General features: G+C 37.9%; 1 protein-coding gene and 2 long non-coding RNA genes across 9 annotated transcripts; 1 reads left to right on the forward strand and 2 right to left on the reverse strand.

The window, feature by feature from the left end:
- Positions 1-11,458: 11,458 nt before the first annotated feature.
- On the reverse strand, positions 11,459-65,831 carry SPRED1 (sprouty related EVH1 domain containing 1). Its single transcript, XM_048950256.1, has 6 exons — positions 65,486-65,831; positions 31,301-31,475; positions 26,033-26,201; positions 24,756-24,805; positions 16,871-17,029; positions 11,459-12,927 (listed from the first exon to the last, which is right to left on the reverse strand). The coding sequence occupies exons 1-6, from the start codon at positions 65,515-65,517 to the stop codon at positions 12,268-12,270; spliced, it is 1,245 nt and encodes a 414-aa protein (XP_048806213.1). The 5' UTR covers positions 65,518-65,831; the 3' UTR covers positions 11,459-12,267.
- Positions 65,832-66,017: 186 nt separating this feature from the next.
- Positions 66,018-121,545, forward strand: LOC125695585 (uncharacterized). 6 transcript variants are annotated; one of them, XR_007378005.1, is made up of 6 exons: positions 66,018-66,533; positions 78,245-78,352; positions 114,702-114,796; positions 116,161-116,345; positions 119,252-119,419; positions 119,962-121,545. It is a non-coding gene; the product is annotated as an uncharacterized LOC125695585 (long non-coding RNA). The 6 variants fall into 6 exon arrangements; XR_007378003.1 differs by lacking the exons at positions 114,702-114,796; positions 116,161-116,345 and adding an exon at positions 96,468-96,728; XR_007378001.1 differs by having other exon boundaries at positions 114,702-116,345.
- Positions 76,140-91,222, reverse strand: LOC125695586 (uncharacterized). Of its 2 annotated transcripts, none has more exons than XR_007378007.1 (2): positions 85,311-91,222; positions 76,140-79,405 (listed from the first exon to the last, which is right to left on the reverse strand). It is a non-coding gene; the product is annotated as an uncharacterized LOC125695586 (long non-coding RNA). The 2 variants fall into 2 exon arrangements; XR_007378008.1 differs by having other exon boundaries at positions 76,140-80,273.
- Positions 121,546-144,179: the final 22,634 nt, after the last annotated feature.

The raw sequence follows: 144,179 nt of genomic DNA on the forward strand, positions 1-144,179 counted from the left end.
TTTTTGTTTGTTTGTTTGTTTGTTTTTGTTTTTTTTTGTTTTTAAAGAAAATGTAAAGCAAATATCATTAATACGTTGTCAAATTTGATGTCTTATTATGCAGTTGGCTCCTTCTGCTAGTAAAATCTGGAAGATTCTGCATCGCATATAGATAGTCTTTAAGTGAATATAGCACTGTGTATAAATACTATGGGATATATTTTGGATGCAACAAGGATCGTTTCTATGTAAGTTAGTACACAGAGAATAGGACAATCTTTGCCAAAACATCTGAGGATGGAGATTGTGAAACCTTTCAAAAACTGGCCTCTTTTCTAAATTTACACTGAAATGTATTGACAGGGACTTAGGAAGGTTTTTGAATATTTTTTGATTATTTTCTTCTAGGTGAGCCATCTGAGGTGAAGTGAGTTTCACCTCTCAGACAAGGAGGATTACGATATAAAAAAAAAGCAACCACCATGACGAACCATAACGTTTTTCCTAGGGACAAGGGTAATAGACCATTTTAATTTTTTTCTGTTCGAACAGTCTACATATGTTGTACAAAAATAAAGTTTATTGTTTCAAGTTATTAAAGGATAAAAAAAAAAATAAAATAGGGTGCTGGCCCTGTCCTTCTCCAGTCCTGCCCTGCCAGTGGCCTCTCCCAGGGAGAGTCAGCTGGGTTTTTGCCACGTGCACAAGGAGAGAGTGGCAAGGTGCACAGGGCAGCAATCACTCACCCTCCAGAAAACTCTGGTGCTTTGTTCTGCAAATATATCATACAAACCAATTCTTATGTAGGCTACAAAAAGAGCAGGGAAATAGAAGACTGGAATAAAGAACAGTTTTTCTACTTCAAACTCAGGATTTGTGCTAAATGCTGGGTATTTTGATCATGATTTATGTAGTTTAATGAAAATTAGCTATCAACTTTAGCATCTTGTTTTGTTTTGCCTCGTGTAGATGTGACTATGATGTACTGTATTAAGCTTTCTGTGCCTTTTGCCATACTTTGTAGAACACAGTACACATTCCTGCTAATCCTTGTTTTCTTTTTCCTCCTAATGATAAAGTATTGATGAGCTGGATTTATAAAAAATGTATCCCACTACAAGTCTTTATTGGAAAGTAATGGACCAGAGGATTCCCTGTTATGAAACAGAACAAGTCAGGAGTGATACGTGCACACAGTCAAGGGGTGCATGGAATGACAGGAACAGGGCAGCAGCTTCAAATCGAGAAAGGAAAATGATGTAATAATGATTAAACCACAAAACAGAACTCCAACACAGTGAATGAGCAATGAAAATAAAGTAATAAAAAGGAGTACTGAACTAGCTCATGAGACATGTTATTACAGCAAACATTATGCTAACACTATTTATTTTGCTTAGCATTATGGCCAACTTCAAGGTTGCTATGACAAATGCGTGTGAATGTTTAAAGGAAAGTGAACACTTTTTTTTAGCTAAGAAGGCATCCACCAGCTCTCTGCCTACTCAATTTCCTAAATTACATGCCACATAAATTTAACTTTATTGGCACTAGACAAATGTTAACATTAACCACTTATGGGTTAAAGCAGCTTTGGAAATACTCAGTATGTTCCTCTGCTTACATTCCTCAGTGCATAGAGTGAAATCCACACATTATCCTGTTATGCAGTTCTGCTTGAAATAATCACTTGAAACATATATCACAATAACAGTGCCTACATATGAAGTTCTACAAGCTAAAGAGCTGATACAGAGATAAAATGAAATACAAAAATGAATATATACAGTTTCTGCCTGATTTAAGGGACATTAAAGTTGTTTTCATTACTGGCCTTTCAATGACACTTTTTTTTTCATGACGTTGAAAGAGTCTTATTCATCTGTGGCTACGTGACACTAAAATTTATGCAGGCTTCTTACAGCAGCAAGAGTAAAGGAGGAAAAGCACAACAGGGCTTCTCCACACGACTTATGAAAATGTGATCAATGTGGTTCATTCACTGAGCAGTGACAGACTCGGAGGCCTGCTACCAGCTGGAATGGGTGTATCGGGCAAAACGAGGGAAAGTGAAGTTGGAACAACTGCAGTATGAACATGAGCTAAAACCAGAGCACAAGGCCACTGCAGCACTGCTCACAGGAGAGCACAATATCACTTGCCATGTGTCTGTGCCAATTGATAGAGACTGGGAGCACTGGTGGTGTAGGAATCAGGTGAAGGGTTCCTTGACTGTCAACAGGAATCTAAAGAAGCATGCAGATAGAGGAGACACTTGTATGAACATTTCCAAGGAGAGTGTCCCACTAATGCTACAAGTGACAAGTATCATAAGAAAGACCCTAACCGTGAACATTTGTTTCTCAAGGAACAAGTGATGGAGAACAGATAAACAACCAACTTTTCTAGGCTGTATTTGGTGATAGGAGAACAGCTTCACTGTAGAGATTTTGCTTGAGATACCCAATTCTGCTTCAGCTTCAACATGTGAGCTGTTACGTTAGCTGTCCTTGGGATCCATTCTCGTTCACAGAGCTCTGCCCCACTGGAAAGAAACTTCTTGTGCCATCTTTGTGCAGAGCTCAGGAGAGAGGTTCTTTCATCCACATAAATATGCTTGCTGGAATTCCCTTCAGGCTGCATCACAGATGTCCAAGTTCCGCCAAGTCCTGGCAGAGTGCTCACTAATGCTCTGACAGCCAAGGCTTTCATCTCAAGTAATGTTGTGATAGCATGTCAGTCGCTCTGTTTTTGCAGACATGAATCACTCATGATGTCAACCTTTCCTAAATGACCTTGGCAAAACATGGGAACAGTTTCACTTAGATGTTCTTGTGTCCAGTTTCCACACACAGTATTTTGAACTGGGCATGCTTTAAGATCTTTTCTACAATATTATCATTAATTATACAGAGTGTGATTTTTTTACTTATACAATTTTCTTATTTTTTTTTCATAAGGGATGTAATCCTGCGGGAGATCCCCTCACACAGCAGGCTGTAGATTCACTGTTTGCAAGCCTACAATCATCTTGGTATCTTCCATAACCAGAAGCCTGATAAGAAAGCTGGCGTTTGTTAAAGGGTCATTTGTGGATACGTGAGGGTAACTGGTTACTGATTTAGTACTTATTGCCTATGAACTGAAAAGGAAATCCATATGTTATTCTGTCCATGTCTACAAAACCATCACTGTATGACCTAAGAACTGCCTGCCCCCTGAATGGCTCCTCTGTTATCCGCAGGAGATTCAAAGGAGATTATCAAGTGCAGGTGCTTAGGGACAATGAAAAAAAATGCAAATCAAGGGATCAAGGACTTGCACAAAGCAGTTGCCAAGTGCAGTTAGCTTTGCATTTGGGATATAACTGAAGCCTAATCCCTGGGAGTATGTTACAGGCAGCTTCTAGACTATGACTGTGCAGATACACGGCAACTACATGTACGTGCACTGAAAAAAGGTACACTTATAAAGATTAGTCTGCAAGATCAGAAACTGCTCCAGATGATCTAGAAATATAAAGCTCAACCAGATCAGTTTTCTAACTTTATAAAACAGTAAAAGCCCTGTTACAACACAAATCTGCAAGATTTCTCACTCCATCATCTAAAAGTAAATAAATTTTTTTAACAAAACTGAAAGCTAGAAAAATGGAAGCTAAGTGGAGATAACTGGTGTGGTGAAGGAGTTTCAGGAGATATGTACAGAACACGTGTCCAGGCAGGGTTTTTTCAGGCACAGGTAACACAGGCAGTGCAGGAAGGCAAAGCCACACTGACACACAGGGTACAACTAACATACCTTCTCCCACCTGCCCTCTGCCTGCTTCCCACCTTCCCAGAAAGAGAGGCTGTTTCTGCAAGGATTTGTCCTCATTTTGGGGAAATAAACCTTCTGCTTTACTGAAACTACTGCTAGGCCTGAAGCCTAGTGCCTAGGCAGTGCTTTCTAAGCAGTGAGGTCTGCAGTCAGTAGGCACGGCTAGCAGATGGTAGTGTATGGTCAGGGCTATTGCTGCATGTACGGATATTTCAGTCAGTTCAGAGAGCTGATGAGGGCTGAGAGAAAAGCAAAGAGGTGAGAGGTTCAAAAGGAAGAAAGACTTCAGCAAATTCTTGAGCCCTTTCTGGAAAGACTGGTAGATGGATGCAAAGGAATAATCAAGAAGGGCAAGAAGGACTTGAGTCATGATCACAAGTGAGCTGGTGAGCTGCAGCTGCTTCCTCAGAACCAGCTGGAAGTAAGCTAGATGACATCCGTAGGCAGCTGGATTCCTAACCAGGAAGTGATGCTGTTCAGGTACTTCAGAATTTGGAGTTAGATATTAAGAGAAAAGTTTTCACTCAGAGGGTGGTGAGACCCAGCTGTGGGTGCCCCATCCTAGAGGCATTCAAGGCCAGGCTGGATGGGGCCCTGGGCAGACTGAGCTGGCGGGTGGCAGCTCTGCCCACAGCAGGCGGGTGGAACTGGGTGGGCTTTGATGTCCCTTCCATCCCAACCACTCTGTGATTCTATGAATTTTCTAAGAACAAAGAAGGGGCCAGGGTTTTTAGAATATTTAATAATTCTGAAGTTTGTAAGAGAGAAATCTTACCAAGTGTGAAGACTTTTACATAGTTAAAATCATTCTAGACAAATCATAAATCGTTTAAGACTAATGCCCCTCTAAAGACAGGCTGAATGTTTGTGTGCAGCATTTTACTTTGATATTTTAGGAGAAACAAGAACGGGAATGACTCAGTCTTCTTAAGTCCCCACCCATCCTTTGGCTCTGACTACTGGACACAGCATAAATTTGGGTAGGTGCGCAGCCCCAGTGCCACAGCCATTAGGAGCTGATAGCTGTGCATGAGTAGGACACCCATCCTCATGCTCTTACTTCACTCCAAGCGAGTGTACACCTTCCACACTCTGCCCAGGCAGTTTTGCCTGTCTTCACTATGGCAGCTTACCTCAGATTCCAGTCAGTTTTTAGAAAAGCTTCTAAACTAGATAATCTGGAAAAAATCAGAGGAATTGATTTTTATTTAATTTAATTTTTTTATTTTTTTTGAAACTGAACTATCTTAAAGTTAGCTAGCAGTTCTGGGAAAACATTTTTTGTGCCAGCAGAGCATTTCAAGCAGCTGTTCAGTACTTACGCAAACACCTGTGCATATTTTTTAAACTCCCTAACAGTTGGAATAGTTTTTCCCCTCACTTCATTGCTGATACTTATCAACGATGCTGAAGCCTTTGTTCATGAAATAGGCTCATGTTTTAATAATTATGTCAGCAAAAATACTGAGATATAATGATGACGTAACTAAACCAACACTCTCTCCATGGTACTTGAAATATGCAAGCAATAACAGTAGGATTTGCCTCTAAACCAGGGACCAAATCTAGCAGGCGCAAAATCACCAAACTTTTCTGAGACTGCTGTCTTGCTTCTCCAAAATCTTCATTTTCTTGAGAAACAAGCCAGAAGTGTTGGAAGGGACTTCTGGAGATCACTGTCTCAAAGCAGGGTCAGTTACAGCAGGCAGCTCAGGACACACTGAGATGAGTTTTTAACCTCTCCAAGGATGGAGATTCCACCAACCCACCTGGCAACCAGCTCCAAATGCAATAAAGCCTTCTGGATACTACTGTCATAACCCTGACTTTAGAAACGTTTGCATTACTAACATTGCTAACATAGAGATGTTTATGCAAGCCCACCACAAGCTAAAATTATTCAAAGACTGAACGCCACCACTTTAGAACAGGGTGTTAATTGAAATGTCTGGAGAGCAGTCAACCTTCAACATCAATCAATTAGATATTCATCTGTGCAAATCTCAGACAAGCTTTTACAAAAAAGCATGTTTTGTACTATGACTTGGCAGATTTTAAAGACAGCACCTATTATGGCAGAGTCCAAGCTGGACTGTAACAGTCCTTAGATACTTACTCAGGTATACAATAAAGCTAGGAGCCCCTAGGAAAGTCATAAGCTGCATAACTATAAAAAGAAGCTTGAGGTCACTTGCAAATCCTGCATCATTTTGATGATTCATTGCAAATAAGTTCATTCTTTGAATGTGATCTAGATAACATTCTTCTTCGTCTGTTTTTCCTCCTGGATCCCATTCTTATACACACATGCACACACACACACACACAACCCACAGCCAAGCTGAAGTGAGCTTCTGGCTGACACATTCTGGCATCTCAAGCCTCCACCAATTTCTAGGCTTCAAAGAACTGAGAGAGACAACTAAGCCCAAAGAGGAAGGAAAACCACTCCATCAGACCCACTGAAAAACAAGACCAACATGAAAAACAAGCACAGAGGATCCTACACAGCAGATGATCCTGCACTCAGCAGCATTTCTGAAGGCCAGTGGTGACAACCGTCCCAAACCAATTAGTTCCACCATATTGGTTTCAATGGACTTTCGAGAACTGTAACATTATTTAACTGTATTACCTATGGGTTGTTAGGGCAAGAGAGCACACTGAGAATTGTTTAGAACTTTGTGTTTTGTTTTTCTTGTCTTCCTCAGAAAGACTCGTCTAACCATCTACTCTAGATATCATCGTATTACTTATTCTATGGACAATTATATGCAAATAGGCAAGAGTCAAATGAAAATATACATAAAACCATAACAGACTCAGAAACATACTCTTTGGAAGCTACATGAAAAGGAAAACTAATGTGGTAATACTTAAAAATAGATGCAGTACTTCACACTTTTAGTCCTGGTAATACAATTTTCAAATATAATAACCACAGCTGTAGTGATCAGGTATGTACCATGCTACCTGGACCAATTCTACGTGCCAGTAGAGAAAACTGAGGAAAGCTTCAGTCAACGTAAAGAAAGAAGGAACAAGTGACAGCAAAACCATGAGAAAGACCAAGTTGTTGTACTACTTCCCTCACAGATAATATAAAGCTACAACAAAAAAAGCACCTAAGTACATTGGAGCTCCACTGGCACATCGTATGCTCTGTCTGAGAGACAGTGATAGCTGCTGACAGCAGTAATTTGTTCTTGTGTAAGTGTAGCTTTTCTTAAAGAAAAAAAAAGAAAAAAAATGCACATTTAATGCTGAGTTGCCTTCTTATGTGTGTTTCTGACAGAGACCTATGATACTCTCTAAGAAACTCTCCCTTGCTTGTGCCTTAATTTGTTCACCCCTTTCCTCAATCTAGCAGTGAAATCTCACAGTAAAAGCTCAGGTACCAGCAGTAAATTGTCCACCATAATTATATCCAGCAACCAAAGGTCTTCTCACTAGGAAACTGCTCAGAAGAACAGTGGTAACTAGTGTGCTGGTTGTAACCAGAAAGAATATACAACAACTGAAGGCGAGTAAAGTTCAGCTTAGAATAGTCCATCCTAGATAATGACCACTGAGCTTAAAATTGCTATCTCTCAGATTTCTACATCTTCATCTCCAGCTCCATTTTCCTTCATGAACAGATTGCTTTTCTATTCTTCTTCTTGCATATGTTTTTATTATTTTAACTTAAAATTACATTTAAACATGCACATTTTTGTGGTGAGAATCACACACATTTTTGTGCTGGCATCCCGAATAGAGAGAATTTGTATTACATAAAGGAATCTTGACCTGCATAGTATGATGGCAAGAGCAAGTGCTGCTGTTGATTAGAAGCAAGGACATTTTTTCATTTACAATGGTAGAGCAACTCTTCAGAACAGATCTCACAGCAAACCGTGGGACCTTTACAGCAATGCAGTGCTTTGTTTTGACCAATTTTAAATATAAAAAAAAATGATTTGATCAACATTTTGCTTAATCAATGCACAGAACACTGTGACCAAGTGTTACCTGGATTTAAATCTTTTTATTCTGTTCTTGTGCTGTAACACTGGACTTCACAGGCACTGTTCTGAATAATCCCCACACAGAATGGAACAACGTGTCAGCTGTTTCATTTCAAGACACTTTTAATCAGGTAATTACAGGAAAAAAATCACATTTAAACAATTTTTAATGTGTCATCTGCCATGTCAACTTACAAGGATATGATGTAATAAACCTGTTACAAATTTAAGGGCATATTTACATTATATACTCAAAGTAACAAGCTGTATTCATTGACAGAAAAGGAAAAACCTATGGGATGAGTTAATGCAACGATATACCAATTAGCAGAAAGAAATAGCAGTTGAGGTTTAATGGAGACAATATACATGTGAGGCACTTCGAGGTCATAAGGGTGGAAAGCAAACAGCACCAAGCAAAAGGAGAAAATTCTGTACAGATTATATTGGAGCCTCAAAGATGAAGGCTGCTCCTTCAACAAACGCTTCAATTTCTTCACCTAACCATGAATTTTGTAATCAAGAAAGAGAAGATTTCAGGAAAACAAACAAACAAAAATCAAACACTGCCTTGCTCCTCAAGCCCACCCTTCCTCGTATTTGTCAATGCACCAAGGGGAAGTTTTATCCACCCCACTGCTGCACTAAGAGTACCATAAAGCATCATTTAAAAACTAGTATTTTGCTGCCAGCCGTGACCTTGATCTTCACTCTATTGAGATAAATGTGTCACTGTGCTGGTTGTATACTGTCATACGCTGTAAAAAGATTTGAAGTCTAATATGAACCTATGTGCATTATTTAATCAAGAGTTGAGCATTATCCTCCAGGTACACATGAACAGAACGTTCTGAAGAGAACATAACAGAAAAGGGAATGTGATATCCCAACACACAAAATTAAGACATTCTTCTGAAGACTTTGTTTTCCTAGAGGAGCTGGGTTAAGCCTGCTCGCAGCATCCCTTACATAAGCTCTGGGAAGGCAGCTGAAGTTTGTGCCATCCTTTGCTGCTGTTTACTCTAAGCAGTTACCATAGTAATTGTAGATGTTCAGAATATTGCTTCAATCTTGCACGCAGCTGTGGGAGTAGCCCTCCAAACCACTGCAGTGCACGAGGAGGTGCGCAGGCACACCTGTGTCTATTCGGGCTCCATTGGCATCACAAGCCAAAAAGCCAGATTTCTTCTGCAGGAATACCCATGTGCCTTTACTTTACACAGGAATCTCTCACACCTAACGACACCACCCGAAGAAGTTGTTCCATTCCTCATTTTCATACTTTCATGCAATAAAGTAACTATGACAGCCTAACAGAACGTACGACTAAAGCATTTTAATAATTTTCAGTTAACACTAACAGTAAAATTTAAGAGGCACGATGAGACAAAGAATCCCTGCACGATGCCATGCTTCCATTGCGTACATTCGCACTCACAAACTCTTTCCGCAGCCGTAACGCCGCTCCAAAGCGCGTTACGTGACGGCGAGGCCGGAGCCGCGGGAGTGAAGCCCGAGCACTCTCTCTCCCAGCAGATGGCGCCCGAGCGCCGCTGTCAATCGGCTGCCCCAGCTTCCTTTCAATAGGAAACGTTCAATTTTCACGGTAACTGAGGCTCTCAGTGAGCGAGGGACTTAGTATGCACCGACGGTTTCCCAAGGCTCGGGTCTCCCCTCCGAGCAACACAAAGCTCCGCTGCCGCATGCCTGGCAAGCTCCAGCTCTGATGCCCAGGGAGAGGGGGGTCAAGGCTGGGGAAGGAATTTCTCTTTTCCCAAACAGCTTAAGAAAACAGCTCAGAAGAGAACAGATTTTACTTGCTGTCAAAAACAAAAGACGCGCAGATTTAAGAACCCATTTTGGAAAGGGTTTGATCCGAGTCTACCTTTTGTTACTCGTAACTGCAAGCGTGAAAAGGATCCCTAGCACCACGAGAGAAAAAAGTATGCGTGCATCCTAATAAAAAGCAACCCTTATGTAACTGTACTTCTGCACTTCTCTTCACTAATCTCAGGACGGGCATGCAGGCTGCATGTTCCATCACAAGAAGGAAAGTGAACACTGAAATGTCACCAACATTTTTCAGATGGAACAAGTCTTTAAAGGGGAAGGCAAAATGACGAAAACATTTTAGCAAAGCAGTTAAATGCAAAATGAGAATATTAATGCACACATTCAGTAAAAATATTAAAGCATATATGCTTCATATAAAATACAGTACTAGTGCTCAGAGGAAACTGTTAAATTCATTTCCTTCTGCAGTATATACAGAGTAGGATTCTACAGTATTTACCTATACAGCCAGCGAATTCTGTTCTTAGGTCATTCACACCTCTCTTCACCTTGAGTTAGGAACCTAGCACTGAAACATACAAAATGCATCCCATTCACAAGACAGACATTACTATTTTACATTTTATCTTTTTTCTTTTTCTTTTATCTTTTTTTTTTTTTTTTTAAGGTTAACAGTCTATTCCAGGAAACCAAGTTCAGCTGAAAACGTGTGAAGCATGACAATCAACCAGAACAGCAGCAAATGCATTAACAGTAAAAAGCAAGACTGCTGCTACAGCATCATATTCGTGGACTTAATTCATCCGATCAACTCATTACAAAACTGGAAGCTCTTTCGTAGCTTCTACAGTTATCAATAACGTTTCTTCTTTTCAATGTGAAATAATACTTTGGGATGAGCTATGTACATAATGTGGTCAATTCAAGCCATAATATAAATATAAATGTTTCCTTTTAAAAAGTATTTTACAGACAAATGATGTGATACATGTTTCCTTCCTTTAATGCTGGGCTACAAAAGAAAACTAAGGGCACTGACCGACACAAACGATACTGAAAAATACGTAGGGTGAGAAAAGTTAACGTGCATCTTTTCAACTTAATTACTTTTGTTTAACATGGGATACTCTGAGGACGGTCTGTCTGCCCCACTCCAGCTGCAGCAGCAATTTGGCACCTACCCCACCGAATGATTATTTTATTGTTTTACATATTTTTAATGAGAAGCAAACGCTTCTTACTTCACGGCAGAGCAAAATATGTTTTAAAAATTCTCTAATGGTTAATTGCTTAATTCTTTTCTGAAAGTTAAACACTTAGTGAATATAAAGCCGTAACAAATACGCACAGCACCATGTGTGCATACGTGCACTCCTCCATCCCACTCCCCAGCCTCCCTCCAAATTCACTTCATTAAGTTCACTTCCAATTTTGCCTGGGCTTATTTCTCAAGTCTTCTTTGCCTTTCCTTTGTTCAAAACCAGTGGTTTTGTTCTTGCATGTTGAAGTGGGAAGAAGTTGCAATTCAAAATAATGAAAACAATTTCACTTTTGTTATTAATCTTTTGTTTTAATCATAGTACTCGATAAACAGTTGAACAGGATCCTAGTTTAACAGAAAGATAAACAAGAACACTGATGACAACTCGTTACAACTGCCTTAATGTACCTTTTGCTTAATGAACATCTGTATATGTAATAAAGTATTTTTTGGAGGATGCCCCAAAAGAAAACAACTTGCTGGTTGAGCAACAGAAACAGCTTCCTTTTTGCTATTATGTTGAAAACAAAGTCATTTATATATAAAAATAAATGTTATGTTCTAACAAGAACATTTTAGACAATTACATCTGTGCTTAAAAAAAAATATTGGTCACTCAAGACTAGAATAATTAATATTTTAGAAGTTTTTAGATTATCAGAATGTATGGATACAACTCAACACAAACTGTAGCTGAAGGGAAACAGGACTGAAAATATCAATTTGTCCATCTGGAATAAAAATGCAACTAAATTAACTAATTAAATATTTAAAGTACTACAATGGAATGTGACAGTAGATATGGTCCATACCTACTAGACCAGAGGGAAGGGAAGTTTAACATGTAATAATTCGTACCTTACACATTTAGTTAAATATAAACATTTGTTATTTATACATAAAGTTGCTTCCAAAAAACTATTAATAAGTGATTTAGTTGCACTTAAAATCAGTTTCATTTCTCATTTGCCGAGTATTAACTTTTCTTAATCTTAAATCAACTGTCACTAGTGCACTTTTAGTTAAAATTTCCCCTCAGGTAAGTTTTAATCCTTTTAAAAGAGCCCCCTCACCTAAACCATGAATGTACAAAGTGGCAAAAGTTAATCCCTTTTAGTATAATCATAGTTTATATGCTCATTTTATAGCCAATAATAAGAACAGGCTTTCCTTTGCAAAATCTCCTTCACAACTCGCAACAAACGCCACGTGCTCAAAGGAAACAGTTAGGCGTGGCTAGCACTTGTAAAATGCCAAGGTCTGACAAGTCCTGTTGCTTCTTCCACATCGTCGAGCATCTCTTACGTGAAAGAAGATTCCCTTCGGCTCGCCAAAAAGCTTCCACAAATCCAAGTTAGATGCTTCCTGGAAACAAAGATTTTCAGCTCTGTTTGGCACAAGACTGATTCATCCTGCAGCTTTATGCTTCCCTCCACAGCACCCACACGCCTCACCGCAGTGATGGCATGCTCTCAAGGGGAGGTAGCAGCACATACATGGAGCAATGAACGACAGCGCTACCAGTGCTAACCAGCGTAAGCAGAACTTGTCATCACTAGTGTCACACGAGCAAGGATCAGAAAAGTCTCCTTCCGAGTCTGACATGCAGTGATACAGCATGCTCTCTGCGCAAAGCATGCAACTAACTTGGTAGATACATCTTTTAATAGGATCTGGAGCATCCTGACATTTTCCTCTGCCGTTATCTTCATGATTAAACCTTTCCTGGCAGTATATACAGCGGGAACGCTCACCATCCTCTTTTCTTCTTTTGGAGTTTTTAAATTTTGATGAGGAGGGTTGAGTTTTAAATACCACAGAACTCTTTGAGTCTTTCAGGGAATTCAACTTAGTTCCATCCCCACACGGGTATAAATAGTCAGATTTTTTACTGTCTGATTTAGAAAATGGTATATTTGAGTCTGCGTCATCCCTCTCCAGGTCGTTCTTCCACATGTCAGGATGCCTGTAGTCTGCATAACGACGTATCAAAATATCACGAGGGTTTATTCTAACGATTTCATCTTCATCTTGAAAACTAACGTGTCTGATCGGCTTCAGTGGGACCTGAAATGACAAAGTGAGGTTAGTTTACTGTTGTTAAGTCTCAAATTTATGTTCACATATAATGCAAACAATTAAGAGCGTGGGATTTTTTTTCTTGCTGCATGTAAACAGGTTTTTCACCTCCTTCTCTTACCAATACCATTTACAGACTTCCTCATAATACAAGCACAATAAGGTTTCATTTTCCCTCCCAACGCTTTATGTCTCACAAGGGCTCTGGACATGTTGGTATCCACATAAAAACTTCACACCATACTTCAGAATAGGCTCAAAATTTAGATTTAACATCTCACAGTGGCAATTAATTCCACAGATCAATGACGCGTTATGTCACTTTGCCAGTCTCATGTATCAGTGGCAACCTCCAGGATTAACTTCCAGATGAACTCGTGCTGTGTCACTCATGTTATCTAGGAGGAGCTTTCCATAGCCCTCACTCTTGCTCTGAGTTTTCAAATTTCCTCCAGTTCTGCTATGATAGTATTAAATATTGATTACACAAAGCTGTGTTCCAGATTTTGCCATGTGTAAGAATAATATTTTATTCAATATTATTCAATTTTGAATTCAATAGTTCAATAGTGCTATCAGACAAATTTCTTGTATTCAGTACCAGCAGCTTCTAAACGCGTCTCACCCTTAGCTATCATACCGTACGTTACTGACAGTGGTCAGTTTAGGACGCCAGTAGACAAACTCATGAGAACTTTTAAAGTTAATGGAACTGGCCGTAATTCAGAATGTTTACCTTAGTGGGCAAATAACAAAGAACATGCTAAATATAAAGCAAAACAGCACAGAAACAGATCAGACTTCTTGTTTACTCTGTCTTGCAATGAAAAAGTTGTTTAAGATGGCAGATTGGAAATACTGCAGAACTGAGAAACGAGTGTAATACAGCAGACCACCATTCGATGTTACTGGAATCAGAAGTGATTTTTAAGAAAACGTGCAAATAGTGACAGAATGCAAATACAGCACATGTACAGAAGGAACTTTGAAAACAGCAGAGTCCAGCAGTAAAAGAAAAGTGTCAGTATGTCCCAGACAGGCAATTATTTTCCTATGCTGTAGGGCTATTATAATCAGAGAGACAGAATATAACAGGTGAAATTAGATTTGGAGCTTTTTGTCCTTCCTGTCAACTGCAAAATACCTCATCAAAAAGACAGCAAAATCACTTCCTAATGCACCAGTCTTAAAAATTCTCCCAGAATCAGAAATTACTGAGGGTATCTCTGTTACCCATGTCATCGCTTTGAGAGTACATACCATCTTACCAGTACTGAGCAAATTGATGATTCCTAATGTTGTTGCCATGTGAAACAATGCATGTCTGAAGAAGATGCTTTAAGTTAACATTTCTATTTCACTTTGCAAGCATCTTTGCTCCTACTACATTGAAACGTGTTCCAGTTCTGGGGCAGAAGGCAGAAGTGGAGAGAATAGCTTCTTAAAATATTCTCACACAATTAGAAGTCAGCATATCCATAGCCTGCTCAGGAATCCTTGTGTGACATGTATTACAGAACCGTAATACAAGCTGCTCTGCCCTATGAGCTTCAACTGCAGTATGCTAGTGAGAACAATTATTTGACTTGGCTCCAAGTCATTTAGTTGGACATCCACAAGGTCTAGAGGACATGCTGTGCAAAAAGACTCCACCCATTCAGCTAATGCCCCTGCTCTTCCACACATTCCCAGTCCCCAGTGCAAGCAGTTAATTCAACCTTTTGCTTATAAATACAGATTGCTAAGTTCTACAGTGTTCAAAAGAGGAGAAACAGCGTACTGCTTTAGCATCAGTAATAGCTATGGATAACTGCCTTTTTCAAGCTGTTACGAGAATAAATTCAAGGGGAAAAGTACTAAAAGCATCATTACAATTCCATATGTTACAAGTACAAGGATCCTTACCTCACTGTTCAAATAGAGTACTAAGCATGCTTTTAAGACATTAAAACTCACTGTTCAAAAGCTAAAACCCCAAATCATAACCTTCACTCCTATCTCCCTTCTCCCAGAATTGCTGTTACAGTAAATACCAACAACCATAAAATCTGACTTCTCAATCTTTGTTTTCTATTTTTTTCAACGTAAAACAACACATACATAGAACTATTCACTTTTTTCAAGTCCTCAGCCACACACTTAAAAAAACACTTAAAAGCCCAACACGTAGCTGATACTAAGAAATCTTTACGAAAGCAAGTGATAAACACTGAAAAAAAACAAGTGAACAGGAAAACAAACATTGGAAAAGCTTTATTTATAGAATTCTTTCATATTGGGTGTTTAATGGGACCTATATACGAAAGCAAGACATACATGGAAACTGAATAACATTATACAGCCCAGATTTCATTAGGCACAAATACCACCTAAATGCAACGAAAATTATGCATCTAGTCTTTTGATATTCACAGTAATATCTTAGTAGAGGTGAAACCTCTGTGTAACATCTGAAGCAGGAAGCGAGGAATAATAATACAACAAATGAACCCCACAGAGAATCTCATTGCAAACATAATTAGCCAACTGGAAATGAGGCAGAAAATCTTTATTGACATGGCTCAATTTTCCAGTACTGCACCTTACTTGAAGGGTTACAACTGCAAGCAAGGCATGGCACTTGCTCAGTACTGCAGCCTTCCCTGACTCCCTTCGAACAGATGCACCTGATTGCTCCAGTAGAAACTCTACAATAGGAAGACAATCGTAGCTAAAAGTAACATTGCAAAGAGTTACATTTAAGCTAAGTTAAATACACACCAGAAGATAAGGAGGTGAAGGAGTTGGTTTTCCTCTTTTTTTTTTTTTTTTTTTTTTTTTTAAATAACATTGTGACAGTATCATGTGAAAGGAATTCAATTGCAATTAATAACCTCTTTAGTTTCAGCACATTCTTGTTATTTGACTTAGGAGCACAGTAAGTGTTCAAACATATTTATACATAATTGAAACAAAACTGTTATTTACCTCAAAATCTGCTGTGCTACATGGCCACCATGCGTGGAGCTCAGCAGCAAGAGCAGTGCTTGCATGTACAGAATGTGAAGTTTTGTTGACTCACCTATGTTCTAAAAAGTGCACAACAAGACTACACAAAAAGCACAGTATGTTGGATGCAGGTAGTGCTACAATGAGAAAAATATTTTAAAGAATATTTATCTACTTAAATTTCCATGGAATCACCAACAATTCAGTGCACAAGAAGTGACTTCTAGCATTTTCATGTCAATTTTATATCAGATAGGACCTACTCAATCTTTAATTAGTACTAGTTTAATACGCTTTTAGAACATAAGGCAATTTAAGCTGCTGCATTTTTCTTTACAACTCAGGACTTCAAGCCTTCCTCACATTATTGTTTTTTTCTCTTAAGAATGTCTGCAAGGTGCTTATTACCTTTCACGTGTAACCAACAGACTACCTCCCTTTCTGTACTGAAATAGAATATTTAGTTTCACTAAAAGTTTTATAACTAAAAGTTATAAAGTTTCACTAAAAATATTCACAACTGTCCCACTGTGCAATGCATCCTAAGCACCCATTTTCACAATACCTTTAAATATTTCTAATCAAAACAGTATTGGTACACATGTAAACAAGATTGAGACAATGGCCAGTTTACGTTTTCTAAACAATTTAGATAGCAGCTCAAAGTGGCAAAGTCTACGATACAGAAATATGAGTTCAAAGACAGTGAAAGACCTATTCACATAGTCTGCTGCACTGTATCTTCACAAAGCTTTACTTCTATGATTCTGTGATAATAATGCTGTATGTTTCAACTGCAAAATTTATGATGATAATTTCAAGAAGTCCACAATATAACGCTACAAACAAGGACTCAGAATGAAAATGCTCTCTTGTCGTAAGCCGCATCGCATGCCAGCAATACAGCAAGCAAAGTAAGAACTGCTTTCGTTGATGAACTTACCTGGCTAGGTTGGCTAGGAAAACAGGCTCTCCTGGTGTTGAAATCCTCAAGTGCTGAAGGCCTTACGTTTGAAGTATTGTAAAGTTCACTGGTTACTACGGTTTCGTGTTGGAAAAGGTGATCTTTCATTAATGAACCTGATGTATTTTCTTGAGTACTCTGGAGCAAACAAGAACATTCTTGAAATGATTTTGCAATTACACAAAAACTGCTCCTCAATACACAAGGTTATACATAAAAGCAGTAAAATTCTACACAATTTGCTAGAGACATCTATAAACACAAGCATTTCAAAATACACATTTGTAAGTACGTATAAATACATTTCTTAACGATGAGTCAGCTTTGGAAATGAAGAGTTCATTTTCTGCAGAGCATACACAACTGGGGAGTCAGAGATACAGGCCTTTAACTCGTTTGCCAAATCCGATACAAGGAACTTCTTTAGCGTAGGAGGGGTTAACCCAAGCCCCAAGATAATGCTTTCCCTAACTACCCACAAGGCTGCCAGTATTTACAAATACAGAATTGTAGGAAAGAAAAATTAAGACTAATAAGGCAAAAGCTAGACAGAATTTTTAGTAAGTAAAGAAGCAAGACTGCTTAACAGATCTGCTGGAAAGGAAGAGAAAATCAGTGTTACCATATACAGGCTCAATTAAAATATCTAATTACAGCAAGTGTGTATTAAACAGCTAATGGCTGTCTTTTTAAAATTAAGGTTACATTAGGCAATTTGATACAAAACTGACACCATGTGGTAGTGTATAATGATATATCTACAGAATGTATGCTACTCAGAATGAGGAAGAAGAAGTATGTTTGGGTGGAACATTGGCTTGTAAGATGATCCAATTTTCTGAGAAGAAGAGAGAAGCAAATGCTTCCCATTCTTTAAGCTGAGTGGGATATGCTTGAGATACAGTGGAGCATCTTGATAGAAATCTCATTAAGTTGCTAAAAAAAAAAAAAAAGTGCTGTATGTTTTGTTTGCATTGAAAGATGCTGCAAAGTTAGCTGCCATCACTTGATAGATCTGAGAAAATTCTGGCATCATCCTGCTTCCAGCAATATTTCCATTTAGCTATAAAGATTTTTTATAAGGATTTGTATGCATCAAGAAAACATGAATGAAGCAAACAATAAAAAAAATACTGCAGAAAATTACCAAGGAAGTAGTTTCCAGTACCTGAAATTTTGGCAGGCTAAATGCTAACACTGAATTGTTAGCTTTCATTTATCAAAATAATTAAGAAACTTGCTCTGGAATTTCGTGAGCACCTGAGATACATAAAAGCTTCATGCATCAAATTAAAATACATTCAGATTAAGTCAAAGCAGCTACTCTGTTGCTAATGTTATGAGAAAGAAAACCGCCACTAAGAACTTACATAACACTCTGAAGGTCTCTGAGTGGAAAAAACACTTAAGTAGTCAATTCATTATCAACTTTAATTAATACCAGTGAAATATACTCCATGAAAGGAAAGACAGGAGTTCAATAAGGTTGAAGTTCAGCTAAAAAATACTGAAGACAGTCAAATCTACAAAAAGAAGCACTTGTATGGTCCTTGAGCACCACAACACTACTAAGCCATCAGCCTTCTATTTTCTCGTCATATACTGCTGGGAATGGAGTAGAAAACAATGTTAAAATGACTAGTAAGTGTTAGATTTCAAAGATGTATATTTATTTTAAGAGTAAATGAGCATCAAGCATTAGTGCAGTATCAAATACCTTGCCAGCAGGACATACTCTTGAAGGTACATTGCCCAGTGACATAAACAACATCACAAACCACTACCTAACCTTAAAACGAATTGAGAACCCCCACAGCTACCATCAGTTTGTGTGGTCTAGGGTGGGAGATTCAGGAACTGCTACTCCATTCTTTCCAGGAAAAGAGATACCTGTACATATGCCAGCCCTGGGTCTGCTTTGGAACACCCTGCATTGCTTTCTGCCCCTACAGATGACACACAGTCTCCCTATAAAAGATGTAGTCACCAATCATCTATTACAGTGTTAATAGTGCCATTTAGTGATGTATGAAATAAGGACCTTAAAGCAAGCTTCTGTGCCCTATATGCAGCAAGTACATTGAAATGCTTTTGCTTAATTCCAGCATCCCAGCCTACTTCAAGGACAAATGCAGGGGTGGCAGGAGAAAAAGGTATTTGAACTTTCTTTGGTAGGAACTCTAAGAACTTGCAAGACAACTGTTGAGAAAGACCAGCACTCAGCCTACCAACCCAGACACTGGTATAGCCTAGCTTCTGAGTCTCAACAAAGATGAAAAGTGAGTAAGTAGGCTATTGATCACCATTAGCCTATAATCACTCATCATGCAAAACTAATGAAATGACAGATAAATACCCACTGCATTTATAATCAAGGTGGTAGTTTAAATACAGCTGAAGCACATTTACTAGTATCAAAAAAGGCTGCTTTGGACAGATGCATTCTGCTCCAGTGTAACATTTTATGACAAGGTTATAAACACCTGAAACCCCTATCTGCCATGGAAACTCTGATGACCTGAAGGGAGAAGTCCTAGAAACAAAAACACTATTGTATTGAAAATGCATTCAAGTGAAACACAAATGTTAACTTTTCCAGAAGAACTAAGTTTGCTATATTAAATATTACACACAAACACAGATGCACGCGTTCCCTTTTTCTACTGCCCAAAGCAATTACATCGCCCACATTCAATATCCTTTAACCACCGCCTGCAAAGTACGGTACTGGCATAGGTTATTCAGTATCATCTGTAGAGTAACCTACGCCAGTTTTTAATGCATAACGGAAATCTGGTTTGCTCCCAGCTGCTGGTATAATAATTACTGTCCTATGGTTGCTAAGAGATACTCTGAATTTTTTTTTCCAAGACTACTAAAACATTTCTGTGCGCGCAGGCACAGAATGCTGGGTAAAGCAATAAAATGACTCCAGCTGTAGCTCTCCAGCAGAATTCAAAGCCAGATGACAGCTGTAGGGAAAATGAAAACCAGACTGAGCTTTTCTTCTCCAAGTTTTCTCTCCTTACTTCTCCCAGTTTGCCAGAGTTAAGTCCGGGAGAGAATTCAACATTGTTCTGCAAACATTGTTAAAAATGTTCTGCTCTAAGTTTAATGATTACACAGAAGGATGTCTGAGAGACCACACTTCCGCTGCATCCCAGCTCTTGTATTTACTTCCCATGAGGCCTGAAAATCTGCTGTTTGATGGTAACCACCGCAAAGGAGTTTACATTTTTGTCTGTAATTCTTAATTGTGAATAAATGATACGGGTTTCAAAACCACTCAAATAACTTCCTTCTGCTTTAGCTACTCCTATGACTGATGGAGCAAATACTTCCATAGTTGGCAAGAAATTCTACTACAACCAGGTATGTACTTCTGACATGAACTGAAATATTACGTAGATTAGTCTCAGTCTGAAGTAAAAAGTCAGGCATTTGACGTATTTCTTGCAAGGATGTTCTACTAGAATATATAAAACACAGCAGAGACTATTAGGAATTCCAACAAAGAAATGAATAAATTAAGATACCAAGTGTAACTCTGAGGGAGTAAGAGAGGGATGGAGATGTAAATGAGTGGTCATGGATATTGTCAAGAAAAAAAAAATTGTCTGTTTTGAATACTACACCACAAAGGCCTAATAAACATAAATAAAATCAGCTCGTTTATTATTACGTTTTACTTTAATAATGAATTGATACTACATTACTTCCACGCAGTTAAATAATATACACTGAATATTGCTTATCTTCAGTGCTTAGTCATGTCACATGTTTTTCTCCATACAGACAACAGTGTCAAGCATAAATCATTCCACATTTCTTTACAACTTACAATGCCAAATTACTTTTGTAAAATGAAGCTTGTTCAAACCTTTGTCTCCAGACAAAATACACTGAATGCTCACTACTTAGTGTATTTATGATGAGATATGTCAACCATTTATGTTGCCATTGCCTGCAACAAAATCTCTTAAACTGTGTTTATAAGTTTCAGGCCTTCTCCCCTTCATATCTATTTCTGAAAGCCAACTTAAACAAACAAATAATTAAAAAAAAAAAAAGACAAAAAAACCAACAAACAAACCCAATAAGATCCCACCTTAATTTATTTGACTTCAGCTTTCTTCTGCATCAAGTAGTAAGAAACTCGGAAGCAGAAGTGCTTCACTTCTCATTACTTCAAAACTGTTAAAATGTGTTGATAGCCTCTAAATAACATCAATGTCTGGCTCAACAAAAGCTGACAAATAGACTCAATCTGCTGTATTTTTCAGTTCTCAAAAGACTTATGCATTTTAAATTCCAAAACCTCTACAAAAGTATTTTTAAAGGCATGAACTATAGATCACATTTAGATTTACTCCTAAGAAAAAAAAAAAAAAAGAAAAAAAAAAAGATCCCAATGATTGCTTTCTTCTTGTTGCTGTTAAGCCCAATCAGTTTTAGAGCAAAAAGTTTGTGCTTCGAGAGAACAAGAATCTGAGCCAATCTCTGAACAAACAAGCAAACTGACTTAAACAAGCTGCTTGTCTACTGGATTCAAAATAGCTGGATTTGTACCAAAAAAATCCAAATCTCCTACTAGGACAAATTCTTAGTATATATTTCCATCCAAATACATATACATTCAGAGGATTTATTTACATACACTACAGGAAATAAGAAAACTCTACATTAACTCATTTGTGTGTTTCTATTTCAAATTTATCTGCTAACACTGAGGGTTTTTTAATGATGTGAACAGTTTGCATATAGTATATATAAATTTTAATCATTTAAGCAACCTTTAAGAGCGAGTATCAATACCTTTAAATGATAGTATTTTGATGCTAAGCTTTCAATGTTCTTAGTCAACTGAGCATCTTAGAAGCTACTATGAAACTATGTCTTCTTCAACGACAAATTTGATTGTCATTGAAAAGGTCAGCTTCTCTGCAAGATTTTATTTAAAGTATATTAAAAAGTATTTAGTGACTCAAAAGCAAAATGCTAGCCTAGATAGGAATTCCTAGCAAGACAGGAGTTCAGTTTTCCAATAAAAAATTAAGAACTGCATGTACAAGTTTAGGGCAGCCTATGTTTCCACCTGCTACATCTGTAAAATGTGTCAATATTCATTACAGGTAGGCACTGCTGACTAGATCAGAAGGCTACGTGTTTTTGATCTTATTTGAATCATTTTATTTGCTTCCTTTAGTGTGGATTATAACCAGGCAGTAAAACAATTAATGGAACCTGTTTTGCTTTGTTCATCACTAATCATCTTGGCTTAAAAAAATAATAAAAAATAGCTAGAATCACTGTTAAAGAAATTCAATATGTAGTTTATACTATGTTCCTATTTCAAGTGTACCCACGAAGTATAGGATTCCTAGATGATTAGAAGATGACTAGAACAGCCAAGGCAAAACACTTTGATAGCAGACGGTGTAATTGAGAAGGACCTATTAAAACTCAAGTTTTGAAATCATATTGATGACTTTATTTTCCATACTAACTAATGAAGAAAGGAATGATGCTGAAGAATATCAACATATCTGGTAGTTACTACAGAGTGTAGACAGAAATAAGTTTGCTAACAATAACCTTTTTGATACTCTGCTATTGTGGAGTACTTAATATGCATTATGACTACTAAATATTTTTAATCAAATAGAGGAGATGAATCCAGTGTTTGGAAGTTTGTTCTGATGAAACTTAGTGGATATAAGGGCAGCTGGGATGTTTATATGCAAGTGTCAATCTCTTCTTTAAAATTCTGCCCATGCTCTAAAATGGCCTCGCATAAATGTAACTCAAAAATTTTAATAGGACATCACCAAAAATGCTATTATATACTTGGGAGAACAGATCATTTAATAAAACGGAACAAAATAAATCATTACCCCTTCAAACCGTATGTGTGTGAGCACATATGGGGAGGTGGGACAAGCCAGCATGACTCCCCACATCCATCCATACATTAAATCAAATGGTCTTACCAGTCTTTTAAATTAAAAAAACAAAATCAAACAAACAAAAAACCAAAACAAACAAACAAAAAGCCAAATAAAAACAGGAAAAGGAAAGGAATTAATCACTGTGAAGAGAACGATCACTATTTGGCTATTTCTAGGATTTTGTTCTTGATGACTATCTGTTATTGCTAAAAAAACAAAAACAAAAAAAAAAACCACCACTGACATTCATAAAGCTGTAGTTATGAACTAGTTATTGATATATAAAATTTTATTTACATGAAGCATAGCTACATCAGGGTGGGTTCAACATTCCCTACATTTCCTCCCCCTCCTTCCAGTATTCTAGTTGGAAAGTAATTCTATTAACATTTATTTCACCATGGTATGCAGAGATATGCTAAGAGAAATTTGACAGCTTTCTGGCCTCTAGAAAACAGGTAAATCTTATTTATCCAGAGCATGAATGTATAATTAGGCAATGTGTGCTATAGGGAATTCATAAAGTACATTTTCCTGAGCAGAATGTAAAAAGAGAATTTTGCCAGCAGTTTGTATCGAAGAAGGACTGTATCTGTAATACGCATAACAGATTATGCTTATTTACTTCTTTTCCTCACTTACTCGAAAACAAACTTTGCAAATACATAGAATCAGAGATATTTGCTTCAATTTTGACATCCTTATATAGAAACGTAACAGCTAGGCACCATAATCAAGAAGTAATTAGTTTCCTCTAATCTCATTAGGCCTGCAGAAATTGCTCAATTATTAATCTTTGCAATAAAGCCTGTTTAAACAAGCCTTTTAAAGCTTATTAAGGATTGCATTAGCTTTGGCCCACATCTCCTCTACTATATAAAGACTTCATTTTTACTTTAAATCCAAAACATCCAACTTTAAAGCAATTTTAAATACTGTAAGATAAAGCACTGCAAATAAAGAGCAACAACAGGTGGTTGAGAGACCAACTCTTACACAAATTTCTTTCTTCCACTATTAAATGGAAGGAAAGCAGGAGACACTTCTGCATTACCACTGCATTGCAGCATCCTTTCAAAACACTCAACTCTTCCTCATACCATAATTTGATTCTGTAAAATAGGCTACTAACTTTCTTGACTTTTTGTTACAGAGTACACTGCACCTGTACATGCTAACAAAGACTTTAATGTTGCATAAACGGCAAAACTCCATCCTCAAGAAAACTTTCATACTATCGGTTTTCTGAATAATTGCTAAGATCCCTGAGTCAACTTGTTTGTCTAACAGCTGTACGTTAAATATCTGCACTCTGAAAAGTGAATGTGTGTGTGAATTAAGACACCGCTTTCCCTCCGACTGTAAACAAAAAAGATGACAAGCACTAATAGACACTGGTGTTTTTTTACCCAGTTGTGTTAAACTTATTTATTGCATATATGTACTCTGTTCTTATTACTAGCTTTTATTTTCTAATTATCTGAATTTTTGCCTTTGTTTGGACAAGATTTTTTTTTACTATTATCTCTGAATCTTTCCAGCCTTTCACTGTTGGAAGTGTGTATCACTGCAAAGTAAAATATAGAAAAAAGTAGAGTGTGTGTGTAAAAGAAGAAGAACATCTTGACCCCTAAAAATATTCTTCTAAATAAAAGTAATTTTTCCACTATTTAAAAGAGGTCATATAACCTAGAAGTGATATTTTTAACTTAGGGTGATTAACCATTCTATCGATTAAATACTCTTTACTGAGTTTAGGACTTAAGTCTTCCAGATAACTGTTCTGGAACTTATTTTATAACATTCAATTTAGTTTTCTTGTTGCACTTATTTTGTTTATTCTCACTAGTGAAAGTTGTTCAAACATTTTCTTCTAAAAGTAACTGCATAGTTTATACAAAAATTAAAATACTCACTTGAAAGCAGTCTTCTGCCACTTCAACATCATTTTGAGAGGGTGGATAGCCTACAAAAAAGTTTTAAAAAATTGTTAAAAAAGAATTTTTTTAATTCACTGTTTATTGCTTCCTGTAGTTCACATCATCCTTCAATAACCCAGCTGTGGGAAGCAGACTTGTATATTTTTTTAAGCAGTTGATCACTGCATTTCAAGTTGATTTTATTATGTATCATTCATTACTGATGTGATTTTATTACTAAGTGTACCTCATCACACTCTTATCTTGTTGACACCATTCACTGTAAATAAGAATGAAGGGAATGCATTCTTGCTTTGAAAATTAAGGGCAGATTATATCTGGTTAGCATGAATGCATGTTGTGCTATGTTCTTCTGTTATAAAGCAGCAGAAACTGGAACTGTAAGACAATAAGAGAAAAAATGACTAACATCCCTATTATTTCTCTTGCAAAAATCAACTCAGTTCAGAAGCCACTCTAGTATGACAAAAAGAATTTTCCTTCAGAAACGTTTCTTCTCTTTGCTAATATGATAACCTACATTAAAAAAACTAAATTTGCAGCTAAGCACAGAATATTTTGTTTTATTTTCTCCCTTTGATTTACTTTATTTCTTAAAAAACAAGAACAATAAAACAAACAAAAAAACCCCCACAAACCTTAAAGAGACATTCTTCCCACTCAATAGAAATTTATTTTCTCCCCTTCTCCCCTCCTTCCATCTAGCAATACATTCATTACATTTTCAATTTCAACACTGAGGCTTTATGAGCTTCAGTTTGTTCACTAGTTTCCATGAGATCAGTGAATCTCTGGAACCAATTAGGTATATTACTGTTACAGAAAATTCTTCTGAAGTCCCATCTAAATCTGTCTGCCATACTACTCTGTTTACTAACAGCTGAGAAGTTAGAGCATGGATTGAAGTAATTTCTTAAAATAATTTCTTAAAACATTCAAGTTCAGAGTTTAAGACGACAGAAGCCATAATGAGCTTCTGAGAAGACAGATGTGGCTTATTCCAGTATCTCCTTAAAGAGAAAAAAAAGGCAATGCTTTTGGTTTAGGGAATTACCTTATTAGTGTTGGTGAAACAATTAAAGACACTTGAATGAACAGCACTTTCAAAATGCTTTTTTTAAAACTCTGAGAATCTCAACTTGGTATTGACCTATCCACATCTTTTTTAGCGTTGATACCGTATTGAAGTACTTTGCATATCACCTCTTATTAAACACATAAGAAAACTTAATTCCCTTCATCTGAATAGATACCTTGAGAAATATCCTCCACTGCTCTCCGAATACCTCTGTCAAATGCTCTTGCATCAGCAGGACTCTGAAATGTGAGGCCAAACTTTTTGTCATCAATCTTCCAGTGGTAAAAAGTTGGAGTAACTTTGTTGTAAACTAGGTCCTTCTTTAATGTGCATTCCAAGACCACCTTCCAGAAATAAGACAGGAGGAAAAAGATATCAGTGACTAACAGAGAACTTATGGACAAAATGAAGTCTTCTGAACCACCTGAAAATATGCATCAAAAGAGCAGATAAAAGCCTTTGTTTAAACTTCTTCCGATTGTAAGTAGGCAATTTTACATTAGTTTCCATTATGGCCAAATTATTCACTAACAGTTACTGGTACAGTAACTGATACAGTGGTACAGGTTCAGGATACTGTGTACTGACCGCATTTTCCCTGTGAGATTCTCATCCCCCAACAAGCACATGTCAGTACACACATACTAGTAGTTCTGCAAATGAAAAAACATTAGCAGAAAAATGGTTTTTAATATACAATATTACAGTATCACTGGGAATTTCAGTTGTATTATTACTCTAAAAGTTTTTTGAGCGCTGAACTAATTTTACACTGCTCTCAGGAAGTTTCCTCTCAGTAAGACAGATAAGAATACATAACTATTTGCCTTTGAAACTATTTTAGAGACACATACACATTGTTTATTAATTAAAATCACTCCCTGTACATCATTTTTCCACTTTAAGTTAACTAACTTTAAAAATATGTTTGCATATTTAATTTACTCATTTCCATCAATTCAACCATTTTTGAATGTAATCATCAATGCATTGAATATTTTCTGACAAATAATTCAAGATGAACAAGCAAGTCTGAAGGGGTGTGCATTCACCTGTCCCTGTATCACTAGATATAAACAAATAAACTGCAAGATAACCGGTATCTCTACTTTACTATTAAATTCTGAAAACCTACACAGGGAAATGTGAGCAAGGAAATGTTAACACTTTATTATTTTTACATTACTTTCAGAATATTAATTTTTAATTTTGTTATGCATGCAGTTTTTGAAGAGAAAAAAATGGAAGATTTCTTTAGGCACGTGGAAAAAGGAGGTTAATCATAGACATAACAGAAAAATAGCTAAGTTTAAAAAAAGAATTCTTACATACCCTCCTCTACTTAACAAATTATTACATAGGCAAGTAGATTTTTTTTTTTCTCCTGCTCTTCATGACTTATTCCACCCAGACCGGAGCCCACTACTGATCATCACCTCTTGCATTTTACTGCCTCTAATCCCTGTTTCTAGAAGGCTGGTATTTTTTTCCACACACACAAACCCTTTCTACACTAAAACCTTTTTACTCTGCTCTGAATTCCATCCAAAATGGTTTTTTACTTTTTTTTTTTTTCTGCCTAAAAACTCCCTAATATGCAATGAGGCAACAGAAATCACTCTGCGGGTCTACAGTGTATTCAATGATCATCTCTTCTTCCTTTTGATTATTTTTATCTTTCTTCCTCTGAAGAAGAAAAACAGTTCAAATGAAGACTTCTCATGTCATCTCATTTACTAGGCCTGGGATGACTGCTAGGGTTTCTCTGCCATATTAAACACCAGCTACTCCCACACTCTATTGCATGCAGTTTCATCCAAAATCTCAACAGAAAAAACCACAAGGCTGATTTCTCTCCAGTATCTGAATGAACAACTGCTCCAGAAGGAGTTAACACAGATTATTAGTTATCTCCGTTTACACAGTTATCTGCTGTTCAGAAGAAAAATGTTAAACTTTTTCATCCTGACTGATGATCCAAAACGTATGAGGCACATTCTTCAGAAAAAACTCACCTAGTAAAGGACTGGAGAAGAACATAAGATAGATCATGGAGGTCTATTAGAACTTTCATTCCAGAACGTAAGATTCCCCAAAGTCTAAAAACCTGTAAGCTTGAGCATAATGTATGTTTAACACTGCTGTTACTAAGATAGAAGGGAGCTACTGTAAACACCGTAAAACAGAGTAGTGGAGTGACCAGGTTAGAAGGGAGAGCAATCACTCCCAGCAGACTGGCTGGAGCCAGATCTAGGAAGGTGGGTATAATAAAGGAGGAAACGTGTAACTATATCAAGGGTATTTTGTGAAGACTTTACATTCCAACACAGATCTAAACACACTGGGTAAACCAGCAGGGAGCATTCCCTCTCCTAAATTACTTCAATGGTGCCACCACTTTGATTTCTATCTCAGTTGACAAGAATGCTTTTTGTCAACCCCATGAAATGTTTTAAACAGCTACGTACCACACAAATTTTGTTATCTTCTACATGCTGACTGAAGTTGGTTCCTAACAGTACTGACAGTAACCTAACTCTCAAGGATATAAAGAAATGATGAGGAAAAACCTCAGGGCCACAGCAGCAAGGGACCCCAATACTCTGATGTTCAGTCCCAAAACACTTGATTTATAGAGCTGAAAGATTAAGACCTACAGCCTTGATTGTGAGCCCATGTATGCTATAACAGACATGGAGAGATTTGGCATTTTAGAATGGAATCGCAGTTGTCAGTAGTGTCAGATGCAACACACGAAGACGATGCGACTAAGGTCAATTAACAAGAAGAAAGAAGAAAGCTTTTTCATTCATTTTGAGTACAGTCACTGAAGAGGCAGCTGGAGTATCGTAGTATGAATTTCCAGTTGTTTTACAATCAGATCCACGTAAATAGCAGATAGCACGTAGGCCTGAACTGTTATACTTGTGTTATGATTACCACGTATCTAAGGCAAAACCCACAGATATGAACCATATTTGCTCTCTAACTTGATTTATTTCAGAGCTCGCATTTCCCCATCTCCCAGGAAAGTGCTCAAATTTCCATCATATAGCTTTTTTTTTTTTTTTTTTTTTAATATATAAAAAATACAGGATAAGGGAATGTTCATATCTTTTCTGGAAGGTGGAGAAATTCACAAAAGAAAAAGTTGCCACTCAGAGAAAATAAAAAAAAATATATACTTCTACAAATCTAGATTTTAAGTGTGTAACATGACAGAAGAGAAAAAAAAGAAAGATCATCTGTAAGGATAAGCTTTTTCTTTCCGTGAAAAGAGGAATTTTAAGGAATGGTTGTACTTTTAGAAAAATATTTATCAAACAGAATTACATCTCATCATGTCTCTTTTTTTCCTCCTTATATTCTAAGATATAATAATGCACGGCCAAAGATACACAGACTAGAAAATTAATTGTTTGGCTTCATTAAAAAAAAGTTTAAAGTTGTGCTAGAAAAGCGAATCCTAAGGAATATCCCTAAGAACAAACAAAACAGTCACCTACATAGAAAGATAAGCCCAGAATGACATTAGAAACAGTGATTTGATACTTATCCAACAAAATTTCTATTTCTACTACAGCCCCCTTGAGAAAGTGTCATGACCTCATGATATCTTTATGTATTTTGGTGTAGGACCTTGCTTCTTTTATGCTAACATGGGTCTTGCTGCATACCATGCAAGTTCGTTGTTAATTCATTACACATTAGCTTTTGTACTATTTGGAGCCTGAGGAAATACATGCATCTCTTTACTCTGTTACCAAATCATCATCACTGGTTCTACAGTACTTCTCCCCACAGTCTAAGTCTGTATGTGTTAGGTCCTTGAACTTCATTCAGTGCAAAGTGGATAGGTGTTCTTACTGCATTTCTTATTTATCCTGTATTTTTGAGTGGCTGACTTCCAACAGCAATCTCCTAAAACTACAGTAAGATCAAACTGTGCCTTGACAGACCAGCAGCCAACAACCCTGGGGGACTGTGGGGGAGGAGGTGCATTTTCACAACCAAAGAAGTCTGGAAACACATTCATAGTAACACAGACTGGCTTTTGGACAGGAAGAGGTGCAGAGACATTTAAGCCTTCTACCAGAAGTAGAAATGAAACAAGGCTTGCCCAGGGGAACTGGGAGAGAGAACACAAACAGGGACACTGATGGCTGAAACATTTTCGTATGCATGTGGGAGAAACATCAAATCAGCCTTCAGTTCTGAGCATTTTATTTCCCTTCGATTCTGAAGGCAAGCAGTGAACACTGAAAGCATTAAGAATTAAGAGAAAATTGTCAAGTACTTCTAAATGCAATTAATCTGCTCAAAACTAGCTTCAATACATCTAAAAAAAGTTCTAAAGGGAACTACTGCAAAGTGAGGAAGGAACTGCAGGTGCACATAGCTCTGCGGGAACACAGGGTACTCTGCTAATAGCACTACGCCTCGCTGAAACAACTGAGTCAGCAGAATTTCTATTTATATGCTCTCTTCCTACAGCAGTCACAGTCAAGGCAGAAAACTCAGCAGACCTGCCTCAAGGGAGAAACTGGTATGCTTAAGAAGAATCAGCAGTACAGCGTAAGAAGCAATCCTACCTTTTAAGCCTACACAGCTTAAGTTTAAGGAATTGTAAATTGGCAGAAAAGAGTAAGTCTTGGATAGAAGGCAATAAGATAGACAGTTTGTGTTTTCCCCCTTTGGAAAACTGTTTGTCACACAAGTATACAAACAAGCCTTATCCAGTAAATTTCGTCTTCCCTAGATCTGCATGCAGCAACAGCTGATACTCTATGCTGGTTTTCTTTCTCTGAGACTGACTTTCATGATGCTATTTAATACAGTTATTTAATTTACTGCAGCTCATAAATAATTACTGCCTATGTGTTCCATCAAACCAGATGAATTATAGGATCCTCTAACTTTGTGATTTCTTCCCAGACAGAAAAGTTTTTTGTTGTTGTTGTTGTTTTTTTGTTTGTTTGTTTTTACATCAAAAGGGGATCTTTCACTTGCCATAGTCAAATTCCTCAAAAAAAAAAAAAAAAACCAAATCACTATTGAGCAATTCCTCCTGACTTTATGTTCTCAACAAATTGTGTTGACAACACTGCTAATACACATAGCATGTATGAACAGGTTAACAAACAGATTTTACTTTGACCCTCCACCAGAAAAAAAAAAAAAAGAATACCCAAGTGTTTTCCCAAGCAGATGAAAATCTGCAATGAAAAATTATGTTCTAAGATTTCTAAAAGATACATGTTTAATTCTAGAAATGTATCTTGTTACTTAAAGTAAGAGTTGGATCTGCAGGTCTACAGTCATATGAACTGCATTCAGTAACAATATTAGATTGAGATTATAAATTTACTTTCCAGTCTACAAGCAACAATATGCAAGCATCTATTCTTAGGCTCTATGTCACTGAACAGATGTAAATCGTTACCGTTTTATCCCTGAGTCGTTCTCCATGGATAAGAAAATCAGCACAGCTATTCTCTTCCTGGGGAATGACTTTGAAGACTGTGACACAGCTTAGTCCACCCCCTCCAAGTGGTAACCATCCACCACTTGAGTCATCTCGGGTCATCACCACAGCTCTCACTCGTGCATAACTATTACTGGAAGAGATGCAAAAGAAGAAATTAGTTTTCCATAAATGCAAAACAGCTAGTTAAGAAAATGTGACAAAATAAATAAGCACAAAAAAAACCCAAATTAAACAAACAAGAAAACCAACAGAAAATAAAAATAATAATTAAAAAAACAACACCTCAAAAAACCCACAACCAAGAAATTCACATTCTGGAGGCTGGGCACTTCCATAACTGCTACCCAGAAGAAACCATCCTAAAAAATCTCTCAAACATTCCCATCTAGTTTCATGTTCTCACCAGGGCTACTTAAGGAGTTTGCACTTCTGCTTGGAGCTTACGTGTGACTCCTTGTAAAGAAACAATCAGACAACATAATTCCTTACTCAACATTTATATTCTTCTAGAAACTTCGCAGTCAGTGATCTAGCTAGAGGGCCGGGGGCAGGATAAGAGTATGAATCAACTCCTGATTTATTTTAGACTAATCATGAAGCGAGTCATTCACCATGAAATCACACAGAAAAGAGAACAAGAAAGCAGAAAGAGGTCAGGCCTTCTGCCACTGAAATCTAAACAAGATCAGGCTTCCGGCCAGAAATGCTGCTCCCTCCCTCCCATGTACAGAAGCCCTCCTTTGGAGGGGGTAAGTCAGAACACATGGGGTTTGACAGTAAAATTGGTTATGGCTACTTAAAATCTAATATTTCTAGTATCCATTAGCTGGTTCTCACCTATACTTGCAGCGTATGGAAACTTACTTGGATTTTACAACCTAATGACCATTTTCATCATTCAGTATTTTCATAAAATAAACAGCTACTGCTTCTTTCCATCCAGATTTCTTTTCCAGAGTCTCAGAAAAAAACAGTCTGTAACCTTCCCTCTTACATTTTACTTATTTTTAATTAAATCACACATTTTAGTTTTGAGCATGAATTTGATGCTACGTGTGTTATAAAACTGCATTTTTTGTCAAGGAAGAAATATGATTCTACCCTACATTTAAATATGGTTTACTGCATGAATGAGTATCCCAGCACTTCAAGAAAAATAAGCCCCAAGGTATCTTTTGCAATGTATTTCTGATCTACAGTTTAAGTACTTATGCCAATAAGGACTGAACAGGAAATATTAAAAGGGGACAAAGCTATTTTTTCTGTACAGACATACTTGTGGTACAACCATTACCAATGTCAGTGTTTTACAGGCTGGTTCGGCCCGGTTCTGCGACTACAGGGCAGAGGGATCCACAGATCCATGCCTCCAGAAAGGGGAAACAGGCAACCCCAAAATAATTAAAAACAGTGCCAACGATCTGAGGAGAAACAAACTGATTTACTAAATACGGTATCAGAATGCACGATAACACACTATAATACAATATAGTACAGTATAATTAGAATTGGAGCTAATCATCAAACAAAATGAGAGAGAGCGTCCAAAAAAGCTGAAGGCCTTATATTAATGGCGTGCAGTTGGGACGAGCAGCAGCGAGAGCCTGATGATCGAAAAGAGGGACATCAGGTGACCTACCGAGGCCTTTTGTGTGTCCCCCTGAGCACAAATGAGAACAGAACAGCAAGCAGCCTTCTAGGGAATGCAGCCGTTCTTCTACTCTTCCAGACAGGTGCCCGGAACTGGAGCATTAACTCTTTAACTCCCAGTGCACTCCATGCAGTATGTGGAATACCAACAGCCAAAAATCATATAACCATGACAACCAAACTTGTATTTTAAAGAGTCTGATTTCCTGAAATGTCCCAAAGTAATGAAAAATAGGTTCTTTTTTGTGCGTGTAATTAATACATTACGTTCAAAGACTTACATGATTCATACATATGATTCATATACACGTGTATGTGTATTTATATAAAGAATTTTGCTGCGAGCATCTAAAGCCTAAATATATAAAGGTCTGCAGAATGGGGGAAAAAACAAGACCATCCAATTTTAGCTTACAAGCAAGTTAAGTTGTTTATAGAGACTTTCTTCACCCCCCAAAAAACAAAAAACTAAAACCTCCTCCTCTTAAGCTCGTACTTAAAGCAACACTTCACCCAACATTTCTCACCATTTCTGTACCAGTATCTTTAAGTTACTTCTCTCACACAGCAGATAAAAAAATCCTAATCCTTCATTGCATGCATCTATCTATTCTAATGTCTGAAAATAAAAATGGTTATCCCTTGATGCTTAATAGTATTACTGATATCTAAATCATTCACTGATCTCTGTACCTATACTTAACTCAGTGATAATTTCAGATTGCAACCATGCTCTTAAGGTACAAATAATCATTTGTCTCTTATTTGTCTCACATGAGCCTCTTCTGAAGAGCAGAGGGTGCCTGGACATTCCTGTGGAATCACAGCAAACAGGACGCACTAGTTAAACCTACATTGTGTTTTCACTATTCTCTCTTCAAGCCAACTACAAATCCAGCTTAGAAGTTATTCATTCTGTAAACTTCATTGACAATCTGGATATTAGAACTCTCTTTTATCTACCAGTAGAACTACTAAACTATTCAGTAATAGTTCATATAAACATCATTCAGAGGTAGCCAAAGAACTTCACTTAGAGTAAATGAGAAAAAAATGAAACTTTTTACACTCCACACCCATTTGAAAATTGAAAGAGAAGGAAAAGGTAGAAGTAGCACATGATATTTCAAAAGCTTAGCTCCTTCCATTTCCTAGAAGCCTTCTGGGAGTGTTGGATTTCTTTTTTTTTCCTTCCCCTTCCCATAATGAGAAGCCTAATGCAGTCTAGATAACAATCTTGTGTTTTCCTTCTGTATTTCCTATCCTTCTGACTATTTTAATAGGCAATATTTATCCTTTCATACATTTTAGAAACTACTGTCAAATCCACTCCATTAGTGCAAGAGCCAAAGTAAAGGTGCCCAGCAGGTAAATCCGTAATATTGACTGAATAACTTTTTAACTTGAGAAGAAACATTTTTTCCAGACAACTACCATATAAGTTAACTAGATAAATTCATTACTGCACTTGCATAACAATGCCAAAACCAAGAAATTGCTTTATTTATTATTAAGAAAAAGAACTTGACTTGTTATCCATTATCATCTTTAGTAACAATACAAGCTGGCAAAACAGCAGCAGAACTCACAGGGATTTCAATTTCCAGAAATCTCTGCAAAACAGAGCTGCCTATCACAGCACTGGTGGTATTGAAACCAGCCAGCTCTCCTATGTCCCTATGTGGGACAGCTGGGAACACCTAGCACTAATTGTTAAAAGGCTGTGATGGTTTAGCTGTGGGAAAGAGGGCGAACAAGGCTCCAGTGTTTTTCAGCACCATCCCTTAAGTATTTTTAAAACCTACAGCCTGTTATGTTTACCTGCTCTTGCATGATCAGATATTGCTGATAGAGCAGCTTGTCAGAAGAAAACCAACCAAAACCAGAAATTAGTTGAGCACTGCTCAACTTTTCAGAGGGCCACCAGAAGTGTGAAATACAGTAGGAGGGGAAGCATTGCAACAGCAGGTCCAAACCTACTGTATTACATGCAAGGTTTCCTAAGACCCCTTGATTTTGGTTGTAGCCACTAGAAATTTGAGTCAGAGAAAGGTTTATGGGAAAGGCAAAACAGCATTTTGCTCATAAGAGCTCCCTGCTTCCCAAGAACAGAGATGCTGTACTCTCTGGTGGTACTTAGTTATTTGGGGAAAACCATACTGTAAGTAAATTTCACTCCCCCACCCCATCTCATCACAATTTATAATTTCTTGTAATCACTTAAGAATACCATACTGCTACCTCCTTACCTAAGGCACACTACTGTTAGATAGATAAGTTCTATTCTCATAATTCTGAATTGCTGTTTGGTTCCACTGTGGTGATCCACAGCCTTCACTCACATTCACTATAAGAACATTAAGCATTAAAATCTGACCTCAGGTATTAAAGGCAATCCTCTCTCTCCAAAATCTGTATTGTATACTTGGGCCCAAAGTAACTTCTGACCTGAATGAACAAACTGTCGTTCCAGCCTGGGAAGCACTCCCTGGGCCCTGACAAACAGAGATCTTCAGCCTAGCAACTCTGTCCTTCAGGACAGAGGGGGTAGATTTTTTCTTCTGTCAGCCCCCTTCCCTTAAAAGTGATTTTCTTAGTTTTGGGTATTTCTTATTTGCAATATCAAGCCAATGAAAGATACCAAAGTATTATTATTACAATGATCCTTTCTTCCATTAAGGATCCAAGAAACTGAAGGCTAAGGATTTTCAGACAAAATACTTTCCCCAGAGAAAAAGAAGACATGCAGAAGAAGCAAATAACAAACAGCAACAACAAAAAAACAGTTATCTTGTTGCATTCCATTTATTTTAACTTCTAGGAAAAGACTTGCATACTGTTGATTCATACTAAACATTACACATCTTTTATATTGCAGTTACTGTAGGACTGAAAAATAATAGTGATGTTTGCACAGACAACCAAAGTGCAGTACTATAAAACAACTACAGTTTCTATTAAAAAAAACAAAACCACACTGGTTCTGTAAGTTAGAAAACTGAGCTACATAAGAAATTGATCCTCCTAGCTTAAGAAATTTATTTTCTGGTTTCTTTCAGAACTGGAAAGCAGCTTTGTAGAGAAGGACCTGGTATCCAGCTGGACACCGCATGAGCCAACAATGTGCCCTTGTTGCCAAGAAGGGCAGTGGTGTTCTGCAGCAGTGCTGCCAGCAGGCCACGGGATGCAACCTTGCCCCTCTGCCCTGGAGAGGCCTCACCTGGAGTGCTAGGCCCAGAGAGGCTCTCCAGTGCAACAGAGGCATGGAGCTGCTGGAAGGAGGCTAGTGAAGGACTACGTAAACAAATGTCTTGGTTTTATCAGTATCCCATATCAAAACATCATGCAACAATAACACAAAAAGAAACATAAATAACTGCAGATGACTGAACACTGACACAGGCTGCCCAGAGGCTGTCGAGCATCTTCCTTGGAGTCCCCTGAAAGCTGTTAAGAGCAAGGGTTGGATCAGATGGACCCAGAGGTCTCTTCTATTGTCAACCATTCCATGGTTCTTTTATTTAATGCAGTATTTCAAAGCGCAACCATTTCAAAAATACATTCAAAATTTTAACTAATTTGCTTTAATTTATGAGAATTCACATTAGTTTGAAGTAAGAGTTGTCACTGCACACAACTACAAGATAAAGACTTCTGACAAGGTTTAAAAAAAGGCACTTTCAATTCTGAAAACTTGACACATTTTGCTAAGAAAATACACTGTCATCACCGGCGAACAAGTAACAGCTCCAGGCTGATCTCAGTGCAAGCTTGTCATGGATCAAGGCTCCATACCTTTGACTAACACTTTACACACGTACTTTAACCCTTCCAACTTCTGGTGCAATACACCTGTGTGTTTGTAGCCTCACCCAAAGAGCATACGTGAACCACACTTGGCTTTTTATGGCTCTCATTATCCACACAGCTTAGCAGATAATTTTACAATTCCCAGCTTCAGAAGTGTTTATGAGTACGTGCATGCCCAGGATACCAAAAGGTAATACCAAACCACTGAGCTAAAGTCTATTTGACTTGCAGATAACATTTGTTGAGTATTGACTCAATTTAGAAAAAAATAAGTAATTTGACCAGTATCACTTGAACACACCAGTAACCTGCTCATGATATAAAGCCCTTTCTTACTGAAAGTTTAGAGAATGACTGCCGCCAGCATGAGACACTAATGACTTGTCTACAACAGGAGATGCAAATATAGTACTAAACAAGACAATTTACATCAATAAAATAAATGTCAGCATATCCTATCATTTTGTATGTAAAAGAAACTGTTGTGCATATATGTTGGTTTTGTTTTTTTTTTTGCAGTCACTATATAAGAGACTGCCTGATGCAAGTGTTACCTTTCTCCCCTCATAATTCTAACAGCAAATCAGAATATGCATCAAGCCGTCATGCTGACAGAAGGCAATACTTTATTGATTTTTCTCCTTTAAATTGAGAGTTAAAAGGTATGTTAAAAGGATGGAAGTTACAGCAACCAGGCATAGCTGCAATAACTAAGAAATGCATTTTTGTTAGCAAGAAAAGACATGGATTTTCAAGAGGAATTACTAGACCAATGCTGGTACATTTAGGAGGCTAGTACTCACACTGACTGAAAAACGAAAAGCTGGATACCATAATACTTTGGATTTTCCATTTAAATAAAATGAATTGGATGTTCCTGCTTGAGCAAAATAGTTCCTACAGAAACAAAAATTATTGAGCAAACTTGCCTGAACTCAACATGGCAGAAATAAAAAGCTACACTGGAAACTATCACCTAAGAAGGGAATAACTGGTATCTGATTGAGTCTCACAAAAACAAAACAAAACAAAACAAAACCACAATAAAAACCCAAACTGCACAATGATTATTTAGCAAGAGAGATCCCATAACTTGAAAAACAAAGTGTTTGACAACAGATATACAACTCAAATTTGAAAACAAGACACAAAAAAGAAGTGTCAAAAGGGGAAACTGTCAAAACAGTACATTGTTGTTGTTATGTCTTCTTTTAAACATAACATGAGAAAAAAAATTAAAACTAGTGTTCTAAAATCACATTCCTATCTGAATATAGAAAACTGAAGATTTGTAACATAAGTGAAGCTGCAAAGAAAAATGGCTACTGGTGCAGGAACTTTAATAAAACCTGAGTGCACATGAACTAAGAAGCTGTTTAGCAAGTTGAAAACTACAAAAACTACCAAGTAGAAATTCAACATTTCTGTGAATAATGTAGGCAGTTCCTGTAATTACATATTATTCATGAAGATCAGTTATATGAAGTAACATAAATATACCAAAGGAGATCATATACTTGGGTTCTATCTCTTTCAAAGAAAATGCCTTCTGCAGAATTAAGTTTTAGTAATGCTATGGCTTTTGTAACACCATGTGATCAAGGCAGATTACTTAGAAGATTACATCTGATATCAAATATACAAGCAAGTAAGGAATACTTCCCCAAAGTTAAAAGGCACCAATGTAACATTCAAAAATGGGGTGGACATGTTTTTGACACTAAGAGAAGCAGCAGACTGATATAGTTAGTAGTTCCCCTTGGAGGAGCCAGAAATGAGTGGGACTTCCACAGCTGTCTGCTCAACAGAGGAATGTTGATACCAGTGATTCTTGGTCCAAATTCCACCCAATTTAGTAACTTGCTTCCTCAAACTCAACTGGCTTCTTCCAGAAAAGCCTAAATTCACCTTCTTTTTACAAGCTGACAGCCAGAAATATTTACCCTCTTCATCCCCGTCCTGCTTCTCCTCTCTCTACACATCCTCTTAATTTCTTCCACCTCCTTAACAAAGGAATTTCTGAAGATCCTAAGGAATCTCCTTACTGTATTTATAGCACAGAACTGCTAATTGCTTTCTATCAAATTACTATCGATAATTGCTACCTGCTTTTTATCACATATCAATCAAGCTGCTGGTATCAAGGCCATGTATTAATTGCAACTTGCTTTCCATAGAAACATGTAAATTGAGATGAAAAAGCCCATAGAAAAAAAAAAGACAAACAAAACGAGACTTATTTTTTCCGTTTCTTCTCATCCTTGTAAAAGCACATGACTTTCTAAAGAAATGTTGGAAGAAGCTTCAGCACTTCAACAAACTTAGGACAAGTTTGTAGCCTGAGATGGATTCCACAGAAACTAAGACAGCTTAATACTTCCATTAGCTGCTACCAGACAGCATCCATCCAGGTAAAGTGGTGTTTTTGTTGCTGTTCTGTTTGTTTAAATAAAGATTACTGATTAAGTTCTTCCTTTTATTTTCCCTGGAATGGCAGTGCTTGCTATAGTTGATAATAAACAATCTAAATAAAGTTTTTCAGCTAATAGTTTGTCTGACTTATAATAATAAGTCAGAACTCTCTCTCAGGACCATTTTCATCCATTTTTACATACAAAGCATCACTCAAATATACAAGCACAATTAGATCATGCTCATAGTCAAAGCTATTAGTCATCTAGCAATCAAGATGGAGGAAACAGGACCCTAGAGTCACAGTTATCAAGACATGAATGCACTAATCAACAGGTCGCTTTGTAATCCTGTTCATGACCAGTAAAATAAGATGAAGGTAACTAGTACACTAAAATAAGATCACATGAAGATTTCTTATTAACAGCTTCAGCTACCCTAAAAAGGTGGAACAGTCTGTACTGCATATGTGTTATTTTCAAATAAGCACCTATACACGTATGTTTCTTGCATTTAACAACAACGTTCCACAAATATCTGAAAAGCTATTATTTGCCACTTAACAATGATACTGTTCTGCAAAAGTACCAACTAGACCCTGCCATACTTTTATAAACACACTAGAAAATATTGTATTTTATGTTAATTTATCAGAAATTATTTCAGTTTATCCTGGATTATGCACTGTTTGGGACAGTGACTATCTGCAACAAACTAATTCAGCAATGGTGACACTGCAACTAAATAAATAAATAAAATTAAAAAAATAGAAATCTGCACCACCACTTTTTTTTTTTTCTTAATTAAAAAAAACAGGCATTGCATTCAGGCTCTTGTTCACTGCTGGTGAAAATGCAAAGCTATTGGTGGTGACTATGTTGAAAAACAATGTTTTATAGCTGAGAATTTGCTCTGTCAAATAGCTTAACTGTGTTCTTTGTATCTGCTGTCATTTCCACGGAAATAAATAGGAGGCATTACTTTTGGAGTGACCTACCTTAAAGTTCAGTTGATGAGCTGCTATGTTTGTCTTTTGACAAAACATATAGGGAAGAAAAAGCATTAGTCCCACTCAGTTGACTCACCTCGAGCAACACTTCATATTAGGAAGGCAACCACAAAATTTAAATTTAAATCTTGTGACATTAAAACAAGTTTGTAAAAGGCCTACATCATTCCTGACATGCATTTCCACTCAACAGAAAAGGGCCAGGATCTAAAACGAAATAAAGCATCACAACACATAAAAAATAAAATTCTTCCTTCTACTGTCTTGTTGAGCTTTGACATTACTAAGTATTCTTGAACCACATGAAGGAAAATTGTACTTGATATTGTTAAACCATAAGCATGTCTCAACATCTGCACTCAGATGGCCTTTTCAAGGACTTTAACCTGCTCTAAGGAAAATGGTCCTGGAACACAAATTACCATGCCAAAAATCCCTAATGCTAAACTGCTTCTCTTTTTCAAACATAAGATGACAAAGGAAAAATACAACTTCCAAAAGTAAGTTTCAAAGAAGCGTAAGTGGACAAATCACGATGTCCACACTAGCAAAGACTATAAGCAAAACTACAAAATGTATAACAAATAGCATGAAAATCAAGAGTAAATACAAAAATCTGAACCAGCTTTAAGTGTGGTAACTTGTAAACTTACAGCTCTATTTTAAGAGGTTTTGTTTGGTGACTGAAAGGAAGCTACCACTCCCTTGCTATGCAGCACCACACTCTGTGGTCTGAATCAGTCTTTTTGTACTATTTACAAACCTCGTATCTTTGGGAGAGAGGAAACACAGACAAATGCAAAGAATTCTGCTACAGTAATCCATCAAAGGAGAGGAAATGAGATTAACAAGATTATATATAATGTTTTAACTACGTGGCCTTTATATCTGCAATACTTCAGAATGAACATTGAGAGTGAATATTTAACTGTATGATCAGTTTGATAATCCAATACGTAACTGCATGATCTGTTTGATAATCTCAGTAATAATTAGAATCCTAGCCAGCAGTCTCAAGCACAGAAATGATTCAGAAGTCCTAAGGTCAGAGACCATCAGAACGTTAATAGAGCATCAAAACAAACAAACAAACAAAATCTTACTAATTCTCATTAACTGCATTCCCTATTCCAACTGCTGCTAAATTAACAGCTTTCACATTTTTTAACGAAAAGCAGTATGTAGTGAATACTTGGTTCATGAAAGAACACAACATGTAGCACAGTAACACTGAAGGGCCTCTCACTTCAAAATGAAGACTACTTAAGTTGTATTATTTGTTGCTGTTTCAGAAGCTTAAAAGCTTGTAAACAATTGTCCCTGAAAATATATCAGATCAAAATAAGAACACATTCACACCTCAAAAATCATTGCTAGTAATGAGAATTCTGTTATAATCACTGAATCTCTAAGTCTATTCTGCACCTGGAAAGGGGTCAATGAGCTAGGATTTTCCTTGTTCTGGCAACAACAAAGTCCTAAAAAAAAAAAAAAAGTTGCATCTCTGAGATCATGAGATGACTTAGAGCAGTAATAACATCTTGATAGTTCCTCTTTCGACATTTCAAAACCACTAATGCCATTGGAAGATATAGGCCTGGGGTAGGACACTTCACCTTAGGTGCAAGGCAACTGCACAAAACATACGATCTGATCAGACTATCAAGGAGACAACTGCAACACAACATAAAACTGTTTTAGGCAGCAGAACCCAAGAGAACCCACTGGAAAAAGTCCTCCTGTTCCAGTAGATTTAAGAGACAAAAATGTCAGATCAGGAAAATTGTATTTTTTGAGTAGCTTTGACACCTGTGTTACACTCTTACTGGACAATACAGACTGCAATCCCCTCCGAAATGTTTCAAGTACAACTATGTGCCATTTTTGTTACACAAAACGCAGTACAGTAAAACGATCTGTAAAATATGAAGTATAAAACTGAAAAATTTTCTGACGTCAATGTAGCGAGATATACATTCCCATTCCACAAATAGGTGAAGTTTAGTATTTAACAAGACTGCTATCAGTGAATCCTCACTGCATATCTAATGAAATACAAACAGAAAATCCAAGACTCCTGCTTAGAGAGACAGAAAGTGTTTTCAGTAAATATGAAGACAAAAAAACCCTGTAAGAACAGACAAACACATAGAAGACAAAGCTCAACCTCAAGAAACAGAAATCTAAGTTTGGCTCACCACTGATTTAATTCATACCCATATTTTGGTATGGACTTCTGCTCTTCTAGCACCCTCTTTACTCATACCCCAACCACGGAGTGTAGCAGGAAAACATTATGGATTACAAATAATTTTCCCTCATTATAAAATAACAATTGAATGAATACTTTTATCTGCAATGAGACTGTCTATAAATCTGGTAATACAGTAGTTATTAACTGCTTTGCTAGCTAAAGAAAAGCAATCAGCATTTTATTAAGCATCCTGAAAAAACAAGGTCAAAACACCAACAGCACATTACAAATAATGTCTTCAGTGATGCTAACAGATCATTTCTGACTTTTTTAGCTTAAGTGTTCCCTATCTAGCAATTTAAGCCTGAAGGACCGGGTGCATCACAGAAATTAATCTGACAATTCTCTAAACTTTCTTCACTATCCAAGACCAGGAATGAATTCACCTCACCTGAGCTTTTCATGCCAGATATGTAACTTTCTGAGGAGCCTGTTTCTTGAATCCAGTTGCACAAACATCAAAAAAGTAACTGTGTCTGAAGAGATAAAAGAATATTCCCTAACCATACAATAAGTCTTCAACAGAACTCAGCTCTATTTTTCATCCATTCTTCTAAGTGTTCCTGAAGACTTGTTTATAGTTATTTTTTAATCTTACTGACTTGACAGAAAAATCAAGAAAGAAATACTGGTTAGTTTTTAAGGCTTTCAGCTCCATTAACTCAACATTTTAACCACCCATGAGTAAAGCAGCTACTACTTGTTTTTCTCATCTGTACATTGACTGGGAAGCGTTGTGCGACTGGTACTTGGTGCAACCATCTAATTGAGGCATTATCACAAAAGACTGTAAAAAACAAAACAAGAGGAAAAAAAAAAAACCAAGAAAACAAACCAGTATTGACTATTCCACACGAAAAGTTGATGTTTAAAGAAAAACAGCTGACACAGCTGTTTCTTTAGGAAGCACAAAAAAGAAAAGATTGCCTAAGAGTTATTTAAGGGGAAGAAAGGGGAGCTAAAAATGCCAGAACTCAAGTAACAAAAATGAAGTAATAGATGTTTCAAAAGTCAGCTACATGAAGTGAACAGGGCTGGGGGAGGAAATGCTGCTTGCGTAAGTTCTTCCCTACCAAGTTAATTTAAAAACAAACAAAGTAACAAACAGAATCCTATTTTTCTAAACATGGAGAGACAGGAAGAAAACCTGGATGTCCTTCCTCAGTGCACAATCACAATGCATACTCTTGTTAAGCAAGTACTTCTGAAGTAATGGCCTTCTATAATATACTGATAAAAACACGCGTATAAAATCTGTCGCAAGATCTTAATCAGTAAAAATTGGTTTAATTTGCTTCCAATATAAACTGATTCCAGAAGAAGTGAATAAGGTAAAACACTGAAGTTTTAAATTCGTAATTGTGTATGAATTAAATCCTTTCCAGCAACTACAAGCTGTCCAATTGCAATCCAGGACTGTATCATGTTAATCATTATAAATAACACAGGTGGGAAATCCCTAAGGACCATGATGCATTAATATTGCCAGTAAACAGACAGATGAAAATGACAGCTGCCAGATTGCTATGTTTCCCATAGCCACTTTCTACAGCCTCATTTCAGACAGTCTTTCAGTGAACACTGCTGATGGAAAAAAAAAAAACCTACCAGTAGTTCTGTACTACCTTCTACCAGCAGATTGAAGCTCTTTTCCTGCCCGTGCTAGTGTTGCTATTACCACGACCAGATGAAGCACCATTTGGCACCACTGCAACACCACTCCTCTCCCCTCCCTCCTGGTCAGCTGGGCTCGCCATGCACTTTCTCCAAGAAATCTGCAGCCAGGCAGCGACAAACACCAGGATGCTAAAGTGAACCAAGAGAATTTCAGAAGGATCGCTTCAGACCAGAACAGCTAGCCAACCTTCACCAGCAGAAGACTGATTTTAGGTCTCAAGGTGCTCTCACAGTGTCTCGAAGTGATTCTGAAGTCAGAACACGCAAGCTGTACAAGTTGCAAGCAGTGGGATCACGTGCAGCAGAGCCTGCTTGCTTCACCTCTGGTGACTGGTGCCAAGCTAGCTCCCACAAACCCATAAGGATCAGGAAAAGATGGAGCAGTCACAGTCCAGCCACAGCTCATCTGTTTCTCTGCATTATAGATGTATTTTGAGATGAAGCCACAACCTGAAATGTGAATGTTTAAGATTCAAGTCACAAATTTTGGCACATTTGATCTCCTTCTGCAGTGTCAACATAATTTAACTCTTAAAGTTTCCTTGTTCATGTGAAAACATGTGGAATAATGAGCAACAAATACGTAACGTGGCTATGAGCAGTTTTTCCTCCTCCTAGAAACACACATTTTCTCTTTATACAAATTCTTACTGCCACAAGTTTTGGCCCTCATTGTTTACATTGTTTTGGCCCAGTTTACATGCTAACAAAACAGACCGAGTTTCCTTTATGTACGGACAGAATATCAAGGGGTACGTAGAAAATGGACATTCTGAACACTTTGAGAAGTTTATCCCACAACGTGGTGAAAATTGAGAGGCAGACAAACCACAATTTTCAAGAAATACAATAAATAAATGCATCACAATATAAGACTGAATTGTTAAGCACATCAACATACATATAGCTGTTAATTTTATTATCATAAATCCACCTAAAACAAAATATCTTCAACAAAGAGGAAAGAGAAATTAAGCACTGCCTTGCAGTAGATTAAAGCTTTCATTCTCAGAATTTTAAAGTGAAGTAATAGTAAAGGTTGGAGCTTTATTGTACAAATTCCAAAGTCTGAATTCAAGCTGCAGTAAGACTTAGCAAGTATTAAGAATACTCAAATCTGGGTTGTTTTTTTTTTTTTTTTTTCCTTTTTTTGGAAAGGAGCTACAGCAATAATCTGTACCAAGAAGAAAGTTTAATATCTAACAAACAAATATGATTTAAGCGATTCACCAGCTCAAAAATGCTTTTTAAAATCACCAATATTAGAGGAAATATCACTCAAAGGAAGTTTAAAAAAAAAAAAAAAAATAGTCCTTGAGAACTAGTTGGAAAAACTGATCTGACAACTGAGCCTTTTTTTTTTTTTTTTTTGCTAGAAGACATTTTTCATTTTAAAAAATAACAAAATAAAATAAAATGCCTGAAGCACTAATTAATAATTCGAAATGAAGATTCTTTACATTTTAAGTTAATCTACTGTACAACACGTTTTTTTTTTTTTTTTAAACAGCAGTGCTACTGGCATCGTGAACCACAGCTACTTGTTACTGCTTTAGTTTGTGCCCCTGCATTATTATGCCAGGCACATAAGGGAGAGGAAATACAAATCTCCTCTCTTCAAAAGAAGAAAAAAATACATGAAAATCCTCCGAGTTTTGCAGCTATTCATCCTTTAATAAGGATCGTTATTTACAAAAGGTTATTCAGTATTTGTTGAGAATGCAGGAAAATACAAACCCCATGAATTTCTAGCTTAAACACTGGGTTCCAGTACACAGGCACTCAGAAAAAAAAGCAGCCTCCAGATTATACTCAGGCAAGCATTCTGACACAGACAGACTATGTACCTCCACGAGACAAATTAAAGGGTGATGCTTCAATGAATAGTTATATGGACGGGGTACAGTATACTATGCAGAGCGTGTAAATGACACACAGAACCCTCATTTTGAGTGCTCCTAACTAATTGTAAGATTTTACTTACATGAGTTGTTTGAACAGTCATGTATGAGGAGTTCTACCAGTGATTCAGCACCTGCAGGTTTGCAGCAAAACTTACTTGATTTTGTGGGATAATTGGAAGGCAACTAAACCTGCTCACCTAACTCCAGCCTCAATGAATCTGCCCCTTTCTCCTCCCTCAGTCTCAGGGCACAACTCAGCTGCTTCCTTTGTGCTAGCTCAGGCCGTTATGCAATGGTGAAGCAAGCTGGTTGTGCAACCTAAGCAGAAAATTCAACAACCCAGAAAGATTGCTTTGACAGATCAGTGCACCACATCACCTGCAGCCATGCCCCTCTGTTCTAAGGCAAAGGCAGTGGTGGTGAACACACATAACTGCCTCTCAGAGGCAGCCCAAAATGACAAAGATCAAAGTTTCATCATTAGAAATGCAGGTATGAAGAATTATTTTAAGACCTACCTAAATCATTTTCTTCTTTCTTTTTTGGTGCTTACATATAAACTCAACTTTAAGCCAGAGGAAATTCGTAAGAGTTGTTTTCTGTTCCATATATGAACTTAGTAATTCTAAGTCTCTTTTTTTTTTTTTAGTGCTTTTTTTTTTTTTTTTAATTTAATTCCTCAGTCTGAAACTGGTCACCGATAGAGTAGCAGAGTTTAACATAAAATTCCATCTGTTCCTCCTATACATTATTGAAAAGCTAGACAAACTTTACCCTTTGGCTTTAAAAGACCCGGAAACCAGGAAAAAAAAAAAAAAAAAAAAAAATCTCTTAGCACTTCCCTTCCTTTAGCATTTGACGTATTTCAATCACTATGGATGCGCTGTACACACACTTCCACCACCAGGTGTGTGTCTTTGAAAAATCTCATTCAGACAGCCCATCGACACAGTGTTTTTCTGATCTATGCACTAGTGCTCACAGTTGGTTGAACATAAGATAATAAAACAGGCCATGATCAACTTCACAAAACTAGTCAACCTCACATGACAAGACACTGAGAGCGCCGTGGCCTTATTCCAGAATATGAAGTAAATACCTTTACCATTCAGATTTGGAATTAGCCCCACAAGCCTGCATTGGTTCTTGATCCTTGTGCTCCAGCCTCCTGAACAGCAGTTACACAGTTAAGCACTGATGCTATTAGAATAAACTTCTGGTGGGAAGTGCTAAGAATTCACCCCGCTGCCTACCAATCTATCCAGAAATCTGTTCTCACTCCTACTTCCTCCTGTCTGTTCCTCTCTGAAACAGCAGAAGGGGGGCAGGGAGTTTGTCTTTCCTCTACTGGATCACAGTTGTGTACATGAACTATACCAGATCATATGGCAATCTCTTTCAATTTGTACGAGGCAAAACAAGCTCTCCAGCAGCCCAACTCAAAGGATCCACAAAAGAGAGCCTACAGACAACCATGTACATGCACATTTCTGCATCCAAACAGACCAATTACTAAATTCCATCAATTCACTAAAGTAAAACCTTGATTGCAGAAATTCCCTGAGATAGGAAGGCACTTACCATATCCACATGCACATTCACACCAATGTTTACATTTCTCCCTCAGTTGTACACAAAGCAAGCTGGCTGCCCACATGCAACTCAGAGCAGCCAGAGAAAAGCTGAAGGCTAGGATGCATAACTCAGCACACAGGAAGGCTTTGACGTAAGGAAAATTACTGTATTAAATGAAAACCGGTGCCTGTTTAATGAGCAACACATGCAGAAGATGATCCTGCACACAAGAGAGTAAAGCCGAAGATAAAGGTTGAAAGCTGAAAAGAATCCTCCACAGCCGCCTGAATGCTGACAGGCAGAGGCAGGCTAACCAGAAACAGGCATGGTGGATTTTCCCTTTGCAAGGGGAAAACATTCAAGTTTTATTGAACTCCAAAGTGCAAAAATCCAATAGGAAAACAACCCTCAGATGCAGAACACAGGAGAAATCCCATTACCCGTGCTCAATGAGAACAGGAAAGCATCTCATGAGGGCACAACCTTTGGATGCATAGTTGTGTTTAGCTTTTACATAAAATTAGGGTTACAGGATCAAACACTCTGGAATAGGATCTTCTTATTTCCTTGTCTTAGAAGTTAAAACAGATTGTTATGGAGACTTGATTTTCAATTTTTACAAAATAGTCATTGAAGTTTACAGCACTTTTTAGCTCAGCAATCGAAATTTTGTGTAAATTAGTACAGAACATTGTCTTTGTTTCCATATTAAGTTTTAGCAAACATTACTTACATGAACATGTTGGAAGCTGATTTGAGAGAAAATAGCCCCATCAACTGAAACTGCGTAAGTTTTATATTTTAAAGAGTTGAATTAAACTATGAGAGTCATTAAGTACATATTTAATTTTAATGGTATAACACAAAAATGTGATTTTGACTTTACTGTTCATTACCACATTCTGAAGTCCTTCACTATCACTCAGCTTGCTTACTGAGAACAAGAAGTAACTTAATTACTGGCAGAAGTGAGCAAACCAAAAGCAGCTCAAGGCACTGCCCATTACCTGCCCTAAAGAGGCAAAATACCAAGACAAGACAGCTGCCAACAGGCTTGATATATAACCAGGACCTGCCTATACTATAACACTGCTAGCTACAGTAACTGAAACTTGAAATGGTACAATGGCAAATGGTAGTCAACTTTAATATGGCAAGACTGAATGCTATTCTGCCTTTAATTTACATGTGCTAATATACCTGCAAACTGCAATCAGAGATCTGTGACAGTTATATTAGTACCACTCACTCTGTATGCTACGGTTAAATACTTATCGTTCAGGAAATTAAGAAATTTGAACATTTCTCTCTGCAGTTCATAAAAAAAGAACAAAGAATCAGGTGGCTGAGAGATTTCAGCAAAATCCAGCCCTAAAGCAAGAGGAAAACTAACCACAGCAAACCATTTGTTGAATCATTGTGATAGGCAGAACTAAAAATTGCTACTGCCAGAATAACGATGAAAAATAATTTTCTTGTTGTTGGTAAGCAAGAATGAAATAAAGGCAGCTTTATTTTCTTAGTTCTGCACTTTGTCATAATTTCAGATTATGAAGATTGAACATACAAAAACCTTAAGGGTGCAAATGTTAGTGTGAAAAAGCTTTGGGGTGGTAGCTCTTCCTTACTTATTGCCCTGTACTGCCCACTGGCAAGAGGATGTCAAAGATGCTACTAGCCTTTTTTGAACGTACAGAGGACAGCCATTAAAAAACAACAACAAGCCACCATCATCAACAACAACAACAACAACAACAACAACAACAACAAAAAAACAGTTTGAAAGAAACTTTGAAATTGATGTTTAACAGCAAAGAATTAAAATAATAAAGTACTTTAAAAGTTAGAATTAAAATGCTAGAAATGTGAAGTCCAACAGGGTGACACTGATTTCAGAAAGCTCACAGAACCCCCTCAGAAACAAGTTCCTCCAATTCACGCCACAATAATTTAAGGTTCAGTTAGTGTCAAGCACCATTATTTCTTAAGGGCTTTTCTCAGACAGATTATATGTCAAATAGATTTAACCCCAGAGATGTAACATGATCTTATAATAGTTATGACTAAATTACAAGTTTTAAAGTAGACAGCCATCAAAGTAAGGAGAACAGGCAATCATGGATTCAGGAAATGTACATTCCCCCATAGTCGGCTAATGGCAACTTTAATAGGATGTGATGGATTTTTCTCCACCAGGAGAAAATACAGCCTGCATTTCTGCTTCAGCAGCCCACGCCAGCTGACTAATGGAGTTATATTTTTGTCTCATACGAGGATGGTTACTTGCCCATTGCAGAATGAAACATTAGCAGCAGCTGTGAGGTGAACAGAAAAGCTGCTCTATTTGGTAGCCAAGATCCAAAGCACAGGCCTTTCCTCCAACAGTGGAGCTCATTTTCTGTCACACAGTGACGAAAAGACACAGCTCAGAACGAGGCTGCTATTAGGGCTTAAAGTAGCTAACTGAAGATGCTTTAAGGAGTAATAAATCTTCACAAGGAAGCACAAGATTCACAGAAAATAAAAATAGGATTCACAAACAGTTAAGGGTTCTTGAAATCTTAAAAGAAATTGTTGGAAATAATGCATGTGAACCAAAAGTTTTGGTTTTTTTTTAAACAACTCTTATCAGATGCCATTAAATGCAAGACCTCCTTACCTTGGTATAATAAACCTAATCGCAACAGACCAGTCCCAAGGAAACACTTCTGCCTCACTGGTGAATAATCTGCATATGCCTGAACTAGAAACATCTTTTTATGCAAGTATTTGGGCTTCAGTCCTGCAAAAATTTAAATATATCAGTCTAAGTAGACCTACAGATCTCTGTAGAAGTCTACAGAGTTTATCGCATGCACAAAAGCTAACACATATTTATAAGCCTTGCAGGATAATTGCTTTTGGCAGGATATAAATAACATCACTACAGTGTGCTTTAGAATCATGGTCTCCTGCCTTCAGAAGCAGGAGTTCTGGTGAAGCCTGTCACTCGTCATATACAGAATGGCAGCTGCATAGCCCACAGAGACATTTAAACTTCTCTTTGCATTTTCTTTAAACTCTCAGAAATAGCGTATGGGCATTCTTTTAAAGTAGAAAGAAAGCTAACGAATAAAGCCTATAAAAACTGCCTAGAAATGCTATCCCAGTGCCATGGATACCGCTGGTAGGACTGGAAGCAGTTCCTAGACAAACTATCTATAGCTTCCAAGCAGCACATCAATTAGGCACTGGGGTTTACTATGTATTTTTCCAGAACCTAACGCACTGGCTGACAGGGCAATAACTCAATATGAGAAGCAGGCTTAATAAAGACCTCTAATGTTCCCTGCACTAAACTTCAATGAAAAAAAACTCAAAAATCTGCTACAAGAAGAGCTTTCAAAGAGCAAGACAGGCATCTGAAATAATTTTAGAAACCTGATGCCAGTAGTTTGCCTCATTGACTTTTAAATGCACTCCTAAAGCCAGGCCTTAGATTTCTCTTCTTACTTGTCAGTTTTTTTTCATCTTTTTGGCATTGCCTTTCTGCCTCCTTCGCCCTCCATTTTAACATCAGGAAGGACAACCTTCTGCACAGCAGCGCTGGTCACTGCCAATGCCACTGAGAGCAGCGTGAGGGGACCCGGTCCCTCCACTGCCAGCCCCCCTCCTGCCGCACCAACCTGCTGTACACACAGGTAGCCCCCACAGCACATTTCATTTTTTTCTCTCACTCCCCGCCCCTTCCTCTTCTCCCCCTGCTGCTCCACTCCATTTTTTCCCATGAGGTATCTTCCTTTCTTTAATCCCACAAAAGTGAGACTTTCACTCAAGGCTGTACAGCTGAAAAAGTGCTGTGTGCGGTGAGAATAGCAGTGGGGTTATTTACTTCTGAGGAACTGCCCACAAGGAGTTCAAAAGTCCTTAGCAGCAATGAGGGGAAAAATGTAATTTAGAACACTTGGCAGCTATCACAGACCGATACTATCCTTCATTCACAGTTCACACTGCCGCAGCCCAAATCAACAGCTACAAATTCCTTGCATTCAATCAACTTCTATTAAATACAGTTTATCTCATATACAAAAAATGACAGATAGGCCTCTAGATGACTGGAACACAGAAATATTACGTTTAACTTCAAAAAAAATAAATCAAGAAATCTTTGCACCATGGATGTCTGTATATATCCAGTGTAAAGCTACCCCTCAGATGGCAGCAGGTCAGACCCGACCAAAAGCACGTGTGATCTCTGAAGCATGAGTGCCTTTCTGGTAGCCATGGGGGAAGGTGGGCAGTGCCACTGCCACGCACTCCTAAGCCAGCTCTAACCGCCCAGACATTGGCAGAGGAGGCAGAGGTCCATGCCCACCTCACAAGCTGCTCACTCCAGGCCAAAGCCCAAGAGCATCGGCATTCCCAGCACCCTTCCTCCTGCTGCTAAGATGTTACTTTAGACTTGACGCTGACAGAGCAATCCAGTTTGGCTGGGAAACGCATTCAGAAGCTTTTCCCTTGAACCTTGTGTAGGTACTGGAAACATTGTCATTTCATTCCTCACCTTATTCACGTGGTTATGTGAAAAAAGCCGTTTCAAGAGAAGATATACTCATGCAGTGCATGATGCACTGAAATAACTCATTCAGATACTAAAACTAACCTTACGTTCTCACACAGAAACACAAACAGCAAACCAACTGTACCAAGAGATTGAACTGAATAATCTAGCATAGCCATTTCAATTCATTTCAATTTCTGAATGCCTAAGAACACAACACAGCCTGGATGCACAGATAAACCACACAAAGCTCGACAGCTTGCTGCCACAGTAAAACACAGTGCCACCAGACAGCCATAAGGTAAAGCTTTTCACCAAAGAATCGAGGAATAAATAATCTATTTCAGCTTGAACATCCTCAAGAAGAAATACAAGCATATAGAATTTAAGCAGGTATGCCAAAGTGGAGAAAAGTCATTGAATGGGTTGAACAACACTGAATGGCAAGGATTTTTGACACATTCTTTTTGGCAATTCTTGTATTTTTATGTAAAACAATAACAACTCAAAATGATAAAATACAGTACTAAATCATTATTTATGCCCTTTAACACCTAGGACAAACATTCCTTCTCTGAAGGGCTTCAATATGCCAAGCATCAAGTTTCTTCAGCATTTTCAGTAAGAGATTTCCAATACCATTTCTAAGCAATGCTAAACCCAGAGGGTAGAAATATTAGCTGACCCCTCTGCAGTTTTAAGGTAGTTCATCTACCTTGTCACCAAAACGTCCCCAAACTGCTTCAAATCACAGATCTGCTTTATCATTAAAAGAGCAAAGAAATGAGCAGTTAAGTTCAGAGGATTTCAAATAAATCTACTCCCACACTTCCTCATTAACTGATCTCAACTGTAAATTTGCTTTAGATACTCTAAGAGGTGGCTGTGAAGTACATGGAGGCAAAGTTATTGTGCGTGTCAAAATGACAGCACCAGTATAATTTATTTAGTGAAACTGGATTTGTTAGTTTTGGTGAAACTTAGGGTATTAATGGAACTCCAGCTATTTTTATTTTAAACTGCTTGTGTACTTATGCACCTCTAGCTTATTCTGAAATATTTCACAGGTTGTCAAAGGATCTACAAAAAGAACTCCAAAACCAAAAACCAACAAAACCCCATAAACACCAAAGAGTTAAATATTTCAAGTTATGTAAGCAGTCCATCAAAAAACACTAAAACAAAACCACCTATAGCACATATCTGATATCAGTCACACAACCACAGTGCTTCATACAATTTGTGAAAGGCATTTAAAAAGAAGTTGAGACTAAGACCTAAAAGAAAAAAAAAAAAAAAACAACAACCCAAAACAAAGCCACAAAACCAAAAAACCCACAATCCAACACAGCTATGAAGATCTGCATGAGAATAGCCCTCTTCTGCATAGTTTTATGGAGGAGTATCAACTTTCAGACCTTCATAAGTACAAAGAGGTAAATTTCACCAAACCCCAAATGCTGTCGTGAACATTAAATTCAGTTTAGCTCCTCTGTGTCTTGTACTCTCACTTGGTAACCGCCTCAACCACTGGACTTGGGAATTGCTGCACTGAAATTAATAACCACATCTGAAACATTTTCATTTATGAAAAAGATGGTATGCAGCAGAGTTTACAAGACTGCAGATGAACGAAATTTTTACCATTATGAAAAAAAAACAAATGTTATAAAAATGATTCATAGGGGTAATATAAAATCTTGCCCACTTCCACTGTCAGATATTGAACAACTTCTGATTTGGCTTTCCATAGGAATCAAAAGCATACAAATACTACCCAGATACTTTAATCCTGAGAAGTATTAGTCTGCGCTTCCTGAGATGTACTGTAGTGATGCACCAAAAAAACGTTAGACTAAGTGGACTTCCTACTTTTAGGCCAGCACTGTTATTATCAAAGGATATCTTCCAAAGAAGCAATCTCTGACAGAACTACTTGCTGACCTGTAATAAGAACTCATTGCAGAGGAAAGCAAAAAAATCTTCCAAAGAACATAACTTCTCAGTGTATGTAAAGACAATGAAATTTGCATCCCGCTGAAAATACAGTAGAACAAAACTATTTTCCTGGTCAAAGACAAAATCATAAACAACATCTTTCAATTTAACTGAAAAGACTACACTTATTTGGAATAAAATACACCTTTTGATTATATAGAAAAATAAGGGAATATATATATTTTAAAAATCTCTATCACCAAATACAGCCCAGTCCATGTATTTCTATTTCCATGTTAAAATTGGGAAATGACAGTTACTGCCACTCATTTTTACATTGGAGAAAGCATAACAGAGACAAGAAAAAAAAAAAAAAAAAAAAAAGCAGGAAACAAAAGTAAAGGAATGTAAAATGCTCCAATTCCACTGAAGGCATTGACTGGAGCTGATTTCTTTTCAGGCTGTGGTGTCCAAAATACCACAGGCACTACAGAAAGTGAAGATAACTATCCCTAGAAGATATCAGAAGATGAAAAACAGATTTAAGCTGTAGCAACTTACACCATTATTTCCATCCTACATTTCCATTTACATTAACAATCAAAAAAATTTTAATGCTTCTTTACATATGTAACTACTTGCTTTTCCTAAGCAAGGAAAATCAACACTGGCTGGTAACCAATTGGTAACAAGGCTGGTAACCTGAATACACTGATCTGCCCCAGGATGTAACCTCAGAGTGAATGTTTTAGTAATGTTTACTTAAGGTACATTGCCTCCTTGCATTTTTTGTACTGTTCTATCAAATATTTACATTCATGATTTTTTACTTTAGGCTTCAAAATAGTGAATTACTTCTTTGTATCCTGGACACCGAAACTTGAGAATTAAGTTAAACCGACATGAATCACACGTGTTATTATTACTGGAATTGCCTTTTCCTTGTTGGAGAGAAGCAGTATTTCTCAACTCTGAATGGAGAAACAAAACTATCTATGAAACTCAATTTAATGCCTAGACTGTGGTTTGATGTGTCCTATCTGGCAACTCCTACATTTCAGCAAATACAAGATAATCAAAACTGTAATGATTTAGAATAATCTTTCAGCTATATAAATGATTTAAACATTTCATTACAATATTTTACAATACAAAATATTTTTAACAGTACTTAGCTGCCTCTCCCAAATATGCCTGTAACTGCCTTACCAACAAGCTATCTCAGAAAAGTTGGCCAAAATCACTTTGGCTCTTGAGAAGTGACACTCATTTATTCCTTTGTCATGCAGAAGTTAAAAAGGATCTCTCTTGCAGCTCCTCTAATGAAATAAACTCTTCCTGAAGCACACAGCAGAGATCTGGATCTTCGTGCCTTATGTGGGATGGCGCATCAATCAAAGCTCATTGTTCCCTCACTCAAGTTGGGAAGAACATGAGGACCAAGCAGTAGTTAAATCTTTTACTTCACCTTATATATTCAACCCTGAGGATCAAGCTCGTGCAGCACAAATATGCCAAAAAACAGAAAAGCCAATCCTGTACCTCTCAGAAAATCATTCAGGCCTAAAAAACAGCTGAAATACTAACAGTAAATCTTATTCTAGTTGTTCCAGAAATCTAAAGATTTTATTCAGACAAGAAATTGCAATTCTAATTTTACTTTATGAAGAATTATTCACCAATTTCAAAAACATGGAAAAGTTCAGTTGAATTTTCTGTCACAGAGAGGTCACAATGCAGATTTTAAACATTCATGCGATGACTTCCACTGCTGAAAGGAGGATGAACTCATAGCCTGTGGGAAGCATTCTGTCTTCCTACAACAAATGTTTTTATTTGGGTTATGTTTTTGTCGTTCAGAGTGACCAAAAACCCAAACAGGTTTTTTGTTAGCATCACCACAATAAAAGGCAAACAAAGCCTGAACAGAATACCCTAGTATTAAGACATGCTAAGTGGTAAGTCAAAATGTCTTAAAAGGGACTGTAATCTGGTGTCTTCTGTTTTGGACAAGCTTTTCTGGACAAGTTGCTTGAGAATGGTAGTTCAAGAAAATGCTTTCACACAAAAAGGAAAAAAACAAAAACAAAAAAAAACCCAAACAAACCAAAATGAAACACATCACTTAAAAGGAAGGGTCCCTTTAATAGCCAAAGCACTTTAGAACACAAAAAAATATGCCATTTTAAGGAGAAAAATAAAAAAAACAAGTAACAAAATGTGTCATGCAAGAAAAGCAAATAAACAAACCATAACCCTAAAGTTTGAATAGGTATGGCAGAGAAGGAAAGGCTTGAAGGGAAGGACCTGAAAAGCTCCTCTCCTTCAATAATCAAGCTTATGATTTTTCCTCTTCCTAACCCAACTTATTCCAGAAGAATAAAAGTATCTTAACAGGAAATAACACTATACTAAACTACAGCAATTCATGACTTATTCAAGAATAAAAATTAATGTCTTATTCTGGAATAATTTTGGCTGACAGGCTCTTACCCAGATTACAACTACTAAATGAAGAGACTGTGTTTTCTGCCTTCCTTTGGGGAAACAAATGTGTACACACTCCCCGCTCATGCATGGCACAAGATACTTCAGAGGATACGGTAAGGCAACACTCCTTCAGCTTCTCCTGGGATCAATTCCCAGAGGTGCCCACAAGCTCAGACAGCCCAAAGCAGAGCCAGGCCTACCCTCAAAGCCAGACCTGGGCAGCAAGGCACTAGGGGTGCAAGCATGGCCGTGGTCCTATTTCTGCATCCCAGGGAACCACTCACTTTCTGCAAGTCCGCCGTTACCTAACACAAGGCTGCCAACACGCACCATGCTTCCCCATCACCATAGAAACAAAGCACGTACACGCTAAGGTGCGTATGGGGGCTCTGGGAAAGATGTTTCAAGCCAAACACAGCTCAGACAAGATATTTTGAGCCAGAACTGTTCTGCACAAACACAGAACATGAAGATACAGTGCTAGAGATCAGCTCAACACTGAGCAGTGGCTGCACATTTCCTGAAGTTTCTGGAGGCAGAAAGAAGAAGATGAAGCAAGATTCAGTCAGGACACTTAGAAGCCCTAATGCACTTTTGTTTCAAGGAGAGCTGCAAGCACCTTGCACTGGCATGCTAAGTTCTGGTGCAGGCCTCATGCTGCGACAGGGCTGAACCCCAGGCCTGCTTTGCCATGCTGTGCGGGGGCTGCCCCGCTGCACAAACACCTGTGCATGGCAACAGCTTGATGGCACTCTGACTGATGTGCACAGGGTTGACAGCATCACGGCTTCACTTAGCACGAGTTAGCAGATCTATCACTACTTCAAGTAAGTTCTCAGAGAGCCTCCAAATTGGAAGGAAGGAGGAAAAAAGATAAATTTTCAGATAAAGAGAATCAGAGTATCAGAGCAATACAAGAAACCCCATACAGAATCACAGAATCACAGAATTGTAGAGGTTGGAAGGGACCTCCAGAGATCATCGAGTCCAACCCCCCTGCCAAAGCAGGTTCAACGTAACTGTATAAATATATATCTATATAATATAAATTATATTATATATAATATAAATTATATAAATTATATTATTATATAATATATATCTATACAACGTAACTGGAAAAAATTCACAACAGCATCACAAACATCTGAAATAACCCAATAGCTGAAATTTGAAAATTTAAAGGAATAAAACAAGAAAAGTGCAGAAACAAACAAAAATCTAGCAAGCTTACTAGTGCTCCTTTATATTTCAACGGTAGCAGTTATAGGGTTTACAGCTTTATCTGGATGGAGTCCTCAGTGACACAGAACCACTTGTACACAGCCAGAGGATGCAGGTCTCACTCAGCAAATGAAGCAAGAGGCTGAAAACAGCAAAAATGGGTGCTTCCTAGCATTGAAGGCTTGAGAGTGGAACCCAGGCAATTTAATTACCATGTAGGCTCTGCTTCAGTATCAAAACCATCAAAATTCATACCCCTCAGACACACAGATTAGAATTGCACAGTCTCTGCTCTGAAGCTTGAAAATTCTTGAGTATTTGACTGTACAACTCTGCATTCTCTTGGCACACTCATTATATAACAGTGGAACTCATTATCCCTCTTAGAGATTTTTTAATCTTGCAAAATTAAAGAGGCAGGAAAAGTTTTTTTTTTTTTTTTTTTGGTATGACATCAGCAGAGCAGATCAGCAGCCCCCACACTACAGAGGATCACTGTAACAACACAGCTTACTGCCCCCTGATGAGGGCACAAATATGCTATTGTGAATCTATATGCTAGGAAATCTCCAATTTTTCTTGGTCTTAAAGGAAGAAAGGGACCAGGGATTAGCAACAGGAACTAGTGCTTATAAACATACAGTATTGGTACATAAGGACCACCACTTAGACAAAAACCACCATTTCCCATTTTAGATGTATAGGTCTCAACGCTCGACCCCAAATTAGTTTCTTCACACTTTTCAAAACCACGTCCCTGGTCAGGTTCAGAATGTGTTGGCATTGATCACACACTTCACATTAAGGCAGTGTCCTGGGACCTGGAGCAAGCACGGCATGTACAGAAAGAAATACCTGGGGCACCGGTCACTGCAGAATGTCACCAGCTGAGGAGTTTCTAGGAAGCCACGTAAACACCCAACATCAGAGCAGGCTCTGTGCTCCCACCTTTCACAGGCATTTAATCCTTAAAAGGTTTAAGAGAGAAGTCACTACTGTCCTCAAGGTTTATACTACCTCACCAAAACTCTTCTGCACAGCTTCTGAAAGAAAAAAATTGCAGGCAGGAGTCCTCACCAAGAGGACTATCTTGCCAATTCTGCCCTTAATTAGGGAAGACAGCCAGTTTCAGCTGTAGTTTTTAACAAACTGCACCCAAGTTTTCAGTATTTGTTTTATTAATGACATTCTTAATACTTCTTGTCATTACACTTGTTTATTGACAGCTTTTGACTTCACTAAAACTGAAATAAATAAACCAGTTTCATTGTTGCTTTGACAAACTTGTCAGTGTCACAACTTGTCAGGGTAAGTCAAAGAAAAAGAGCAACTGGCAACATTTGTCAGACATTCTTGGAGAAGACCTAGTTATTTGGTACTGTTTTTCTAGAGTTAATTTTTAAAGACAGAAAAGAGACAGCTCATTCCATAGACTTTAACAAAGCCTGCTCTCACAAACCATTCAAGGCAATGTGGGCTCCTATGTCTGCCACACTTCTAAGCAGGTGAAGTGTTTGACTCACAGTAATAGCACAGATTACACGACTTCCTCACCTCACAAAAATACCACATGGAGCAGTGGTCACATTTTTTAAGCACAAGAATTAATACACCTGGAGAAAAAAAAAATCTTTACCACCTCATCTTTAATAATGGTTTAAATGTTTTGACAGTACACGTTTGGGGAATTCTTGTAGAGCACGTACTAGGAAAGTATGTTCTAATCCATACAAGTTTGGTATCAGTAATGCTGAACAGACCATACTTTCCCTGATGGCAGTGTTCACTATAGCAAGACACTAAATTATTGGAGACAAAAATGTGTGAGCTCCTTGCACACATAGCTGCATTTATCAGGATTACACTGGGATTTTATTTGTGCCTGCTTTATCTGGAGCCGTGGGAATTCTGGCCTGCAATTATCCGTAACAACTCTGCTATTATTTAATTAGAGGAACATTTATACTTAATTTTACTACTGAAAACACTTAAATGCACATTTTCTGCCCCCAAGCATAACTGAAGATTTGCTGTTTGTTTTTTAAAAAAATATTTTCTTGTCACAGAAAGAACAGTGAATATAATACAGTGAAAATAAATATACACATATTTTCTCAGCAGTCTGGTATCAGAGATACTTGCATGAGCATTATGAAAAAGATAAACTGGAAAGATGTGAGATAACACATAACATGTTTGGTTGGTTGTTCAACACAATCGAGTGCTGTTCAAAACTACCACAGCCTTAGAGACTAAGCACCATTACAGACACCACTCAATGAGCAGGAGAGACAGCATGTTTATTACCCTGGTACCTACCAGATACCATAGAATACGTTACCCTGTACAACGCAACACTGCATCTTATATGAAAAACCAACGTGGAGTAGTACCAGTCAAGAGAATTCATGCAATCATTGTTCAAACATGAGTTGAATATCTGTTCACTCATCTAATGTAGGAAAAGTTTAACAAGAATATGGATTGCCTTATAAATATTTCTATGTCTAGAAATATTTATTAATACAGCATGCATAAAAAAACCATCCAGTTCCCTCCTTAAATAAGGAGCAATGATGAAGAGTATTTCTGCTGAACACCAAGACCTTTAACCAGGTATCAAGGCATAGGAAAAATGTGGCAAACACGGTACAAATATCCCAAATTAAAACTCAATTCCTTTATAAAAATCCCCAGTAACTAAACAAATACTTTGCCACCAGAAGTGCTTTCAGATAAAGTAATCAGTATTTCGAATAGAAAGAAAGGAGAAGATTTCGAGGAACCATGGTAAATCCATGCAACCACTTCCGTCAGTACGGTAGCTGTGTGAGCTTTGCTAGTTACAATTTGTTTGCTTAAATGCTGAACATGAGAACAGAGAGGAAACAGCCAAAGATGGTTCATTTTGTAAACACCCATAAAGAAACTGGGAACCTCAGCAACATGGCAACTGCCAGCAAGCTTTCTGAGTCCTTGAAGGAAACTGCAACCAGTTCAATCAGGAAAGAATACTAAGAGGGAGAAAGCATATGTTTCAGCATCACAGCAACAAGGTTTCAGACAGTACAGCAGATGCTGTACCACAGGACTGGGTTTTGGTTTTGTTTTTGAATCAAAGCAGTAAAAACCAAAACCGATGAAAGCATTTCCCGTGTCTCCCTTTTCAACTCGCAGCAATGTTCTCAACAGTGTTGATTTTTTATTCTGGTGTTTGTTGTATCCCATCAAGTCATCACCAACGCATATGATTTTTTCTGAATACTCACAAGAAAGGCTAAATAAGAAATATAAAAGTTAACCTAAGAGCACTAGGAATGCTCTCAGCTTTAATCCTGTGACTTCTGATCCTGTCAAGATATATTCCTTTCAAGAAAGCTCTTTACTTCTGAAGCATGTGCTGATGTCGTCACTGCCTTTTTAACAGTTCAAGCACATCAGATTTTAAACAAACAAGGAAAAAAAAAAAAAGTCCTTTTAAAATTCAAATGTTAACACTGGTTCCAGTTATACTGAAACAGCCAAAAGGTATTTTTCTGCAGCAGTACAGTACTCAAGTAACGCTGTTAAGGTAAAGCTTTTAAAAAAAGAAAAAAAAACATTACTGACTTGATGATTATGTAATATGTAAATTCAGTTTCACCTTCAGAATAGTGCAGCATAGCACAAAGCCCAGGAGACAACAAGAAGCTGTTCACAGAACTGGAAAAGCCTCCCCGGGACTAAACACAGAGCCACTGCCACAGAAGAAAATATATGTGAATTGTAATGATTCCATCATAATTGATTAATTGACTGCTTTCAAAACAAATTACCCCGCCTTAAGAAAAAAAAAAAAAAAAAAAAAAAAAAAAAACCCACAAATTCCTTACATAAAGAGAAGAAAAATTTTGAAGCTTATGCTTCAGAAGTAAAATCAGCCTGCTGAAACGTATTAAATTAATGAAAAGAAACTAGTTGGCTTTGCTTTCTCAGATAGGATCTCGTGTTCACTGTTCATTTTGGACTTCGACTGCAAGAAATTCTGAAGCCCCCATGAAGAAATATTTTCATTCATATTCAGGGAAAATATATAAATATAGCAAGTACTGTATTTCAAAAAACATAGTTCACCTTTGCTTTCAAATCAACAGCACCTGAGGGTGTTTAGTCCGTCACAACCTAGAAATGGTTAAGCACACAGCTCTAATGTACACTCAGTGCTTCTTTAATTTATAATCTCCTAAATCAAATTACCTAGGAAAATGACCAGAAGAATGCCTGTGCTGGTGGAGCACAACATATGACAGCCTAAATCTGTAAAAGTGCCCTCAAAATATGAATCCAGAGCAGAGACATTCCCTCAAAGAGAAAGGGGCCACCTGCAACACAGAGGAAAGTAAACAAGCAGGGAAGCAGTGATCCTCCTTCTCAATAGAGCGACTCAGACTCCATCTTAATCCTGTCATCATTCATCCCCGCTCAACAGGCACTACATAACGCAGCACTTCTTCTGTTGGGTAACAACACTGAAACTCAGAAGCATTTCCAGACAGCACTAAAATCTGCCATCAGATCGGAATTCTGTACAGTGCTTGCTGACCTGCATGCTCTGACATTATTATGTTAAGTTGCATGAACAGCAGATTGACCCACGAGGCCACACGTCCCACTAATTCCTTCATTTGAAAACTAAGAGCATTTGTGAGTGCCGCATTGTGTTCCCACTGACCACACAACAGCACTGAGAGGAAAAAAACTAGTACAGAAATGGATCTGGAAAGCTACAGAAATACTCTCATTTAACTAAGATCTAACTGACAAATGCAGTGAAAGCTTTACAAGAGCAGTCAAAAATCACCACAAAAAAATCCAGCTGTGGCAGTCAGGATTTTAGAAGGCTGCCCGACACGTGCTCATGACTGACAGGAAACCTAATAGTCCTTAATGCAGCTTTTTAATTAATCTTCTGCACCACACGTTACAGTTTAAAAGAATTTAATATTATTGACTCCAGGCACCACAAACCTTTATGTCTTATTCCATAAAACGAAGCTTTGTAAACACAGCATAATGCTTAATTACTGGGGTATAGCTGGTAGCCACGATGGCACAAGAAATGTTGCCAAGTACCCGTATTTGCCCTTACATGCAGTGAAATTTGTTAATGAATTCAAGGCCACTGATGATATCAATCATAATAAAATTAAGCACAGATCTTCTAATATATGATGTACTTCAGCATGCAGATCTGTCCTGTTTTCACAAACGATTTCGAATTTCAATCCTATTTCCCTGTCATTCACAGCAGCACTCCAGTGCTGTGTGCACGATCAGCAGAGAGGAACGACTCTGGCCCTGCCAGAGCTGCTAGCAGAACTGCAAATGAAACCGAGGGAAATATATTATATATGTACATATTTCAACTCAACCTTCCCCTCCCCCCGAGTTAGAATGCTTGTGACATTCTAGGAAGTAAAAATATCCACTGTGAGAGAAAAAGCACTGCTGCTGAAAACGCATTGTTAGCTTATATACTCTGAGCTGCAAGCAATGCCGAATGAACTTAGACTAAACGTTACATGAGGGCTCACTCCTCTTATTTCAAGTAACACTCAGTAAGCCTTCAGGTATTCTCCCACTTCCACCAGAGACACAACTTCCTCCACCCCACAAGTGGATAATTAAGGATCACCTCCATGTAATTTGTAGAGGTAATGAAATGGTGTATTCACAAGCAACCAGCAGCTCCATTTTAGCACTGGCAACCGCAGAGCAGTCGCACCAAACAGTCACGGTGGCTCCTTCAGTGGTCTTGCATCTCCGCATTTCACTCTTTTTTTTTTTTTTTTTTTCCCCCTCCTTTTGTAACGAAGATTTAAAAACGTTTGAAAGCAAAGTTAATATTTTGACCTTTCAACAGCTGACGCCGCATTACAACACTTCTGTTACCCTGGTACCCCGGAGGTGACGGCGCAGGCTGAAGAGAAGCGCTGCCGCCCGCACTGCCATTCACCCCCCGAGCGGCGGCCCGCTCCGATCCGCAGTGCCGGTACGGCCCGCCCGGCCGGGGCCCCAGCGCCGCTGCGACGGCCGCTCGCCTTCCCTTATCCGCTGGCACCGCGCAGATACGAGCGTTGGTCACCAACGAGGACCGAGAAGCGATTAAGGCACTGTTTGGAAAACGCGTTCGCATGAATGGATTCGATTTTCGTTATTTTATTTTTGAGCCAGCGTTTTCGGCAGGGGGAAACACGCTGACGTTTTCTGAATAAACCCTTCCGTGCCGCGATGTGCGCCTGTGCCGCGAGAGGCATTTTCTGAACCAACGCCGCTTCGTATGAACGAGCCGAGCACGAACCGCAGTGCAACCCCGGCCCGGCGGCGGCCTCCCCGTACCCGCGGCAGGAGGCCGCCCAGCCCCGTGCAGACCCCCCTGCCTTCCCCGTGCCCGTCCCGCGGGCCGCCCGGCAGCGCGCAGCGTGCAGGCATCGCGCCTGAATGGACGGCCAGGTACTTTATGAATGGAACGATCACGTGCCCACAGCACCTCCCCGGCTGATATTTCCCACATAACCGTGTCAACAAGCGCGGCACCGCACGGCGACGCGCGGCTCCCGAGCGGCCCCGGCCGCAGCCTGCCAGCGGGCCCTCTTCGCCGCGCCCCGCGCCCGGCCCCGCGCGCCCCGAGGGGCGGAGGGCGGCGAGGCCAGCGGGCCCGGCCGGCAGGTCGGATGGCGTTGTTTTTTTTATGAATGGAGATCGTGGTATGCAAATGAGAGCGATTCACAAAAAAAGAAAACATGGCGGCGGCTCCGGCTCCAGCCCCGGCCCCGCTGACACCGCAGCGGCGCGGCCCGCCCCGGCCCCGCTCCCGGCCCGGCCTCCGCGGCTCTGCGGGACGCCGCGGGCCCGGGCCGCGCGGCTCCACGCCGGGCAGCGCTGCGGGGCGGCTCCCGCGCTCTCCTGCCCGGGTGGCAGCGGTACCCCGCAGCTCCCCAGCGACCCACAGCGCCCTGCGACCCGCGGCGTCAGCGGTGCCCACACGGCCCATCGGGGGGTGGCAGCGCCCGGGCGCGGGGCCGTCAATCCGAAGCTCCGCGGGCACCCGAACTTTCTTGCGATAAAAGAAGTTTCAGAACGCCCCACGTTCGCGTTTCAGAGTCCTGAGGGACTCTCGCGTTCTCTGCCCAACGCTCATCTCCTCTTCCTGCCCCAAAGATTTATTTTTCTTTTTTTTATTAGTAGTATTTCTAAGACGTTATGGTGAGCTACAACCGCTCATTCTACTCCAGGTCTCCTTCAATCCCGGCACGTTAAAAACACTGAGATCCCTGAGTTGCCCCTTCCTCTCTTAAAAAATAAAAGTCCCAAGCTCTCACTAAAAAAAAGAAGAAAAAAAAAAAAAAAAAAAAAAAAAAAGAAAAGAAAAAGGAAAAGAAAAAGCAGGGCTCCAGGGCAGGTTTAAGCCGTATTTACACGGACTGACTCATCCAATTAACATTCAGGAGCAGTTTCCTGCAGGATGGAGCTCCCACACGCCCGTTTCCATGCGGAACGCCGCCGAACACCGCGCTCCGTAGCCCGGCCCGGCCCCACCGCCAAGGGGCGACACCACCACGGCCCCGCGCCCCGACCCGCGCCCCCGTCCGCGCACACGCACACGCGCGGAGCTTACTCGGTGTTAGCAGCCGCCGTCTCCTCGCTCATTTTCCCCTCACCGTGATCCGAGGCGGAGCAGCAGCAGCGGGGCGGCCGGGGCGCAGCCAGAACTCACCAGAAACTTCACCATTGTTCCCCCCCGCTCGCCCCCAGCCGCAGCCGGGCCGGAGCGGTCCGGGTCCCGCAGAAGCACGAAGCCGCCGTATCCGTGCGGATGGCGGAGACGGCGATGCAACGCTGGCGCGGCGCTCCGCTCTCTCTCTCCCGCAGTTACTGGGAAGCGGCGCGGCGGCGCCCAGGCACAGCTCCTCGCCGCCAGGCGCAGCGCCGCGCCGTCCTCCCGCCGCCGCTCATCGCTCGCCGCGCTGCCGCCCTCCTCCTCCTCCTCTTCCTCCTCCTCCTCCCGCCCTCTCTTCTCCGCCGGATTCCTGCAGACGGCCGCGGCCCGGCGACGGGGGAGGGGAGGGGGGGCCGGTGCCAAGGAGGAGGCTGGCGGGGGGGGGGGGGGGGGTTGGGCGGCGTTTTAAGGCGGCTCGGGGGTGGGGGGAGGGCCGGCAGCGAGGGGCTGCGTCACGGTTGTGCGGTGTGGTGCGGTGCGGGGGTGCGGCAGGGAGAGCCCCCGGCCCGCGGAGGGCTGCGGGAAGTTGGGCGCTGCGCTCCTCGCTCCGCCGCCCCCTCACAGGAAAACTGGGCGGAAGCGTCGGCTTCGGGCTCCTTCCGCCGCCACTGCGCGATCCAAAATAACCGCAGGGGAGCGGGGCGGAGGGAAGCGGGTGGCCCCCCCGCACACCCCTCCCTTACACTCCTCCCGCTGCCCGGCCGGGTGCGGCGCTCTCCCTGAGCCCCGCTGCCGCTCGGCTCTCCCAAAGTAGTTCCCGCGGCTCTGCCTCACGCCATTCCCGGGAGCCGCCGCGGAGGGATACGTGCCACAGCGCTGTGCGCTGAGTGCTGAGTGGGACGCCGCGCGGGCCGGGACCGGCGGGGCTGATGGGTACCCCGCGGGGGAGCTCCCGCCGGGATCCGTGTGCGCCGGGCCCGCGGGATGGAGGCGCGAAGAGGGGCAGGTAAGAGCGGGGGAGCGGCGCGGTGGGGGCTGACAATGCGCATCCGCTACTTCTGAGGCACTTCTCCCAACTCCAGCCCCGTTCCGTTTTTCCTGGAACCGCTCATTCCCCCGCTGCTGCACAGCAGCGATGAGCTGTCCCCTTCCTGTGCGGAAACGCAGCGGTTCCCACGCGGCCGTCCGCGGACTGCTGCCCCCGGGGGGTGGGGAGGCGGAGGGAGCGCCTAGGGCAGCGCCGGTAGCGGGGTGAGGAGCGCAGCCCTACCGGGGTTGGAGGGCGGTTCGTTGGAATGATGTCCAGAGACTTTTTCCGGACGGCTTTTCCTTTTTTTTTTTTTTTTTCTTTTTTTTTTTTTCTTTCGTGATTGAAAGCTCTGAGAAAAAGTTGAAGAAAAAGTTCCTGTCAGATTTTTGAAGGAGGAATTCTTTTTGGAGGGGAGGTTCGTAGAATCGTTAGTTAAAACATTTTAAATAGAACCTATTTTATGTATATGTATATATATATAATCTTCTCTTCCAGGCAAAAGAAGGCATGGGTGGTTTACATTCACTGTAACATTCCTGTTCCAAACTCCAAAGGGGCTCTGCCATCAGCGTGATGGAGCAATCATAGCAAGCTACTGTCACGCCGCTCTGCTCAGTGGCCCACGTGGCACGTGTTTGCACGCATCCTAAACGTGCCCTGTGATGCTCTCTTCCTTATCAGGGCAGCTTTTGGAGGAAATTTTCTAATTGTTTAGTAAAAACATTTTTTTTCCTAAAATGGTACAGTCAAAAATGGATCGGTTATTCATGGCACAATCTCATCTAAATTCTAAAAATATACCAGAAACCCAATTTTGCACAATATTACAATTCTCAGTGAATCAATGCGTGATTTGAATACAGGAACCTCTTGCCTGCTGCCCTAAAAACGTGTTTTGAAACTCAGCTGTGGGGACATCATGTTACTCTACCTGGCAGCAAGAAATCTTTTAGAGTATTTTCTGCCTTGCGATGTGCAGATAATGTTCTATATAGGAGTGCTCAGGAACCAACTCCATTTGTCATACAGCTCTATTCAGACACCTCTGAAAAAAGACATGATGATGACAGAAAGATAGAGAAATCTGCTACGTTTTTTTAAATACCTTAAATATATTTATTGTAATAACACTTTTCACCCTGACAATTCAATAAAATGAACTCGTTTGTAATCTGGCACAAATAATTAAAGCTTTTAAGAATGTCTACATTAAGAATAGAGTGTATGCATTTATGAGCTGCAAATGTGATATTAGCCACACGACTTTCAGGGATCTGCGTGGAGGAGGTAAGTGGAGAGGAGCTCACTGCTTCTTTACCTCTTGTAGCTTTTGCACATGATCTCATGGCTCTGTATACATAGCAGAAGTCTTAGAAACAGTTTCTGTCTCTATCTGAATGTCACAAAGAAGACAGAAAAACTGTTGGTTTGTATCTTGCATCAGAAATCCTCTTTTCGCAGAAATTGGGAACATCAGAAAACTGATATGGAGTGGCCTTTTGCTGGGCAGCAGTTGGTTTCAGAGCCTTCTAGTTTTGTGTTTTGGAGCAGAAAATCAGGTGTTTCATTGTCAGTGGCTCATTTGAAAAATATCTTTGAGCCCCACCCATGCAAACAGTGCAGGAGCAAACCAGGCACAGGTGACATCATCCAGAAACCTCAGACAAACTGCCACTTCGTGTCCTAAGTGCCACATGCTCTGGGACTTCTCTTCTTTCAAGAGTCACACAAACTCAAACAGATAGACATACATTCTGTGACTGCATTTGGTTGTTACAGACTTGACTATTTAAAAGTTATGAATGGAAATCTGCTCGGAAAAAAGATCTTTAGTTGCACATTACAAGAACTAATTTATACCTCAGAACCATTGCTCTGCTTTGACATTTTGACAGCTGTGGGCCTTGGACTTGCAAATATTCTCTGGCCCTGGTTCTAGAGACACTTTTAAATGAGAAATGTGAAGCTCATCAGCTCTTATCTTTAAAAGTGGGTGGCTAACAGGAATACTTACAATGAGGCAGCAGTCTATGTTGGAAAATACATTTACTAAGCAGGTCTAAAGTATGTTTCTTTTACTACTACTGAACAAAGGACTGGTATATATTCTGCCCAGGGTGCTTATTTACCATTCCTTTAAATGGTTGCACTCATGTCTGTGACATCCCAATGGAACAGATGGTCAGCAGTGCTTGTGCCACATAGCAGGCCACAAATCTGTGGCAGAAGAATTATATAGAGAAGATGTATGACAAGGGTTAAATTGCATAATTCTGATCGGCATGGCATCCACGTCTTAAAATCTATAATAGGATCAGTGGCAGTAATGCCATCCAGATCAGTCAGTCATTGCAGATCTTAAATGACCAATTCTTACTTAAGGTTTTAACTCCTACGTGTAAAAGTGTTGAAATCTACCTCCACAAAACAGTGATCGTTGCACTCACATCTAGATTCTAATGATGAGTTTACAAAAAATGGAAGTGGTATGGGCATTCTGCCATTTTGAAGTAAATGATAATATTAGGGAATCTTTTTTGTAAGAGCTTCCATTCAGAATTAGAGTGTGAGTTAAACGCTGGTGGTCATTATACACGTTCTAATAAGGATTTAACAAAACTGAGCTGATTTAATCTATAATAGTATTTTCAGCAAAGTCAGATTCTGTTAAATTCTCATCTGGAATCTTGCTTCTGCATACAGGATAAAATGGTGGGTTTTTGGAAGGCCAACTTTCTATTCGACCTAATAGCGACAGGACAAAGGGGAATAGCTTTTAACTAAATGAGAGGAAATTTAGGTTAAATATTAGGTGGAAATTCTCTACTCAAGGGGTGGTGAGGCACTGAGACACAGGCTGCCCAGGGAGGCTGTGGATGCCCTGGATGTGTTCAAGGCCAAGTTGGATGGCACCCTGGGCAGCTGAGCTAGTGGGTGGCAGCCCTGCCCATGGCAGGGGGGTGGAACTGGGTGGGTTCTGAGGTCTTTCCAACCCAAATCATTCTATGATACTTGATCAAATTATCTCCAAGATGTTTTCTAGCAAGACGCAAAACTACATTAGAATAAAATCTATGAATTTTTGTGTAGATGGCTCTAACTCAACAGACTATCACCATTTCATAAATTATAGTACTTATAGGCTGTGCTAGATATAGATCTGTATGATCTATAGATCTGTATAGATCTGTATGCTGAGTAGTGAACCACACTGGGGAATGCATTCGGGCAAAAAAGCAAGTGTAGGAAATAAGAAGTGATTGGCCCTTAGTGAGGTGCAGTTAAACATGGAGTGGGTAAACACCCAACAATGCCTGAGGGAACAGATAGCACAGAGGGGGATGAGAAAAGAATGGTAGTGCAAAACTGCTTTTGTTGGGACTAATTTGTGCTGGCCTGAAGCATAGCCCTTGTGTGTGTGTCAAACTGGAGGGAAACTGGGGCCTCAGGACTGTGCTGTTGATTGCAACACAGCAGCTGAATGCTGCAGTTAGGATCAAGTGGGATAAAAATAAGGAATACTTCCTTGCTGAGAGGAAGAAATCAGAAAATATGATAAAGAACACATTTTGCTTTTAGTTGAGGATGCATGTTTCTCATTTCTGTTCACAGATGTACATCAGTACTTAGTTCTAAGTCACTCTTTGAGGCAAAGGTAGAGGCAGAGACAAAATGGCTCTCTTGTACAGAGGCTGACAGGAGTGCTTCTTTCTGCTACAGACACTTTTCTTTTGGTGTGTTTGTCTTTGTAGCCCACGATCATGACTGCAGTGTGTGCAGGAGAGCCCCTCACATCTGTCTAGGATCTCCCAGAGATGCTGTCGCTCAGCTGAGGCTCCTGGGGCTGCCCTGGCTTCCTGCTGCTGTCCAGCTGGGAGGAGCACATCTGGCCTTGCCAAGTACCAGAGCCTGTGGAATATCTGAGTCATCTTCTGGAGATGCTTTTTTCTCTCCACTGACTCCATAGAAAGCCTAAAGCAAGTGTAGTTCTAGTTTAGATTATTTGGCAGGTTAAAAATTAAGAGGAGGAGAATTCAGGCCAGAAGACTTTTGGCCTCTTAGCACACTCCAAAGCTGCGGGAAGGTCGAGTATGCTAAAGGAGAGCACAGATGTGGAAGGACAGAAGACGATATTCATCCATCTCCCTCTTCTTTTCCCACAGTAATTTCTGGCCAAGATGAGTGATTCTGAGTCGAGTAGTGGACTGATGGAGTAAGGCACTATTTTATTGTTTCTCAAGTGTTCCAGCAGTGGATGTGTTTTTGTCACTATCTAGGCTAAGCCACAATGTCCATACATATGTACATATATATAAAATGCACACATACACAACACATGGCAAATGGGAGAACTCCCAGAGCTCCACAGTTTCAATCCTTTCCTTTGAAAGTAGGAAAAATATTACAAACAATTAGGAAAATAAGGGAAGAAGACAGACAACTTTTTATTATTATTAATAGCGTTAAGTAGTAAATATTCCGAGAAAAACACACACAAATCTTATTTAGAATTTCATTTCAAACTTAACAGAAATGTTTCATATATTTCTTTTTGGCTTTTTTTGGACCTTTATTACTAATACCCAGAAAATCAGGTCCAAATGCCCTCAAAAGGGAAAGTCCCAAATACACTCTAAAATTCAAGTAGGGCCTGGTGGATAGCAGCTGGGGACAGATCCACTGCGATCATATCAGTTTCTATAAAATAGGAAACAGAGGCGGATTTCTGCTCCACATGCAGCAGCATGCTGTCTGGGGGAAGCTGTGGTGTGATGCTGGGTGCAGTCTGCACACTCAGCACTCCTGATCCTTCCCCAGCTCCACACTCCTGTGCTGCGCAGCCACTTGCAGTTTGTGTGCAGACAGCACAGCACGATGGAACAAGGGCCTGCAACGTGGTGGAAGATCTTTCAGCCCAGGCACCATGGTCCTTGTATGCGCACCTTTAATTCATTTCAGTGCACAGCTGGGAGGTTAGTTTAAACCCCCAAAATCCAAGGGAGTTAGAGCAAACCTGTTTCTTTTTAAATGAAATGGGCAGGGAGCATTTACACAGCTGTTCAGAATGTTCAGCCATGAGGAAGGAGCTTCCTCAATCTCTCAGCTTCCAAGAGAGGACGATACTTACCCCACCCTCATTCCTCTCACCTCTTGGTATGTGACAGGACATGCCCACTCTATTTTTAAAGGTGTCTCAGAGATTCAAACAGGTACATACCTGTGAAAGTGCTTTTTTTTTTTTTCCCCCCCTCAAGCTTTTCCTTTCCAATACTTCCAAAAAGAGACCCAGAAACAGATGTGCAAGGTCTGAAAGGAATGGTAGCTCAACTGCAAGTGAATGCCGTAGGTGTTCTTCAGAAAACACACGACATGATGCCAGCCCTGCAAAGAGAGCATTTGCCTTGTACCACTCCACCACCTGATTACTTTTAGGATCTCCTTCCATCATGCTCCTAGCTGCCATTTTAATGACATCTTTTTATTTAAAAAACCTTAAAACTTGGAGCATTCTGTGTGGGACTTGTTTCTTTTTGTTTCTCCTTGCTTGCGCTGCAGAGCAGTGTAGCAACTGAGCTGCATGTGTCATTATTCCTAGGACCCACATAGAGCTGTGCTAAATTAACTAATGGCATGATTATAACATCAAACAAGCTCAATTAAATTGCTATGAATGCATGCTGCCTCTTGTGGAAAAGCTCTAACTTGGGAGGAGACTTGGAATTTAAAACAGAATATAATTTAAATATCAAGAACCCACCATAGAAGGTTTTTGGTATTTATACTGGATGTTTCAGTTCCTCCCTCTTTACAATGAAGCAAATAAATTCCTTTATGAAAAAAATAAATCACTCTTGCTTTTCTTAAATAATAGAGATTGTGAGTGTTATCTTAGAATTGTAAATTACTTCAGATCTGGGCTACATTAGATTCCAATTGTCTGAGAGATTGTTCTTTTTACTGAGATGATTTTGAAGGAAAATGTCCTCCTGCTCACTTCCTCAATTCAAGCTCAGCCTGTGTAACTCTGTAGGAATTCACCGCTGTGAACTGGCGACACTTGGACAAGTCTGGATCTCTGGGTTAGTGGCTGACTGAGAGCAGACATCCAGCATTGAGATGGCTGAATGAGCCTTTGCAAGCACTTTCTACAATTTAAAGAATGATCAGCCTAGCAAATTGGTGCAATTCTTTTGGCTCACTCAGATCCTGAAGTGCTTCAGTGTCTCTGAGCTGAGACATAACACAAGGTCCTGATTAGTAGTGTTTATTAAAAGCCCCATGGCACTTTCTGCCCAGGCTGCCTATAGATGGGTAATCACATCCACAGTTACATAATGAAGATAAACATTTTGCGGCGTTATAAACTCTCCTGCTGTGAAGCATAAACCACCCACAGACTGCCTGATTTTAGGAAGAACCCTCTCTATTACATAAGCATTCAATACGGGGGTTTCTTGCACCTGCCTCTGAAGCATCTGGTACTTGTCACCTTCACCAACAGGATTCCAGACTCAATGGACAACAAATCCGAGACAATATGGCAATTTTTATGTAACCAAAGCCTCTTGGTGATACGGGCACATGTCATCACCCTCACTGATGTATCTGCTGAGTACTTCAGGCTATTTAAAATGTATATTTTATATTCTTCCTTAAAAGTTCATTTTAAAACTGCTTGGTGTAAGGTAATACTGTAGAAATTGCTGTAGGAATGTGCAAATGAGTGGGACTACATTCATGTGTGTGATTGTGGGTGATTTCTGAGTACATTGCTGTTCATGAAGAAGCAATGAATTGCTGGCAGAGAAGGTGGGAGTGCTATTACATAAGTTGGAGCTATCCAGGATATATTTGCCTCGTTCTCAGATGCTTCGTACATTTCTCTTCAAAAAAAAAAGGGTAGAACAGGTATAATTGCTGAATATTGGCCACAATCTTACCTTAGATTACCTAAACTCTCCCTACAGAGTCCCTAGATTTCTGATCATCCTTATAAGGGATAAATACTACCAAAATGCTTGTCGGTAATTAGAGAGGATCTACAAAAGAGATCCGTATCGGGGGATTTTTATCATTTATAGGCAAAAGAATGATAGATACCTTCCGTTGAAGTAACATCACTGATTTCAAAGCACTCTTCAAGTCCTAGGCAGGGTACTTGAGAAATGAAAATTCTTGTTTTCTTGAGAACACATCAGGCTCTGGAATGATAAATGACAATGTTAAAATCAAAGTATTTCCTTTCTGTCTCATACTGAAATCTCACTGATATTTCTGAGAATTAAGCAAATGAGTCAAGTTAAGAGCATCCTTAACCACCTTGTGGCTTTTAAATAGTAAAACTTTCTGCCTCTCTTAAAACGCATCTAGGTATTTCCTGAATAGAAGTCTTGCAGTGCACAGCAATGTAGTTCAACTTTTTATTGTGGGAAATTAACAATATTGTATCTAATTGAAACTTAATGCTTGTTAAATATAAAACTTGGCAACATTAGATGCTACATGCATTAGTTAATAATGATATTGAACACTTCAAAGCTCAGATTAATCTGAAGCTCTCCAAGTAATAGACTTTGTGAAAAGCTCTCCAAATATTTTCATCCGTGGCTGCAGCTTCCCAGTGTATCAGTTCTTTGTCTTCTTCCTGGTGCACTGATTGCAACTGTCACTGAGTCACACAGCTTACTGTGGGACTGCAGCCAACTTGATTACAACAACAACTTGTGAACCATAAAAAGGTACTCTCAGACCTTAAGGAGAGCTGAATGGTAAAGAAAAAGGACACTAAATCCATTTGAAAAAGAGCGGGCTCAAAGAGTATTTTTGCATCATTCTCACTAAGTTATCAGTAAAGAAATTAGTCCATAATGGATAAGTTAGTTCTTTTGAGGCATCAAAGACAGCTACAGATGGAAAAGATTTTAAAGTCATCTGGAATTTACCAGGTGCTGTTAGCTCAATGATCACAGACACAAAGATTTAGTGGCAAATGCAAAGAAAAATCTTAGTTCCTGTCAATGTGATTCAAAAAAATTAATTTTTCAGTAAAATAACTACTCACCAGCTGTTTAGAAATATTTGGCATCTTCGGTAAGTAAACAATAAATCTTAAATTTTGTTATACACCAACAGATACACAGATGATCTTTACTCCACAGCTGGTAAACACAGGGTAGGAAAGAACTAAGCTACTGTCCTTTAAGGAGGGTGGGAGGGGTGGGGTGGAAAGCACTGTTATTAGAAATAATATCACAGCCTTTTTTGATTACTGACTAAAAATTTGTCTTTCCATCTTCCATATCACAGCGTGGCTCACATCAATAACTGGGGAAAAAGAACTTGAGCTCCCAGTGTTTTAACGTATATATCTTACATGAATTCAAAGGGAGTTGGACATATTGATAACTTTAAAAGGTTTCAGTCCGGTTGCTGAGACACTACTTTCATTTAAAAACTCAGTTTTGCATTAAATAAGCCAATCCTGAGTATTGAGATGTGAGACATTAATTTGAGTTATGCAGCTGCACTGACATGAGTAACCTCATAGTATTCTTTTTTTCCTATAGTACCCAAGTTTATATTAAAACTACCTAGAGTAATTCACTTCCACACTCACAGCAGGAACTGACTTCTATCGTAATTTCCTAATTAGGAGGAAACATCCAAGTTTCCATCCTAAAGTTACTTATGACCAGATTATGTCCGTGTTCTCAAGACACCATTGTCTCTCACTTCAATAGCTGTTTTCCCCCTTGAGGCATTCCTAGACCTTTGCTAACACAAGTCCCCATACTTGTGGATAAACCAGACCAAGGTCTCTCTGTCCCTTCTTCCCACATGACAGGCTCTCCATCTCCAACACGTGTTGGACAGCTCATCCCAGCACCTTCCTGAGCTTGAATTTATGCTACTTGAATGTAAATCACAGAATATTTCATATGAAGTACTGCAAATACGTGCACTGCACTGAAGGTATTAATCTTCCTGCGTCTTCAATAAGCCTATGAATGCATAGGAATTTCTTTTTCTTTGGTTACGGCAAGTTAGTAGCTCAGAATAATTTTGTATCCATTAATGTACTCATGTAGCTCTCCTTCTGAGCAGTTTTTAGATAAAGAGGCCAGATCTTAGAGTAGAACTTTTGTCCATTGTTCATAACTTTTTTTTGGCCTTTGAATTTCATTTCTGTTAATCCAGTCCTCTCAATTATCCCATTCTCTCTGCACGATCTCTATAATGATCACTTTCCTCTGCCAGTAGCCCCCTACCCACCTGTGACACCTACATGCACGGGGTACAAGTGACGTGCATCTGAAAGACAGTGCTGGAGGAACTCTGCTTGGTCCCTTTCCAGCTCTATACTTTACTTTGAGCACTTGATGAGAAACAAATGCTAGACACAGACATCACTGCTCCCACGTTTTTTTCTTTTTTGTTGTTGTTTTTTTAAAATGAGATTTTAAAACAAATTTTGTAGACCAAATCATTAGAGACAGAGGCTTAATTCTCTCACCTGAAGGCCTTAAAGCCATTTCAGTTCTTCAGCATTCTCCCTACTGCCACATCTCACAAACAAGCGAACTGCCAGCAAATGTTAAAATGGGAGCATTTTAATGATTTCAGAACATTTAAGGGCAAATAAATAGTACTAATTTTCAGAGTAATTATGGAACAGAATCAAAGTCTGAAGCTTGATTTAATGTAGAATTTGGTTTAGAAGCAATTGGAAGATCTGTAGCTTCTCTACTTCCATCCAAGTTTGAATCAAAGCCATGAAAGTCAAAAGACCTTGTGAGAAAGGAGTTTGTCAGATTTATTCAGATCTGTAGGTTCAAACATGTCTTGGAACAGTAGGGCAGAAGCCATCCTTACTGTTTCAGTTTAATCTGCAAATCACAAAACTGCATCAGAACCAGCAACAATTTATATAATTCTTTACAGTTCCAGTATACAAGGCAAGACATAAAGACTAAACGAACACCTACTATCTGCTTTCTCTCATTTCTTAGATTGTAAACTGTTTGAGGTAGGGCTGGTTTCAAGATTATTCTGTTTCCATAGCGCTTGGCAAAATAGGTCTTATTCTTCGTGGGTACTATTGTAGGAAATGCCATTTCTCAAGAAGTATGGACAAAACCTGCCTTGTTATAAAGGAATCGTGGACAATACTAATGTCTTAAATATTTCCTCTTATTTTCTATGTTCTGTAAATATACATTTTTTAAATCTTACACAGTAAATAATGAAGTACATATATTTGCTCTACAAATAGCATTGTTCTGTTAATATAACGACCAAATCCAATTTGCAAATATACATAAATTTAATCAGGTTTTAGAAGCTATTTTTAGTTCTTTCCATCAAGCAGCAATGTGTATGGTATGAAAGCCCTGGATCTCCCCTTTGTGCAAGAGGACAATAGGATTTAAAATTATATTCTTGATTTTTTGAGACTGACTAAAGTGCTTCGGCATAGCTGAACTGTGCAGGTGTGGGAGTAAGAGACAGGATTGCTTCTCTTCAGCCTCTTCTGATTTTCACTACAGCAAACAGCTTCTTCCCCTTTATGAAATGCGTGGCAGTTGATAAGCATTCTGCTCCTCTTGTAATCTGGGATGCTGATGAAGTGTTTCCACTTACTCATTCTAGATGGAGAATATAGGCAAGTACAAGGCAGAACACTTAGTGGGAATTATGCTCTGTGTTTTTTGTGGAATTCTTCTGTCGCTTAATTAATCTCCTTATATCTGCATAGTGCCTTGTTTTTAATCTTTCATACACCTATACAGCCATTCACAAATACATGTGTAGCCATGCACATATGCACAAGTACATACACAGATATACATATGCATGAACATATTAAAAAGGAAGCGTTTATAAAGTAATAAACTTTCTCAGCTGCTTTTCTTCCATAGAATTATACCTACTGGTCAGTCTTTGATACTGCTAGAGTCAACTCGGCTACAGGGCTCAAGGATCTCGCTGAGCTAGCTTTGAATATACACATAGCAAGGAATCAAAGAACGGAAGCCTGATAGCTTTTGCAGAAAGAAAAAGGAGGCACCAACATGATTCCCTATCTATAGCTCACAGGAAATGCACTGGGAGACTAGATTATTGCTGAAGTATCTAGATCATATGCCTAAAGATTTGTGTTGTATATTTTTTCCTGCTGTGATTTGCCCAAGGTTGCACCAAGTTTCTGTGGTAAGAACATGAATTGATTCCAGACGTCTTATTTCCATATAATATGTTAACCACACGTTATTCTCCTACAGTTAGTAGAGAATATATATACCTGAAAATATTACATATCTGAGATTGCTAGGAACTGTTATTTATCTTGACTGGCTATGAAACAATTAAGAATAATAAGAGTAAGAATACTAAAAGTGGGTTAGCAAAGTATTTTGGGAAATTAAGAAGTTTTAAGAGCCTCAAGAGAAAATCAAAGAGCAAAACTTTCTTGGAAGTCAATGGAAACAGCAACTGATTGACATATTGTATATAGAATTCCAATAAACCCAGTGAAAGAGTGCTAATAAAATAACCATTGCTTTCTTCAATTACCTGACAACAAAGAATCTTGCTATTTACAGGACAGGGACTACATAAAGAGCTGCAAGAGGCTGTCCAATGGAAAATAAGTTCTGAGGATGTTCTTCAAACTCCTGTCTTTTTAGATTCCTGCCAATGAAGTCTTGAGATATTGTCTGCTTGCTGCTGTGCCCTCCTGAATGAACCTAGTAATTACCTGTATTCAAACTGATAACAATCTGAGCAGCACTCCTGTAAGTATAGTTCAAGTTTCAAAACAGAAAAAGAAAGTACATTTATCTTCTGGCATGAGGAGGAGTTAAGCAAAACAGTCATTCAGCACATTCAGCTTGTGTTCCTGCTGAAGCCATCAGAGATGTGTTGATGTGGTATGTCGTGGTTTAAATGGCTTCATAAGATAAATATTTGTCAAAATATTTTATGCCATTTTTTCTATTTCTGAACTTTAAAACAAATATTCATACTGCCAAATATGCATGTGTTTGCTTGTAAATCTTCAATTTTGCTTTTAGAAGATAGGCTTCTTGAGATCTCTTGCCTAGCCAACAGTGCAAGGGACGTTATCACAGGATTTCATATAACATTGTTACATGAAATTTATACTTTCACAATTATTTGCTAACCAAACTACTCCATCAGCCTTGTGTTCCAGGTATTAGTTAAGGCAGTCCTGAAGCTATCTGACCCTGGGACAAACAAGAGCTGCGGAATGTAAAAGAAGCAGCCTCTCCTGTTGACGAAACCTCTGGACATTTCAGCCGGATTCACTTAGATTCAGATAGATCAGATTGCTTTTCCTTTGTTCTTTAATCTTTCCAGCACTCTTTTTCCTTCCTCCTATAATGTCAATAATGTTGATTTTTGTTTTATCTCCCATTAGTAATAGAGCCAATCAATGGCTTTCAGGACTGGTGACAGCTGACATTTACTATGGAATAACCCAATCTGCCATATCATTGCCATCTCCCGTGCTGGCCATAACTATACTTCGCTGCTCATAAAGATGCTAGTGATTACTTATATCAATTGAAACACATGCAGTAAGCTTTGACAGCATCATAATGAATCTTCTGAGGACAGTTCTCTTGTGGTTCAGATGCTTCGCTGTTTCTCTCAGATTCTTCATTTTCAAGTCTACCACTTAGTTTTTCACAGTCTTTTGTCATTTGCTCAGAGTTAAGGTGAAGAAATGTGAAGTTCTAAAGCTGATGCATCTATTGCTTTCCAAATTCCACAGAGATTCTTCAAACACTGTGCAGCAAAGTAAGTTTCTCCAGCAAGTCAAGCTAATATGAATGAAAAAAGAATCCAAAAATCACTGATGTAAAATTATGTATTTTCACGATCAAAAGGCTCTCATGGGATAGAGAAACACACAATATATGCTGCTCTGAAATTACTCAGAACAGCTGAAGAATTCATCCTGCTATTCTTAGAAACAGTTCTGAGAACACTGCCTTTGCTGTATGATCACAAATAAATCCTATTTCAGCACAAAATCCACAAAGACTCTGAAGGTGGCGCCTTTCTGTGGCACCTTCAGATCAGGATACCCTATTCCATGATTTTGGATGAATCCTTGAATCTTTCTGAGCGGAATTGTTACTATCACATCACTGCCATCCTGATAATAGATAATAGCTCTCTTCTCATTGTTGACTGAATAATCACCAGCTGAAAAATGCAGTAGCTAGTATCAAACTGTACGTAGGGAGCAGGAGTTTCAATATGCATCAGCCAACATGATGAACAGCTCTAAGATGAAATGGTTTTCTCTGACTTGAAATAATCTATTTTTAATATTAAATTTTTAAACATGAGACTGAGTAATTATATAGTTATTCATGTAGAAGCTCTTCCCATATTACGTGCTTCTCAGACTGCACCTAACAAAGTGTGACTAGGATTTAAAATAAATCCCTTTCCTGATCGCCCCATCCACAGAAAACATTTCAAGGAAAGATCCAATACACAGGAGGTAACTTCTACTCTCATTCATATTTACTTGAAATCCATCTTTTTAGATTTCAGAGTTGTTCCTGAGCTCACTTCGCACTGATTTTGCATTCTCTTCCTCTCTTCTTTTTCTGCCCTTCTATGAATCATTCTTTCACGCATACCACACGTTCTTTCAAACAAATGCGACCTGTAATTCTTATACAAAAACTGGAATTAGTGAAAATTTGATATTTTCCTAACAGTTTCATTGAAGATTTCTACTTCAGACATACTTCCTCTGCAATATATTACTAATTTAGTATCCTAAATAAGATAGTATCCTAAATAGGCCGAGACTTCCATCAGACTATTGAGAAAGCTTTCTTTAATAAAGCCATGTAATCATATAGTGCAGACTATTCCTGTAAAACACCTAAGTAAATTTTTTACACCATTTTCATGTTCTGCTATTTTGGATCTGCCATCATTAGGATCAAGATCTGAAATAACCCTTCAATAATACCCTATTTTTTTTGTTAGAGTTGTAACACCCTTATGGTATGAAGTCCATTACTCTGTCATATACTACAAATCAGGAAATGGTGTGGAATCATATTTGCCCATTGCTATTTTCTTTATGCCATTTGTATATTTTTTCCTTATTTTTTTTTTTTCTATTTACGATCCTTTTGTTTCCTACAGAAGAGGCTGAGCTACCAGAAATCAATATATAAAAAAGCTAATCAACATACACGAAGAGTCAAAAAAAAAAAAAAAAAAAAAAAGTCTGTGGAGACCAGTGCTCTGCTCTGTGAGAAGTTTGTAGAAAAAGACATTAATAAAAAGTAATTAACTGTGCCCACGTATGTTCCTCTTGTTTGAAATACAGTTTTAGATCTTATCTGAAATTAGGAAACATACAAACACAAACCTACATATGCAACTAATTTCATCAAAGGGATGGGAGAGGTGAGTAGAAGAGATCAAATGCTGAAGCCATACTTTGCCACAAGAAAAAGTGAGCATCTGGGAGTGGAAGGGGTAAAAAAAAATTTGCCCATATGTTCTAATTATTGACATTCCATGCCTTTGTCATCCGCCAAGAGTGGGGAAACATAACAGCAAGTATACTGTCCTCACAGAAACGTCTGATGGTTTCTTTCCCCATATTTCATTTTAAAAAGTGATAGATCATAAAAGACTACCGTGTAAGAATCAAGGCAATGCTGTCCCTTCCAGTTATGGTTTCATCCAGAACCTACAAAGGGTCAGGAAGGCTCTAGAAGATGGACCTTGCACTTAGGGAGAAGCTGAGGGACTTGTCCTGTGACTATAAAGATTTCAGTTCTAATATTCTCTAATATAATACCAGTTCCTTGAGATTTCCCTTGCCTGGGGCAAAGAGGGGCTGAGCTGTGAGCCCAGAGTTGGCAGCACTGGCAGCACTTCCCCCCAAGTTTGTCTCCTTTTTCTCCCAGTGCCACATCACATGTGTGTGGGACATGTTTTTCACCACAGTGAGAAATAAATTTAACTCACAGGACTCTTATTACTCAAATGGAATGAGGCATATATTTAATATCAGTGCTGGCATTTTCGGGAAGCTTTGTCAGTTATGTTTCCTGCTGCATTCAGAATTCTCATCTGCTCAACAGAACAGTTCCTACCTCTGTCCACCCCCCAGACAATCTCAATTGCCAATTTTCAAGTCAAAATATTCCAGCTCTTTAGAGCTCTTAGAGCTTCTTCCTCTTAAATATATATATATTATTTAATATATATATATTTAATATATATATTAAATAATATATATATATTTATATATATATAAATATATATATATTAAAAATATATATATATGTGTGTGTGTGCGCGGTGCCAATACTAATAAGCAGATTTAGTGCCAAGCTTCTGCTTGGTTCAGTCACACATCTTAGTCAAATTTTCAGAATTGAGTAAAGCATTAAGCACTCTTCTTCTATTGTCCATTTTTCAATGAATTACTCAGTAAGCATAAAGCAGTAATTGGCTGCTGAATCTTGTGTCATATAGCCTGACTCTTCCTGGGGCCACAAGTACAAACACTGAATGAGACTCAGGTTATTCATGTTTTCTTATGCAGGACTGGCAGGTGGGCCAGTAACTGACATCTCCATGTAGATTCAGTTCTTGTTGATACAAAGGGCTGTTCCCACACAGCTGATGTTTGCGTGAATTTTGCCAGCAAATTCAAGAAGATCAAGATTAGCTCTCAAGCAAGTAATTGAAAATGTAAACCAATTAACTTTTGCTACTCAGATTATCTTTTCTGTGTTACTGGTTGCAGATGAATTCAAGTCTGTGTAAAGACATCTATCTGTCATCAAGCCCTCTGAGACAGGTGATTGTATACACATGCAATTTTGCACATCCTTATTTCAGTTGAAGCAATACTAACAGCAGATAGTAGTTGCCAGTCTTTAGTTCCTAAACAAAAAGCTGTTTATTAGACAACTAAGACAATATCTATATGCATGCAAAATCTAATTTCAAAAGGAACACATTTACCTTGGAAGTTACTCTGCTTACTAGAAAAACAAGCAAGTCTCAAGTCCTGAAATTCTGAGCTAACAAATATATTCTTAAGCTGAAGGTATTCTGAGTTCACATGGCAATTTAAAATGTTGTCCATAATTTTGTGCACAACAGATAAAATACTACCATTATATTTCTGAAACATCTGCCCTTTCTTTGCATGAGTGTTGTGACAGTCAGGCTTAAACTGATCAGAATAATCAAATAACATGGTGATAGTACATAGAATAAACATTGCAGAGAACATAATATAATTTCTTTCATTAATTCTGCATAGCACATTTTCTGCTAAGCATAAGAATGACAGTAAAATGCATGATGTTTTATCATGCAAATACTTTACGCGTTAAATGAACTGAAAATCTGATCAGTTCATTAACAATTATCTTCCTGCATAAAAGATCTCAGCTATACTTCAGTAGATAACTCTGCTTGTGCATGATATGGCTGTCCTGGAACTTCTGATTCCTAGCAAAGATCAGTCAAGCTGGTTGGACTTGTAAGAATGGAGTGTTACAAGCCCAGGATGCCCCTTATGGACAGAATATCAGTCTTCCTTACCTCTCTGCTTCTTAATGTATGTGTGTGTTTCTGTACACACTGGTATGCAGTAGAGGACTTAAGGGAATGTTGTAACTCGTAAATAAGTAACTTGATGGGACACCTGTGTACAAAGAGTGTTATCTTAAGAACGACACAAAAGCTTTATCTGTAGCTTTGCCAAAATGAAGCAGTGTGCGTTGGTTGGCTGCTCTTCACACTGGGATTGGAATGTTCAAACAAGTCCCTTTAAGGTAGACTTAGAGCACTGAAGGGGTTTATGCGCTGCACAATTAGCCTGAATTTTTAGCACCGAGGAAAAGCAAGTCAATGTGATTGTGTTACAGCTTGGGAATAGCAGGTTTCCCCACTGGAAATACAGTGCAGGAGGTAGAGCAGTTACCAGGGGATTCAAAAAGTACTTAGATTAGTTTAAACAATGAAAAACAAGTTAATTGATTTCATTCATGACTTAAAAAAAGAAAAAAGAAAAAAAGCTATGCCAGAGGTTCAGAATACAGTCACATTTTAAAACTGAACACCAGCAAATTGTCAGCTGGTGCCTGGCCAATTATGTATTTCTTAAGCAGATCTGTGCAGATAACCACATTGCTTACAAGGAAAGAAAGAGAGAAAAGGGTTTTTAACTCTGATATCTGCCTGCATTTTCAGTCATTCTTCTATCCTGAGAGCATCTGGATTGTAATGCATTGTGCTTTCCTTAATACCTTTAATAGTTCAGGAGAAGCATCCTACAAAAACTGCTGCTGGTAATGTGCTTGGTTCTAAACAGTAACCTGCAACATGCTTTCCTCTGATGAAAAACAGACTCAAGCAAGGTTATGGGAATTCCCTAACCACAGCAACTTGAGCCTTTCCACACTGCTGAAAGTCAGTGCAGGTCAACTATGGTCAGCCACCCAACTCTTCTCAGGCTAGGGACATTGAACCTTTGGATATTCTCGGTACTCAAAAACTGTTATCTTGCACATGAGAGGTAGAATCACGTATACAAATATTCCAGCACTGAAAATGTATCCTGAGACGCTTGGACCTACAGCTGAAACATCTAAAAGCTTAGATCCAGCCAAGCTGAAGTCAGCACTTGCCTTCATATTTTCCTTCATTGCAGGCTTCGAGATACAAAACGCTGTTATCAGCATCTCATGTTAAGCTTATAATATTTAATTTAGAATATTTGTAAAATTGCCTTAAAAGCTTTTATGCATAAGGCACAATAGAGGTAAAAAATGCTTTCAGTACGAAACTTTTAATATAATCCTCTGATTTCCTGAAACATGATTTCCTTCTGCCTATTTAGTAAGTCAATTAAAAAGAAGCTAAATCCTGACTTTAGAACTGAGTATCAATGGCACTCACAGCTCAAAAATGATGCCACCCACAAAAAATAACTGAGTGAATACATTCAGGTTTTTTTTTTTTTTTTAAAAAAAAAAAACAAAAAAAAAACAAGATCTCTCTAAACAAAAGTTTGCACCAATAGCAGATTTTAGTCACTTCCTTTCTCTCTCCTACTGCACAGTGCTGTAGTACATTCTCCAGGCCTTGAGCCAACTGGCATGGCCTCATCCTATCAGCACTGCTAATGCCTCTCTCTGCCCTTCCAAGTCAGTGGCTATATGCAAACCACTACTGGAAGCGGTCACTAGCCTATGTTGACTCCTAAATTATACTTAGAGGTTGTCTGGCAGAATACTGCAATGGGCAGCATAATATGACAGCACAGGCAGGTGGGTTCTACAGCTGGGCATAGCCAAAGAGCAGATACAATTGTTGCTTGTTTCTTTGTTTTTTTAATAAAAATAGAAAGCAAGTAGTCATCTTGTATCAAATATGTTTTATGACTCATACATAAATCCACTATCAAGTAAAACTACAACACAGAATGGTTTTATTTCATAAATTACCCACTTCTCACTGGGTCAAAGCCCATCCTTATCCATTTAAGCACTTCAGCTGGTGACTTTTTCCTTGCACTGAAATCCTGATTGGATTACTAAAGCATCCTGTAGCAATTGGACAGAACAGTATGATGGGAAAGGCATTAACAACAAAGGAACGACAACAGAAAGACTAGCACAATACAAAGATGCTATAAAGGAAGAGAAAATTGCTCACCTGTATCAGAAGATTCTATGTTTGTAAGGGAAAGCTTCACTAAGGAAAGACCTTCTGAAAGAGACCCTTCCCTAGTGACAGTCAGCTTCACTAAATGGGGCCTAAGAGAGGTGCAGCCAAGCTCCACCCCTTCTGGTCATGCATGTGAATTGTCTTCACCTGTGCTCTCAGGGCTGACCAGTTCTTTTCCCTGAGTGCTCTATCTATGGCTCAGGCCATGACTCAACAGTTACCATACACATCTCATATAATATGAAAGAATATTTGCATAAAATGAAATCAATACCAGCCACACACTAATAAAACTCAGGCACTACTGAAATATTTAACTGGTTTATCTCACACTACTTAACAAAGGTGTAAAGTTTAACACCATTTTAAAGATGGAGAAATGGAATGTGAGAAAATTAAAGCAATGAGATTAAGGCCAAGAAGACAGCTAGGAAGAGACAGGAAAGAACTGGAGCTGTCTCTACGTTGCAGAATTTTAGCCACATTTTGAGAGATTTATATCATTTTGGATAGAAGAGATTGAAACATTGGATTCTGCTCTGAGTTATATAATTTTGAGTTTTAAATCTCAGTTGTGATCTTGTCTGAGATCAGTCTCTAACTGATTTATTGTTATTTATATAAATACCAGTTAACAATGAGATACACTTCAAATCACAAGGAAGTGAGAGTTTGGTAAGAGGAAGATTAACACAACTAATAAAAGTTTTTTTACGTAAGAAAGAGTGGGCAAAGAAAAGGACTTTTTATTTAGACAAATTAAAGAACCACTATGTTCAGCCATGGCCAACTGCTTAACCACGACTTTGTGATGAATTTGACAGAAACATATCCACTTTCTCCCAGAGAACTGCTTATGCCAAGTCTTTGGGAAAGGGGAATATGTTGTAGCCACAGAAGCTGCCCCTGATCATCTGGGAATTGCTTTTATACAGAGCCTATCAGCAATCCAGTTTTGTCTCATTGGAGTAGAGCAGAGTTGCTAAGCTGGCCTGGGGTCAGTGTCTTCGTATTACAGAAGAGAAATTTAGAGACTCCTCGAATGACAACATAAAGTAAAAAAAACACAAAAACAACCCTGATTTGTTGCATTCATATATTCTGCCTTCTATTTAAAGGAGAAAAAGGGTTTTGGATTGATTAACATTGCCAAGGAGGGATTTGGAAATACCAGAGTAGAAATGTCTCGCTTTGCTCTATTTCAAAAAGATAATTGTTAAGTAAACAGAACTTTCAAAGCAAGAGCTTTGCTCTACATAGCAAATAAGCACTTAATCAGGCATGTAAATGGAAGAGAGGCATCTCAGGTATTTTCTGAAGGTAATTTAGAGGCACTTAGGACTGCTGTTATGTGCTCAAGTTGGTACCTCAGGTAGACTTATAGAACTGGTCAGAAGAAAAAGTAGATAAAAGTTCTTTAGAGCTGCACTGAAGACTGAAGATCATTCTAGATGTGCCAAAATTGCTAGGAAGTGCTTTATATTTATTTTTCTATGTTATTCCTGGAGAAAAAGGGCTCTTTCTTTTTTTTTTGGTTAGTCACATGTGTGAGAAACAGAAAGATTCTTGCTAAAGCAGAATAAGGGTAGTAGGAAAAATCCCTGAGGAAGCTGTGTAACCAAAAAAGTGAATTATGCAGGCATATATTTGAAGTTCTGTATTCAGAAAGAAAATATGGCAAACAAGGACTATGAGGAAGTACTGGGAAGAGGATGCAGATATTCTGAGGGGAATTACTGTTGCTCATTTCTCTTCCTCAGCTGATCAGTCTGCTTTCGGGTGAAATACTGAGAAGATGTGATGCGTCACCTCTCCATCACTGCAAGGAATCTGTTTAAAGGCAGACTTCACACACGTATTCTGTTCATGTCTGTTGCTAATATAGGTATGACTGGGAAGGATGCACTCCTAGCTAAGCAGGAGATGTAGTGTCATTGACATGTTCTGTGACAGGGAGACTCTGAGGGCTGCATTTACCCATACCTTGTATCTTCTTCACTAGTGCTGCTGTTTGTGGGTCCACACTCCAACCTAAATGGCACAAGGCCACCTTTACAGCTGGGGCTCCATCTTTTTTTGGGTACTGTTACAGGAAGAAGTCAAGCTGTTTTTCTCCAAGCAAAAGACTAAATGCACATGCTGTCTGGCAGTTCTCTAGCCAAAATATGATACAAATTCCCTTGGACAGTTTAGGTATGTATGACTTGAACTCCCTTTCTTCTGGTTCTATGAGGTGGAGTTCATTTTGCCAGGTTTTTTTTCCCAACTATACTTTTCCTATTTGACAGCTGTCACTGCCAGACTTCACAAATACTGCCAAATCTAATTTGGACATTTTTTCCTATGTATACATTAAAAATAGTTAGAATTATCATACTAGTGGTTTATCTTCAACTTCTTAATTCAAGTATTGTGAGGGAAAGTGATCTCATCTCCAAAATTGGATGAAATATGTCCAACTTAAGTTTTTTCCAAATTTTGCATTATGCAGCCTCAAAAAGGACTCAAATGAAAAACTAGTGGAATTTTTTTGTTAACTATTCACATTTTCAAATAGGAATAATTATTTGCTTATAGAGATAGACTCTCAAATAAATAAGGCTACATTCAATGAATAAGCTAAAATAGTCCCCAACATTTTACACATCTCTTCAAACAAAAACAACTTTTGTGCCAAAAAATGAATATAATGAGCACTTTGAGTAGACACAAACATTTAAAGTCAGGTTGAGACTTCAGCCCATGCAATGGAAGACACCACCAATAAAGTATATTCAGTCATTCTTAAAATTACAATCTATTATAGTTTACCAATAATTTTCTAAATCTGCCATCATAACCACATACCTCACTAAAAGTTTTTGTTTTTTTTAAGACAGTAAACCTGTTATTTTCTGAACACAAGACCGTATGATCCCTCTTAAGCTTTCTTTTCTAGCACAAATTCACTTGTAATACAGAGATTAATCCTCAAACAGTGCACATGAAGGTAGAACACTTTTACCCATCTGCCATTCTGTGTCAAAGTTACACTCCTATATCTAAAAACACATCATTCACCTTTGTTTTTTGAGTGTTGCTTTCAGACTACATTTTCCACAGATTTTTTTTTTTTTTTTTTTGAATCCTTCATGTCTGTCTCATGCAGTTCAGTAGTTAGTGAGGTCACCAGACCGTTGGTCTGATTCAAGGTACATTTCCTGAGACCAGGCCAAATAAGACCATTTTAATAGACAATAAGTCACAAATTGTCCCTCCATTAAATTCTCTGTATTACCCTTAAGTGGTTGTGCTTATAAACATGCAGCTATTGCTTTACATTTTGTATTTAACTTAATTCTGACCAAAACACAATTTTCTGACTGCATTATAACAATGGAATCATAGAATCATACAATGGCATGTGTTCAAAGGAACCTTAAAAATCATCTAGCTCCAGTCCTACGCTGTGGGAGAAGTTGCCACCCATTAGATCAGGCTGCCCAGGGCCCCATCCAACCTGGTCTTGGATACCTCCAGGGATGGAGAGCCACAGCTTCTCGTGGCAGCCTATGCTAGAGCCTCATCACCCTCTGAGTGAAAATTTTCCCCCCAACATCTAATTAAATATTCCCTCTTTTAGTTTAAAACTGTTCTCCCTTGCTCTATCACTATTAGTCCATGTTAACAGTCAGCCTCCCTCCTGTTTATAAACTCCTTTTAAGCATTGGAAAGCCACAATAAGGTCTCCCTACTGGAGTCTTCTCTTCTCCAGGCTGAACAAGCCCAGCTCCTCAGACTGTCTTTGTGGGAGAGGTGTTCCAGTCCACTGATCATCTTTGTGGCCCTCCTCTGGATACACTCCAATATAGCTGTATGACATTCATGCACCTAGACCTGAATACAATACTCCAGATGGGGCCTCACACAGTAGTAGTGAACAATCACCTCACTGGCCCTGCTGGCCATCCCTCTTTTGATGCAGTCTAGGATACAATTAGACCTTCTGGGCTGCAAGCACACACTGCTGACTTAAGCCCAGCCTTTCCTCCATCAGGACCCCCAAGTTCTTCTCTGCAGGGTTGCTTTCAATGAGTCCTTCTCCCAGTATGTATGTATGTGTACCCGAGACTGCTCCAACAGTATGCAACACCTTGCTCTCACCTTTGTTGAATCTCATGAGGTTCATGTGGGCTCACTTTTCAAGCTTGTCTAGGTCCCTTTGAATGGTATCCCTTCCTTCTTGGTGTGATCAGCAAACTCACTGAGGGTGCGCTCAATTCCACTGTGTTATTGATGAGGATGTTGAAGAACACTGGTCCCAAGGTGGACCCTTGTGAGACACCACTTGTGATCAGCCTCCACTGAGACACAGAGCTGCTGACCACAATCCTCTGGTTGCAGCTGTCCAACCAATTTTTTATCCACTGTATATTCCAACCTTCAAATCTACTCAAATTCTTTCCAATTTAGAGATAAGGATGTAATAATAACACTCTCAGGTTGTTTTCAAAATATCTTACAGACCACTCTGTGCTGAATTCTGATTCTTTTTGATTCTTTTTTTGGGCATATTTGTCAATGATGAGTACCTGATAAGCTCCAGTCTCGCACAACAATAAAATCAGGTTCCTCTTCAGGGAGGAAACAAGCCCTTTCTCTTTGTGTCTATACCTATGCAGAACTTTCCACTGGCCTTGGCTGGATCTCATAGTGCCAACTGTACAATTAGAATAATATGACACTGTGTGGAGAATAAGAAGCATAAATCAGTGGTGTTTTTTTGTTTGAATGGCATATGCTTTTTAATAGATATAGGCTGAAAGTATGCTGGCTCTGCACTTAAAACATCCCAAGACCTGTTCTTCCTGGTTTCAGAGATCTTGCTACTGTTATTATAAAAGTTAGAACTGGCTTTAGCTCCTGTGCCTTTTCAATTCTTGTGACCTAAAAAGCTGCTGACATTTCAAGTGACAAATCTAGGCTCCTCCAGTTCCCAGAAGATGAAGCATAGCTTCAGATAACATGTGAATCAGCTACTGCTGCCAAATGGAAACGGTGTCTTTTGGGGCTAAAACTTCAAAGAAAGGATCCTGTATTAGTAGCACTAAGTTTGCTGTACTTGCTGTTGTCTTGAACTTAAAAGCAGATAATAACGTTTGAATCTGGATATGTAGAAGATACCTTTCCTAACAGAACTCCCAGCTCCCACAGGAAAAGATGGCTTGGCAGTTGAACTACAAAAGCTCTGTAATGACCTCTGTAATGTTTATTAGACAATGAAAAGCTGTGCAGGGGTAAAGAAACAAAAAAAAAGGCAATGCACATAGGTGGCAAGGTGGGTGAATATTATTTCTACCTATCCTTTCAGGTCCTCAGAGGAATCACTGGATATATAAATAAAAGCTACAAGCCACAGAATTACTGGATATATAAATTAAGCTACAAGCCATTTCGCTGACTCTCATCAACCTTGTTAAGTGGTAGGGAATCAGGAGTTCAGTGCATTTATGCATTTTGAGAAATAAAGCCACTGATTGGTTTATTGGACAAAGCTTCTTGGTATCTGAAGCAGCAAAATTCCCTTGTTCTAGTGAAACTGCCTATGCTATTTCTCATTTCTCTCAACAGGGTACTCTTTTACAAACCTTACTATGATTGAGATACAAAGTAAAGGACAGGGTGGGGAAACACAAATTATGACCTATGGGAGAGATGTTTAAAGAGGAGAGAAATTTGAATACAAGTGTAAGTACAAAAGTGGCAATATAGATAAAAATACAGGTCACATCTACTCACCACAGTCACTCTTGTTTTTATTGTGGTAGCACCAAGGGACTCCAGCAGTGGTATAGATTCCCTCTGTGTTCACTAAGGCTTGAAGACAGATTACAAATGCCCTAAAGAGCTTCCAACTTTTAGGTACGGTTGAATTTTATTCAGTATCTTCATTGAATAATGTTTTTTTAAAAAAGTTGCACTTCTTTGAAAGAAGGAAGACAGTAGAATATTTCATACCATCACAAAGGGAATTGTATCAGAAGCTACCTCTTATTCTGCTGCAAAGAGAGTAAATCTGTATTTATATCTGTTTTACTTTGATATCTTCAGAGATCGTGATATTTTCAGTTCTCTAGAAAGTACAGCCTTTCCCAATCCCCTTTTGATAAAATCTTATATAATTATGGAACAGCATTGTGTGGCTTTAAAGCAGAAGTATCCACTCTGTTCCGAAAAGTCTTGCATATGCTTAGGAGACTCCATGAATTATCTTCATCATCACAAAAAGAAGCATCCAATTAGAAAAAGACATCTGAAATTTAGAATGAGGGTATGGCATCCTACGGGGATTGGTAAAGCAAGGAAAAATCATAATAACATGTTTGTGTTAGGCTGGTCTATTATTTAGTACCCATGTGACCATGGATCAGAAATGTCTTATTCACCAAATAATGTTTTTGCTTTTGTGGTCTGGATACAGTTACAAATTAACTGTGAATGACAATCTTGGCATATAAATGGTTAGCAGATATGAGAATCTTGGCATATAAATGGTTAGCAGATATTAATTCCAGAATTTAGGCAGGTGTCTTGTGCAATCTGATATATTCTGTAAGTATTTTTCCATATAAAATGTCTCACAGAAGGCTTTACAGCTAACCGTCCTTTGTACATACACAAGAGGATACGAATTGCAATATAATCTAAATTTGGCATATGTAGACATAGTATAGGTAGAGGCCAATGAATAAGGACCTACTGTAAAAGCAGATACTTGTAAATAACAGTTAATTAAGAGTTTATCAGCATGTCACTATGCAAAACAAACTCTAATATTTCAGTAAGGCATAATATTGTGTGCAAGTTCAGCTGTCACATCTTATCGGAATGGAGACTTATGTGAGGTGTAGACATCATGCTGCACATAGCATTATGCTTTATGTGGGAGTAGCAGAGTAGCAGAAGTATGACAGGGTGGTTCTGCAGTAAATCCTCATTACTACTTACATTTTGCAAAATTAAAGCCTTATGAAAATACTTGTTCCAAACAATCTCTTACCTTTAGGCTCCTTTTCCTAAAAAGAGAAAACATGAAGTATCAATTTAAGTATTAAGTATTACTTCATGCTTAGTAAAGCATCTTACACTATCAGAAGATAGCTTTTCACAACGCTAGAAATGTTATTGAACAAAGGAACAATGTCAATGACTACTACTGGCCATTCAACAGTGTGTGCTAGTCACATCAATGTGAGGAATGCTCTCTTTTCATTTACTTTTCTTTCTGTCCTACAGAATTCCCATTTTCTTCACCACAAAGCAGCAAAGATTGCTCTGCAATAACTGCCTGATATTAGTATCATTACAAAAAATCTTGTTTTCAACTCTTCTAGAACTCTTGTCTCAGGATTGGAAGTTTTTTTACTCATGCTTGGAGATCTGCTGGTATGGAACTGAACAAGCAAACTGTATGAGAGTTATGAATTCTTTCAATATAAATATATCAAGAGAGGTGGGAAGGTGCAGGAAAGTATGTGTTTTTCTTGCTTCTACTGTTTCTTAAGCACGTAGTTATGGACATTGTTGGAGACAAACCCAATAAGGTTCTTCTATCATTATATAAAGAAATCTCTGAATTACAAGCTACTGGAGATCAGGATTTTCTGAGTCACATATGCTTGTCCTGTTCTTACATTTTCCTGTAGCTATTTGTTAATTGACCAGTGCTGGAGACAGGATGTGGTGCTACAGAGACTTTCTGATCTAGTATAGATGTTCTCAAACTCAAGAATACCTGTCTAACTCAGGATACTACCCTTTCAGTCACCATTTTTATCAAGACCATTCAGGGACATCTTCTAGTATATCTTTTTCAAACAACAGGTTATCTCTGAAATTGGTAATTTCGAAAAAAGACTGTGACTGTGGCTTGGTTCCACAGCTGCAGAGCTCTGAAATCCCCACACTGCCCACAATCTCACAGAATAGAAGACCATTAAAAAAAAATTGTCCCAAAAATGTTAAGAACAGTTGTTTTCATGAACTACCCTTTTATCTTCAAACAATGTCTTTTGGTACAAATCCTGTACCTAAGATGTACAAATGTCCGCTTATTATGTGGCTTAAAATAAACAAACAAAGACAACTGAAGATTTGTAGTGGGCCCTTTTGTTTAATTTCCTGAAAATACAGAAGTGGCTTCTTGGTGGGACTTTCCAGATGTATGTACTCAAGTCAGTTTTCTCTGAAACCACAAAAATGTCTCAAAGTTTATGCCTCTTTGTAGTGGCACATTTTAGAACATTTCTGATTCTCTGTTAGACAGAATTTGATGATGTATTACAGGAATGTGTACTTCATTTTTTTTCTTAATGCTAAAGCTAACAAAGGATGATTTTCAGAACATATCCAAGTCAGTCATCTAAGCTCTTTTTCAAAAGTAACTTCTGCATTCAGAAGCCTAAGTCCCAATGAAAATTTATGTAATGTCCTCATGAGATGATTAATCAAGGAGATAAATTTTTCAAGTAATTAACTGGGACTGTTTTCAAACTGGAATATATAGTGTCACCTGCGATCAACAACTAAACTTGCAGGAAAGGCGTTTTTCTACCAATAGTAATAACACATCCAAAATACATAGAAAAAGTCTACAGAAATTACCAGAACAGGAATTAAAAATCAATTTTAATTGAGAGGCAGAGAGACTTGGTTTTACTGTCCCCTACACTGTGAGAATTATTTACATCCATGCATAAAAGCACAATGAATGGGAGTAAGATTCTCCAAACCAAAGTTCCTTTTACTGACAGTAAGTAACAAAGTAGCAGACATCCAATTTTAGCATTCTCTACATAACCTCTACAGATATGAAGTTCTTTTCATATTTTATCACTGAAATGAGTTCCTGGACTTTGTTAATGAAGACCTAGTTGACTATAAGATAATACAGTCAAATGGAAAAGAGAGAGAACATACGCAGAACTTCAGAACTAACAGCTATATTGGGGAAAGACATCACAAGTAGCATGACTAGGGAGTGTTAAAATCTCTTAATCTGAGTCTGCATTTGATTTTATACATAAATGATACAAAGATTGATTTTCTATATTATTCTAGTTTTCAACAGGATCGTAAGCAAAACAATTTTTCAGTAAAGGCAGGCAGGAAGGAAGGAACTACCGGAAGCAGAGCCATTAAGGGCTTTTTTTCCCCCTCTTCTCCTCAAAATAGCGCAAGGGAAATAGCAGCTGAGTGAAGGAATCAATTTCAAGAAGTTTTCAGGAGTTTGCATGGAAATTGATCAGTTATGACTGTATGTACTTGTCAATTTTTTGGTACAATTTCCTGAAGTAAGTTGCAAAAGCATAGTCGCTTGTTGCTCTGATAATAGTTTTTACGGTCATTTTGCTATGTTAGCTCTTGCTATCTGTCTCAAAACAGTGATAAAATTCCAGGTTAAAAAAAAAAAAAAAAATTCCTCAGGCCAGGAAAACAGAACTATTTTTGGATACTACAATTTCACTACTGTTTTTAAGCATGTCTGAACATATGGCTCAGATTTTTTGGCTATTTTACAAAAATCTTGAGTGTATCTGATACAGAAATGGTCTAATTCATCTGTGAGATGAAACTCAAAGAATGTTTACTCTGAAATTCAGTATATCTTATAGCCTGATTCATAAAATAAATATTTGACAGATTTTTGTCTCCAGGAGAATATGGCACAAGTTGTACTCCTACATTTGCAGAAGAATGGTTATCAAAGTCTATACAGTTCTCATAGCTATCAGAAAGTTGCTGTCAATGGGTCAGTGTTCAAGTAGAGACTGGTGATAAGTGGCATTCCTCAGGGATTGGTGTTGGAACTGGTGTTATTTAACACATTTGTAGGAGACATGGACAGTGAGATTGAGTGCACTTTCAGCAAGTTTGCAGATGTCACTAAGCTGAGTGGTGCAGTCAACACGCTAGAGGAAAGAGATGCTATCCAGAGGGACCTGGACAGGCTTGAGAGGTGTGCCCATGCCAATCTCAGGAAATTCAACAAGGCCAAGTGCAAGGTTCTACTGCTGGGGCTCTTCACCTTGGAGAACAAAAAGTCTCCGAGCAGACCTTATAGTGGCATTCTAGTACCTGAAGGGAACCTGCAGAAAAGCTGGGGAGGAACTTTTTATAAGGGCAGGTAGCAACACAATGACAAGAAATGGCTTTAAACTGGAAGAGGGTAGATTTAGAGTAGATATCAGCAAAGAATTCTTTACTGTGAGGGTGGTGAGACACTGAAACAGGTTGCCCAGTGAAGTTGTGAATGCCTCTTCCCTGAAAGCATTCAAGGCCAGGCTGGATGGGACTTCGAGTAAATTGGTCTAGAGGAACGTATCCCTGCCTATAGCAGGGTGTTGGAACTAGATGATCTTAAAGGTCCCTTCCAATGGAAAGCATTCTATGATAGCTATGTAACACACCTCACAGATTTCCAGGAATCAGACTTATGTACCCTTGAAGCCTACTGTACATACTTAATAGAGCAAGTATTCTTGTAAGTTTCTAGCAACATTATCACTTTCTTAAAGAATTCTAATTTTTGACAAAAGAGTCCAAACTGGATGCTCCAAATCCCTTGTAACTTGCAAAAATTTGTCTCTCAACATTATACTTCTAAAATAATGTCTACTGCTTTAGACTGAACAACAAGGAATGTGTCAGTAAAGATGAAAGTCTTATTAACAATGTGGTACATACTCAGTCTTGAGATGCTGTAATCACAGTTTTGTTTCTCTGTTACACGAAGTGTAGCGATTTATTCCTATGTAGGATGAATATGAATTTATACCAAATCTGAGTTGCACTTTACTAGATGCTGACATTCTTAATGAAATTTTGCTCCATCTATTCTTGGGTTAAACTTCTCAGCAACACAGACTAGGAAGTCTTTATTCAGAGTGAGATACAGGGGAAGGTTCTGGAGACAGAATAAGGCAGATAAGTTGCAGAGATTTTCTCAATGTATGACTGCAAAACTTCTTTGCCAACAATTACACCCATCTTTATAATGATGCTGGTGAATCCTCTTCACAGCAGCTGCAGAGGTAGCTTCAAGGAATGTTTCTGCTCTAATAGTTATCTCCTTTTTTTTTTTCTTTCTTTTCTTTTTTTCCATAGAGAAATCCAGAGAGGATTGTGATTCAGAGAACAGCTGATTGATTCACCTCTTCCTGTTCTCACTCAGAGGCCACAGTACATAAGCAGAAGGTCACAGGCCATATGGGATGGAAGCCATGCTCCAAAATAAGTACTTTCCTCAGAATGCATGCAGAGAGGAACATCAAGATATGTGCCTCTTCTTGTGTTCAATTCAACACAGAATTTGGCTTGAGTGTAGCAGAAACGTTTTTGGACACTGAGTAATACCACAATTCCACAGTAAGCAAGTAAAAGGAAGTAGTGTCATTATATTTAATGACTCCTACATTTAAAAATATCTGTGAAAATTCTTGACACAGTTAGTAAGGAAACACAAAACATACAGCAATTGTTTGGAATTAAAATTCATATACAAATATTCAAGAAAGTCTGGGCTGAGTTTATATCCAACTCAAAATATATTAAATAATATATATATATTATAATAAATATATGTATAATATATATTTCTCAATGCTTTACAGGCACTTGGATCTAGTATGTATGTGACTACCCAAAGCAGGCAGAATTGTTTAATTTAGCTTTCTATATACAACCTGTAGGTTAGGAACAGCGGAAAGTACTCTGCAATTTTACTGATTGTTGTCTGTTTACCATAATTACAGAGATATTTTAAACTTCCGCGTTTTGTTGTAGGCATAATATTAGGTAGGGAATAGCAGCAGAACATTTTGAGTAGTCTGTTATTGTGGATACATCCTGAGGACTAGCTGATGCTATTTTTAGTCACTATGTGGTTAACTGTGACTAGACTGAGGATGTTATTTTTTTGTTCAGTGTTTGAAGTTGCAAACATTGAATTTTGCAGTCTGAAATTGCTGAATTAAAAAAATATATATCTGAGTTTTAATTAAAAGTTATGCGTATGCACACAGATATTTTCCTATTACTGGTCTATATTGCTGTAGCTCAATTAAATTCATTTAAGTTTCTGTTGAAGTAAGTCAGCTGAATAAGATAAAAATATAAGTTCATAAGCCAATTCCAATATATCCATTATTAAGGCTATATCCTTAATCTATGATTTATACATATGTAACTGTATACATTTTCGTGTGTGTATATATATGTATACATGTATATATAAATGCGTATATATGTATATATACATGCATATAAGTGCTGCCCTGAAAGTAATGCCTCCTATTTTATTATGTTGGCTGACAAAGTCAGAGGCAGATGGTGGTGGTATGGCAGTAGAGGTTGAACCTTCCCACAGATATTCCATGACATGTTGCCAAGCAACAGATGGCAGCAGAGAGGCAGTCTGACAAAATGATGTCTCACACAGAAGCGGGTATGAAGCAAAGCAGTGGAACTGAATTCCTCCATGTGGAAAAAAATGGCACCCACCGACATTCACTTATGCTTGCTTGATGTTGGTAGAAATAGAATTAAAGAAAGAACATTGTAAAGCAACTGAAATTTAAGAAAAGTATACACAAATCAGGTGTATTCACAATTACTGGTCTGTACAAAGGACTTACAAATAATTTAAAAAGTGTTTTAAATTCATTTGCATTCTTATTTGCAAGGACTTGATTTAACATTTTGGATTAAGCTGTGACTGCCATAACCTCTTAATTTTGTGGCTACCATAAGTAGCAGTTACAATTGCAGCCTCTGTTCTGGGAAATTCAGGAATTTCTTTTGTGCAGTAGCCCAGAGACATGATGAGGTAGAGAAGGAAACAGAATCATGCTGCCACTCCATTTAAATCTAAGATAAATAAAATCTTTGTCCTATACTCTGTGTTGACCATACCCATATGACCTTGTAATGATTCCTATGCTGTTCAGAGCCTAACAGAAAACTTGGCTGTATTTTGTAGAATCTGGATAGCTGACATTGGCAGGGATTTCTAGGCATCTTCCAGTCCAGCTCCCTGCTCAAGCAGAGCCAGCTACAGCAGGTTGCTCAGGGCTTTGTCAATTGACTTTTGAATATCTCCAAGATGACCCCTCTGGATAATTCACTCCATTATAGAAAGGTTGTTCTTATGTGTAAATGGAATTTCCTGTATTTCAATCTGTGACCATTGTTTATTCATTGAGAAATACTGCAAACAGTCTCGTTCCACTCTGACCCTACTCCTCTCTAGGCTGAAAAATCCCAGTTCTCTCACACCCTCCTTGCACGGCAGATGTTCCAGTCACTGAATCATTATCATGGCCCTCTGCCAGACTCAATCCACTAAGTCCATGTCTCTTGTACTTGGGCCTAATACTCCAAATATGGCCTTTCCAATACTTAGTAGAGGGAAAAGTTCATGTTACTCAGCCTGTTGGCAATGCTCTTCCTACTGTATACCAGGATGTTGTTTTGGACTTCTTTGCTACAAGCCCACATTGCTGGCTTTTATTCAACTTGTCTGCCAGTACGTACAACTGAGTTTTTGCAAAACTGCTTTCTAGCCAGTTGCCCCAGCTTGCACTGGTTTACAGAATTATTTCTCCCCAGGTGCAGGAGTTTGTACTTCACTTTTTGGAACTTTACAAGATTCCTGTCAGCCTGTGGAGATCTTTCTTAATGGCAGCACAATCACCTGTTGTGTCAATTGTTCCTCCCCATACTGTATTATCCTGCAAAATTTCTGAGGGTATCCTTTGGTCCCTCATCTGTACCATTAATGAAGATATTAAACACTATGAAGCATTAGCTGTGGCTCTTAGCGGTAGTTGTTGGAGTTAGGATAGTATGGTTAGGCTGTGGTTGGACTTGATCTTTAAGGTCTTTTCCAACCTGAGCAGTTTTAGGATTCTATGACCACACTGAGAAGAAAATTAGCCTGGAAGTGGCTGCAACGGGTAATGATTATCTTCTTCTGTTTGTTATGAAACATATGACTTTATAATTGCTTCCTAAAAATGATCATTTCTCTTCACCATCTCCCCCTATTCTCCTTCTCTTTCCAAGCAGGAAAAATCATATAGACTCATTCTTATCTGAGCAACCTTCTTCATTTTTCTTTGTAATCGTTCTTTTTCATTGTCCATCTCATTTATTGTACTTGGCCAGAACACCAATGTCTACCAGCTGCCAGCTGTTAAAGGAAAATAAGAAGATGCATCCATGCTGAATTGTTTCCCTGTCTGTCATGAAAACAGTTTGCATTCCACACAAAAAATTCATTCGTGGTGTAAGGGAATTGACGTCAGTACTGTTACACCCAGAATGATTTTGGCCCTGCATATTCATTATGCAATACTTTCAGATGCAGAACTCCATCATGAACAAATGACTGCCAGATGTGAGAGTAAGATCTGCTCCTTTTTGTGAGGTCTATGAACATATTCCCATATGTGGACTGTAAACTTTCTCAGTGTATAAATCTATATATTCTTCAAGAATAACTATGCAGAAAATATTTTAAATGTCATTATAAAAAACAATATAAAAAACAATAACAAATAAAAACCTATATTTATTGCTTCAAATGCTTCAGTATTTGAAAGTACACTAAACTGAGAAGAGCTGTTGACTCCCTCAAATGTGGAGAGGTCTTGCAGAGAGATCTTGACAAATTAGAATGTCTGATGACAAGATAGAAGGCTGTACAAAGACACCTGTATTTAAAGATGATCTTGTATTTCTGCATTTATTCATATAAGCAAGCACCTGAAAGTCCTGCATATTCACTTCTCCTACAAATTACACCTTGATCTCTTGATTCTGGAGGTCATCATAAGGCACTTTACAAGGATATTTGGCCAAACAGTGTTTTCTTTCCATTTATTTCTTCCCTTTATGGTAAATCTTTTGGATTGCTGGTTCTCCTTGAAAAGATCTTCTCACCTAAACAATTAACTTTACAATTGCTTTTTCCTTCCTACTTCCTAGGATGCTAATACTACCAATATTGTCTTTTAGCAGTTTACTGCAGAAAATAAGTAGCTCAAGAGGAAACACTCTTTCCAGCTCGTGTTTTCACTGTTAGCAAAGATGAAATCTGAATAAAAATGCGTGTGATAAGTGGAAAACATTTTTTGCACTATCCTTTCCTCTATTTTAATTTGCTCTTTGTTCTAATCCTTTGCCCAAGTACCAAACACTTTGGATTCTCAGTATTTATGGCTGTAATCAATATATCACACATGCAGTTAATTCTCATTCTGCATGCAACTGCATGCAAAAGTCAACACATTATTGCATGACTTAGACTCTGCTTGCAGTACATTCAGCACTGAAGCTGAACCAATCTCCAGCACAGACTGGAGAGACTAAACTCAATTTAAATCATGTCCAACCTCTTGGCTTGCTTAGGCAATACTGAGTGAAGAGGAATTGTCTTGAGCCGCATATGAAATACATAACAGTTAGTGTACATATGGTTAATGTATATAAGTGGCAAAACTTATTTTAAAAAATATTTTTAAATTCTGTTGTTAAAACATAAAAAAGAGGACAACAAAAGATAAAAGTTTGGTTTTGTGAAAACTAATTCATAAGTAAGTTGAAACACAGCACAGGTAAGTTGATTTTCACCTTAAAGGTGCATGTTTAACTCATTTAAATAATTGGTCAAATAAGTAAAAAATGCTGAATCTGTGAGCCATTTTTCATCTTCAAGTTCTGGCACAAATTTTCCTTCTGAATCCATAAATGGCATATTTCATTTTGCAAATCATACAATTTTTTTAAGCATTTTATCCTGGCTTAGACACACTGCTTCAGAAAAGTAAATGATACTCCTATAATCATCATCTACAGTTTTAAAGGAACTCCTGGAACTGGCAGAAACACTAATTAAATACATATAACTAAACTGGTTAAAAACATATTGCAAATTATTTTATATTCTTTATGAGCTTTTTTAGATGCTGAAAATTACAAAATTTTCAGTGCAACTGAAGTACTCTTGATATTTCTTCCACAGTGAATGTCTTCTGAAATTATTTTACTCAAGCCAGAGATTAATAATTAAATAAGAAAACTTACATGTCTGCTTGATGACAAAAAACTCGTGTCATCACAGGCACATATACATGTAGGTAGGTCGAAATAATATTATTGGCAATCATTGCGTTTTGTTTGCCAGGTAGCACAAGTGCTACCTGGCACAAGTGCTAATGTAATGCACAATGCACGAGGGTCCTTATTTGACTTAGCATGTGTGGTGGGCACCAGAGGCAGAGTTAGCACTGCACTGTGCCCTCCCCTTCACAGAGTTCTATTGTTGCATATACAGCCTGAATTCAACCTACACACAATCAACTCATGAAAAAATATCACTAAAAATCACATAATTATGCCAAAAGTTTAAGATCTTATTGGTCTACATTACCAACTGTTCAGGGCTGCATGTGGCCCATAGGCCACAGGATGGACATGCCTGTTGTAAATGATAACAGCTTAACCTGACTGCATGATATTAACAGTAGAGTCTGTCCCATTCCCACTGGCCTCACTGTTTACTACCTGTGTTTTAAAACCAGACTAACTGATAAGAGGACTTTTTACAAGTAGCACTATTCTTGAACATCATATTCAGCATGTGGTGAATACAACAGCATGAATCAATAATAAAAAAATATATTATTAAACCTTTCCCAGACTTATTAATAGTGGATTTTGGCTTAAAATACCCAGACCACTAAAATTACTCAGTTATCTTAGATATGTATGTGCCTTACAGTTTCTGCTATTCTGTACACATTGAAGTTTATGGAAATTCAAGGGAATTAGCAAAAGTAATATTTGGACAGTAAACAGCAGTAGAAGGTATGACTTTTCAATATATAGTGCTAGTATGTTTCTTTTCCTGTACCTTTCACCAACAACACATCTCTCATTGCATTTCTACCTCAGCCCTGCTATCCAACCCAATATTTAATTTTTATAGTCTTAATGCAAATAACAAAAGAACCTTACAGTATCCAAGAAGATCAGGGTATATTTCAATTACTATGTCTGTATTGTCCCAGTGATATATACTTTTTTTTTTTTTTAAACAAGATTTTAGCATACTAAATTTTGGAGAAATTCATCCATAAACCTGCCTGAAGCTTTGAATCTTCATATAGAATAAGGCTGAAGTAACCTTGAATTTCTCAATTCAGGAACTTTCTAGGGTTATCTGGTTTAAGGTAGAATATTATTTAGAAGATTTCTGCTTTCCAATGAACTGTGCAGTTTTTCCTCACCTTTAAGACAAATGCTGAAAATAGGCAAAGCATTATTTCTATACAATTTTTCCTGAATTATATTTAGTTATTAAGCTATTTTGGAGAGTTGGACTTGGCTTGAGTTGTATGCAAAAAGCAAATGCCACTAAGAACTTCAGGTCTGTGATAAATCTGCACCAGACTATCCCTGGAACAAGAATGGAGGGTTTTGGCACAGATTCCATCTGGTTTAAGAATCAGGCAAGAGCACACCTGAAAATAATCCTATGCAGCTGTTGCTGTTTCTGAATGCAAAGCCTCCTTCTTTGGGATTATGTCTTTATTACAGCTATGAAAAATTGTAGAAGATTCATGGGAAATAATTAAAATAATTAAAACTTTAAAGCACCGCTTCAGATAGATTGCTCAGGCACAGAGACATTTAAGCTTGCTGTAGGAAGTGTATATCTTTTCAGTCAGAAAATATCTTGAATAAAACATGCTTTCCACGCTTATCAGAATTACTATTTATAACTATTTGTTTCTCTTCACTTTTTGACTGGAGAGGTGCATTCTATTCACAACACAGAGAAGGTAAGACTCTGAATGAAGTAATGCTAATGCAGTCATTCTCTAACATACACTGGGATGACGAAGGCAACAAAACCCTCTCTGACAGTAGGACAAATAGTTTGAGAGATCCAAAGCAGGGAAGTTAACAACAAGGAAGGGGGCATAAAACAGAACTGCAGAAGCAGAGAATCCCCATGTGAAAATCACTCTTGGGTGGCTCAGCCCATTCTATTTTTCACCTTAAATGCATATATGTCTGGAAAACATATCTCCTTAGAGAAATGATCAGGCAATAGAAGGTCAACATACCTAAGCTGAATTCAATCTTGAGATTTATTTCTAGTTAGTGTTCTACATCTGTATGAATAATAGCCAGTTCATCACAGTATTAACAGCCCAGAGCCCTTCAATAACAATCCAAAACTAGAGCAGCAGAGGAACTGTGGAAGAAGTTAGAGCACCAGAGCTCTGGGAGCTGGGGAGTTGTGCAACACATGCTTGCAATACCATTGGCTCTAGATACCACTCTGAGACCATCCATTTCCAAGTTTTCTAAAAAAAGTGGAATATAAAAATGGTAAGACATAAGCAGTGGTATTTCAGCAGAACTCCCTTTCCTTACTCACAGCCACCATACAGTAACCAGTTTCTGAGATGATATATTTGACATCCTATGGAACTTCAGTAGTTGAAGTCAGTGGAGTTATTTACAGTATAAATCAGACTCAATCTTGCTCTGTTTCCTGTAGTTTTAATACAGTTATTACTTTATTTCTACAACTAATTTCTCACAGCTGTAGTATTTATTCAAAATCCTTGGCTCCTTGCTTCACTTCTTTCTGCTGCCTGTACAATTTGATCCTCTGGAGTATACTATTTTAAAACTGCAACACACACACCAGTTGAGGGACATTTTTCTCCTTATTGCTCCAAATGAAATGATTTCTGTTCAGGTAACTAAATATAGATTTCCTATATACATACAGATAAGATAAGATACATATAGATAAGATAGATACACGCTTATGTATCTATCTTTGTCAGTACATGCATAGAAGAACGCTCTCTGACATCAGGACCACAAGCAAGGGGCCTGAACAGAAGCCAGAGTGTAACAGATTAGACATTACAGACCATCAGTGAGGTAAAGGCCAGTAGTTTATCAGCTCCTCAGTGTTATTTTTGTTTGTCATGCTAGTATTGTTCTAGGTCTCTGTTGTGTCAACTGCAGTCAGGAAACTAGTCAACAGTGGTGTGCCCTTGACAAAAAAGTACATGTAGTAACAGTAAAAAATAATTCCTTTGAAGATGGAGTAAAAGCAGTAATTGTTCATTTCTCGGATGCTTGTGGAGAAATCTGTTTTTAGAAGCAGTAACGCTAAAGGAATGACCTAACAGCAGTTTCTCATCTTCTCTCTTTGTTCAAATTTTTGAATACAAATGTTCAAGATTCAGCAAGTGTTTAAGTCTTCATTTCAAATAGTAATATAATGTAAACACATACTTAATTCTAAATGTGAGATTTGAAATATCAGCACTCTCTTTGCACTCACAACTCCTTAGTCACCTTAATCAAAATAATCCTATGTGTAGGGTAGCTTTTCATCTGTTTCCTGCAAACTTATTATTTTTAGGTATTTATGGCTCTAATCCTACAGATAGCACCTCAGGTTTGTCAGGTTCCTGGATAGAAGGTCAATCTGGTATTCTCTTAATCTTTCTGCTTAATCACTTTAGTTTAACATCTGCTAGCTTGAATTCTAACAGTGTTTTACTAAATAGTGACCTGTGGTAGCCAAATCAGAGCTAAGACTTTAGATGCATTTTGCCATGGATAAGAATTAGACAAAACTATAAAAGTTCAATTGACTCATTAAAAATCTTTTCCCTAATGTTTACAAGGACCTCAGACATTTTGTGGCATTTTTGTCACATATATTTTTTTAAATGTACATGAATTACTCTATATTTTGTATGTCTTTATATATCTATCTGTATTGATATAGAGATGAACTCCATATGTATATACATATATGGAGATATTTTACACACGTAAGCATGTGTATATACATATATGTATATATAACATACTTGAAAATTTATTTTTTGTTACTAGTGAAATCATCATTTGCCATTGCAGAGATCTGTGTCAGTCCAGAACAGAAAATCTATCGTAGTTGCCTTTTCAACTTCCAGGAAAATTCTCAATTTCTTTTGACAACTACTTAAATTTTCTGCCAATTTGATTCTTTCTCTGATGCCTGCTGAAATCTGACAGACCTCCTTTTGTTTTATAAGTTTGTCTATTTTACAAGTTAGCACCATCCCTCTCTGATTATGTTGTTTTAATCTGCTTTTATCTAGAAGTAGCCATGAAACAACTCTATGTCTATAACCCTATACAATTTAAAATTTTTTTATTGGTCAAATTTTCATACGTCAAATTATCTATTTTTTGTCTTCTGTGAGGCAAGTGCAAAGTGATGATAATTAGCAACCCATACCTCAAAGCTGTTAAAAACTCCATTAGTTTTATAGTGACAGGGTGATCCAGTGATGGCTTTGGACATGCAACAGTCAGAAGTTACTAGCTGCTGGCCAATGCTCAGTTCTTAGATGCAGCAGGGGTGTACGCTGCCTTAGGACGTGCTTTGATTTCATGTGCTCAGCAAAACTGGAACATGAGACAACACAGATGATAACAATATCTCCTATCACTCATTAAATAGCATATTTTAAATCTGGGGAAAATTTTGCATTAAATGTTTCTCATTACTACTGCCAATACAAAGCTAATGTTTAAGACAATGGTTAGCACATTAATCATCCAGAGAGTAGAGGAAACGTCCTAGCACAGCTGACTAAGCTGAGGGATTCTGGAGAATGTTTGCACTATGAATTAGTCACCCTTTGACAGTCATAGAGCTGGCTTGCACTGGCAGAGAGGTAGCTGGCTTTGGAGTTGACTATTTTTAGTATGAATACATAAAGATGACTAGCACTGCATCATGACTTGGAGTTAACAAGTAGCATTTGTCAGAAATGCAATGTTCAACGGAATTTAAGAAATATCATAAGTGACTGCATCTATGTCTAACAAATTTACCACTGAGAGGAAGTGATTTAGCACACAGGACAGCATCTAGGTATGAAGAAATAATGAGTTTGTGAACAGAGAGAAACAAATGTGTCTCAAAATGGTCATCAAAGAACAGAAAATAATGAAATGAGCCAGAAAGATCATCCTATTACAAACTGTCCCGCTATCTATCATTGCACAAGTTAAAAATATGTACGGTGGAAGTAGGTGTATGTATGAACTGCATCATATCTCAACAGGGTGGGAGAGACTTGAGAACAAAGAATGAAGGGTGCACTTTGTGTTAAGTATAAGAAAGATATGAAAGATATAAAGCAGTTAGATGAGGTGTTGAAGAAGACATATGAAATACATCTGCCTCTTTGTGCTACTACACTTTTTGCCAAGTAGAATAAATATTATGAAGACAACAATCAGTGCCTGAAAGAAGGAACAGAAAAAAAAAAAAAAAAAAAAAACCAAACCAGTATAAGTAATATGGAAACCCCTAAATTACTCAATCTTCATGTACAGAAACAATTCATATTTCAAAATTCAGAGAGGAAGTTCAAGTTCAGCTTCTAGTCCACAAAGGAGCTGAGCAATACTTGGATAGAGCAGAATATAGAATGGTAAAATACTCAACCAACTTATATGACAATAAGAAGGGGAAAAAAGAAGGAATAAAAGGAGTGAGTTGTTTGAGAGCAATAGATATAAGCTGTCATAAAATGGAAATATTATTTCCTATTTCACATGCAAATTGCCTGCAGATTTGCTTCTTTTGCACTAATTCACTTTATTCTAACTTAGATTATTTGAGGAGAAATGCTATTTTATCACCAGCAAGTACTGACTACATAAGGGAGCTTGTTCTTCACACTCTGTAGTACTGCATTAAGAGTAACAGCCTGTGGGGAATCCATGGTCTCATTCTCACCTGGAAACCTTTGCAGTTGCTGGCTTCACAGCACTACTTGAAGCAGACCTGATTGATCTTCTGTTGAAATAATAAAATGTAAGCATCAAATCCAGCTCACTTGCTATGATTGTTCTGGTCAGGATATGCAACTGGCTAAATAAAGCTAGGTGAAAGGCAGAAATTCTGTCTCAGGTTTCACTCCATGTAATTCAATTACTTTTGTATCATGGTCAAGGTAGATACTGGAGTGATTGTGGTCTGTGAAATCCGCACTGCAATGATGACATTTTGGATGGTTTTTCCCCACTTATACTGAAGGGTTGTGAAATAATTATTTTCCCTGAAAAATCATCTTTTTATCAGAAATATTACCAGCTGTTTTTTTCTGTATATGAGAATATAGTTATTTATATTAGAAGGAGGATGCTTCTACTTGAAGTGACATAAATATTCCATCTTTTTAAAATAAATAATAAAAAAGGCAGAATACAAACTGTCACAGGTGATGAAAAGATGAAGGTCTTCAGTTCTGTACAGCACATTGTTGGGCTGCACTGAATGTGAAGAATCCTGCCATCTCTGTTTTGAAGAATATATTTTGGAGAGCATACACTCAACAAAACTGCACTGTAAATTTTCTGGCATTCTGACATAGGTCCAAATACATGCAGTGGACAGATAAGAGGAAAAGGTTCCTTTTCACTGTTGCCTCACCTTTGCATCTGGACATGTTTCAGACATAGCACATAAAATAGGGTTTCGGAGACCAGGCATGCCATCCTTCCCACACAGGAGAATGATGACCAAACACAGCACAAACTGAAAATAGAGCTCAGCCAGTGAGTCACTCGTTTGTGACATTCTCTGCTATGGCATGAGAAGAAACTTCAGCAAATTCTTTTTCTGTCATCTTCAGCCATGGAGCTAATTTCAAATGAAGCCACACACATCTGACACACCCAAACCCAGACTTCATTATGAGGGACATTTCATGTTTTAGACCCAAATTTACATCAGGCATGTAAGGACACAGTGTTCTCTTTTCTATTATAGTAAACTACTTGCAGGAAAAACACTGAATCATAAAGTTCAGGTTAAGAGCTTTCCTATTTAATTTTAAACCCCTTGCACTCTTCTCTTGTACATTCACTTCAGGATTTTGACTAAGTCATCAGTCTTGATTACAAAGCCTCCTTTAAGCCTTACAGTATATTAGAGATAACTCAAATACATTATGTTGTAAACTCCCTTCTATATAAACCTTGACTCAAAATAAATGTTTTTTGTCCTCAATAATCAGTATGAAATAATGGCATTTGAGCTCATTGGTGATATATCTACTATTCCAGTTATCAAAAAACTAGAAAACTATTTTGGAATGGCTAGACTATTCTAGCTTTGTAAAAACTAGATCTATTGACTATTTGCTGTTTTACTACTACTTTTTTTTTTTTTTTTCCTGCTTCCTGAATAAATACTTTGGAAAGCAAGGTTTCCTAAACAGCATTTCTTCTTCTGGATACTTCATAACCAGAACTTACATATTTGGCACTGCACTTTAGCCACCTCTGAGCTGAAACACAGAAGCTACTCTGGACTGGTGTTAAAAATGTTTACTTTCAAATTAAATAATAACTTATGTTCTTTTATCACGCCTGCCTTTATCACATATTAGCTATTTAGGAGACTGAAAAACACCTATCAGCATTATTTTTCAGTAAACCAAAACCTGTATAAAGATCTGCCCTCATCATCCTGTATATACTATTTGTCTGTCAGACTTAAGACAATTTTTCATAATTCCCCAGATGTCCAACTTCAATTACTGTAAACTCAGACAGGTGTGACTTCCTAAGAAGCAGATGATCCAGAGGACCTCAGGGAAAAGAAGAAAGCTCAGGGGAAAGAGACTGTTCTCCCAAGTTGTGCAGATTCTCTACATGGATCTAATTTTTGTTCCTGCTGCTTGCTTCCTTTTCTATTGAATCAGTTTGCGCCTCCATTTTTCACACTGAAGCTATGCCAGGAGGTGGACTGAGGCAAAAAATTCGTATAGCATCACTTTCATGATAATTAGTGGCCTAGAGAGATACAGTAAAAATCATATTGCACTGTACTACCTGCAAACTATTTTTTACTTTCATTAAGTGTTCACAATAAAGGACATAAACTGGAAAAGAGGAATGAAGTTTGATTACATTGCTCTTACTGTTTTTAGCAGTAAATGACGTTGATTCATTTCCTTTGCTATAACATTTTATCATCTCAGTGAATGATACAGAGCTGAGCAGATTTCAAGTGCATTGTAGAATCAAAGAGAGAGCATCAGCTGAACCATAACCACAGTGTCTTAAGCACATATGCTTGACAATACATGTAACACATTACTGAGTCACACAGAATGGCAAAACAAATATTTTTGCTCCAAATTTTAAATTTGTTTACATTAGCTTTTGACAGCAATTTCGCTTCTTCGCCTATAAATTCTGTTCCCCTGTTGTTTTTGTGGAACCTCTATACAGCAGAAAGGAAAACTGGATTCTAAGTCATACTCTTGTATCTGAAAACTTTTTTTTTTTTTTTCCTCTGTAAGGAGCTCTCGATGATGACTATGATAATTTACGTATCACATAAAGTATTACTTTATCTAGTAACTGTATATGCACATACGCAATACTACCATGCATCGTGTCTGGCTTTGTCTTATTCTCATTCTACTAAAATATCCTCCTCTTTTCATATTCAAAATCTCATATAAACGTTTATTTACTCATCTTGAATGCTCACCTGTGTGATCAGTCAGCATTGCCCCTTCTTTGTGCTACCATAGGAAAATGATCTCTACTATTGGTACCTATTAAATGTCAGCTTCCTTCAGGAAAGCTTTTAATTACAGAGAAGCAATCAAGTACCAATTAACCAACTTTACAGTTACCTGGAAGAAAAGCAGGAATGATGTCCAGTTCTTGAAGTAATTATCTGGCTCTAACAGGCAGGACTTAAACTGAAGCTTGCCTTGGGCTTTACTAACACAGCAAGTAGTACAATGGAAAAAAAAACACCAAAACAACAGATGCATGCTGTCAGAAGAAAGAAGCTGAAGTTACAGTGGTAGGAAAAGATCATTGAGGATCTTCCTATCTCAACTAAACTAGTTTTTTTTCATGTTACCTCAGCTGCACTGGGTGCCACAATTTGGTGATGATGCTCACATAAGCCTTGAACTTTTAATCCAATTCTTCTTCCTATATGGGGCTTTGCTGAATTCATGGAAGTAAGGATCTGTTTACATGAATCAAAATACAGAATCCCTGCCATCGCTAAGGAAACTGAGGTTTAAAATTTTAAACTGAAGCAAACAGGAAAAAAAATTATCTTCAAATCATCAACATCAGATGGAAAAACAGGAAGAAATGTTAGACAAGGACAGTCTTTATGTGTATATAATACTGAGGATGGTGAAGCATTGATCTCTAACTGATGCCTGTTGCAGTGACTCAAATAGTATCGATAAATAGTTGTCACTGACCTTTTTTTTTTTCAGTGGAGGAGCCAAGGTCACAAAGCTCCATGATGCAGCTGCCTCCATGCATAGGAATAGTTGTGAGATTTTGATTTTTTTTATTATTGTAACTAGAAGTATGCTATTTTGTAATAGCATGATATACTTACACACTGTAATATTGTACTTAAAAGTTTTAAAGACATGTAAAAAAATAACATCATGATCTTGCATACATGAATACAGGATTTGATAGAAGGATGAAATTCCCAAATATGGAAGCTGGCTAAAACATAATAAAGCTGTAGGGTCTGTCACTATTATCAGGATTCTTTGTCAATCTGGGTTGAAAAGGACTCATGTACTCTAAATGTGTGGACCATTTGTAGTTTTTCATCTGTAATTTCAGTTTTTTATAACTTTATATTATGCCACACGCAATCACATTTCTTTCTCGCAGGAAAGTAAATGAATTTTTCCTGGTATTCCCCTAAAATAAAGGACTGTCTAGCTGATAAGAAAAAGTAAAATCCTTTGGATGCTCCATTTGCTGGACTTCATGAAGGTACAAGAAGAATTAAAACAAACTTATAGATCTACACAGTATTTGCCAGGACAATATAGTAACAAGTATCAGTTGTCTGGCAAGGCATAATCTCCAGAGGGACCTGGACAGGCTTGAGAGCTGAACCCATGCCAACCTCATGAAGTTCAACAAGGCCAAAAACAAGGTCCTGCATCTGGGTCAGGGCAAACTCAAGCACAGATACAGGCTGAGCGGAGAATGGCTTGAAAGCAGCTATGAGAAGGATTTGGGAGTGCTGGTTGATGAAAGATTCAACATGAACAAGCAATACATGCTTGCAGCCCAGAAAGCCAACTTTATGCAAATGGGTTGCATCAAAAGAAGTGTGACCAGCAGGTCAAGGGAGGTGATTCTGCCCCTCTACTCTGCTCTTGTGAGACCCCATCTGGAGTACTGTGTCCAGTTTTGGCGCCCTCAGAAAAAGGGCTCCACAGAAAAGCTGGGGAGGAGCTTTTCATAAGGGCAGGTAGTGGCAGGACAACAAGAAATGGTCTTAAATTGGAAAAGGGTAGATTTAGAGTAGATATCAGGAAATTCTTTACTGTGAGCGTGGTGAGACACTGGAACAGATTGCTCAGTGAGGCTGTGAATGCCCCTTTAAACTGGAATACAGAACTTTTAAATCGAGAATAATTTAAGACATCATTTAAATACTCGTGGAAATATGAATGGGAAAAGATGAAGACTAAAGTATGAAATCAGAAACTCAACAAATTCAGAATCATCTTTCTTTTTTCTCTTTCCCCATTCACAAGAGTCAGAAAACAGGTAAAAAGAAAATCACTGGTTACAACATTATCCAGGTTTCATTTGATGCTCTATAGTTATAAAGACAAATAGTGATTAGTCTGTCAAAAAAAGCTGAAGTAGGAAAAAAAACAGCATAGAACAGACTGTAAAATGGCTCCACTACCCAAAAATTGTTAGGTAGCTCTTTTTTTTTTTTATTGCCAATTACCCAAATTACATGCAGGATGCTCACAGCACTGTATATTTAAAACCAATCCTGTGTCAAAGATTTGAATCTTTTGCTCCTTCAAAATGAAAATCCAAGGATTTTGTTTGGGTATGTGTGTGGGTGTTAAGCTGATTTCAGTAAGAGATGTTTTGGTCTGATATAATTATAGAAACAGGATATAAGAAAATGAATGTTATTACATGGATCTTATTTTTAATGTGGATAGGCACCCCCCCTTCTATAACGTTACAGCCTGAAGGTTTTCCGTTTTTGTTTCTAAGGTTCTATGAAGAAAAGGGCAGTATCCATTCAAAGATATGTAAACTATCCAAAAGCATCACATCAAATGCTAGAAAAGTTAGGCTGCTGCTCCTGGTGTTATTGGTCAGCTGCAATATTAGTCTCAGGAATTCAGTTCCCCAAAAATGCAGTCCTCCAGTGCTACAAAAGAATTAAAAGATGACTTTTTGCTGCAGTGGAATGGTAATAATGATTTGCAGAATGGAATCTCAAGTTCCACTTCTTGGATAAGTTTTGCCTCAGAACAACTTCAAAATTGCTTGACATGAGCAAATAAAGGTAAACATGAAATACTTTTCACTGAAGTTGATGATGCTTGGAAATAAATCATTCCTGATACACAAAAGCAGGGAAAGACGAAAGAATTCCAATCCAATAACAAGAAGCTCACTCAGAGAAGTTTTCAATACTCATACCAGTTGCTTAGACAATCTTTACAAAGTTCATGACAGTTAATTCTGTTCTGAAAACAACTGCAGACCTTTTCTGAAAAGACTGTCTAAATATTTAAAGCTGGATATGTTTCATAAGAGGCAAACTATACTAAAGAAAAATGAGAGTCTTTGAACATACCATATACATCTTTTATATATAGAAGCCCAAGATTTGCATATTTAGGTTTAGAAGAGGTTTCTCTGCCTTCTATCTTCTGGAGTTTGAACTAATGAGCTTTATTTAATTTGGCTTGAGTGAGGAGTTAGAGGCTTATCGAGAATGCAAAGATATTTCAATAGGCTTGCCAGAGTACCAGAGACCAAGTTTCAGTGTGTTTAAAACCAGATTGAATACATAATCAATACAATAAATAATTCTGTGAGAAAATTTAGAAGCAAATGTAATTACAGAAGAGACTAAAACAGCCCAGTCTAAGTGTCTAGTGAGGTTTCCCCCACTTGAAGTTCTGTGTCCCTGTGACTGCAAGACACCAAATTAATCAGTTTTTAACTCTTATCATCTTGTCTTTAATTTAAAATAGAGTCCATAATAAAAAAAAAAGTGTAGTGGGATTTTAGACTTCGAACAAAGATAGGCATGTTATTACTGCCATCTTACTGAGCTTCCATAATTTATGTTCCTCTGTTTTGAAACAACATACTGAGCACTTCCTGTGGAGTGCTTATCACCTGGAATAATCCACAACCAAGACTCAATAGTGCGTATTCATATCAATATGATTCAATATGAGTATCATAGGGCAATAGCTTTTTCCAGAAAGTGCTCAAGACTATCACAGTCAGGCCTACTTTTTCCTTCTGAAAGAACCTGATTCTACATAGTGCTAAAAATTAGATTACCACTTTAAGAATAAAAAGGAATACAGTAATAATAATGAAGATATTACAGATTTGGTTAATAAATGATGCAAGAAGTCTTAATGGCTACAAAGCCTTACAGGACAATACCTGCTTCTACAGGGAAATAATATTGAAAAAAAAGGTAAGAAATTAAACAGTTATTAATTATTCTGTGAGCAACAGAACGAAAGAAGCTTGATTCCCTGTGTGCATTGGTAGGTGCTCCTAGCTCAGTGCCTTAGTCTCTTACTTATATCTTACATCATATCATTGCTCACAACACCTTCTATAGCCTCTAGTGATTTGCTTTGCTTCTGTTCTGGATACCTCCAGTACCTCTTTGAACCCTCCCACAGTAATTTCTGCTCTTTTCTGCTCTCATGCACCTCTGTCATGGTACTACTGGCTTTTCCTTATCTTGTTTCTCTACTTCCAGAGTACCTCAGCTTCCTCAAACAGCTCTCTCATGATAATGCTGTCAGCTTTACTCTACATCTATTACTTATCTACTATCATGCAATCTGATATTTCCAAAGGATACATTGCATTTTTTATGATACTCACTACCAGCAGAATTGATAAAGTATTCTTTCAAAGCTGTGATTTTTTTCAAAATTAACAACAAATATTTCTTTACAGAACCGAGGATCTGCTAAACAGATGACATGGAGAGGAAGAAGCTCAGAAGAGACATATGAATAAGCAAAATATAGATCAGTTTCAGACACCCATAAAAAGACAAAATGATAAAAATAGATGCATATCATTTAAATACACAGCTCCATGTATACAAAAATACTTCTACATTTGGAAAAAAAAAAATTAAATATAGCCACAGAAAATTTAAAATTTCTCACCCTGATGTATTTTCAGGAGAAAACACTTTTCCACAAGATGCCTCAAAGTCATTCAGTCATAGAATTCCACCAACATACCACACACAATCAATAGTTGCCCAAGTAAAATAGGTAAGTGAATGTATAAAAAAGAACTATTAATGGATGTCTACCAATGCACTGCCTTCTAATATGATGATGTCACATACAGCCACAAAACAGTCAGTTAAAAATACACAGATTTTAAATGTATTCTTGTCCAAAAGACAGCAGCTAAGAAAATACTTTTTAAGGTAGGTTCAAAAGATAAAATCCCAGATACAGTGGAGTTGGTGGCAGGCAAAAAAGCAAGGATTGCCCATTTGTTTTAAAGTCTTTGTAGCACCAGAAGCATCATTAACATTAAATCTAATCTTCTGCATAACACAGGCATGAAACTTAAACATACAGAACACCTTAAAAACATAGAGAGAGACAAAATGCTTCCCTCAAATAGCTTCTAGCCCTATTAATGATAAAATAGCAAATAAAAGAAAGAAAGAACAGGGGAAATAAACAGAACAAACCTGCTATAATTTTAGTTTTGACAGCATGCACACCTTCAGATTTGCATCCTTTAAAGGAATTTAAAAAAAAAAAGACAAGTAAGTCCACAAATACACAAGTGATATATTTATCAAAAAATACTTCCTTAGGAATTATGAGAGATTATAAAACCATTGGATATTCAAAGCCTCCTGTCACTGTAGGTTTTACTGTTGACGCAGGCTACATGATGTGGAAATGAAGAACTGTAAAGGCAGTTAGAGAAAAGAAGAGTGTGTAAGAGCTCCCAGCTTCCACAGTCAGTTCTGCCATTGTTGTTGTTTTGTTTTTTGGGTTTTTTTGTGTTTTTTTTTGTGGACTTCCACACATGGTCTCAACTTTTTAAAAATTAGAGAGTCTATTATCATCTGAATTTTTGCCTTTGATATATGGAAATCAAAATGAAATTCTGTAGTTGGAAGAATAAGATATATACAGGAAAAACTTTCATCTTTTTCTTTTTTTTCCAAGTGCTTCACCATAAGTGCAGATCCACAGTCAAAACCAAAAAACAGAATATGGAGACCAAAGACACACACTGAGGACTGTTATTGAGGCTTCATAGATGTGACCATCAATAACTATCTGTCTTTGACAAATCCTAAAGTCATGTACTCAACCTGACAGTTGAGAGCAGGATTTGTGTTAAGAATATTATTCATTAATATATATCACAATGATAAATGCAAAATATTCGCTCTCCCACCAGAAGTGTGTAAATTTATGGAAAATAGATTACAGTGGCTGAAGCATGTAGTGAAAAAAATGTGATAGAATGTGGATACAAACAACTGTATTTAGAACAAAATGCAATACGTAATACTTTCATAGAATACATGACACATGATACACTGGGTTATTCTTAGTAATAATCAGTGAGAAAAAACATTCATTATTTCTCTCTTTTGTAGATACTTGGAAGCATTTTTAAGAATAAACTACTGAATCTTCTCTTCTGATGTTGAAATTCTTCTGGTTTGGGGGTTGTTTTTTTTTTTTTTTTTCCAGCGTAACATCTTTTTGTTTGTTTAATGATTTTTGAATTAAACTAATAAATGTGATCTTCATAACTTGGAATGAACCACCATATTTTTCGGTAGGGCCAATGGTATTTTGTTTATGAACACCACAGTTTATTGCCAAAAGCCACTTGAAGCTAAATTCAGAACTTTTGAAATGCTGTGGACAATTCATTAAGTATGTAGGCAAAGATATTTTCTTACACATCAAGTAAATTGGAGTTTTCATTAGGGAGACAGCTGCACATTTTAAAATTTTATGTCTAAAAGTTCTTATCTACACTCTTCTTCGTCACTACCAAACAAGATGCGCTGCTGAGTTAGGTAGTATTATTCCTTTGTGCAAGCAAAAAGCACCAGTAAATTTCAGAGTTATGTGATTCAATGAAAGCAAAGACCTGTATGTTACATAGTAATTACTCAGAGACCAGCTAAGAAAAAAAGCATCTCTGTAAAACTAGAAGATTGTTTCACTGTAAAACTAGAGGATTACCTTGAACAGATAGAATGGTTGGATATAAATTTTTCTTAATGCACAAGCATTTCCTCTTTATTTATTTAAAAGTTTATTTTATTATCCGGTATCATTTCAACACTAGGAAGCTCAGGCTTAAGGACTTCATGTCAGCATCCTGATGAACTTCTGGTCATGCTTGTTCTAAAATTTTTTAAACAAACCCCAGGGGATCTCACATGATTTATTCAAGGCAAATGCTGCTGGCTCAGACAGAAAAATGATTGCAAGTGTTTTGATAAAGAAATTATAAAGTGCTTAAGCAGACACTTTAAACTGTTTCTTACAAAGAAACTGTTCTGAACAAAAAGCAAATCAATACAACATCAGTTCATGAAGGTACAACAGGTGGAATGTCCATCTGTCACAAGAAATACATTAAAAAAGTCATCAAGGTGCATAAAGAACAGCCTTGCAGGTTCTGTTTCACTGCCCCCTCTGAAGTCTAGGTATATCGCCATAGGACAAGTCAGATTCTTACTGGCCTACTCTCTATATTAACCTAGATTGGCCAACAAATCTCATTACAGGTAAGAGTACTCCTACTTTTAAAAGGCCCTTTTTATATATATATATAGTTCTCATTTATAATATCTGTAAGAAAAATGACACAGCAGAATGTGGGTTCTTTGGAGATAACACGTCTGGTGGCTTTTCTTTCATATCCATAAATATTCAATTAAGGTGATCATTTCTCATTGAAGACAGAAACAGAACTTCTACTCATTTCAGGCTCTGAGCCTCAGTGCAAGAACCATATGAGCTACTATCTTCTGAGCATGGAAACCTCAAGGAAACCCAAAGGATTCTTAAGAAAACTCAGGACCAAAGTACACAGACTGGAGTCTTCAGAAGTAGTTCAGCAAATTAAAATCAAAACATCATCTCTTTGAGACTATAACATTTTAATCCATTTTCTCATCTCAGAGTGAAACAAAAGCTGAAATTCTTGTTTATTGTGCTGAACAAAATATTTAGAAAAAAATCCAGTGCAGAAATAAGGCAATACTTAATTTCAGCTTTTTCACAACTGAAACACTTTCATATGGCCAAACTGAAGTGGTGTATTTAACATTCAGACCACATGTCTTTAATGAAGCACCACCCATTGCATTTGAAAAGAGTCCCAACTCCACAAGAGAGAGCATGGCTATGAGACATATAGCAAAACAGCTGCAGAGGGATACACATTTCAGTATATACTGACTTAAAATGAAACATTTCAGATTAGTTCAGCAAACCAGAATATTTTGTTTCATATTTAGCCAACTGGAAAGCATCTATTTCTTTTTTCGGTTTTCCTATGAGAAAGCAGAGAGAATCTACATAAAAGATTTTTCCTATGGAAAAATAAAAAATAGATATTGCAACAGTACAATTTCCATAAGGAGGAAAAGAGAAGCCAAAACATTTAGACAGAAAATCCTCAGATCTCTCAAAGGTATCTGAAGGTATTTAAAAATTCATTTGAGCTGCACAGAACAGATCCAGCAGGACTCCAGAAACTTAGTCAATCTTTTTTATACGATAGGTTCCTAAGGAGATTTTCTGAACCAAAATTTGGTAACAGCACTCAAAAACGAGTTGCTTTCTGGCTACTGCTCAGATGCTTTCATCAGGCTAACAAAGATTCAAAGCTGCTTTTTCTCATTGCTTTGTGTGTGTGTGTGTGTGTGTCAGATGATCAGTCACTGACTTGAACTTTCTGTGGTCTGAGATCTTATGACATTTTTTCCAGGTAATTAATAGACAATATAGCAAAAGTTTGTATTTCCATTATCATTGCTTTAATTAGTTTATACGAACAAGAAAAGAGTTTGTATTCTAAGAATTGTAAATCAGCTGGTAACAACTAGCTTTAAATATATTTATATATAATCTAAAAGGTCAGAAAAGATTATAGAATAGACATGCTTTTTAATTATGCTCTATATCTTGTTGAAACAGGAAAATTAATTCCTTGGTCTTTGCATCTCCTCAAAGCAGATAAGGAATCTTTTCTACAGTAGCATCATATTGGCTGCATCATTTTGCCTCCTAAACACAATCAGTATCTAAGCATGTTTTTTTCTTAGCCAAACTCTCTCCTTCCCATACCTCTACCTGACAAATGCCAAACATGAATTCAGCTGCATTCAGAAGAATGAGGAAAGAAGTAAACAAAATCAAAACAACCAGAGAGCTTTATAGTCGCCAAAAGCAGCAAATACACACATGCCACATGGTCAGGACTTTCTTTAGCACGAAGTGTCATATGCGAATAATGTCTGAACATTTGTGTGAGAGATTGCTGTTAAACAGGAAAGTAGGTGTGTGTGTCTTTCAAGTGAAGCCTGCAGAAGCTGGATTTCAGAAAAAAAAGTCAAATGCATGTGCCTATATTAATGCCTAAATGTAGAAAAGTGGAGTAGCAAATTAAATAATGAAGGATAAATCAAACATCCATGTGTTTCTTTTTTTTTTTTTCAGATGCTCATTTGCCATTTACCCTCAGCTGTTTCTGAAGACTATGAAAGTTGATTACTCAACTAAGTTTATGCCAATGATTGATCATTTCTGCTAATGACCACAACTCTTCTTCTATGGGGAATAGAAAAAGCAGTACAACAAAAACAAATCAAAAGTCAGAAGTTTTTGGTAATATCTCTGCTAAGTATTATTCACCAATCTTGAACTGGAATGCAGATGCAAAAAATCCTTATTTACTCAGGATTCACTTAGAACTTAGTAACATTTCAGAATGCTACTGGGAAAAGTGCAGCAGGATTCTGTTTACTGTTTTTTACAGTATAAATAATTCAGAGAGTAACAGTACTTTTAATAAATCTAGCTATGCCACTGAAGTCTAAGAACACTATGCCACAACTTAGAACTAAGCAAAAAAAATATATATATGCAGAAAATCATTTGTCAACAGTGCAGTAATCTTGTTATTATGTGCCAGGTAGGTTTTGTATTTGGTTCAAATTGCTTTGTTCTTTGGAAAATGCTACTGGATAAAATATATTTGGCTAGTAAAGTAACTAGAGAAATTATTGTTGTGGGAAGGAAATAACTGGATCAGTCTACCTATAATAAAATTAATCTGAAACTCAACCCAACAAAAAGCAAATCTAGCATTTTAAATGTTTAAAAGTTTCTGTGAGGTTATTTCTCATATCTCAACGCTTCTGTTTCAGCCAGAACTGAAATCGGAAATGCCAAAGTACTGTGAGAAGGGCTGTTCTGTATTAGAGCTGACCCAAATGAAACAAGGAAGTACTGCAGAAGCACAGGACAGTCTATTTGAAGGAGGCTGCCATCCAGTTTCCAGACTACAGAAGTTTGGATGAGGTCAGATAAACTCTGGAAACTGTTAAACTTCTGGATGTATATCTGAACTGAACCACCAGATCTTTGTGACTCATGCTTTACTGATGCCCACTTTTTGTGGAGATGAGTAGAAATAAAATAGTTTTACTTTGGGAAAGAATGTAGGAAACGTTGCACAAACCAGAAGGTTGCTTGCATTATCCTGAAGATTAGAAATGGATTATAATCTGTAATTCTGATTGCACTGAACAATTTAAGTAAAGAGTAGCTGGATAGCTGGGCTGAAGCCAACGGGATGAGTTTCAACAAGGCCAAATGCTGGGTCCTACACTTTGGCCACAACAACCCCAGGCAATGCTACAGGCTTGGGGCAGAGTGGCTGGAAGCCTATGTAGAGGAAATGGACCTGGGGGTATTGATTGATGCTCAGCTGAACATGAGCCAGCAGTGTGCCCAGGTAGCCAAGAGGCTTGCATCAGAAATAGCGTTGCCAGCAGGGACAAGGAAATGATTGCCCCCCTGTACTCAGCTCTGGTGAGGCCACACCTTGTGTACTGTGTCCAGTTTTGGGCACCTCACTGCAAAACATTGAAGCCCTTGAGCAGGTTCAAAGAAGGGCAACAAAGCTCATGAGGAGTCTGGAGCACAGGGCTTACGAGTAGTGGCTAAGGGAGCTGGGCTTTTTCCATCTGGAGAAGAGGGGGCTCAGGGGAGACCTTATCACTCTCTGAAACTACATAAAGGGAGGCTGTAGCGATAGAACTGGAGGAAATGGCTTCAAGCTGCACCAGGGAAGATTTAGGCTGGATGTTAGGAAATACTACTTTTCTGAAAGAGTGGTCAGGTGCTAGAATGGGCTGCCCAGGGAGGTGGTGGAGTCACCAGCCCTGGAGGTGTTCAAGGAACATTTGGATTTTGTGTTGAGGGATATAGTTTAGCGAGAACTATCAATGATGGGTGAATGGTTAGACTGGATGATCTTGTAGGACTTCCCAAAGCTTGGTGTTTCTGTGATTCTGTGAATATGCCCTTGAAGTCAATTGAGATAAACTGGTTCATCTGGAAGACAACTTCTGTGATATCTGTTAATGACATGCAGTTAAATTGGAGACATTCTGGGCCTTACTTATCCATCACCTAAACTGCAATTGCTTCAATGATAGATATTTCATTAGGAATAGAGTTGGTTCACTAATCCTAGTTTGTCTCATTTTTCTCCCCAGTTGATGTTGTTCTGCCACAGTTTATAATGGCGACTCTGTGTTGGAACAACATTTATGATCACAGTGGCTTAGTCTCTCACAGTCGTATCTGTTGTCTATTTGCAAATCAAAGCTTGACTTGTAAATCCAGAATTACAGAATCACATAAATAGGTACCATATAGTTTTGGGCTTGAAAATGAAAGCTGTGACCTGGCTTTGCTCATTAAAAACAGATGTTTTCAATCTCCTTGAAGTCTTAACACAAACCAGCACTATGAATAAGGTGCTCTCTCTTTTCAGTAAGCACTTACTTTAGAACTTTATTGTATTTTGAGTATTTAAATAATCAAATGCTTACATTAGTATTCTTAAGCAAAATCTTAGCCTAATTTTTTCATGGATATAACCTAGAAAATAGATATGGGGAAATGCCTTCATTCTATACTGAGTTTACAAAGCCACAGTGGGTGGGATCTTTCAAGGAACTGGACTGGAGCAACGCACAAAACCCAGAAGTCATCCTTGCAATGTTTCAGAGGTGGCAGATCAGATACAAAGTTACCTTAGAGTTTCTGTAGCTCTGGAGCATACCGCTCAAGATCATCACTGGGGTTTGCCACCAGCTGCTATCATGCTCAGTGACCCTAGGGAGTGCTGTCCCACATTTCTGCACGCAATGAGTGGAGGGGTGAAGGCATGGCCCAGCTAATCCCCGTTGCTCATGCCAGTGCTGAGAAGGAAGTCTTCACCCAGCAGGCTCATTCAGCCCAGCCAGCAAATCCCGTGTTTGCTGGGGAGTGCACTCCAGCCAAGCTTGCCATGGCCAGAGCACGGTGCAGAAGGGAAGCTGCTCCAAGCTGAATGGCCTCTTTGTTCTCTGCCACAGCCACTGCACTCGCAACTCCAGCAGATACAACAGGGGCTGTATGAGAGCCGAATGGAAATGAGATGCTGGCTCCCCTGAAAACGTTCTGCTTCTTTCCATTAAAGCTGCAGAGGAATTCTGGCAACTGAAAAACAGCCCTTCCTATCGAGCAATATTTTCCTGTCTGTAACAGCGTAAGAAGCCAAAAGCACAGACTGAAGCTAAAATACAGAGTAGATGAGCATGTATGGGCACTTTATATGTTGGTTGGCTACTCTGCAAAACAGAACCACAGCCTGCTGGCAAATTAAAGGCAAAAATCATACAGAGGCTGCAGGCTACCTGCAAATTTTTGAATTCACCCAAGCATGAGCAGAACTGCAAGGCACCCAGGACACATCATTCGCTAAACAATTTAATGTGTTTCTGCCACAAAGTTAAATAGTTTAACCCCTGATCTGTACACCTTTATCAGCATCATTATGGGTCCAAATGCACATCTGATAATTAAGAAAGCTGTGAAAAAATGATGAGTTTGATTTCTTCCAAGCTGGGGTAAACTGGCAGCAAGCTATGGGATGCCATATTATCTTCTAATAAGTGTTATGGGTTTTCCTTTTCATCATCTGCTTAGCTAGAGTTAGTCTATTAATGAAGAATCCTCTGCTTTCATAATTCATTTTGGAAAAACAATATTCAGAGTGCTTTTCTCAAAACCCTTTCCTGTATAGACCCCATTCATACCTACAGTGACATAAAATGCCAAAATTCATTTGCAAGTGAGACTTCAGGCCAGTCAGTTTAGAGAAAACAACTGTACAGCAGATGAGAAACAGGAATTGTATCACATTAAATATAAAATATGTTCCTATTGGTGGCATAAAATAACTTTGAAAAACAAGTCATGTAATTAAAAGGGCAGTGTTTGTTTGCAGTAGCAGAGTTACTTGCTATTATCAGTGCTGATTTGCTCAACACCTAGCTAGGTATTGCTTAATTCTAATGTGTATATCCTGGTGGTAAAAGTTTACAGAAGATTTTAGACTCGGTGTTTCCTATAGCCTACACAACCTCTGTGCTGGATCTTTCAGTTGATTACAGTCATGAAAAAAAAAAAAAAAAAAAATCACATGAAAAATCTCATGACTTCGTTTTGGAAATGCTTATGTCTCAAGCCCTTATTCAAGGGAAAAATCCCATTGGTGTAAATAAATACAGGATGTGGAATATATAGAATCCTTGCTTTGTAACAGTTCACACAAGCTTCAGCTGCATGTTTACTCGGGGAAATAAAGGAAAGCTAAGAAACTCTTTTACTTCTCTGCATTTCACTAGAGTAAGCACAACTACAGCAGCAGTTCTACTTAGCAACTTTTAAGTGGCTATTAACATGTTGACCAGAACATTCATCGGCTTCAAGGAGGTGCTCAGCTGCTCAAAAGATCAGGTCATAGGTACTTAACTGTTCCTGAGCACAAAATAACCGAAACTATACTATTATATACCTACAGAAAATACTTTTAAAGTGAATGCTCAGGTAGATCGCGGGCTTGAGAAGTTTTTCCGCCCACAAGGCCTCAAACTTGTCAATGAATATGAATGCAGAATTTGAATCTGAAATAGTGAGATTCCCAGTGGTCTTTCTGTGAAACTTTAAAGCTGTAATCACAAAGAGAGCTTTTCAAAGTGACTGGTATGTAAGACACTAAGCTTTGAACTTAGTGCACTTAGGAACAGTGCAACCAGAAATGCACGTTGAATAAAATTCATTTAGATAGCTTTCTAGAAGAGAATACATCTTAAGAGCACCTGCTCATACCCATCCTTGGACAGTACTAAATCTGGAGCTACATGAACATTGTGACTACAGGGATAGAAACTGAACCAAAAAAATATGGTAAATATCCATTAAAAATACATTTAGTCATTCTTTTCACTTGCAAATAACACAGATGGACATTCTGCCTTTTACTTGATGCTGAACGTTTGTAGTTCATGAACACAGAGATAAAACAACATGAAAAATAAAGCAAAGCATTCTTCATAAACTGGGAAATAGGCAGTGTATTCATGATAACATCTGCTACATTATCTAACAGATAATTTTTGAAAAGTTAAAAGCTGTATTTGCTTATTAGCTCATGAGTGCTTTTCTATACTTGTTATTTACCTAGAGGCTAGAAAAGTAGAACAAAGCCAAGCCTTTGTTTGCTTAGTGACCTATCAAGCAGTTGCACAGAATTATTTTTAAGTAGACCCAATGGCAGCTCTTTTGAGTTGCTGTCGAGTTTTTGTTTACCTTGCTGTAAAGGCAATAATGGCAAGGTGGGGTGTTATTCACTCAGTAGGCAGGACCCTAAAATTCTGAATGCTCCACTGTTTACCAAGTCACCGGACAAATGAGTGCTGGGCTGGACCATGTTTACCCAAATTCTGGACTACTGACAACTGGGTGTGGCTTTACCCAACTGTTACTCGAGCAGTTCTGAAAAGAAGCTCAACTTAACTGCAGTGTCTTAAGGAAATAATAGAGACTTGGTAGGAGGAACTAATACTTATTTAAGGCGTGACATATTAATTAGGAACTATATCTGGATAGTGTGACCAAAGGCTAAAAGTTAACTGGTTTTGAGAAAGAAAAAGATTTCTCAGTTCTAACTTTGTGAGTAACAGTTAAATAAAAGGAACATCTGTTTATCAAAGGCAACGTGCTGCTTCTAATTAAACCTTCATTTGTTTGATGCTATATTAGTAACTAGGGATGCAGCTCACACCCTCCAATAGACAAACTTTAAGACTTCCTTCTCCAGTTCTCTATACTGCCAGAGGAAAAAATGCACGTTCTCTGGTTTCATATTTTGAATAGGTGTTGCCTCATTATGGGAGATATAAGAACTGAGAGACACATTGTGCATTACATAACGCAGTTCGTGCGGCAACATATGCTTAAAGTTACAGCTTAACGACTAAAGGGAAAACTAAACCAAATAAGTGTTTAGCTGCTGTGAACCTGAATTGAGGAAAGTTTTCTTACGGTGTGCAATGACAAGAGTTTTCAAATGCTTTTAAGAACGGTGAAGAGTTTGAAGTACTTTGAGTTATAATGATAAGGCCTGAACTTTGGAAGGAAGTTATTACAGCACTGTAGGTCTCATGCCTTTCAGCTCCATTGCATGGCTCATCTACTTCAAGGGAATTATCTATTTATTTCCAAGATTTTTTTTTTTTTTTTTTTAAATAGTCATCATTTAAAGCAGTAAATCACAAGGGTTGGTTTGTTTTAATTTGCACTGTGCTTATTCATAAAGAATAAAAAAAAATAATTATAGAACTCACATCCTATTTTCTAGCATTACTTGGCAGATGGGTGTGATTTTTGAAGAGTTTGTTTTGGCAAAGCTACTATGAAGCGGTTACAGTATATGTAGCAATTGGATGGATAAATACAATGGGAAAGGAGTTACAACAAAAGCATAAGGACAGAAGGACCAACACAATAGTAAGGAGCTATAAAGGAAGAAGATTGCTTACCTGTATCAGAAAATCCCAAGCTTACAGGGGAAAGCTTCACCAAGGAAGGATCTCCAAAAAAAGAGCCTTCCCCAGCAGCAGTCAGCCCTTAAATAAGGTCTAAGAGAGGTGCAGCCAGGCTCCACTCCTTCCGGTCACACATGTGAATTGCCTTCACCTGTGCTCCCAGGGCTGACCTGGTCCTTTCCCAGGTGATCAATCAGTGGTTCAGGCCCTGACTCAAAAATTTCCACAGACTATAAAGTTCTCTTTTCCTTTTTTATTCCTTCACCATAAGAAATATCATTTCTTATATGTAGCCTAATTTGCAATAAAACAGAAAGTATTAATACAGAACACACCTTAAGGGTACTATATATCCAAACACACAATTTTCAAGATGTTGCTAAAGCCATTAATTCTATGTTATGTCTTGATCCACGACTACTTTAGCCTGCTTTGCAGCCTCCCGCTTCTAAGTCTACCCACACAACTTTGAGCATCATCTCCCGTTGTGCCTCCTGTTTTTAAGAAATTTCTATGTCAAAATATCAGCCATATACAAACATATGATTTTGCTTTGTGATGCTGTTGCTCTTTGTAATGATAGTATCTGGTCAATACGTACACAGTGGTTCAACACTTGGGATCTCACGCAATCAGATTTTCTCTTCTTTTTGTCCATAGCCATGGTGATCCAGACATTGTTTCCTACCCATTTTGGCGCTCTTGCATTTAGTTTCTATTAAACAAATGTCTGCATTTGTGTAATGTTTGCATTTCTTTTCTAGTTTCAAAAAACCATAATCTTACACTCTTGAAGAATATATTATATGGTATTGAGAGATGTTTCCTAAAGGTCTCCCAAGGTTCCTAAAGAGCTATGCTGGCCAACTGCCATATAGAATAACACTAACTACTGACTCCAGAAAGTTTTTATCAGAACTGCTCTGATGGTCACAATCCATGTTTCATCAAACTAGATTTATTCAAAGCCAATTTTTTTAGTAGAGCCTGTTGCTCTTTATATTTGTTAAATAGTCTAGAAGAGCTGATCAGAATCAAAATCTCTCCTGGCTTTTTATTAAATTCACAAATCACACTTTTCTTTTAGCTAAAAAACCATCTTTCTTGTACACAGGACATCATTTAGTAAAACAACTCCCTTATAAAGGGGAATAAGTAATAATTAATAGTAATATCAAGGAGAATAGTAATAATAAAGAAGGTGAACCTTTCTATGATCATGGATTAAGGTCAACATAATCATCTTACTTGTGTGCATACTGACAATTATTTATTATTAATGCCTGTGGTGCATAACTTACTGGTCCTCACTTCTGTTGAAAGAAAAGTACTATTGCCTGTTCTTGAGCTGTCCATGGACAATTTAGTTTTGTATTATTCAGTATAATAGCACTACCTTACTGCCCCTTTGAGTGCTTCAAGACAGCACCAACTCTCCATTTCCACTGAACATACTGCATACTAATACTCCTAGGTTGATAATTTGATGTTTCAATTAGGCCCATTTTTCTCTGTGAATTTCATGACCTCAAAGAATGTGTTTCCTTGTTATATTGGGATTTTAGCTGTTCTAACTTTATTGTTCTGGTACTATGTGCTGTTCAGAAATTACTCAGAGCCAAGGAACAGAAGGACATCTGCTTCATTAACTGTCAAAATTATGCAATAAAATAAGAAAAAATGACAGTTATTATTGTCTGCCCATGATAACAACCCATTCTTAGTGGCTTATCTAGCCTGTCTACAGATTTTCCAAGGGGTAAAACAGTCACCTGATTTGGACTATACATTTTCTAGCATGGTTGCTACTACTTCTCTCAACGGTGGACTGATTATGTTTTTTGCAGTGTATAAAATACTCTAATATCTTTTGGTTCATGTCTGCTGAGCTGAAACTGAAGATGGGGGTACGAGACATAGGATCACAGAAAGCAGGTAATTCAAGTCTCAGTTCTCAAGTTTGAGTTCAACAGTAATAACAGCACCTTTCTATTACCAGGTTGCCCGTATTGGTGTCAAGGGGAAGGAAACACAAGCATATAGGTGAGAAATCACACACCTCTCAGACTCTGATCTGAATAGCTAAAGTATTAGGATTGCTGAGTAAGCGGAGGAGTTTACTTCAGGCTGGACACAGGTGAAGAAGGTCTCCATCCAGTTTAAGTGGGATGAAATGTCTCTTCTGGGAAGAAGAGATGAAGGTTTCATGGAAAGACAGTTAAGCACAGTAAACTTGTGCAATTGCACAACATCTAAATGCTGTCAGAACTGGCAGGCTGTTAGGGTCCTTATTACGGTTCTATACACTAAGATGAAGAGTATAAAAATAGCATGGGAAAAAGTACTGAATATTCTCAGATAGACAGTAGTGTATACCATAAACTCCTTGCACTGATCAAAAATAACATTTTTGTTCATCTGTAACTGACAGTAGGTGGTAGAAAGGCAAGCTGCACCTAAGATACCACATACAATTCGGTGAACAAAATTTCTGAACAGGAAATATTTACTGCAAGCTGAAATCTCAGTTTGGAGAAGCAGCTAGTGATGCTGGTGTCAAATACATTACACATAGTGAAATATATACTGAAAGATGTGTTGATGGATAAGCTTTCCATAAATATGCTCTCATAGCATTTAAGACAGAGTTGAAAAAAGCCAAATGAAAAGCAACAGATGGGCAAACAATCTCACATGAGGAAAGGAAACAGCATATTCAAAGCAGGCAGGAATTTGGTGGGAAACATGACAATTGCTGTTCAATGCTCAGACTTCGACATTAGAGAAATACTGGTATGCATCATACTTGATGCTTGAAATGTATGGATCACTACAAAAAGCAACCAAGGCAAGCATAAGTAGATAGACAGTTGAATAGCTCCATTGAAACTCCCCGTGCTATTTGTGTTCTGGATAGAGTGAGTCTGGTTCAGGGAGGGAATAGTGTTGAGTACACATTTGGAGGTTGTGAAGCATTTGTTTAGCATTTGATACTATGCAAAGGTACATAAAACCAAGAAATTTAGGCAATGTTTGACATTTACTGGAAAAAGAGATGCAAGACCTAACATCAAATTTGCTACTGAAATATAACAGTAGATTACAAAACTCAGCAGTGGAGAGAAGGCTCATCAAATAATTATTTTTAGAATGCACAAATGTTATAAACAAGAGGTACCTGGCAGATCTGTACACAGAAAACAAACTTCTACATAATATGCCTCAAGCTAATGCAAGATAGCTCAGAGAGATACAAGCATCCCATGCATAAGATTTTTGCATCCACTGCTGAGCATACTCCCATCTCTGAAATTTAAAGTCAATTACATTTAGTGGTAAAGGTACAAATATTTTTGTCAGTATTTTACAATAAAAGTCTCTTGTGTAGTCTATGAGAAAGAGCTGGACAAGGTTAATTTATACACAAAAACAGTACATTGTTTGGGAGTTAGAGAGCACTGACCAGACCACATACCCTTCTTTGTTTTGTTTTATTTTGTTTTTGGAAGGAGTTATTTCTTGCTTTTTCTTGTCATGTTCTCAGGCTTGAACTATATGCAATAGGAGAACATTCTGCACCTTGGAGTTTGGAAAACAGAAGCTCTTTCTACAATTGATTTAAAAATTACTGGTACAGATCTACTTGTAATGACTGATTGGAGTATATAGCTATCAGCTACTACCAACAGATATGAAACTGATTCCACATAATTATTACTAAGCAAATGCTATCTATTTTACCATACATCTATGGAAGAGATCAAGCAGAAATTTGGAGATTTACACAAGATATGGCTGGACAATCCCAACAAAACTGATTTCAATAACATAACATACTAACATGCTAGAATGCAAAGCAAACCTGAGCCTCAGAAATGAAACAGTGCGTATTCCCTTCAAAACAATAAATACATATGCATTGGTAATGGACTGAAACGTACAGATGAGTATGAGCCTAAGAGTGTACTGACCAAAATACTGGTGATATAAAGGGAAATGGTTATACTCACTGGAGGACAGTAATTACAGTAATATGTCCTCTATCATATTTAACATACCTATATGATAGGATATACTGTATCATACATTTATAGCTTTTTGTATAATTAAACAGTGAAAATATGACTTCTATTTCTCAAAAGCAAAGCTGAAGATAAGGTAGGCCTCAGCTCGGTTATCCATTTCAGCATACACTTTGACCCTCAAATAATTCTATCCCATTCAAATAGCAGTACACATTTATCCTATCAATCCCATCACTTAATATTAACCAAGTGCTGCCTGAAACCTTGCATTGGTGAAATCTCTTTTTTTTACTTAGATATCTACTAAAGTAATTTGAGAAAAGATTGATGACCATATTTTTAAAGTTTACTAAAAAATGCAAGTCATGTCAACTACTTTCAGCTACAAGGAAGTAAGTACATAGTCAACCAGTCTCGTTGTAGGGGCATGAAAAGAGAAAGACAGCATTTCATTCCCTTTATGCTAGACACTCGGGAAAGGATGAATCACCCTTCAGGCATCTCTATCTCCCTTCGTTTACTACAGAAATGTAGATTACTAGCTTAGACTCAATGCCTAAATTTAGATTGCTAAAATAAATAGGATGCATTCCACTTCCATTAATTCATTCATTTAATCTAGGTTAATGAATGATCTATTAGTTGTACTGGAGAAAAAATACATAAAAAATAAGTGATGCAATTTTAATGCTGTCCTGCACTGAACTGGAGTATGGACTGAGTGAAGTGAAGAATCATCACTGTTTTACACACAAGGAATTCAGGAAGACAGAAATGCAGTCAATCACTCCAACTTAACTAAAACTTTGTGACAAAGTAAAAAGACAGTGATAGACTGTTAGGCAGCACAGAAAACATCAGTTCTTCTACAGAGACCATGTATTTTAAATCACAAATAGGTGCATGGTGTAAGAGTTCTGTTTTAAAGGTACTTGTTTTTTTGAACTATAGTTTTCTAAATGATCAGTAATATTTCAGCATCTATTAACATAGAATCAGCCTGGGGTGCTGAGCCCCTCTGTGAGGGCTGGAAGTCTGATGACACTAAGAAATCCATGGTTTTGGATTTACAGAACCAAGGTCTGTCATATGGACCAAAATGCATCTATTCCAAAGCTATATGTATCAAAAAAATATGCTTTTATGTTTTTATAATTCTGGAAAACAGAATATCAAGATTTCAGATTTCAAAAAAACGTGAGTTATATTACAATGTTTCACTTTTAACCTTTGACAATTCAGACATGTTATTAACCATTAATACTTAACTTTGGGAAAATGGCTTCCAATTTCTATGGCTATCTTGCAGCATCTACATTGCCACATGGAAGCTGGTTTTCTAGAAGTGGTGCTGTAAGTATTCTGTGCATTTTACTAGCTTCATGATCTTTGAAAGAAAGGAAAGGAAAAAAGAGAGAAGAGAGGAGGGGAGGGAAAGAGAAAGAAAGGAAAAAGGAAAAAGGAAAGGAAAGGAAAATCTACACTCTTAAATATGCGGTACGGATTCTGGCTCAAGCAAACAGGTAGATGTAGGATGTTCTAGTGTTTTAGCTTCATTAAGTTATTTAATCTTTTTCTATATAATTTTGGGATCTTAATGGATAACAAAGTGTTGAATAAAATATAATTTCTTATGTGTTTGCTCTCAATACTGTCACAACATGGTAGCAACTTTACATTTCAGAAGACACTGTTTCTCCTCTTTTTCCTCGAGGGTCCAGTTTATACAGTCACACATATAAAACCTGCATATCCATCTTTCTACCAGTAACATCTTGGTAGCCCGATAGTATCTGAGACATGTTTTTTGTCAGTTTGTCCTTGCTTTCACTAACACTGAATATACAGTAGGTGATATCTTTTAGATGCCAGTGAACTGTTGTCCTTCACAGATTTTGCCAACAGAACTATTTCAGATCATCCATCAAAACAAATTTTACATTTGTAAAACATGGATGGCTAATCCTGAATAAACTCTTCATTTTAGATGAAAATACTGGTGAGGCTGCACCTCAAATGCTGTTATTAGGTTTGGACTCCTCAATACAGGAAAGACATTGAGGCCCTGGAGAATGTCCAAAGAAAGGCAACAAAGCTGGTAAAGTGTCTGGACCACAAGTCTTACAGGGAGCAGCTGAGGGAAGTGGGATTGTTCAGTCTGGAGAAGACAACCCTCAGGGAAGACTTTATCTCTCTCTGCAACTGCCTCAAAAAGGTTGTAATGAGGTGGAGATGGCCTCTTCTTCCAAGTAAGCAGTGACAGGACTAGAGGGAATGATCTCAAGTTGTACCACGGAAGGTTCAGGTCAGATATTAGGAAAAATTTGTTCTCAAAAAGAGCGGCCAGGTATTGGGATAGGCTGCCCTGGGAAGAATTGGAGTGATCATCCCTGGAGGCTTGCAAAAAAGAGTAGATGTGACACTGAGGGACATTGTTTAGTGCGCATGGTGGTGATGCAGTGATGGTTGGACTAGATGATTTCAGAGGTCTTTTCCAACCTTAATGACTCTGTGATCATGTTATTGCACTATTGATTCAGTTCTGGCAGATTTGAATGTTCTGGGATCTACACAATTTCCTTATGAGCCTAGACAGTTCAACTTCTACCAAGGTTAGACAGGTAACTTTATTTCACACTCAAGACTTTGACAATCCTTTCTATATTTGGACTAGCATTGCAGTATTTTCACTGCAACACCAAGCTGATAACTATCTAAGGATTTATATAACCACTGCACTAAGCTCTAAGCTTCACAGTGATATCTTGGTTCACTGTTCCCATTCTACGATGTGTACATTACTGCAATTTTTCATAAAGTTTTGAACTACAAGAGAGCCATTTGCAGCATTTGTCTTCCAAAAGACCAATTTAATTGGAAAACAATCCTCCCTTACTGCTGAGACTTCTGAGATCAGAAACAATAGTATACTCAGAGATATATCTTTTCAAACTGAACCAGATACAGAGAAAATCCAGGATAAATTAGCTGAGGGCTAAAGAACGTGAGTGGCAACAATAGATGAAATGGAATCAAATTTCTTTAGTTTATTGGAAGGAAGTTTGAGAAAAGATCATGACTGTAATGTGAAAAAATACATTGATAGATAATACCAAACTCATCTATTTATTTTGATGCAGAAAGCTAAATAAGTACTAGTGGAAAGAATTAGGGGACTATAAAGCTGGAAACTCACATCTTAAAGATCTCTTTTACTGAAAAAAAGACATTACGATGAAAATACGGGTATAATAATTAAGCCTTATGTTGTCCTAATTGATATAAGAGCTCACACTTAATAATCTAATTGTAGCTTCAAACTCTTATTGCACTGAAACAAATTAAAATGCTGTTCTATTATGTGGGTGTCAGTAAAACCAAACCATCCACCATTAACGATGCACTACTCCTCTTACTCACTGCAACCTGCAATTGTATGTTCTATAACATGAATCTTAATAGCTTTGACTTGGTGTCAGATTTGGTCTGATCCTGATTTTGCAAAATTAAAGTACTGAGTTACTACTTTTGGCATCTACCTCACATATAAGAACATTTGGAGGTATCAGAATCCATCAAAAAATCTACAATAGTCTTTTCACTTTCCTTCCTCCTCTTCTTTAAAATATTTTACTGTCTAGCTTAAGAAAAGGCAAATTTTCATTTGAGAACTTTAGTTTCTATCAGTACTTCTTAACACTCAGATGTTTTCTTTTGCTCCTGTAGTGTGAGATGTCCCTGATACACCTGATACACCTACTGGTGTATAGATACAATCTAAATATTCTATATGATCTCCCGGTAAAAGCAAAAGGCTATTAATTAGGTAAAGGCTTCTCTGGTTGAAACCCCAAACAAGTTAATAAATCATATTCTCCCCACTGGGGATCATGAGATTTCCCAGTGCTTTTTGCTGGCTGAATAGTAAAACTATAAAAATAGTAAAACTATTTACTATAAAAATAGTAAAATAGTAAAACATGATTATCTCTGGACATGTTTTCTTTTGCTTGTATATTTTCAAAAAATATTTTATAAGTAAACAAGAACTGCAACAGCTAAACAAGAGTTGGGCTTTGGAATCACAGAAAAAATGAAGCTTCTGCCTTCTTTTCCACTCATTCCTGCAATCAGTTACAGGCAAGACAATGGGGGAACAACGCAAAGACAACTGACTGTAACCCATGCCCCTCTGTCATTGTGCTTGCCCATTCCATCCTATCTGTAAGAAATACTTTTGCCAAAGCATGTCCTGTTGGTTACTAACAAGTGCAAAGGTTCCCTAGTATAAATATGTTAACAGGATAAATGATGGCAAATACAGCATTTGACAGAGAAACAGGCCAACAGAGTTCTATGTGCCTTTTGCTGAAAAAGTTTTTTGTACTTTAGACTAGACATTCATTGTCGTAGACAAATATATAAAAAATGATATTGGTCTTTCCATATTACAATCCTTAAAATAGAAGCCTTTAACTTGTAAAAATACAAAATGCTTCAATACGTATGAAAAAATATTTCTCAGTTTATTCTTATTTCTCATGAACTCAATACTATTAATAAAATCTATACAAAATGTAAGAACATATAAATATATGCATTAATTCAAACTGACTTCTTTAGTCTGCAGACAAACTGCAATGTCAGTGTTCATTCCTTGAAATTCTGCTTTGGATGCATATTCATTAATAGCTAGTGGTCTGTCATTCATCTGTAACTCACTGAGAGTACAAGGTATTTTGTATTCAAAATGATTGATTCTACATATTACAGAATAGTCATATGTATGAGTTAGTCAGTGCTCATTTGTTTTAGAATGAGATCTGTATAACTAACACTTGCAAATATAAATGTAAAATTTGGTGTATTAAATTAACTTTTAACACTGATTTAATAAGTGCCCTAGCAACAGGAATACTGATTACAATATATATGGCACACGCAAAAAAGCTCAGAAAGGACTCAATCAATCTAAATATTATTTTTTCTCCTGGAATGTTGAAAACTTCTAATGTTTATCACCCAAAAAGGGCTCTTCCCAATGTATTTTGCTCAGCCAGGTCTGCAAGTATGCACATTCAGATAGCAACACAACAGGAAATACAAAGGGAGTTAAACTTCCCTTGCAGCCTTGCAATTTCAAATATGCAGAACATAGATATAACAACACAACAAAACTGATGCCTCTTCGTTTAATTTTTCAGGACAAAATCTATTTGATTTTGAAAAATCTACACTTTTCACATTTGTATTTATGGCATACAGTAAACCACAGGAGATGGAATTGAGATTGAGAGAGAGCCTTTCTGGTATCAAATTCTATACCATGGATATTTATTTATACTGCTGTCATGTGCCAGAGTCTTAGTTGAAGACCACTTCCCAGGTGTGCATGATGCTGTTCAAATAGAAAGCCAAATTTCACCTTTCTCCATCTTACAGTGTAAAGGTGAAATCAGAAGTAACAGAAGTAAGAAATGATAAGGCAATATTCTTCAGAAATATAGGTAGTCATTTCAACATATGGAACCACAGCATACTCTTTCTAATTCTGAAAGAGGATAATATATTTGCAAACAACGATATTTGAATGGCCATGGAAACTTCACTCATGAGAAGCAGCAAAAATAAAACACAAATATGAAATTATGTTGAAAATGTTTCCAATTAAAAGCTAATGTCATAGACCAATTAAAGGCCATATCCTCTTGTTGTGAGGCAGAGCATAAAAAGTTCGAAAACCACATTCAAACAGTATTAATTGATACAGAGGCTTAGACAAGTTCACCTGTGGACTCTTATTATAGCTGTCTCAAAGAAGCAAAGAGAGGACAGGATTCCAAGGAGTACCTGTGAGAAATTGTCTGAAGTGGATGTCAAGTCACAGAGAATGATGTTGGAATACTAATCCTTAGACGTAAGACATAAGTATTGGCTTACCTGGGAGCATTTTCACTGGGGAGAAACGAGAAAACAGAAGCAAGAACTGGAAGACAAATTATGACTGCAGTTGGTTAGGTAAAATATAAGACAGGATAGTTATTATCTTAGCAGTAATGAAAGAGCAACCAGAAATGGAACAGATTTTTGAATGGGAGACACAATATCATGTACAATGCACTGAAAGAGAGTGAGAAAGAGAAATAAGATAGATGGGAATGGTATATGGGATACAGTCACTGGTCTATTTAGAGAGAGTGGAAGAGACAGTCAGGCATCAGACTCCTATTTCTGCACAAGACAGAAAATGGCAGTGCAGAAGCAATACGGAGAGAAATTAAACTATGGAAAGATGGAAGATCATTTTACATTCTGTTATTGTCCTTTTGTGGGAAAAGTTCTGATGGCAGAGATGGAATTAAAGCAAAAGCAAAAAGTTGAGAGGTGCAGTTTACATTGTGGATTTGCCAACTAATTAAATTGAAAAATAATCAATTGTTTTTGTTGTTGTTATTGTAGTTTTCCCCAGATAAAGCAGCACAGATGAAGAAACAGTGAAGTTAGTAAGGCAGAGGTATTTGACCTACAGTCTGGAGCTACTGAGGCTCCTTGTTGAATATTAAAGGCTTTTAACTTCTGCTAAAGCGCTGGTCTACAGAAAGTCTCAGAGTAGGGAAGCGTCTGTGAAGAACATCAGAAAAGAAAGGCTTACCTTGGCTTGTGTGTTCATAGCATACAGAGTTAGTTTATACAAAAATACTGAAACCAAAGTCTAAGGACCAAGACTGAAGAAAACAGCTGCCTTCACCAGCTGCCCAGCAGGAACTCTACTGCATTCACTATTACTTTATCACAATTTTCTGCTCCAAGAGCTACTTTTCTATCTCCATTGAAGCATGACTTCAACATGGACAACAACTGACTGCATTTGCAACACGAATAAAATATATTATCAGCTGTTTACAGTGTGAACCATGAATACTTTCATGCTTAACTATGGAGTGCTGAGAGTCATCCTCCTAAATGCAGTGACTCACATTCCAGCACAACAATATTCATAGCAAATTCAAATCAATGCACTATATAATTCAAACAATTCAGACATGCACTTAACAATAAATTATATTAAGATTCTTCCAACAGATTTAGGAAACAACAGAAACTCAGGTACAAAAGTCATATAGATAAAGACGGAAATTATATTAATTTAATTTAGAATACATGTATTTACACAATTCTGTGGACAAACAATAAGAATATTTAACCTTTTTGCAGGTTAATGATGAAATGCCAAAAGCAGAAGTGGAAAAATTTGTGGGTTTTTAAATTCGGAAGTAATTGAAATACATTTTAATTTATTTATAAGTTATTACCTGCAAGTGTGCACTTCATAATCTGCACTAATTCTGTTGCTCAAATTACAGTAATGACAAGTCTCATGAAGATCTAGCAGAATTCAAATAAGCAGAATTTAATGTGTCTGAAACATATTGTATGTATCATTGCTGGGCATGTATAATGATCCAGATACTTCAGTAGGTTCCAAACAAATTTCTAAAGTAGTTGCAGTACAACTACGTAGCTCAACTGTACATGCATTGTCATGCACTGTGCACATACATCAGTCGTTGTACATGCATTGTTCTAGACAACGCAACAAGAAAAAGCAGTTCTGATATTTTTAGGCATTTATATCATTATCATTTATACTACATAAGAGTTCAGAGTGCAGAAGAAAGAAGTCCTTGTTTTCACAAGACAAATCCTCAGAGCACTATCATCTATGAGTCTTTGATGTCAAAGGAAATCCTGTATGTAAGTACAATATATACCAGAGGTACAAAATCAGCTGGTCTCATTTGTAACTTAAAATTTACATCAGTTTAACTAATAAATTAGGGAAATCAGTCATGGTGAAATTTTCCTCTGTAACACAAACTTCTGTAAAAGTTTTCAAAATGCATGTGCAGAAAAGAGCAATTGCCTAATTTGTGCACTTACGCATTTCAAAAGCAGACTAAAATACAAATGGGATCAAGTTTAAAAAGGGCTGAAAGAACTGCTGAAAGAACTGCTGAAAGAATTCCTTTATTCTGCTACTGTTAGAAGCAGTTTTTACTCTGTAATTAAAATAATATTTGACAGAATAAAGAGAGTGGTCAAAGATTATAAAAGAGCACTGAGAACCAATTCATCTGTTGACAGGCCAGCAGAGCTTCCTCCCCAGAGATAGGCACTATCTAGTTTTGTCTTGATCCATTGCAAATTGTTGCCTGGTAACTTGAGCTGCTCCCTTTCAGGTCAGTTTTTATTAGATAAAAACCTGTTAATTACAAGCTTGACTCCTGCAATTTTTGTTCTGCAAAAGGATGATTACAAATGTTTGCATAAACACTATGTAATTCCAGGCCGAGCTTTTCCATTGCCACCTCTATATCTGTTTACTATCAGGACTTCCCCTTTCTGAATAGTTCAATCTGTCAGGATAAAGTAGCAGCTTCAGAACAAATTGCTAATTCTTTAAGAAGTTTTTCTGAACAGGGGATGTCCTTTCTGCTCTCTGCCAGTCAGGTTTCAGCCCTTTGAACTGAGCGGGTTCCTTCACATGGAACCATCATGCAGAAGTCTTCCCTGGGTATAGTGTAACCAGGACATTCTGGGTTAAAGCCCTAAGCTTTCTACTGCACACTGTTTACTGCTCTAAATATAAATGTTTGATTTCTTTTCATGAAAGCTGCCCTTTTCAGTAATACTTAAAGGTCATCCTGCCTATAAGAGGCATGAATTAAGGGCTCTGATGAGGTCCCTCTGGACATGCTTTAGTTCAAGATTCACTCGCCACATTTTTCATACAATGAAGCTCATACCATGTTTGAATACATTGTGGAAAAGAGGTTTCCTGTTAGGAAGAGAGATGTGTGTGCCCTACTGAGACCTGCAGCAATCAGGAGAGATTTTCTGAAGTCTCCAGTGAGATCAGGTCCTCACCACAGCAGAACATTCAGGGAGCTGAGGAAGCTCTTAGGCTGGCTGCGTCAGTCCAAGAACTCTCAACTGGCTCAGATAGCAACAAAATGGAAACTTTTTTTTTTTTTACTCCACATTAAAAATAGCAGGACGTATGGACAGCTCTGATTTCATGAAGACCCAAGCTGTGTGTTGGGAGCATAGCTATGGTACCTTCTCTTGATCTAAAGCCAAAGACAGTACTTATTTAGGTTACCGATGTCCACAGACAGTAATAGGGAATAACATTACCTTAACAGCACTGCCATATTTTCTTTGCAGTTGGCCTGCTTTTCTGGTAGAACACTAGAAGAGTCATAGAGCAATTTAATACACATGTTACATTGCAGATCTACATGTGGAAAGTCTTTATTTTTTTCCCTTTGATCATTATCCAACTTCAGTGACTGCAAACATGACTCAGTATGTAAAAAACAACAACAACACACACACACACACACACAAAACAAAAACAAAACCCTCGCTTCTAAACGGATTTATAACATATAACAGATTATACAGCCAATTTTACCTCAAATGGTTTAGAAGTTGCCTAACTACGTGATTAGAGAGGTTGAGGAACTCCCTGTCATGGTGACAGGAATTCAGCCGGCGAGCCCCGCAGGACCGAAGCGTGAAGCTCCACCTAGTGATAAACCGTCACCATTGCCAAAATAATTCCAAAGTGAAGACGCAACTTAAAAAAAGAAAAAGAAAGGGGGAAAAAAAAAAAAAAAAAAAGAAAGCAGCACCGTAACTAACTGGCAAAACTGGCAAATGGAAAGTTTCCCAGTGAAAACAACCACCCCAACTGCTCACAAAAAAATGTCTTGGGATAGCGATCCACAGGAGAGCAGTGTGGCCATAATAGTAATTCATTAACATACTCTGGTCCTTGGACAGGAGATTTTGCTTCAATAAAGATGTAAGAGAGAGCTCTAGCTGTTTCTGGTTTTCTCCACATCAAGAGGATCTCATCTCACAACTCAAGTTGCCTAGTGAGATTTTGCTCATCAGCAGCAAGAATAAGCCAACATGTTCATAGTCATTTCTTTTGTATGAACATGCCAATATAGGTGTTACCTCATGGCAAACTAGACAAGATTTGGAAAGTCTTTGAACTTCCAACCATGCAAAGGACTGTGCAGGGAAAGCATGATTACTCAGAGAAGAAAATACTGGCTTGAGTGAAGATCTCTCTAGAAAACATACATTTTACTGATTCTTTACATTTATTTTAGCTGTATGACATGACATCTCAGTTGTTTGGGTTTTTTTTTATGAACTGACAATGTAAATTACACTAGATTACCTTGACAGTTATAAATGTATTATATATTCTGTCAGTAGCAGTGCTCTAATGGTTCCTGAATACACTCTGGTACATAGAAATAATAGATATATATTATTTCTATATAATATATATTAAATATATATTATATATATATAATATTATATATATATATATATATATATATATATACACTTCATTTCTTTTTCCCTAAGAATTAAATATTTATTTTGCTTATAGATTAAATTTTTAGTTTATCTTCAGTTGAGTGAATATTGAATATCTGAATATTTGTGGTCTTCAAAGCTGGAAAAGAATTTTCATGACAAAGAATGTGTGTGATTAGAGAAGCCTGAGGACATGAAATGAATTTCTGCCTTCCTCACAGATAACTATGTCACCTAAGGTTCAGCAGTGAGAAGAGCAATACTTTTATATCTGAAACAGTTAGTAAGGGTTATTTCACTCAATTTCATAAATTGCTTAGACATGGGGACAGTTCTCTGGAATACAAAGTATTACTTTTCTGGAAGCTCCATTGCCGGTTTTGTTGGAATGGGGAAATTGGGTACAGTGTAAAAGGGAACACTAAGATTAATAGCACTTCTCCAAAGAAGAATTTGCTCAGCTTTAGATGGGGAAGAAATGAATTTCATTTTAGTTTGACTATTCTCACTAGCGTTCTGCAATAGTAAAAGTCAATAAGCTGACACACAAGGAAAAATAATATTAAACAGTGTTTGGAGAACGTTTAATTAGAAGAAATGCTGACAATATGCCTTTTATATGTAATATCATGTAACAATTTACCACTCTGACTGGTACTGTGCCTTGATTAAGAAAAAAGATGTATGAGCAACATTTTTACATGACAAATCGGGTGATAGAAGAGAAGCACATATTGGAACAGTGTTAGCTGTTAAATTCTGCCAAAGTTTCACTTAATCTGTGGTGTTTAATTCTATTTAGGATGGTGCCTACTAGTGGAATCTGGCGCTGAACAGCACTTACACCATTCATTAAAGAATTCACTGCATTAAGAATTGCAATGCAAAGGATAGACGATTGGAAACTAATCTGTTAACACCTTAGAAAAATATGAAATGCAGGTTTCAGCGACAAACATCTACTGATACACTAGCTTAAACTGTTTACTGGCTGGATAGAAGAGGCTACATTATGATAGAAGTCTTTATACCAATTTGGCTACTCTCTAGAACAAATGTAACTATATGAGTGCAGTCAGTGCAATCATCTCTCTTTATGTAGATATGATTTATATTAATGAATCACAATTTTTCAGATATATTTCATACTGCCCCAGAGAGCAAAATAAGTTGTAATGATGGCAAAAAGGGATGTGTTTATGCTATACAACTATAATTGCACTTGGGATTCTTGAATAAGAGTCTTGCCAAGAAATCAGAAATGAATCAGCACTGCTAAAACATGTTGAGGAATTTTATTTCTACAGCTACTGAGATCTAGTTTTAGCATGAAGAGCCAGAGTATGTACTTAGGCAGAAGAGGAGGTTAAATTAAGCAGAATGGCTATTCATTGAGACGACAACAGGAAGAGAAAGGGACTAACACATGAGGTACTGCCAAAATCCCAAGTACGTCACCAGTCAGCTCACTCTCCACAGCAGCTGAGCTACATAGGGGTGAGCTGAATGCTAATGGGTTCTCATGAGCCCAGGCTGGTCACATGCAGAACTGACTTTCCACTTGGAGAAGACCCACTTTGTTCAAAGATCCTGAAGGCTCCCACGACACTGCAGTTTCTATGCTCAGGAAGATTTTTCTTTGCTAACATTTATGCTAAAAAAAAAAACAAAAAACAAAAAACAAAACAAAACAAAAAAGCCAAAAAAGAATACTTTCAAAAAATCTAAACACAAAGCTTAGATTTTGGATCAGGAAGCTATGAAGTCTAGAACTGTTGAGCAAATGCAGCCATCACTTCTAACATATATATTTTATGGATTTCTTTTCATTCTTTGCTTGCTGTATTGTTCCTAGGCAATAATTACATGATTTTTACTTAGTGTACTACATTTCTCAACGTTAAGCATGTGCTTAAGTGTGTTACTGGATCAAGGCCAGAAACTGTTATAATTAAATGGTGTAAGAAAGTAAGCACATGCTTACTCACGTACATACATGCAAGTGATACACTGGTATCTAGGAGTGAACCTTGCAAATTTGAGTGAGCCCAAGGGAAAGCAAAAGCAATCTGAATGGACAAGGTTTTCTTTCATTCGGGAAACCAGAAAAGGTTTGCTATTCACTACAATTCACTTACAGGTCCAAACACGCTTGCAGTCTGGTCAAGCTTGGAGCCTGAAGATGGGTTTTCCTTGGTGTGTCCAGATCAGCATGCCCCAAGCCAGTTCCTTGAGATATTTCTTGCCATGACCTGTATCAGGCAGCACCACTAGACTAGATAATTCTTACAATGCCTTCACGCCAGGAGAGTGGGCTTTGGAGGGCTAGGAACTGGCTCAAAGTCTTAGACCAGAGGCTGTTTCTTACATTGGAAAAGATTAGGCATTGAATTTTAGCAAAACTGCAACTATTCCAATTGCTGGAAAGTTTTTGTGTGATAGACTAAATTGAAAAGAAAAGGCAGCTGCCCTTACAAAGGTAAATACAAACGTGAAAAGAAGCAAAAAACTGAAGTTAGTAAGAGCTTACTTTTCTGTTTGTTTTGCCAAAATATTTGGAGCAATGACATAAAATAATGAAAGTTTTATAAATAAAGTAGTATAGTAGTATACTATATAGTATACAGTGTAGTAATATACTATAGTAGTAAGAACAGAAAAGTTCTACACTCATTTGAAGGGTGAATAGATTTTTACAGTTCCTCCCAATTACTTACGTTGTATTACACTTTGCAGCACTGCTGATCTATTTTATAACGTAATTATATCCACTTCAGTGACATAGCACTGCTTATCCACATACAATAAAGCATAAACATGATTATTTTCATTTTACTGAGATAAGAGTCTTTGTGACCAGTCTAGAAGCTCATTCCTTATCACTGTAATCAAGTGAACTATCAAAGGATGAAGAAACGCCTTAGGGTGGTAGACACACTTGCTTTGTGTGAACCTGTGTAAGCTAAGCCTGGTCAAGTTATGCCAGGCTTAGGTGGGGCTCCGGGCTAGCAGCTACCCCTCACAGCTAGACAGAGTGAGTTCACACCTCATTTTTCTGGTTCTGGCATTTGTGCTGGCAGACTGAACTCAAGCCTGGCTGTATCTAACAAAACACATCGAAATCTGTCTGCCAGTCCAGACAATGAACACAACTTGGTGGATAGGAATTGTTTGTGTACGAAAATGAGACAGAAGAACTACCAAGATTGGCCAAGGATGGGATGCTCTCATTTAAACTCAATCGCCCTCTACTTTCAATGCCACCTCATGCAGATTTAAAGCACTGTGGTTTCACCTTAATTCAGGGTCTAGGCAAACTCAGCATTCAAAGCAAAGGAGTGAAAAATATTGCATTTCACACAATTCCATGTGCTTTTGATGAAACTTTATAGAGGCTCAGGTTCATGAAAAGCTTAAACCCAGATTTAAGCACCCCTGTGCCAGCTACCAGTAATTTTTATGAAACACATGACAAGGACAGCTGTGGTAACGGTGAAGCACTGATAATGTATCAATACAGAGAAGTTGTTTCTGTTTTGCAGAATATGCTGTTAGCCTAAGGCTTCAAAAGTGAATTTTCCATTCAATTTTGCAACTTGATACAAGCTTCCTTTCTCATTCTCCTTGGTTCTGATCACTTGTTCCAAGATGCTGAGCTGGACATCTCTGACTTGGGTTTGAGCAGCCAAAGGTACTCTTAGAAATAAAGGGGTGTGAATTTCATCCATTACAAGGCAGTTTATACATAGGGATGAGTTGCAGTGGTACTTCAAACTGCCCATTATGAGTTAGCCCCTGCACTAAGGTTTTCCCTCACAGTCTCAGCCATGAATCTGCTTGGGATGGGCAGTGTTAGTTTCACTTCCAGCCCTGCAAAGAGGCACACTTAAAAATCCCAGATCACAGATACCAAGATGAACCTAATTATTATAGTGCTCAGAAGAAGATATAAATAAGTAGATATAGCATTATTCTCATTTGTTTTTGAGTTTCTTAGCTTTTGGGTTCATTTGCTTCAAAGATTTCTTCTAGCATAGCCATGCAGGCTCA

This window comes from Lagopus muta, chromosome 6 (genome assembly GCF_023343835.1).
Source record: "Lagopus muta isolate bLagMut1 chromosome 6, bLagMut1 primary, whole genome shotgun sequence".
In the NCBI taxonomy this organism is placed as follows: domain Eukaryota; kingdom Metazoa; phylum Chordata; class Aves; order Galliformes; family Phasianidae; genus Lagopus; species Lagopus muta.

Excerpts from the sequence above, each read along its gene's own strand:
- SPRED1 (XM_048950256.1), bottom strand. The coding sequence starts at position 65,517 with ATGAGCGAGGAGACGGCGGCTGCTAACACCGA. Across the intron at positions 31,476-65,485 it reads ACGGCGGCTGCTAACACCGA|TAATAGTTATGCACGAGTGA; the intron begins GTAAGCTCCGCG and ends CATCTCTTCCAG. Across the intron at positions 12,928-16,870 it reads TTCCTAGCCAACCTAGCCAG|GTCCCACTGAAGCCGATCAG; the intron begins GTAAGTTCATCA and ends TTGTCATTTCAG.